General features: G+C 56.6%; 5 protein-coding genes and 1 long non-coding RNA gene across 10 annotated transcripts; 3 read left to right on the top strand and 3 right to left on the bottom strand.

Annotated features, from left to right (window-relative positions):
- The first annotated feature begins 31,319 nt into the window (after nucleotides 1-31,319).
- SERTM1 (serine rich and transmembrane domain containing 1) lies at nucleotides 31,320-32,660 on the top strand. The gene has a single exon (XM_090258426.1). It carries the CDS (start codon nucleotides 31,585-31,587, stop codon nucleotides 31,909-31,911), a length of 327 nt encoding a protein of 108 aa, XP_090114552.1. The 5' UTR covers nucleotides 31,320-31,584; the 3' UTR covers nucleotides 31,912-32,660.
- Nucleotides 32,661-52,170: 19,510 nt separating this feature from the next.
- SMAD9 (SMAD family member 9) lies at nucleotides 52,171-61,564 on the bottom strand. 2 transcript variants are annotated; one of them, XM_090258057.1, is made up of 5 exons: nucleotides 60,985-61,564; nucleotides 60,106-60,345; nucleotides 59,030-59,251; nucleotides 55,152-55,408; nucleotides 52,171-52,653 (listed from the first exon to the last, which is right to left on the bottom strand). In XM_090258057.1, exons 1-5 carry the CDS (start codon nucleotides 61,394-61,396, stop codon nucleotides 52,510-52,512), a joined length of 1,275 nt encoding a protein of 424 aa, XP_090114183.1. In that variant the 5' UTR covers nucleotides 61,397-61,564; the 3' UTR covers nucleotides 52,171-52,509. The 2 variants fall into 2 exon arrangements, with proteins under 2 accessions (XP_090114183.1, XP_090114182.1); XM_090258056.1 differs by lacking the exon at nucleotides 59,030-59,251.
- LOC149995797 (uncharacterized) lies at nucleotides 55,872-64,558 on the top strand. Its single transcript, XR_016507397.1, has 3 exons — nucleotides 55,872-56,089; nucleotides 61,996-62,116; nucleotides 63,737-64,558. It is a non-coding gene; the product is annotated as an uncharacterized LOC149995797 (long non-coding RNA).
- Nucleotides 64,559-73,824: 9,266 nt separating this feature from the next.
- On the bottom strand, nucleotides 73,825-92,559 carry ALG5 (ALG5 dolichyl-phosphate beta-glucosyltransferase). 4 transcript variants are annotated; one of them, XM_090258931.1, is made up of 11 exons: nucleotides 92,436-92,559; nucleotides 90,910-91,081; nucleotides 90,596-90,642; nucleotides 89,545-89,613; nucleotides 88,560-88,652; nucleotides 85,689-85,802; nucleotides 82,014-82,073; nucleotides 79,036-79,187; nucleotides 78,142-78,227; nucleotides 75,784-75,926; nucleotides 73,825-74,947 (listed from the first exon to the last, which is right to left on the bottom strand). In XM_090258931.1, exons 1-10 carry the CDS (start codon nucleotides 92,511-92,513, stop codon nucleotides 75,811-75,813), a joined length of 987 nt encoding a protein of 328 aa, XP_090115057.1. In that variant the 5' UTR covers nucleotides 92,514-92,559; the 3' UTR covers nucleotides 73,825-74,947; nucleotides 75,784-75,810. The 4 variants fall into 4 exon arrangements, with proteins under 4 accessions (XP_090115057.1, XP_090115058.1, XP_090115056.1 ...); XM_090258932.1 differs by having other exon boundaries at nucleotides 73,825-74,944; XM_090258930.1 differs by lacking the exon at nucleotides 73,825-74,947 and having other exon boundaries at nucleotides 75,733-75,926.
- A 920-nt stretch (nucleotides 92,560-93,479) lies between these two features.
- Nucleotides 93,480-99,268, top strand: EXOSC8 (exosome component 8). Its single transcript, XM_090258700.1, has 11 exons — nucleotides 93,480-93,528; nucleotides 94,602-94,638; nucleotides 94,882-94,945; nucleotides 95,515-95,588; nucleotides 96,610-96,655; nucleotides 97,262-97,367; nucleotides 97,452-97,497; nucleotides 98,127-98,223; nucleotides 98,448-98,568; nucleotides 98,657-98,763; nucleotides 99,061-99,268. Exons 1-11 carry the CDS (start codon nucleotides 93,512-93,514, stop codon nucleotides 99,174-99,176), a joined length of 831 nt encoding a protein of 276 aa, XP_090114826.1. The 5' UTR covers nucleotides 93,480-93,511; the 3' UTR covers nucleotides 99,177-99,268.
- A 170-nt stretch (nucleotides 99,269-99,438) lies between these two features.
- Nucleotides 99,439-125,949, bottom strand: SUPT20H (SPT20 homolog, SAGA complex component). Its single transcript, XM_090258699.1, has 26 exons — nucleotides 125,843-125,949; nucleotides 124,406-124,462; nucleotides 123,215-123,250; nucleotides 122,552-122,610; nucleotides 122,227-122,293; nucleotides 119,789-119,915; nucleotides 118,711-118,814; nucleotides 117,577-117,693; nucleotides 117,429-117,482; nucleotides 116,324-116,463; nucleotides 114,675-114,831; nucleotides 114,531-114,587; nucleotides 113,031-113,102; nucleotides 111,742-111,893; nucleotides 110,775-110,801; nucleotides 110,259-110,291; nucleotides 109,591-109,708; nucleotides 108,840-108,942; nucleotides 108,587-108,748; nucleotides 106,640-106,694; nucleotides 106,158-106,294; nucleotides 104,269-104,324; nucleotides 102,357-102,461; nucleotides 101,621-101,726; nucleotides 100,206-100,312; nucleotides 99,439-99,668 (listed from the first exon to the last, which is right to left on the bottom strand). Exons 2-26 carry the CDS (start codon nucleotides 124,406-124,408, stop codon nucleotides 99,531-99,533), a joined length of 2,292 nt encoding a protein of 763 aa, XP_090114825.1. The 5' UTR covers nucleotides 124,409-124,462; nucleotides 125,843-125,949; the 3' UTR covers nucleotides 99,439-99,530.
- Nucleotides 125,950-130,267: the final 4,318 nt, after the last annotated feature.

The following is a 130,267-nucleotide window of genomic DNA, read 5'->3' as shown; positions in this document are numbered from 1 at the left end:
GAGGGATGGGCCGGGGAAGCTGTCTCTTGTTCTCCACCTGTTGACCCCGGACATGATGTGCGAGTCACAGCAACTATAGGTAACTACGGGCTGTGAGCCACTTAAATTCTCCACACAACACGTCCTCTTCCCCTACTTAGTCTCGTCTAGAAGGTTCGCTTCAGGGAGAAGGGACCTTGTAGAAACAGGTGCCTCATTGTGAGCCGTCCTGCCAAGGAGGCTCTTATCTCTCAACCCCGATCCAAAATGTCACTGTGACACTAGGTCCCAAAACCACGCGACAGCCGCCCCTTGGTATCTGCAGGAGGTGGGTTCCAGGCCCCCCCTGTGGATCCCCAAATCTGCGGCGCGCAAGGGCCTCACAGAGGACGGCACAGGGCTTGCGTGGAGCCTGTATCTGCCCTTGGGCTGCCGCGGGGCCTGCCTGGGCATCGCTTCGCATGTGTCACCTCAGCATGGGACTTAAATTAAGTTTTACTGGTTGGGACTTTGCTGGAATTTCGTTTTCAAATATTTCTGATCTGCGCTTGGGCGCATCCGCGGATGCGAAAGCGGGGGACACAGAGGCCAGCTGTACCGGACGCAGAGGTCCGAACGCGCACCTCGCGGGCCTGCGCTGCCAGCGGCCCCCACGTTGCCCTGCCCACCGCTCCACACACGCCTCCGACGGCCACGGAGAGCGGGGCCTCAGCTGTGACCTCCCTTCCCTGTCGCTTGTTTTGTGTCCCCGCAAAACATTGAAGCATCGGAACTGCACGCTCCGCAACTTTGGTGACTCAGCAGCTCATCTCTCACAGGAATGGAAACCGAGAGGCAGAGACGGGGAAAAGCCAGAGCGGCCTCTCTCTTCCTGCGCCCGGGAACTTATCCTTAATCAAGCCCGTGAGGAGACCGGGGTCCTAATTCCGATGTCACTATTAACGGAGCCGGACTCCTAGATTCAAGTCAGCTGATTGCTTCCACCAAAAACCTCTGTAGCTCATCACCATCAAGATTCATGACTCCTGTTGCTCCACGATGCACATTAGGAAGAGGGGGCTTTTGTTCCCCACGCCCGCCCTGCCCTGGGAGCCCCCTGGGTTCTTGTCCTCCGTAGGTGAGGGGAGAGAAGGAACATGGGGAAAGCGCTCCCGTTTCTACTTCGCGGGGCTAGGAAGGGAGGGTTAGCCGCAGCTCGGGGAGGGGAGGGGTTCAGTGCGGATGAACAACCACCTCTGCCTGTGGGCCTCCGGGCGTCCCCAACGTCCGTCCCATCGTGAACGGCCAGTTGTCACTTCTGAGTTGCCCATTTCTACGATGTCTGTCACAGCGAGCGTTCTCCTTGAAATGACTGACTTTTTAAACTCAGCCTCTTCTCAGTAGTGATACTCCCAAGAGAATGGCTATGATGTGCTAGTTACATTTTTTCAATACACATTAAATATCTGTAATTACCTGAGTCACAATTCTGTATCCTACAGGGAGTACGCCTCACCCCGTGGGAAGGGCCACGTTGCGATTCTGTAGAAAATCTGTAGGCGATGACGGAGTGAGGCGAGTGCCTCTGGAACTGGAGGGGGCTCAGGCCGGAGGGGAGGCTGGTCATGAAGTCCCTTCTCTGCTGAGGCGGGTGCTACCTTAGGTGATTAGGGAGCCCGGGAAGGGGTGGCCCGGGTGTAGGCCTCTGAATAACAGGGAAGCACCCCATCGCGGCGTCACTGCTCCCCGGCACCAGGGCGAGGGGCAGGGCAGCGGGGAGACGGGCGCCTCTGTCCCCGGTGGACGACTGGGTGTGGCACCCGGGCTGGAAAGGTGCCCGCCGTGGGGCGGGTACGTCACACTAGACTCCCTCACCGCAATGAGCACAACGGGGCTGCTTTCCCGCCCGGCGCCCCTCTCTGTCGGGACCCCGGCTGGGCCGCGTCCTTCCCCAGGGGCCTCCGCCACCGCTGCAGCCACCTCCCAGCGGCGCGGCTGCCCTCTCCCCGTCTCCAGAGTTTTCGCAAATACAATGGGTGCTCTCACATCCCTGCAGCTAGTTCTTCAGCGTCTCATAAACCCTGGGGGGACGTGGGGCCCATGCAGGCTCCTCCCTGGCCGGACCCCCCCAGCTGACGGCTGCTGGAGCGCACTGCCTGCCCGCCTGCGCACCCTCAGAGCCGATGCTGTTAGTCATCACCTGCGATCACTGCCGGACCTGCCGCAATGCACGCGTGGTCACGTGAGACCGGGGACCCCAAGCAAACTCTCCTGGCTCCAGGGGCAACGGCCTTTTCATTGCGCACCCGTGGGAGTGATTGCAGACGCCGCCCGGGGAGCTCTCCCGGGTCCCAGCCCACTCCTGGCCACATGCGTCTTCCCCTGCGGCCCTCCCTCTGTCGCTCGCTTACCACACCGGGTGTGACTGCACCGGGCGGCCCCCGGGCCGGGGCCACCGCAGCCAGGTGCCAGCGCAGAGTGAGCACAACAGGCCTGCTAACCCAGCTCCAGGCAGGGCTCCCGGCCGCTCCCGGGTCTGGTGAGACTGAGGCCACACACCGTCTCTTTCTTTGCTCTGTGCAGACCCCTCTTGTCCTCGCCCTCTCCTCCCGGAGGTCTGTTTGTTACCCACGCCTACAATTCTCGGGCTCGCAGGCAGGATTTGAGTAACATCACCGTTTGCCTCCAGCTGCGTAGATTTCTACACCCCAATGTGAAGCTCCTGCCTGGCGCGCAGAAGGCACACAGCTGTGGCTTCTGATCAGATTTCAGGGAACGTGGCACGTTGTCACGTTGTGGCAAGTTTCCTCTCTGGCCAGACAGGAGCGGGGGCCGAAAAACGGGGCTGCCGGAACCAGACAAAAGCGTCAGGTGCTTGGAAGGGAGCGCAGAACTCCGACTCTGAACAGCTGGTCGATAGCACAGCGGCTGTCGTTGGCTTTGGGGTTTTGTTTTCTGCTTTATCTGTTTAATTCAGGAAAAGTGAATGATACTTGAGCACAGGACACTGATTGCAGATTATACATATATGAATACCTATCTAAATACACAGAGATAGACACATATATGAATACACATGGACACATGTCCTTGTTTTCTGGAATAAGAAATTTTCATCCTACGCAGAAAGCCTTGATATACAAGCCCAGCTTTCCAGTTAGCTGGTGTTACTAATGAAAAATAAATTATTTAAAATGCTCGTGATAGCATAATAAGGCTCATGACTATCACCCACTGTCCAGCATTAGCCACCGCTATGGCACACAACATGTGTGCAACACAACAGCGAGCCGTTTACTAAGTGGATCTTCATTCTAATAAATGAAACAGTTTTAAGGAACAATTTCATAAGTATTTCAGGGAGACAATTAATTAACTAAATATTGCAATCTATGTTTTTCTTCCATATTAGAAACCTCGTTGCTTTGGGTTATTTTTACAAGCCATCCTTGCAAAGGAAAAGACAGTGATTACTTAGTCTGAAACTTCCAAAAGGCTGGAATATAATATTTAGAGCTACGCTAATACATGAAATACAACCCTGACTGGAGCGGCTCCGTCGGCTGCGTGTCGTTCTGCAAAGCTAAAGGCCGCGCGTTCAGTTCGCAGCCAGGACACAGGCCTGGATCGTGGGTTTGCCCATCTTTGGGGCACATACGAGAAGCAACCTATCAATATTTCTCTCCCTCTTTTTCCCCCTCCCTCCCCCTCTCTCTAAAAACAAATAAATATTTTAAAAATATATATGAAATACAAATAAGGGCTTTCTGGCTGGTACAATGATTTGTAAGTTTATCCTCATGAGAGCAACAACCTGGCATAATTTAAAATGCTGCACCTGCATATTTCCTTGGTTGGAGAAAGCAGGAGCAGGTTGGACTCACATCGCTTTGGCTGCTGAAAGGTGGGACGGGACAGGGCACTGGGGACAGCCCAAGGTAACCGTGACATCACCACATTCATTTCTAAGTCCTTGGATAACAGTCCCACAGTGGAGCAGACTGATAATTGCCTCAGACACCTGATGTTTCCAAAATGTCATGCTATTAATTTTGATTATACTGATCATTTAAACTGTCTCTCCAATTTTAAACTGATTACATAAGAAGCCCTGATTTGGTGGCTAAAACAGATCCACTCAGGAAGCACATTCAAGGGAAATGAGCTGTTTTTCAATAAGGAGCTCACATTCCCTTCACTTCAGAAAGTCACGGGATAAGATATTCTCTCGTGAATGCCGCCCACGCAAAGCCTCGGGGCCCTGGTCTTCACCCTGACACGTCGCCAGCTGATTTCTGATGCCGGCTGAGCTGCCCTGGGAGGAAAACACACGTCGGGCCTTTTCTGTGGGTAACCCCAACCACCTGGGAAGCACCCTGAGTCCCGCGTCAGGCCCGGCCCCCCCTGCCCGCGGGACCACGGGAACCAGCAGGGAGAGCCAGGACTCTGGGAATCCGAGGCTTTGCCCAGAGGCGGAGCTCGTCTGAGGGAGAGCCCCCAGGGCCTCCGTTTACGGATCCTGGGCAGAGGGACGGGGCAGAAGGAAGCAGCCCACCAGGAAGCTCCAGGGGGAGATGCTCCTGCTTTCGGGTCACGCGGGGACTATCAAAAGGGCCCTCCGTGTCAGGCGTCCTGGAAGGCAGAATTCCAGGCCAGCGTGGAGAACGGAGAATGTGGGAAAACAAAGTAAAACCAAGACCCCCAAGTGCAAGCAGACTAAGGCCAAACTCCGGTGGCGGGTCAAGGGCCCGGCTCCGGAATTCTGTTCCAAGTGTGAACGAGAGGCTGTTTTAACCCCAGAAACTTCGCCCGGAGTGACTGATGAGCTCAGAGGCCACCCCACGCCCTCAGAAGGACGAAATGAACCTGCCATCTCAGGAGAGGCTCCCCCCCCCCCCTTGAATAACATTTCAGATCCTGGGACAAGGCAAGGGACGGGTGTGACAGGGACTTAGGTTCCGGCCACACACAGCCTTCAGCCTGGGTTCCAGGGGCCCCTAAATTCCTTTCCTTTCTTCACCTCAGGCAGCACGTGGGGCCTGCAGTAAATGTAAACGCGCCTAAAATGTCATCTCGGCCTGGGGGACGAGGAAGCAGGGCGACGGGCCGTGCCTTCTGTTCCAGGGCTCTGCCGTGCTCAGCGTCCCAGCCGCCTTCCAGGTCCACAGGACCTACGCATGGTGGCGGTTGCTTAATACCCACAATTAACTCCACGCGGACCCCTGTCATCGCACTGCCCGACATAAATACCCTCCGGGGAGGGCTCTCGTATAAGATGATCGGCCTAATATGCAAATGCTGCAACAGCATTGAAACGAGGAAGGCGGCCATTCGGGAGCTTTACTAAAAACAGGATGCCGTGCTGAGAAAGGAAATCAGAAGGGTATGTTCTGTTCCCCAAAGTGTACCGTTTGCCCCGTTCCAAGTGGGCGCGCTCCCCCCCAAACCACGCTGTCTGAGACCCAAGGACGTCACTGAAGGAAGAGCGAGACGGGGAGACCTGCCGGTACTCGGCCTCCAGGCCTTTCCCGCACGTGCACGCCTTTAACTGAATAAACAGGAAGCGAGGGGAAGAAATCAGCATTCATAAACGGGCCTTAGAAACATTGTGTAGGTACTGCATTCTGTAACATTTAATATGGGCTCCTTCAGAGCAATGCACACGCTGCAGTTTGCTTCAGGCACGGACTGTCTCCGGCTGCCTTTTCGGGGGTGCCCCACTGCGTTTAGGTTCCTGGCCCACGTGTGTGGAACTCTGGCAACAGGGAGACATGTTCTCTTGAAAAGAGAGGAGAGCAGGCGTTCTCGGCACTGACTGCCCGGCCGGGGAAGGCAGAAGCCGGTCTCCGTGGATGTCTCGGCAGCTAAGACAGGCCCTTATTAGCTCCGGATGTTTGGGGGCCGCCCGGGGTGAAGGCCGCCAGACAGCCCAATGACGCCGTGGCTGCAGCAGATGACAGACAAGGATTCCGTGACAACCGGGGCAGGCAAGCAGAGCTCTGCCATTTCCGCAAGAGCAGCTTGAGGGTTTAGCAGACACTAGCATTTCCCCAGTTGCCTCTTTATAAGGGTTCATGACGTCTTGGAAAATAACATGCCCACGTGTGCAGAGGGAGCTGACTTCTACTGAAAGCAGCGTCTTTGAGGTTCAGCTTCTCCAGTTCCTGGGAGGCCAGGCCTCCTGCCTGGAGAACGTTCTCCGGGGCCTTCCTGGAGCTGACCTGGGTGCAGTCTGCCGGTCCTCAGCCCCAAGGTCAGCGGCGAGGGTCTCTGAGCCCCGCGCAGAGCAGAGGGCCGCTGACCTCCCCACGCAGCGCTTGGAAGTGCGGATTAAATACAGAAAAACAAGAATATCCATCACGTGACTGTTCAGGACACCTGGTTCCAAGGTTTGGGCGTCCCTGCCTGCCGTCCCCCGCAGGATGAGCTCCTCAGTGGCTAAGGCATTTGAAGCCCTCTAGAGGAAGGGTATTTTTTACACCTCAAGGTCAGCACCACAGCAGAATTAGAATTTCAGTTTTGTGAATATGCCAAGAACTCCCAGGCAGGGTCAGGCACAGCCATGAACTAACTGTAGGCCTCTCTGGACCTTGGTTTCATCATTTTCAAGTTAGAAGTTTCAACCAAATCATTGTTAACGGCCCTCACACCGAGATAAGCCGCCTTCCTTCCTTCCTTCCTTCCTTCCTTCCTTCCTCCCTTCCTCCCTTCCTCCCTTCCTCCCTTCCTTCCTTCCTTCCTTCCTTCCTGGCTCTATAAGTGCCTCCAGGCTCATCTAAATTCCCTGACATCACTGTCTCTTTTGCAGTCACTTTTCTCCGGATTCTGGATCCCTGTCTCCCCTGCCTGAGTTAGAATTGCAAATGCCACAGTAATTAGTGTTTTTGTACCAGGACAGTGATTGACATGAGAGGCTGCTCCGGTAATCTTTAATGTTAATGAGACGTCATTTAGAGAAGATAAAAATGGGATTCATTATGAATTATTTAATTATCCGTCCACTTAGGAGCTGTATGTGTGACTGGAGAAAAGAGATAAGCCACGTCATTTCTGGCTCACTTGACAGAGTGGGACACCCACAAGCAGATACCTGCCCTGCCCCCGTCACCGACAACTTGAACCAGGTGGTGAGTCTAACTCATTTCTGTCCTCAGTTCTGGCTGAATAGGAATTGAGGAAGGCCTAGGTTTCTGCAAAAACTCCATAAAATAAATATCCAAGGGTTGCTGGGAAGTAAAACTTCAAAAAATAAGGTTACTGCAAAACTACGGCGTTGTTTATCTGGTTTATTTAACGATATCTATTCATCAGGCTATGGAATCTTTGCTTTAACTCAATAACGTTGACCGCAGACCGTTTCTTACTATTTCTACCCAACCTTAAACCTTCCTCTTGAACCCATTTTCATAAGAAGGCTTGTGTGATGATTAGCAAAGGAGGTCTCTGTACATGAAATCTGACAGCCAACAGCTGGCTGAAAGGAGGCTGGACTTCTCTTGGTGACTTCATATACATGGCAGAGTAAGAACATGTTACTTGTCAACATGAGAAAAAAAACCAATGAAGGACGTCTTTAAGAATATTTCTATTGTCTAAGAAAATAGACTTCCGTGTAATATCGGGCCCCTACTAGAGAGAAACCCAATAACCTGATGAGATGAAACAGTCTCAAAAGAAGAAAGGTCCCCTCACTAACTGTGGTCTGAAAAGCAAAGGAGTCAGGATCAAGCATTATAAATCAATAGACATTATTGCAAGCAGACGGTCCCGTACGTTTAATTATAGACTTGTTACCTATATCAGTTAATATTCTTATTTTCTTGGAAATACGCTTTACAACGAACTGATTCCATGTGAATCACCAGGGGCTCTTAGGTAGCCCTGTCCTTCACGCAAGTATGTCCCGGCAGAGAGAGTCACAGCGCAGCCTCATCCTGCTCACTCCGATTTCATTCAGCTGCGGTCACCAGCCCCCACCCCTTTCCTGTTCCTCGCAATATCGCAGAGTCCTTCTGTTAGTAGCAAGCGACCCCCGATGTTAGGCTCGGTCCTTGAGGTTTGGCTAAGAAAGAGTTCAGAGCCAAGACTCAAACCCAAGCAGCGTTTCTTTGGAAAGCCGCAGAGACAGGAGAAGTGAGCCCTCTGGGCTGTGCAGACCTAGGAAACAAGCTGCGGGAGCAAAAGAAGGGCCCTTGTTGCTCAAGAGAAAGAAAGACAGAGAAATCCCACCTGGGGGAGGGAGAGGGGGGAGGGTACTGCAGGCTCCAGAGAGAATGGGCCTGAGGACAGAAGGGGGCGGGGACAGGTGCAGGCCAGAGAGAGACAGACAGACAGACAGACAGAGAGAAAGAGGACAGAGAAGGAGAGGGAGGGGGAGAGAGAACAAGCTGAGTCCTTCATCTTCAGGGCTTTTCTCTGGAGGTCTCAAGGGAGAAGCTCACTATCTCAATAGAATGCACATCAGCCTCCTGGGTGTGTCCTTTCAGGGTCGGAGTCTCCTTTGATCAGTGGACTCCAGGGCAGGGGGTGGTTACTCGTGGCATCTGGTCCTGACTTCAGCCACAGGGCCGCTCAGTCAGGTTTTTCTGCTTTTCTGGGCCTGGAGCTGAAATACAGCTGAGGCCTGGCTGTTGTCTCTAGTTTGGCCAAAACTCTGTCTCTGGGGTCAGCAGACCCGAGGCTTCGTTCCTAGGATGATCTGATGCGGGTCAGAATCTCATTGTCTTGGGGGCCCAATGCTTAAGGGAGAGGTCAGGCCAGGGCCTGTATGGGGGTCGCCCATTAAGGTTTCACATCTGCTGAATGGGGTAATGGTCCCTAGCTCACGGCCTGGCGTCAGTTAAGTGCATGTAAAGTCCTTAGCACAGACTTAGCACATGGTAAGCACACCCTAGATTGTAAAGGCCTTTAGAAATCCCCCCAAAATCAGTCTCGACCAACCCTAACTGTCAATTCCTGTGACTTAAAGAATCAGGACCCCCCAGGAGCAGTCCGGCGCAGTGGCTGCGGGCCTGGTCAGAGACAGTCAGCAGGTTCCAGGGCTTGGACCGCCTGCCTTTGACCTCAAAGCTGCAAAGTAGCTGCTGCAGCTCCGCACGTCACGCTTTTGAGTGGCAGCGGAGTTGGCCACCCGATAGGGGCCTTTGGGGACAGTGATCATTTGAGGTTGGTTATATTTAAGGAACAAAGGACTCAGAAAGAACCTCTGAGCCTCCCCTCTTCCTGGCCCGCCTGAAGGAATCCAGCTAGAAAGACCTGCTTAATGGCAGGGAGCGATCTTATCACCTTTGCATGTTATAAACTAAATGTGGCAGAGAGGGAGAAACCCAGTGACGTCTGTTGGTGAGCCTCCCCTCCGAGACCCATTTTTTCTGGCTGGTTCCAGCAGGAATTTGTTGCCCGCCTGCTCGCTCCTTTTCCTCCACCTGTGAACGGCCTGACTCCCCTCTGAGGGCCCAGGCCGCTGCCTCTGTCTCCTCCGTCCGGAATGGGATGCGTGGGCCAAAAAGTCCATTTAGTTTGTTCTGTAAAATAAGACACACTTTTTAATTTCTCCAACAACTTTATTGATTTGGATATTTTGAAAAAGTCGGCTACCTCCCGCCTCTAGAATGTTGATTGTTTTCAATTAATGTCTTGATTGGATCAGTATCAACCTCACCCGGAGCACTCTCCAGCGAGAAATCTCCAGCACGAAACTGCACAAACCACGTCTGACACGTCTGATCAGTCACAGCCCCTTCTCCGTACACGGCACATGTCTTTTTTTGCATCTCAGTTGCGTTCTTACCTTTCTAGAAATAATAAAACATAATTTGCCAAAAATATTGCGTATTTTCTTCCATCTTCAGTATTAAAATGGCTGCATAAAAATTCACCAGTTTTGATATGTTTTCTAAATGCACGCTGATAGGACAGCTGCCACAATGCAATCTAATAAAATTGTTTCAAATGACATTAAAGACAACTAAGCGCTACTAGGGCCATCATAGGAAAAAAACCGAACGAACTTTTCGGCCAACCCACTGTCTATAAGCTTCAACTACCCGCTGTGACCTCAGGCCCCATGGCCTTAGGGAACCCCTTCTGGGCACATACATAACAAGTTTGGCCATCTTCTCCTGTTAATCTCTCTCGGCAATTTGATTATTAGACCAGACAGAAGCACTCAGAAGGGGGAAGGAAATTTATTTTCCCTACGCCACAGCTTCGCGGAAGGAGGAGAGCAGAAGGCACGGAGCAACGCCAGCAGCCCCTGTCTGTTTTCACCGGGGTGCACGGCTTTCCTGGGAGTCAGCGACCGTCCACCTCCGTTCCACGGGCCACAGCTAAAACCCTCTTCTGTCTGCCAAAGAGGCTCTGTACGCACGCATTTGGGCAAACGTGTTTGCTCTTAATAAAACGCAGGTCTGGGCAGCAAGGAGGAAGTGCAGAACTATTTCCTCGGCAGCTGAACTGTCTGCCACGGTTATATATCATTTATAAATGATGTAGTTGGTTGCATTAGAGGCTCTGAAGAAGCCCATTAATGGTCATTAAACATTAGATGAGAAAAAAGCATTAGAGAAATATTTCCTAGGCAACTGAAAGTGTCTGCCACAGTTAATATCATTTATAAATTATATAGTTGGTTGCATTACTCAAAAGAAGCCCATTCATGGTCATTAGACATTAGCTAAGAAAAAGCAGTGTTCATCTACGCTTTTGATTGGAATAAACCAGAGGGGCGGCGAGTCTGTATTCAGAAAGCCATCACCCTGCCAACTGTTCTCGACCCATTCCTGATCACATCCCGGAAAACTGGTCTAAAAGAAGCATCTCACCCCAAGAACGTGACTCTATCCTTTTTAGCATAATTATTCTGTGTTCCTACATCCCAGTCATTCCTGGGGCTTATAGTTAGTGCTGATATATATATTTTTTAAAGATACCACTGTCTTTCTTTTTTTCTAAAAAATATTTATTTATTTGTTTGTTTATTTATTTTTTAGAGAGAGGGGAAAGGAGAAAGAGAGGGAGAGAAGCATCACTGTGTGGTTGCCTCTCACGCACCCCCAACTGGGGACCTGACGTGCAACCTAGTCATGTGCCCTGATAGTGCTGATATTTAATGCGGATGTATTTGCTTCTCAAAATTAGCCCAACTGTGCTGTTCATAAATGTATACTTAGTTCCCAGATAGACCTGATGTCGCATCCACTGTAAGACTTGCCAGCCGACTGCCACGGGAAGAGAGCCGCGCGAGGACTTAGACCCGTGACCCAGCATAGGTGTTGTTATAATCAGAAGTATTGACCAGGATGCCGGTAGAAGGACCATTCTGATCAGTTAGAGGAGACAGCATGCCGCAGACCAAGGGATACCACAGTCCAGTGGCTGCCTACGTGCCAGGAGCCTAGTCATCGAGCAGAGGAGGCGGACCCGAAACCCCGTGTCAGACTTCACTCCAGAACACTTCACCCCACTGTCCATACCCAGCTGTCACTGGTGGGCTTTTCTTTTTTTTTCTTTTTTTTCTTTAACACCGTCTTATTCTGCATTACATGGATGCATTACATCACATCTATTATTCACGGGATCCTGGAGCAAAACTAGTCTTCCTGCCGCATCACCCCGTCTTCCCGTCACACTCCCTTCCTGGCCGTGTCTTCCCCAGAGCATTCCCGATGGAAGCATTTGTTCTGCAATGAGCCGGCAGTGCAAACCGCACCCTATGGGCTGAACTTGGTGCTGGCTGGGCAAGCGGAGGGAAAACTGTATTGTAGAATGCAGAGTTGAAAATCTGAACAATTCCGGTAGGTACCTCTGAAACACAGACAATGATGTCTCCCAGGCAGCCTGATGCAGAACTGTGTTGTGTTTAGTTCATCAGCATCATTGAAATGGAACAGAAGAAGATGCCGCGATCTTCGTGGACCACAGTTAGACCGGAGGCTAAACTCCTGGGATGCTTGATGAAGTTTGAAATGGGGTTGTATGATCTCCTAATCTCCTGAGATGCTGCCTTAAAAGGGAGCTAGTAGGAGCCACTGTTCGCCCTTTTGTCGGGATCCCCTCCTCTGTCCCTCTGCTGAGAGCCGGTTGGAGCTCTTGACACCCCCCACCCCCCGGGTCAGGAGGATGAATCTAGGAATGGTAGCCCGGTGCACTGGCAGGAGCCTGGGTCCCCAAGGACCTGCAGGACCATCTCTGGCGTCCTCCTTGGGGACCTCTCTGTGCAAGAGAAACGAGCCTCTCTCTTGACTAAGCGCCCCCTGCTGTGGGCCTGGATTATTCTCGGTCACACGCGGTGCTGGCAGACGCAGCTCAGGTGAAACCAGGAAGAACAGAGGACCTTTACGGACCTCTTACTTGGTCAGACACCCTGCTGAGCACTTGATCTGCAGTGGAATCTTCGCAACAACCCTCCGAGGGTACTGTTATTTTACAGGAGAGGAAACTGCCCCTGGAGGAAGTCCAGCAACTTCCCGAGCTGATGCAGCAGCAGGCGGTGGGATGGGACGAGCTCCCAGGCACTGGGCCCCGCCATGCACACTGGAAACGGGAGCCGCGATTGGAAGCGTCTCTGGGACTTCGGCTCGTGGTTTCTCTGGGCAGTACGTCTGTCTCATGTCAAGCAGTTTTTCTGTTTCATTTTTGGGACCTTCCCTGCTTCCAAACACCCTACCTGCTAAGCAGTGGAAAGGCAGGTCATCAACTACACGAGAGGTGTCATGAGAATAATACCTAAAATATAAGAGTATAGAACCCTTCAAAGTCAGAGGTAGAAGGAACTGTATGAAGCCAGTCTTTATGTAGATATATTAGTATCAGAGAAAATACATGAAGGCAAAATCGTTATTTAGAAATAGAAAGGCAGCCCTGAGGCCCCCTGGTTCTGGTGTAGAGGAGGGGGTGGAGCTGAAATGGAAGTTCCTGGTGAGGCAGGAAAACAGAGAGAACTTAGCCAGAAGGCGGGAGACAAAGTGTGCTTGTTTAGTGTATTTTATTGATTCTACTGTTACAGTAGTTTCAGTTTTTCCCCTTTGCTCCCCTCTGCCCAGTACCCCCTTCCCTCCAGCAATCCCACCCCCTTAGTTCATGTCCATGGGTCGTGCATGTAAGTTCTTTGGCTTCACCCTTTCCTATATTATTCTTAACTCCCCCCTATTTCTTACCAACCGATTATGCTTCTTAGTCCTGCACCATTTCCCCATTTCTCCCACTCTCCTTCCCAGCTGATAATCCTGCAAATGATCCCCATAGCTGTGATTCTGTTCCTGTTCTGGTTGTTTGCTTAGTTTGTCTTGTTTTTGTTTTTGTAGGTTTTGTTGTTGATAGTTGTGAGTTTGTTGTCATTTTAATGTTCATAGTATTGATCATCATTTTCTTAAATAAGTCCCTTTAACATTTCATGTAATAATGGCTTAGTGAGGATAAACTCCTTTAGCTTCACCTTGTCTGGGAAGCACTTTGTCTACAAAAGAGAGACGAGGCCAGGGAAAAGATGGGAGGGTTTGCGTCATGAGTGGGCGTGGGAGCAGGAAGGACCCAGGGCCAGCAGTATGTTCTGGAAGGGGTGTTTCCTCAGACATCTTCCCGGGGACCCTCCCCTCCCGCTCAGGTCTGTCTTGCTCACAACTGGCACCAGATCCTGGCACGCGGGAGGGGTTCGATAAACGTGTGTAGATCCATTGACTGTGCTTGTGAAGTCTCGGCAGCGAGGCACTGCTCAGGGGACATCTTCTCTGCCTACCCGCCTGCATGTCAACACAAGACGTGAAAATATGATGTAGTCTTTACAGCACACTTCTCAGAATATTTGAATTAGATGTGCTTTGTATAGATAAACCTCCTTGAGCTTTTCTGAAAGACATTGTCACGCAGGGAGAACAGGTCACCCTGCCACGGTGGCCCTCCCGGGGTGCGTCCCATTCCCATTCTGCACACACACGGCTCCGCTCCTGTTTCCTGCACTGAAAGAATCCAGTGCAGCCTGGCTTTCTTCTGTTCTGGACGTCAGAGCACGTTTGCTGGAAACGCACATTTTCCCAGGCTCCTGATGGCTGATTTGTTTGCCCCCGGGGTCTGGGGTGGGGGAGGGGGGCTGCGCACAGCTTCTCCACTTGACAGTCAAGGCCATGGGCACCCCACATGGCCAGGCTCAGCCACCAAATGTGGCAAAGGCGCAGCAGGTGTCCCTGGCTCGGAACCTTTCAGGAACGATCTCCCCTTTCCTTAAGATGACCACATCCGGTAGCGTTAAATTATTCTCCTGCTGGGCTTTTAATTGTGTCTCTACAGGCTCATCCCTAAACTGACCTCCCCCACAGGATTTGAGGGTCACGGTGAAGAGAAACAGCGCGGGGCACTGGAATTCCCAGGGCCAGACATCCTGGGGTACAACGCAGCCTAAACATTTCAAACCCCTTCAGCTCCCTCCACACCTCCCCCTCCCTCACTTCCTGCTAATGGCCCCAAAGTCAGCTTTCCTCCCCTAACGCCCCCCAAGCTGCCCTTTTGCTCCCAGGAGACCGTGAAGCCCGCGAAGGAAAGCCTGTCGTCTCTGAGACGTGACTGAGCCGCACGCCATGAACTGCAAAGCACCCACTGAGGACTTTAAAGTGCTGCGTGTCCTCTACAAACACCCCCTCCAAATGGCACAGGGCCTTCCGCCAGCCACGAGGCGGACGCACTCAGCCCCCCGTCTGTGCTCAGCACGGCCCGTCACTGATCGCTGACCCACGGTGAGTCACCAGGCCACACACTGCCCCCGTGGCGGCCCCTGCGGCCCCAGCACCACCTGTCCTCGGCATTCATATTTCTCTCCTACCTGCACCGGACGTGGCTCGCTGCCATCGCAAGCACCGTGCTGCCCACGAATCCCAGGGGGGGGACATTAACGGGGGCAGCTTAGACTCCTGCTTTCCTGAGCGCGGCTTCCACGCACCTTCCCTGCCTCCCTTCCCGCGCCGCGTCTCATTGACGAAACCACTTTCCTTTCTAGATCACGGACCATTCCTTGCCTGCTTCGGTGAGACAGTCACTGCCTTTGCCGCAAGCCCCGAGAGGGCTCTGGGGCTGCGGGACAGGGGGGCAGGCCACGGATGCGTGCAAATGCCCCCAAGCCTTGCCAGTGCGTGTGCAGATGCGGGGACCGTCTCCGCTGCCACCCTGGCCCAGCCCCGTCTCCGAAAGGGCTCCGGGGGAGTGAGGTCGGGCCGGGTCCTGCGCAGCAGCTGGCAGCAGGGGGCAGGGACATGAGTCCCCTTCTGCACGGCTGCCACCCAGGCCCCCTGCCCCACGGCACCGTCACACCAGCCGTCCACCAGCCCTTCCCCGACGGGGACATTACAGAAGACAGCCCCCTAGATGTCCAGGGACCTCTCACTGCTCTTCTCTGTTCTCTAGTCTCCATGTTCCCCAGCTCCGTGCCCAGGTTTTCTGCCCGACGACTAGCGTCCCCCTAAGTGCCGGACATCTAAGGGTCCCACCTTAATAATGAACTCGTGACGTGCTCAGGAGATACGGACTAGGGCAGAGAACACCTCCGCAGAGTGCGTTTTGAACAGGGGCTTCCCAGGAACGAGCCATTTCCCATTCAAGGGAAGGTTCTCCTGCTGAGAGTGTCGAGTAAGGTGGGAAGGGGAGGGCCCCCTCCGCAGAGGCAGGTCAGGGACACCGAGACGCGCTACCTGACCGCTGCGTCCCGGGTCTCACCCGTACCATCACCGCCACCTTTCGGGGCATTAGGACAGTCTTATCCTGGGTGCCTCCCATAACAGGGGTTCTAAGGATGGACAGACATCGGAATGAGGGCAGGGGCAGTGCCACAGGAGCCAGGGAAGGGCCGGGGTTAATCGCCCCATGGAAAGGGACATGTCGTTTGGAAATTGGAAAACAGTGCGGGGTCCAAGGAGGGTCCTGGGAGTGGGTTCGCTTGGTGTCCCCCGCTGCGCAGGGGCTCACCCGTTCCCTCCCCATCACAGGGACTCGCCCGCCCCCACCCCACCCCAGCTCCTACTCCCGCTGCTGCCAGCCAGCCGCCTCTCCCTCTCCCCCGCGTGCGCGCTGATTTCTGCTAACTCAGAGCTTCTGCTTATTCATAACTGCTGCTCACTCACTTCTGAGCCCACACGGAGCCTCTGCTGCCTCCAAGTCCCCGCGTGTGCGTTTTTAGCTTCTCTCCTGGGCTCTAACTGCCCCGCTCAAATATCTGCAGCGTGAATGGCTTAGAAGGAGAGGCGGCCTGGATCGATGTGTTAGCAGGCTCCTCGTGGAGGTAGGTAGAATCTTCCACCATCCCAGGCCCCGCCAAAGGGCTCTTTGTTGCTGAGAACCCATTTGGCTGGTTTAAGCAAAGCAGGAATTAATCCAAAGGACCCTGGATCAGAAACACGCTCAGAACACACGCAGCAACCACGGGAGCCGGAGCAGCCGGAGTGGCAGCCCCATCCTCCCTCCCACTCAGCCGAGAGAGGACGTTCCCACCACCACTAAGCAGCAGGGCTTCAGCTTGTAAATGACACCGGGACGCCAACACCAGGCCCCGATGCTTGTGCCGCTACCCCTGCGGCCCCCGGAAACTGGACGTTGCTGCGGTCCCTGCCACGAAGAGTGTTTCTTCTCTGAGCTCGTAGCTGCAGGCGAACGGAAGGTGTGTTGGCTTGGCCAGGGCTATAGGCCACACGCGCTCACTGTTCTTCAGTGGGGGAGGGGGATAAACACAGGAGGGGAGGGGAAGAGTGTACAGTACGTATATGGTCTCTGGGGCTTCACCAGCAGCGAGTGGGCTCCGCCTCCCACCACGGCTCACCGAGTGGAGAATTCCTCCATGTGGTACGCGGGCTAGAGTGTGGGCAGCCAAGAAGAGAAGGCCAGCATCCAGGATGTCAGTGCAGGGTGGCTGACTTTGGACTACAAGGTCATCTTGTGCCAAGGAGCTCCGCTCAGCAGAGCAGAACAAGACTCCTCCGTCGGCAGGGGACCGTGGCAGGGAGCCCACAACCATCTCCCAGCCCAGAGCGTAGGGACTGTTTCCTGGGCGCTACCTGCTCGAAGCCCCCTGAGGACCCTTGCATCCAAAGCAGGTGTTGACAGGTGCGTCTGCCCGGCTGGACTATACGTGTTTGGGGCAGAGACTTATCTTCTTTACTTTTCTCTCTCTAGTGCCTGGGGCACTGCTCAGCCGTGGCAGATGCCCCCAAATGTCTCTTGAATTCAGGAAGACTTGGGGTCCGAGCATTTTTCTAGAGCATCAGATAACATAAATGTCTCCGTGCTTTGGGAAGACCGTGACTTCAACAGGGACACAAACAAGCAGGACACAGGGACACACACTGACAGAGCAAAGGGAGAAGAATTTTTATGACCTACCCTCTCCTCAGAGTTACCTCCGTTTCTTCGGGGACACAGGTCTCTGGAACCGCCGCCGATGGGACAAGCAAGGCCTGCAGCATGAGAGAGGGGCAGGGTTTGGGAAGGAACGTCCAAAGGGGGCGCAGCACTGAAGGGACCAAGGACAGGGAGTGGAGAATTAGTCCAGGACCTCCTGGACGAGGAACAGAAGTTCTGTGATCCCCAAGCAGGAAATCAGAGGAGGGGCCCAGCCATTCTGAATGTGGCTTTGATGGCAGCAAGGAAGGAAAGGTCGAGCTAGTGTTTTTAAGCCCCTGTTCCATGCAAGAGACCTTCTAGGAACTGTGTGTGTGTGTGTGAGAGAGAGAGAGAGAGAGAGAGAGAGAGAGAGAGAGAGAGAGAGAGGGAGAGAGGGAGAGAGAGAGGGAGAGAGAGAGAGAGAGAGGGAGAGAGAGGGAGAGAGGGAGAGAGAGAGAGAGAGAGAGAATTTAACCCTGACAATAACCTAATAACCTGGACACCATGATTTCCATTTTATAGATAAGGAAAATGAAGCTCAGAGAGGGCCAGTGACAAAGATGATAAGTCACAGCCACAGAATTTAAGGACTTCATCTGGTTCCAGATTCCACACTTTTTTTTTTTTTTATTAAGCGGTCCAGCTCTCCCAGAAAGGACCTGGGGAAAGGCATGGTGCTCATGCCCACGAGGAGCTAAGCTCTGTCTCCAGACTGGGCCTGCAAACTCCCTGGCCCCTCGGGGGCACCCGACCTACTTCTGAAGACTTCCTGTGGAAGTCAACTGGACAATTAACAGTTTCTAGATCATTTGCGTATGAACTTCTTTTTAAATGAAGACGAAAGAAGGTAAGTCGGTACAGCAACTCTCAGAAACTAAGTCCAGAAAAGGTCGAGAAAAACCTTACAGACCACTTTATTCCTATTTTGTATTGGAATATAATCGATGTATAACAAGCCGAGGATTTCATAGCTATTGCTGCTGAAGATGAGGCTAAGTAGCGATCTAAGGGGAGTTGAGATATCGAGTCCATACTAGGTGGGCCACAGATGGTTGTAACAAACGGTCCGTGAACCAGTGACATTCAGGTGCAAACCCACGTGTTTTGGGAGGGAAGCAGATGTCCAGACCTGCCCTCTTGACACTGCATCTCATTCCACCTGCAGTTTAGGCCAGATAGGAAAGGAGTCACAAGGAAAGGTTAAGCCACGCCCACACCTCCCCTGGAGAGGGAGGCGGTGGGATGGAGCCTCTGATAACCTCCCGAGGGGTCTCCGAGGTAAACCAGACGCAGGCATGTCTCCTCCTGCAGGCCACCGCGCGCGGACGGGCACAGCTGCCAGGCTTTCAGGCGCTGGGCACTGGAGGGGACACTATGCACGTGATGGAGTAACGGTCCCTGAGACTTGGCCAGCACCCTCCCGCTCTCCTGGCCACAGGAGGGCAGTTTCAGGTGGAACCAGCAAGGCAGGGTGAGCACCTGCTGCGGGGAGAAGGGACCAGGCCAACACCTCCCCAGGGCTCAGCCGAGGTGACCAAGGACCCAGCGGGATTGTTGAACCTCAGAGTGGAAGAGACCCCAGAAACCAAATGTCCAGCCTCCTTGTTCCCAGTCGACAAACAGGAATCTGGAGTCGCTGGGCGAAGGTGAGAGTGTAAGCGGAGTCTGTCACATCGGTGAGAGGCTCCCAGGCCAGACGTCCTGGCAGATCTATGACTCCGTCTAAGTCAGTAGGGGCTTTGGTGACTTCCTGTCTCCCGGGCGGTGGTGAAAAGCGAGAGCCCACCGCCCAGAGGGGAACGAGGAGAGCACTTTAGGGGAGACGTCGGCGGCGCAGCCCCCTCTTGGCTCAGAGCTGGGCTCTCCGAGGCCCCTCGGTTTGGGGCGGGCCTGCGCGGGGCGCGTAAAAGATTCGGAGGGAAAGAAACTTCGGAGGAGGATGCCTTCGCCTGCAGACTGAGGCCCCTGAGGCCCCAAAGAAACTGCACCCTCGCCCACCTACCCCCTACACGCCGAAGGTAAGGGCCCCGCTCCTGCCCGCTCCAGATGGGGCTCCCCGCGCAAACGCCTCCTCCTCCTCCTCCGGGATTTTCCTACGCGGGCGCAAGCTCCTCCCCCGCCCGAGCCCGGCTGGGGGGCGGCGGCGGTGGGCCCGGCTCCCCGCCATTGGCTGTGCGGGCGGGAGGGGCGGAGGGAAGGCGAGGTGACCCGCAGATCCCGCGGCGCCCGCTGCTGCCCGCGCCCCGGACGCGCGCTCCACAGTCCCGAGGACGGCTTCGCGGGCGCGGATCGCTGATCGCCGAACAGGGGCGCCCGCGGGGAGCCCAGCGCGGCCCAGGTCCCGCCACTCGCGCCGGGGCGCCGCCGGGGAGGTCGGCGCGTCCGGACCTGCAGGTCAGTGAGGGGCCCCCGACGCCGCCCGTGGGCCGGGACTCGGGAGAGGGGGTCCGGGGACTCGTGCGGCGCTGGGGGCGGGCTCGCCCGCGGTCTGGTGCGCCCCGACTGCTCGGCTGGGACGGCCTCGGGTCCCGAAGGCTCTGCTGCCCCCGGAGCCGCCTCCCCGTCACTCCCCGGCCCCCAGAGGTTTAACGCCTTCCTGGACACCCCGCGTCCGTCCCCTTCGTGGCGGGGCGCGTCCTCAAGGCCCCTGGCAGCCTCCGCAGCCTGGCTCTCCCGAGTCTCGGGATGACTTCGCGGGGCTGCGCAATGTCCTTGGCCGCAGGATGACCCACTTCTGTCCCGGACACAGGGGACGGGGAGGATCTGCCCTGGCGTCCGCCCTGCAAACATCGGCTCCTCCGCGCAAGCCCAGCCTGGTCCCCACTTTGCAGAGGGTGTGTCTGCGTGTGTCCTGCCCTTTCCCTTTGCGGTGTGGCGGTCAACCCTGATTTGTTTACGCCCAGCCGGCTTCCCAGGGTCACCGGCCCCTCCTGGGGACTCGCCACGCGCACACGGCCCCCGCTTTGTCCCTCACCCCGCGCGCGCGGGAGTCTCTCCACCGGTCTTCGGTTCTTCGGTGGCTGCCAATCCGGGGAAGTTGAGCCTGGGGCCGAATGCTCGCGTTTCCCCGGCGGTGGTTTCCCGAGTTCCCGGAAAGCCTCGTGGGAAACGGCTCCAGCTGCCGTTCACGGGGTCAGAGTTGCGATGCAGGAGGGAGGTGCGTGGTGGGCCCTCCCCGGGGCTGGCTGGGACCCATGGGACCCATTCGCTCACAGAAACGCCTTGTGGGGCGCCTGGTGTGAGTCTGCACTGCGCGCTTTCCGCTGCCGGCTCCCTGGGGGCTTGTGCTTGGGGTCAGACCCCAGGGTCTCCTTCTCCACGTCCTTCATCTGCTCTGCCCGTTCAATTTCCTTTGGAAAATTTTCTGCCAGAGTAAGTGCCGAGGAGGTTCATTGTCCCACGGCTCCAGACATCGCAAAGCCATTGCGTTCGGTTAGGGCCGCACGGCAGGCAGGCACAAGGGGGGGGGACCCCAGAGGGACGTGTCCCCAGGATGGGTGTCCTCCGGCTCTTGGCACTTTAGAGACTCCAGATTCATTGTCAGACTACAGCCTATCAACAGGAAAAGGGCCGAGCAGGCTCGCAGCCCAATGCCCCCCCACTTCAAAAAGAGAAAGACCCTATTTCATTAGCTCAACTCATGCCACCGGTCTGAGTGTTCAGCTTCTTTGAGATGTAGCTCCTAGAGATCCTTACATGTATTTTGTGACCAAAACGCTTGCTGTGGCTAAGTACAGAGGCGTCTTGTCCCCCGCCCCACGCCCACGGTCCTGCAAGTCCAGCTTTGTAATGAGCAGGAGTCAATCCTTGATGCCAAAGGCGTTTGGAGTGTGTAACAGGGAGCCTGCCGGTGACTGAGCCTCCCACCAGGCAGGTCCTCGTCACCTGCCAATGCTGCTCATTGCATGGGGGGCTGTCTGCCAACCTCAGCAGCAGCATTCTGCAAATCCTGAGCTACCGAGAATTGGTGGGGCTTATGGTTTATTTGCCATACTTATTGATTACTTTTGGTTCCTCGACATAAGGCGGAGTTCATGGTTCTCATTCGAGAAGACTCGTGTGCAGTGATACCCACTCCGTCCTCCCGGCTGTGGGCCCAGTTCAGTGCCGCGCATTGTATCGGATGTGCGTGATGTGCAGGGTCTCATCCGGGGTTAAGAGATAAATAATAATGGGAGGGCGTGTGGCCGCAAACCCGCAAGAGGGTTTATTTGCAGGTTTCTCGAGTTCCTTTTGTTTTTCTCTTCTAATGAGGGCAAATGAAGGCTGTCAGAGCTGGTTGGTGAGAATGATTGATCATCCTAATCATTAAGCAAACCCGCAGTCATATATTTTCCCTAAGAATGAAAGGGGAGCCCATCACAAGCCAAACGCTCTGCTTTGGCCTCTGTTCCAGATCTGCTCTTGGCCCAGTGATATTATGTCTTCTTCTCTGAGCTTACTCTTCTCCTGGAGCTTCCGTTTCAATACCTTATTTGTTTTAACTTTGTAGAATTTATGTAAGCAGTTTTATTTTATATTTTATTTTTAATAATTTATTTGTTTATTTACTTTTAGAGAGCGGGGAAAGGAGAAGGAGAGGGAGAGGAACATCACGTGTGGTTGCCTCTCACTCGGGCCCCCAACTGGGGACCTGACGTGCAACCTAGTCATGTGCCCTGACTGGGAATCGAACCAGCGACACTTGGCTCGCAGGCCGACGCTCAAGCCACTGAGCCACAGCAGTCAGGGTTATGTAAGCATTTTTAGGTGTGATTAGTTATTAAGGAGAAACAAAAAAGTAAAATAGGACTTTGTCTTTGTGTTTTCCTTATTTGGGCTTTTAAATTAGTCATCAAAGAACCTGGTAAAACACATTTGTGGAAGGTCCTGATGTCAGGCTTGGTGGGTCCCACTTGCCTGGCCGCGGCCACCCTGAGCTAGTCAGTAAGTGTTTGTCACATGAAACTAGAAACTAATTGCAGAAAAATGCCCTCTTCCTCAAATAGATGTGTGTGGAGCCTGTTGAGTTGCTATGTAAATATAAAACATCACAGGCTTCATTCCTATAGACTTTTATGTTAGCAAAAAGATAATGCTGTAGCTGATAGCTAAAGGTAATACCGAAGCCTTCACGTTAGCGGATGGAATAGGAAACCCAGCAAAGCAGCAGCTCAGACGGAGGGGACGAGCTGACAGCGTCCCTCGTAGCTCGCAGGGATGCCGAGAGAAGTCAGGCTGGGGCTCAGGTGCAGACGCCCGTGACCGGCCCCTGAGGACCAGCCTGGGCGCGAGAGCTCAGCCGGTCCCCCTGTGCGCTCACTGGCCATCCAGGTGCAGGGCAGCCGGCTGCTGGGCCGCCTTCCGGGGCCGCTTCTGTTCTGACTCGGCTCTGAGGCCCGTGTGTCCGTGGGGATCCGTGTTCTGAGCATGTCGGGTTCATGGCACACCGTGTCTCCTCCAAGAGTTCCTGGCGCATAGGGTTCAGGCTCGTGCACCCCCCTTGGAGGCAGGAAGCAGTCACTGTGTCGCCTACACTAAGTTTCGGCAAGAACACAAAGAACGGAGCTTCTGCGAAGCCAGGTAGCCACACGCAATGTAACAGCGTCTCTCCGCAGGAAATGGCGCAGTCCCGCCAAGCCAGTGCCCGTATGGCAAAGCTCTGGATTCGTATCAGGCACAGGCTAGGCCGCCATTAATATTCCCCGAGTCCCTAACTCCAAACTTCCATCCAGTAAACTGTATCTTTCGGGGCAGATCTACGAACGGTACCGTGGGCGTGATTGTTGCTGCTGAGGCTGTCGTAGAAACAGGGAGAGTCCGGAAATGCAAGCCTGGGCTCGCTGTTTAGGGGGTGGCTGAGGGGAACAGACCCGAATACAATTTCTGATGGGAAACAGCCCAGTAGGTGGCCGGAAGGACCTCTTTCAAAGTTAGAGAGACAGTGAAACATGAAGGCAGTTCATTCAGGGGACGTTCAACACCCAGATCTGATGCCCAGCAGAAGCCACGACAGCAGCTCTTCTGGTTCATCGGCCACTGCCGTCTGGTTCCCATTAGCAGTGCCTGGCGACCTAGCCGCTGCGGCCAGTGAAACTGCCTCGGTTCTTCTTCACGTTCAGTTTCCCCGCGACCAGAGAGAGCCCAGCTTCTCCTCCCTTAGCCAGAGCGTTCACAACGTCTGGACAGATTCAGCTGTAGCCCAAGTGCGATTACGCCCCGTTCAGCAAATGGACTTTCTGGCCTCAGCCTGACCGTCTTAAACTTTGAGAGAAAAGGTTCATTTCAAAAAGACAAGAACTCTGTTAAATGGTCGCATTAAATAATATCTTTCAGAAAAAGGAGGAGGGAGGAGAGGAGGAAGAGGAAGAGTTCTGAGCTCAGAAACCAGTTAGGTGTGTCTGTACAGCAAAGTCATCGTTTGGCCTCAGGCACCCACTGGGGGTCTTGGAACGCACCTCCCGAGGATAAGGGGGAGCTACTGTCCTCCTTTTCATTTTAGCTGAACCGTTGGGGGTTCGTTGTTGACAGGATTATACTTGGTGGCTATAAACTTCAATACGCATTTCCTGTAGCAAGAACATTCTCCTGTATCACACTGGGGAAATTTAATAGTGGTATAATACAATTACCTGATGTTCTGTATCCACATGTCCCCAGTGGTCCTAATCATGTTACTCACAACAAAGCTGGTTTTTTTCCTTTTCATTGATCCAAGGAGCTTGCACTGCATGAGGGGACAAATCTTGAAATCTGCCTCCTGCTTCTTTTTTCAGCATATTCAGCTGACTACTAAATAATGTCAAATGGCCAAAACTTGAGGTATATTCAGAACGTATCCTAACTGCCAAGTCCTAAGCATTATTCACGGTGGGAAGTATCATCCCGTTTTGACTGCCAGCCACAGAAGACTGGAAGATGGAGGGAACCGATTTAGCAAACTCTGTGTGTGTGTGTGTTATACTAAACGCTGGGCCAACAGCCAGAAGAGATGGGCAACTTCCACACGCTGTAATCAGCTCAGGTTCTATTTGTGGTGTATTACGAGGGACAGTGGTTCATTAATTCAAGTAAAGGCTCTGCCTTGATTAAACATGGCATTGTGGGGAAGGCTCCATAACTTGAGTCCCGGCTGAGAAACGCAAGGCTTAAAACCTTTATACGTACTTGTGCTATTCCAGTTTATTTTTAAGAAACAGAATATCAGGCACCTTCATCTGAAGAAATAATGACTGAGCTGGCCAGGTAGTTCAGTGGGTTAGAGTGTCGTCCCAATACACCAGGTTACAGGTTTGATCCCTGGTCAGGGCACATACCGGAATCAGCCAATGAAGGCATCAAGAAGTAGAACAATAAATTGATGTTTCTCTCTTTCTCTGTCTATCTCTCTCAGATCAATAAACACAATTTAGCCCAGGCTGGTGTGGCTCAGTGGATTGAGCACCAGCCTGCAAACCAAAAGGCCACCAGTTCGATTCCCAGTCGGGGCACAGACCTGGGTTACAGGCCAGGTCCCCAGTTGGGGGTGCATGAGAGGCAACCACACACTGATGTTTCTCTCCTGCTCTTTCTCCCTCCCTTCCCTTCTCTCTAAAAGTAAATAAATAAAATCTTTAAAAAATGTAAAAAAAGAAATTCGTGACTATAGTTGTCAGTAGAGGCAGATATAATGATCTGCTTCGTTAATTTGCTAATACTGAAGTTCTTTTCAATCTGTCACCCTTTTTTTTTTCAAATTGTATATGTAAGTGTGATTTTTGTGGAGAGAGGATGCTTATTAGTCTTTGCAATATTCTTTGTGCAAAATAGGGAATTAGATACATCAGATCATTTCTGTTTCTCCCTGTGCCCCAACTTTCAAGATCTTTTGGGTGGAAATGAAGTTTGGGGTTTAACTTCTGAAGTGAATGAACTGTTTACCACACCCCCATTCTCGTGAGCGGGACGTTAACGAGGCGGATTAGCATGCACAAGAAAATGCACAAAAGCACGCATCGGCGTCTGCAGAAGCACGCATGGACGTTAGCCTGGGTGCGGGCGGGCTGGGAGGAAGTGGAATGAGGAAGGGAAGGAGGAGGGACCCACGGTGGCGATAGGAGGTGCCCTGAGGACTGTATGTATTTAAACGGGGAGGGAGCGGGAGGGAAAGGAATGGAATGGGCGGCGTGGGCGTGGAGCCACGGGGCCCCACAGGTTTCTCTGACTACGCTGCACGGCACCGGTGCCCTGGCGGCCCGCGTTAGGGGAACCTACTTAGGTTTAGAGCGGACTTCGTTAGATGGGTGCAGAGAAACTGAACGTCCAGGCTCCCCCCCTTGCCCTTGAGCGACTTTAAAAGCACCCAAAGGCCGCTGGAGCCTGAGAGGGTAGACTGGGAGCGCCTCGTGGTCTTCCTGTAAAGGTGTGTGACCATCACAAGGATAAAATCTCCCCAGATATCATACCCTACAAGGAGGCTGTTAGGAGCATTCCTTGATTGGGCAAAAGTATATATATGTATTCAATAAAAATCATTTTAACTGTAGAGACAGAATGAGAGACAAGAGAAAGTCTAGTCTGACTGAGAATAAGCCAGCCCCTTAGTGCTAATCCAATGATTTAACCAATTCTAGCTACTCCAAGGCTGTTCTTGGCGCTGAAGGCAGAGTTGGACAGCGGCTGATGTGTGCCCAGTGTCTGGCCCCAGGGGACCTGCCACCCACCCCGTAACCAGGCTTAGAGGTGACACCCTGCCGGCTCTTCGCCCTTTCACTGGGTCCCCGCCAGAGAGCGCGTGTCTGTTCTTCCCAGACTTGCTCATCCTCATCATCCCCTCATGGAAGGAGCGCTTCCAGCGTTTGGAGGGATCACGGAGGGCAAGGCACAGAGCGACATGGGACCTGAGACCCCCAGTCTGCCCCACTGGGCGCCTGTTGGGGTGCGCAGCCCACCCCCGCCCTGAGCAGGGCACCCCCTTTTGAAGCTTTCTTCCCAGCACCGTCCGCTGTTCCAAAAGGCAAAGGGGAAGCGGGCCGACCACGAACCAGGAACTTCCCAAGGACCTTTGTTGCCACGACGGTGCCTCGGCGGTCTCAGCGCCCTTCTCCAAAACCTCGTTCCGACGGCAGCGAAAGCAGGGCGTCCCCACCCCACGTGCCTTCACCTGTCCCCTGAAATGTGAGTCTGCGGGGGCTGCCCCCGGACAGGTCAAGGCTGTGCATGGACGACCAGCTCTCTTTCTTCTTTAAAGAAAGGAAACAGACAGTGTTTGGAAGAAACAGACCAAGGGGCAGCATCTTAAAACACGTTTGATTTCAGGTCCACAGCGTGGCCTTCGGCCCCGTGGGCACGGTCACACGGTCTGACCACGCACAGCCCGGTTCGTCCTGAGTGCTCTCTGCAGACCACCCGGGCATTCCCCGGGAAGACGCATCTCCTTTTAAACTCCAATAAGGAAAGGAGAGTGTGGGTTTCCGGCCGAGACGGAGGCCTGGACAGACACGCTGCGTCTCCCTCCACAGCTAAGAAGGAACACAACTACCTCAGAACTAGAGACGACCAGGAGTTCCAGAAAACCAAGCTGCATGGAAGTCCAACAAACTAAGATACAAAAAAGAAATACTCACCCAGACAGGCAGGAGGGGCGGAGCCGGGGCAGAGAGGACTCAGTGTGGTGGTGGCAGCGGCGGCAGTGGCAGGCTGGCAGTGTGGTTACACATTTTAAAAAGTCAGGAGGGACACCTGGGGAGCGTTCCCAGGTCCTCACCAGACCACACAGCTCACGGTCCCAGCCCCGGAGAAAATCAAGCCTCATTGCTTCTGACTGTGCAGACCAGTGGGGGTTGGGGCGGAGGCAGAAACTGCCGGTCTCTCAGCAGAGTCCGCTTGTTTAAAGGGCCCCCATGGTCCTAGAACGTCCGCAGACTCACCCACTCTGGGAACGACAGCCAGGGCAACAGCTAGAGGGGTGCCAGTCCCATACGGAAGTGGGAGAGGTGCCTGGAAAAGGGGCGAGTGCTGGGCAAGCAGCATTGTTCCTTCTCAGACCCTCCCCCACATACAGCGCCACAACGTGGTGAAACAGGTCACCCTCTACTGATGAATCCCTAAGGCTCCACCCCTTACAATGTAACAGGTGTGACAGCTCTACCTAGGATACAGAGGCAAACACACACAGGAGCCTGTCAAGATGGGGAGACAGAGAAGTATGGCCCAAAGGGGGGAACAGATCAAAGTTCCAGTGGGAGAACTAAGCGACAAGGAGATAGCCAACCTAACAGACCAGGAGACAGCCAACCTAACAGACAAGGAGACAGCCAACCTAACAGACACCGAATTCAAAACATTGGTGATACAGATGCTCACAGGCTTGACAGATATGCTTGAGTACGGCAAACGCATAAGGGAAGGAGTGAAGGCTATGCTACGTGAAACGAAGGAAAATCCACACAAAACCAATGGTGAAGGGAGGGAAACCAGGGTTCAAATCAATGATTTGGAACATAAGGAAGAAAAAAAACAGTCAACCAGTGCAGAATGAGGAAACAAGAATTAAAAAAACTGAGGAGAGGCTCAGGAACCTCTGGGACAACTTTAAACGTGCCAACATCTGAATCATAAGGGTGTCGGAAGGAGAAGAGGAAGAGCAAGAAATCACAAGCTTATGTGAAAAAATAATGAAGGAAAACTTCCCAAATGTGGTGAAGGAAATAGACATACAAGTCCAGGAAGCACAGAGAGTCCCAAACAGGCTAGACCGAAAGAGGACCACACTGAGACACATCATAATTAAAATGCCAAAGGTGAAAGATAAAGAGAGAATCTTAAAAGCAGCAAGAGAAAAGCAAAGAGTTACCGACAAAGGGGTGCCTATAAGACTCTCAGCTGATTTCTCAAAGGAAACTTTGCAGACAGGAAGGGACTGGCAAGAAGTATTCAATGTGATGAAAAGCAGGGACCTACAACCAAGATTACTCTATCCAGCAAAGCTATCATTTAGAATGGAAGGGCAGATGATGTGCTTCCCAGACAAAGTAAAGCTAAAGGAGTTCATCATCATCAAGCCATTATTTTATGAACTGTCAAAGAGATTTACTTAAAATAAAAAAGATCAAAATTATGAACATTAAAATGACAACAAACTCACAGCTATCAACAACTGAATCTAAAAAATATAAATAAAATCCAACTAAGCAAACAACCAGAACAGGAACAGAATCATAGGTGTGGGGATCATTTGGAGGGTTATCAGCTGGGAGGGGAAGGGGGAGAAATGGGGAAATGGTGCAGGGACTAAGAAGCATAATCGGTTGGTACAAAATAGACAGGGGGAAGCTAAGAATAATACAGGAAAGGGTGAAGCCAGAGAACTTACATGCATGACCCATGGACATGAACTAAGGCGGTGGGATTGCTGGAGGGGAGGGGGTGCTGGGTGGAGAGGAGCAAAGGGAAAAAAATTGGGACTACTGTAACAACATAATCAATAAAATACACTTAAAAGAGAACGAGAAGGTCGTCAAATTAAAATCATCTCTAGCACTGCGTGTACGCTACTGTTTCAAAGCAAACGGTAAAATTAAATTTGTGCATGTGCCCTAGTAAGTGAAGAAGTGCTTGGGAAATGATATTAAATCTAAAATCTTGGAGGGGTACTTGACGTCGAAGATAAGTGATTATCGAGTGTCACGTGAGTACACAGGGTTTCACCTGTCCATTTCCACCCTCTCCCAAGGCCACTCGGAAGGCCAGACACTCTCCCCGGATCTTTGAGCCGCGTGTCCCGTCAGCAGCCCCACTGGCCTCAGGCGCACAGGGGGCGTCTCGTCTGAAGGAGGATGATCTCCAGGTGTAAGGGCCCCTGCCCTGCACCCTGTAAAGAGATGCCTTTGTTTTAACCGGCGGGCTAGTCAGCTGCCAGTTGTGGGCTCTGTCACTGAATTGCTGATGCTCCAGTGACCCAGGACACAGATTTGGGGACGGAACGGGGCTTTTAAGAAACCCAGCCACTGCGGCTGAACGTGGGCTGCCCATGTCTGCATTGTTGGACCAGCAGAGGGCTGGGCGCCCCTCCGGTCTTTCTGGGGACGGATTCAGAAAGCTCTGCCAACTGGGACTCCCCTCGGGGTGGCCTCTGACAGTTGTCTAAGCACAGCGGTGAAAACGTTACCACGTCTTCGCTCTGGGCCTCCCAGAGAGGGGGGAAGGACGGGTATCCCTGGGCCCGTGAGAACGCGGAGACACCAAGACTGAGCCGTGAGCGTGTCCGAAGTGGATGGCAGACAGGAGCTCGTTGCCCAGGCCTGTCGTTCTCCTCGTCCTACCACGGCAGAGAGAGCGAAGGACTCGGTTCAGACGCGGGTTCCAGTCACCACTGGGTCACCGTCCGGCCGTCACTCCGAGTAAATCGCAGTCTCCGCAGCCCGGGCTCCTCACCGGCACCACGGGGCCGTGATTCCTGCTCTGCCCGCCTGCCGGAGCGGTTGGTGTGAGAACCGCCGCACCCCAGCCTTCGGGCCCTGCTCGTGCTGGAAGAAGAGGGTGCAGAACCCCTGCTCTGGAACCCAGAGGACAGCTGAGGACAGACGGGCGAGGGCGAGGCGTGCAGAAGCCGGAGTCCTGGCGCCTCTTCTAAGTAGGTGTCATTTCGTCAGACCAACGAGCCTCTTCGTTGCCCTGGAGTTATTTCTTCCCATTCAGCCCACACGCTTTGCACCCTGGTTTTCCTTCCTTGACATCGGGCTGCCTCTGAGACTCTCGTTTTCCTGGAAGAGGAACAGGTCCGGGCTGTGAAAGCCATTGTGATCCGTTTGCCGTGGATCTTGTTTAAGGAGTGGCAGGAACTGGATGGAGCAGCCTGATGGAATTAAAACCACCAGGCAAAGCCGAATGAGTAGGAGTCCGACTATTTCAGGAACTACACACTAAGAGGAACTCAGTGAAATCATCCGCCTGTGCGAGACGTCAGAGGGACACCCTCTCCCACGTCCCCTCCCTTCCGGGGACCACGAGGGCCGCTCAGCTCAGGCCAGAGGCCAGCGTCGGCCCTCACACCACGGGCCGCTTCCTTCAGCTTGGACAGCGGCAGGGCCCGGCAGGCAGACACCTTGAGGGGGCGGAGAGCAAACCTAGTCCTCTCTCTACCATTCAGAGGACATCCAGCCTTTGCTCCAAGTTCATCTCAACTGTCCTGTTCAGGGCAGAACTAAGTACGCAGGGAGATCTAGAGCGAAAAGAGCATGCGGAAATGGCCCCTGAGCTTAAGGAGATGCATTTTTCCAAACAGATCAGCAAATTATCAACGACCAGCAAAAAGCAAGCGTGCAGTGATTCTCCACAACAGGCTAGAGGGGAGCCCCGGTCCGGGCGGCCCTGAGGCAGCGGCAGGAGAGGCTGGCTGCTACCCTTTCGGGTCCTGGTCTCAGAGCACCCCTGTGCAGCATCCGACGAAATCGCAGCAGCTGGCCCACATCAGAAATGTATTTTTCCTTTTCCTTTTACCTCCAGTTCCCTGGAGGAACCTGGCACCTGGGGTGCTGAGATAAAGTAGAAGTTCATGTTTATATCATCATGTGCACTGTCAAGACCCAAACATGGCTTGCTCTGGGGGGGTGGGGGGCTATTCCACCCCCTCCCCGGCCTCGTGGGCGCGGCAATTAAGCCTTCCCGAAGGGAAGACGGACCGTGAGATCCGAATGTGGCACCTTCTGAATAACGCACTCAGATGTTTGGGGTCTTGTTGCTTTGTTTTCCAGGGTCAGCGGACCCCCGGGCCCTGCAGCCTTTGTGTGAACACCAAGAAAACTTTGAGGTGCAGACTCAGCTGCCGGAAAGTATTGCTGAAGCCGTTACGGACACAATGCCGATGCTGGCCTCTGCGGCCCCCGCGTGGAACTTTGGCTCGGAACACATGTGGCTATTCTCCATAACACACGCGTTTCATTCTCCATGACACATGTGCTTATTCTCCATAGCACATGTTTAGTTCTCCACAACACACGCATTCATTCTCTGCAACACACGTTTATTCTCCACAACACACGTTCACTCTCCGCAACACGTTTATTCTATAAACACACGTTTGTTCTCAATAACATGCGTGCTCGTCCCACATAACACATGTGCTTATTCTCCACAACACATTTGATTCTCCACAACACACGTTTATTCTCTGCGACACATGTTTATTCTCCATAACACACATGTTCACTCCCTGCGACACACGGTTATTCTCTGCGACACACACGTTTGCTCTCCATAATACGTGTGCTTATCCCACACAACACACGTGCGTGCTCTCCGGCCCACTGAAGGATGTCTGAGCCCGGCTCTCCGTCGGTGTTCTTGGGGAAGGCAGAGAATGGGACTCTCCTGGCACCACCGCCCACGTCCCTGACCGCTGCGGTGGCCCCGGCGTCCGGCCACCCGCCCAGTGTCTACGTCTACGTCTCCATATTCCTTAGCCTGTTGGTGTTTCTGCTTCTGCTTTTAATCATCGCTCTCCAGAGGCTCAAAAACCTCATCTCCTCCAGTTCCTCGCGCCCAGAGCCCCCCAGCGACGCGGGAAGCTCCTTCACCAACCTGGAGGTCTGCAGCGTCGCCTCCCAGAGGTCTGCCCTCTCCAGCCTGTCGTCATCGTGATGGGGACGGGGCGTCCAGGAAGGCCGCACAGCGGCCACCACCCTTGCCGGGCAGCATCGCCACCCAAGGGAAATGCCCCTTGTCAGCCAGTTAGACCTGCTTCTCGCCCTTCGGCCACCTCTCCTTTCTGCGTTCATGACCCTTTCCCTCTGTGAATGGAGAGGCCAAGGCTGACGGCAATGGTGCCAACCGCACACAGAGCCGGCACGAATCGAGAGTGTGCTTTCTCAAGGTCAAGTTCATTCCACTCTGCTGGCCACCTGACGCAGAAGTCACCCAAGGGGCCTTGCCGTGGGCGCTGGGGATGGAACCTGCATTTCATTCTCTTACAAAACTACAAAACCAGCCGAATCAGCAGAAACAGACAACATGGAGTCAGAGCTCATTAGAAGACATTTTCCATATTTAAAAGGTAAAGCGGAAACACCAAATAAAAAAAATGTGATTTAATGTATCACATTTCTAAAACTGGAGGCAGAACTATGCTAATGATTTCTTTACTGTCACTTTAGCAACTGAGAGTCACATGTGTTGGCGCATTAAGTTACCATGGGAAAAGCCTGGGAAGAGTTTAACTTCTAACGGCAAGACCGTGACGCGTTCCGTGTTATGATGCAGTTTCCAAGGTGCGAGTACTCCTCCCTCTTGAGGCTTTTTCTATTTCTCTGACAGTCATAAGGCCTTCCTGCGGAGAAACCAAGAAGTTGTTATTTTATACCCCAATGCCCCTCGGCAGGAGCTAAGCATTTGGAAGATACGCACTTAGTTGTGTTTTTACTCCGTAACAACTCCGGGCAGCCCCGCACACCCCTTTGTTCGGTTTCCTGGTCTTCAGAGTTTTGGTGCAGAATCAGCTGAAGCCTCGGAGACGCCAGGCGTTGCCTCCCTCTCATTAGGTTGCAAAGCTTAGAAACGGCACTGCTCACATGCGTGTCGCTATACACCCCGTGACCGTTGCGTGTCTCTGGCCATTAGCGGTTGTGTGTTAGTGGGATGCTCTGGGTTTGCGGTAAACACAGCAGATACTCAAGATATGCAGCTTCTGGGGCCTGAGTGGGCCCGGGACCCCCCGCAGGGCGCCCACCGTGCACCTCTGAGCTCCAGGGCTCGCCCTTGCCCGTGGGCCCGCGCACAGACAGGAACGTGGAGGCGACCAGGCGGCCCCTGAAGGCACAGCCAAGTAGGCACACTACAGCTTCCCAAGAGGGAGGGGTCTGATTTAACTTCAAAAGGAAACGGCCCGGAGCATCGGCTTGCAGAGCCTCTGCCACGCACACGGCCTCCCCCCCCCGCCCCCCGGCTACCAGCTCGTTCTTGGTCACGTTTACGGGTCTTAAGTGGCGGAGCGTCAACACGCCTTTGGGTCGACGGTGCAGCAACCCCGCCCTGTCCCTGGAGTGGGATAAGGGACGTGCATCTCACATACAGGGCGGTGTGCGCTCCTCGTTCTCAGAGGCCCCGGGAGCTGTGGCCGGGGGATGCCGACCGGCTTTCCTTCTGAGTCCCTAGCCTCGCTGACTCAGACCCCACGGAACCACGTCTCCACCAAAGGCCCCCGAACACCGGGAGACCTGCTGGCCGTCGCTGCCCGGAAGGGTGGGTGGGGAAACCTGTGCATGCTCTGCCCTCGGAGGCCCGCGGGGGGCGGAGCGCCATCCGATGCCGGGCCAGGAAAGCTCCGCGTTGTGGATCCCTGTCCGCGTCCTCCGTGCGTGCGTGTGCGCGTGTGCACACACGTGTCCTCAGAATGTGTATATGTTCACATATCCCCAGTTAAACGCTGTGTGAAAGCGACGCAGGATGACAGAGGCATCTACACGATCACTTTTGCTCTTTGACGAATCCTGTGCTATTTTGGGTACCGAGGAAGAAAGGACATGCATAAGGTGGTTTTTAAAAATAAAGGGTCAAGCTGGCCACGAACGGACAATCTGAGTATGGTCTGTAACTTTATCCTGTCCTGGGGGCGACGTAAAGGTTTCTGAAAATAGAACTACCCTTAAAACTTCCCGTAGGCATAGTCCCCCGTCCTCTTCCCCGATTTCCCCGATGGTTCCTGGTCTCCAGCTAAGCAGAGAGGTCAGGAGCCACAGTCAAGGACAGGGAGGAGGACTTGTCCTTGCAGATGGCCGGGGCAGTGGATTAGACCCCTGGAGGTGACTGTGTGTTGCCTGAGAGGTTCAGACAGGGCAGAGGACCGGCTGAGAGACAAGGAGCAGAGCGCACTGGAGGCCTGGTCCTTCTCCTGCCGGTTTAGTGAGGGGTCCACACGCTCCTCTCCCCAGAAGGCTTGTCCATCACTTCGGCCTGTCCTCTCAAAGCAGAGTCAACACTGTGTGGCCCAGCGTCAGTCTCCCCTCGTCCTCCAGAAGGGTCGCCGCCCTCTGGGGCTATGAGTCCCCCCTTTCCCTGGCTGGGAGAGTCACCTGTAGGCTTGGGAAGGACTCAGGTTCCCCGGCCACAGCCATGCTCAGGAGCGGAGCCAGAGAGCCAGTGTGTTCTACCAGGACCCAGACGATGCTCACGGTCAGGGGGACATGCTGTGGCCCAGCAGGGGCCGTGCATGCTGCTCAGGTGTGCCTGCGAGGGACAGGAGGTCTTCCTTTGTCCCCGGCATAGGCCACCGCCCTTTCCCCAGGCCGCCCGTCCCTCCACACGCACAGCTCCTGCTCCGCACCCGGAGCCGGCGGACTGCCTGCTGGGCACTGAGCTCCAGTCCCCCCGCCGGCCACCGCCACATGCTCAGTGCACGAGGGACAGGAGCACGGGCACATGGCTCCGCGTCCCTGCAGCACCCCGCGCACAAGGTCAGGGCGAGGTGAGAAGGGCTCCCGGACGGGCTTTATCGAGTGAGAGAGAATGGTCTCCGTCCCACGCGAGCACGACCACTCCCACGATCCAGCGGGAACCGCGGCCCAACCAGGAAACGGGTCTGTGTCCGAGATCCGCCACGCTGCCTGGGTCTGCCTCTGTTGCCAGGCAGACTCCCCCTTCCAGGCACTGCCAGGCCCCACTTTCTTCTCGGAAGTCCTCTGGGGTCCGTCCCCGTGGGAACCACACGCAGGCCCCAAGCCTCCAGGGCCTCGCTTCCCGGAGGGGAGTCGTGGAGGAGGGAAGGCCCGGGGGTGCGTGCGGGGGGCTGGGCTCGGGTGGGTGACGGAGGGCAGGCAGCACGTCCAAGGGCAGCCCCGGGCCCCCGGGCCCCGTTCTCCCCCGAGCGTCCCCTTTGGAGAGGACACGTGCCTTTGCTCTGTCCCGTGACCCGGCGCCCCCATGTGCGCACACACACTCACACGCTCAGGGGCGCACACGCTGTTTTACACAAACCAGAGCAAAAACAAGAGCAGACACAAAGAAAGGGAAGGCCTCCGGTTTCGAAGTCCGCTGGGCTCCACGGAAGCCTGCCTCCCGTGGCCACCACAGCCCGCCGGCTGCCCCGGTGGATGCGCCCCTCGACGTCACGCCCAGACGCCCGCCCAGAGCCAGAGACCAGCCCTGGCAACGCCCCTCCTGACTGCCGCGGGGGCCCCGACCTCGCCGTCCCATCACGGCAAGGACTGGCTGCTTCTCTTCAAGCCAGGTCAGGTGCCCGCTGAGGTAGGATGGGGACCACCCTGACACCCGTGAGGGGACCCTATGGCCACCAGGTATTTGCTAAAGAAACAGTGTAGCCAACAGGTGTGGCTCCTGCCCTCACAAAGCGTACAGTCTGGTGAAGACTCCCATGCAATCAAACGAACAAATAATTTGCACAGTCACGGGTACAATGAGCACTTGGAAGAGACTAAAATGGTGAAACTGCCCCGGCTGGTGTGGCTCAGTGGACTGAGTACCTGCCTCCGAACAAAAGGGTCTCTGGTTCGATTCCCAGTCAGGGCACAGCCCTGGGCTGTGGGCCAGGTCCCCAGTTGGGGGCGTGCAAGAGGCAACCACACGCTGATGTTTCTTTCCCTCTCTTTCTCCCTCCCTTCCCCTCTTTCTAAAAATAAATAAATAAACTTTAAAATGGTGAAATGACAGACAACAAGGGAATCTTGCTCAAGATGTGGTGGTTAAGGTGGGCCTTTCTTACACGAGTATATGTAAGTACTGAGGCATGCTGGGAAGAGCATGTGCAAAGGCCCCGTGGCGGGACGGGGCTCCGCTGTGTGAGCACAGGGGGCAGAGAGCTGGGGACGGAGGTGAAGTCAGACGGGGAGCGGGGGGAGACTGGGCAGGGACTGGGAGGTTGGGGTTGGAGTCTCGCTGATTATTCTGAGTGCAGTGGGAACCTGTTGAAGGATTTTAAACAGAAGTTAAATCATTGAATGTCTTTTTAAGAAAGATTCTTCTAGCAGCTTTGTGGAAAGAAGCCCAGAGATGGGCATAAAGCCCTATTCAGATCCAGCCTGGGTGGTTGGAGTGAGGGGGTGGGAGGAGAGTCGTTTTTCCTGCTACAAATATCTGTTCAGCTCCTAGCCTTGGAAACAGTGTTAGCTCAGAACTGAGTGTTACCACACAGCTCTGGCTCCTGCACGCGCTTCCTCCACACGCCCACGTGCCCCTGTCCCTCCCCCCCCCACACCTCCCCTCCCCTCCTAATCTGTCCCCACGTGGACCCTCCTTTTCAGCCCATGTTCTCTGACTCAGTATTTTCCACACGAGGGGTGACTAATGCACCAGTAAAACTCGATGCAGCAGCAAACTTACGGCACTTAAAACTTTGCCTGTTTAAAGTTCCGTTTCCAAAACCGCCATGATACTGTATACACTCTGTGACTTATTTCTTATGACTCTGCTCTGACGAAGAGAGATACTTCTGCATCTTCCTGCTTTGTTCAATCAAACCTACACGCCACGCAACACAGGGCAGGAGTTCAGACGTAGCGAGAATAGTAACTCCTTACAGGTTGGAAAGATTAAATAGGAAATGGCACGGAAACCACCCAGCGCCACGTTGCCTGACACGTGGTAATGCTGTATGTATGTGCAAATACCAAGCAAACCTCGTTTAGAACTTGGTCTCCTGAAGAGTCAGATTTTCCCGTTTTTTTTTCTCCTTACCATCCACCCGCCCTGCCTCCGTAACCCGAACTCCTCTTCTATGTGTTTACACCCCTAACTTAAGCTCTCATGACCTTGGCCCACGTTGTTACGCTGTAAACTAAACTCCTCGCCAATCCCACTCCCAAGAGCTGCAGGTGTCTGTCTGTGACCAAATCAGGTCCCAGCCCAGGTCCTGGCGGCGGAGAAACAGAGCAAAGACTCCGGCGATTTATGGCCCTTACGGGGACGCTGGAAGGTTCCGGGTCACGGTCAGGCTTGAAGTGACCCTAGGAAGGCTGGGCTGCGATAAGGTGGTGTCTGCGGACGCCCGGCACCTTCGAGGCTTCTGCGCCTTTGCCTAAATCAGCCAGCTCAGCCCATCTGCCAGCATTACTAAGTCGTCCTGGGTGCCAAGAACTGGAAAAAAAACGCGACTTTAAAGTTTGCAAGCACTCTCACATATCTTTCCACAAAAATCCTTCAAGAGGTTTGCACTGCAGTGGTTGAGACCGACAATCACAAGGTAAGCAACTCACACGCAGAGTAGGTAGGATGATGGAAGCGCGTGGGAGAAAACATGAAGGACAGGAAGTGGAGAGAAAGAATCGGGTGTAACCACACACTCAGGAGGGTGCAAAGGGCTCCCAAGACGGAGCAACCGGGCAGGAGCAACTCCCTGCTCCTCCCTCCAAGGAGAAGGGCCCAGTGCAGCCCTTGACCCGTGGGAACTGACCCACCGAGACTTCATGGCACTAGCCTCAGAAGTCGGCAGAAGCGGCGAGAATCAAGGCCGTCCCAGGGTCTGTGCATGTGTCCGTTTCATCACGGAAGCTCTGGTGCATATTCTGCTTTGGAAAGTGAGGGAAAAGAAGTTGGGCCAGAAGATCTGTGGCCATAGCTTGAGCCTCTAAATTTTGGAATGAAAATAAAAAACACCCCATAAACACAGGCAGCAGTACAGTGATCCCCAGAGGGGAAGGGAGGCAGAGGAGGTAGAAGAAGGTGAAAGAGGAATAAATGGTGATGGAACGAGGCTTGACTTGGGGTGGAATCGAGGGGTAGTCTGATCGAGTGGGCGCTCCGTGTGCTGTGGGACTGCCCGCGAGGACACGCGGGACGTGGTGACAAGCCAGAAAGAAGCGGTAATAAACCAGCTGGGTGAACAGGAAAGAGGATCTTAACTGGGTTCAGTAAACCTGGCACTTTTCTTCTTCGTCCCGTCATCTCTTTCTCCCAGCCCCCCCCCCCCCCCCGGCAGTTTATTTCTAGTCTGTTTTCTCTATCCGTTTGCTTCTGTTTTATTTGCTTATTGTGCTCATTAAATTCCACATGTAAGTGAAATCTCATGGTACGTGTCTGTCTCTGGCTTATTTCGCTCCGCATAATGTATCCTTTTGCATCAGTGTTTCAGATTTCGTCACATAGATTCTCAGAAGTGGAATCACTGGGTCATAAGGCAGTTTCAGTTTTAATTTTTCGAGATAACTCCATCCTGCTTCCCACAGCGGCCGCCCCATCTGCATTCCCGCCCCCAAAGGGCACGAGGGCCCCTTTCTCCACGTCCTCGCCAGCACGTGTTTGATGACTTACTGATGATGGCCATCCTGACGGGGGTGAGGTGACATCTCTTCGTGGTTTTACTTTGCATCTCCTTGACGATTAGTGACAGTGAGCATCTGTTCCTGTGTCTGTCGGCCACCCGGGTGTCCTCTTTGGGGGACATATTTGCCCATGTTTCACTTGGATTGTTTCTTTTTGGTGGACTGGTATGAATTCTTTTTAAATTTTGAATATTGACCTTTTATCCGATGCATCATTGGCAAATACGTTCTCCCACCCAGCGGGATGTCTTTTCATTTTGATGGTCTAATTGTGCAAAAAGTTTTAATGTGATGCCCCATTTGTTTACTTTGTCTCCCTTGCTGCTGAGATACTAGGAACTACGGCCAAGGGCTCCCGCTCTGGTGCGTGTCTGTCCGGTGACCCGACGTGCTTTCCTGCCCGACGCGGGTCAGTGTGGCCCCTCCGTCCAACGCGGATGGACCGCAGCCGCCCGGGCGTGGTCCCCGCCGTCCCCTCCGTCCCGCCGGCCCGCGCGTCCGTGTTCGTGCCCGGACCCTGCGGCGGGGACGCCCGTGGGCTCGCAGCGCGGCCGGACGGCGGGCGGCGTGAGCGCCCCGACTCGGCGCTCGTTTTTCAGGACCGCGGTGCCCGTTCGGGGTCTTCAGCGATTCCACGCACATTTCTGGGTTCTTCGTTCTAGTTCTGTGCCCCACGCCACTGCAGCGTGGTGCGGCTCCACGACAGAGTGCTAGGCGCGTTAGACAGCGCAGGGTCCCGGGAAGGAATGAAGGAGAACACACGAGCAAGAAAAGAGGCGCGGGCCCTCGCAGCGCCGCGGACGGGACCGCACGGCCACGCAGGAGCAGCAGCCGCGAGCCTCCCACGGGACCCGCGCCTGCGCAGTCAGCCCGGCCGTCCGTGAGGCCCGCGCCTGCGCAGTCAGCCCCGCCGGCGGACGCCCCGCCCCTCCCGCCCCGCCCCCGGCCGCCGGGCAGCGCCTGCGCACGGACGCTGACGCGCAGGCGCAGTTCGGACGTCCCGGCGGCACCGCCCCTTTTCCTGTCGCCGGGCCGAGTCCGCCTGCGAGAGGCGTGGGACCCCGAGGGCGCAGGGAGGTTGGGCTCGTGGGCCCCCCGCCGGGTCTCAGCATCACGGAGGGGCCGGGCGCCGCCGAGGGCGCGGGGCCGGGCGTGGCGCTGCGCCCCGGGGCCCCCGCCGCCGTCCCGGGCGCGGCCCCGCAGGTCGCCCTGCTGGTGATGCGGCCGTGCGGCGCCCCGGACGGCGGCGGGGCGGGCGGGCCCCTCGAGTGCCTGTGCGACGCGGCGGGGGACGGCGAGGACGAGGCGGCGGAGGACGACGCCGACCTGCTGGACACGTCGGACCCGCCGGGCGGCGGCGAGAGCGCGGCCAGCCCGGAGGAGCTGGAGGACGAGGAGGCGCGCTCCGGGGGCGAGGGCGGCGGCGCGGGGCGGCGGCGGGGCGCGGGCGGCGGCGGCGGCAGCAAGACGTGCACGTACGCGGGCTGCCGCGAGACCACGAGCCAGCTGGCCAAGCAGCGCAAGCCGTGGATGTGCAAGCGCCACCGCAACAAGATGTACAAGGACAAGTACAAGAAGAAGAAGAGCGACCAGGCGCTGTGCTGCGCGGGCGGCGCCCCGGCCGGGGCCCGGCTGGAGGTACGGGGCGGCGGGGGCCCGGGGGGAGGGCCCCGCGCGGGGGCGCACGTGTCGGGGGAGGCGGGCCCCGCCGCGACCCGAGGCCGGGCCGCGGGGACGGGGAGTCCGTGGGTGCGGGGCGCGCCCTGGCGGAGCGGAGCGGGCCGGCAGAGGTAGGAGCCCGGGACGGCAGGTGTTTCCGGGGCCGAGCGGAGCGGGAGGGGTCTGCGGAGGGCCCGCGGGAGACCTGCGGCGGCGGGGCGGGCAGGCGGGCGCGGGGGAGGTGGCTCGGCCGGGGTCGTGGAGCCCGCGGGCACGCGCGCCCGGGCAGCCTGATGCCGGAGCCTCCGTGTCCCCCCGCGCCGCGCCCCTCGGACTCGGGGGGCCGTCCTAGGAAGGGAGAGCGCGCGGGGGACACTGGGGACGACAGCAGGCGCGCGCCCCCCCAGCCAGCGTGGGACCTTGTGAACAATTCACGGAAGAAATTTGGGCAGAGGGTCTGCGCCCGCTTTTGTTCCGTCTGAATGCCGGGCTGTGGGGCTGGGGTTCGGGGTCTGAGTGGGGGTTTCTGTCGGGGAGTCACGGGGCTGCCTCCCCACCGGCGTGGGCTCCAGTGCGGCCGGCGGAGGGGAAGGCGCCTCGGGGTCCTGGCGGGGCCGCCGGTGGCGACGTGGGGGTCGTGCCGCGGTGGGGGCAGCAAGGCCGCGCGGTGATTGCCGAGAACCGGGGTTTCCTGCGTGATCGGGGTCAGGACGGACGAAGTGTGTCCCACTCAGTGCGCGTGTCTGAGAGCCGCGCGAACGGGGCCCAGGGAACCAGCGCGCAGAGCGGCCGGCGGCGGCCCTCGGCATCCACGGGGCCGCAGGTTTACTGCGCACGGTCGCGGGGTGACCGCTCGGGTGGGAACCACGGGGACGCGTTCTTCCGGCCGAACCCGAGTGGGCGGCCCCTGAGCGGTGGCGCCCTTCGCAGCCCCCGGGCCGCCCGCCCTTCAGGACCAAGAGCGTTCGCAGCCCTTGGTGGGAACTCCCGGGGTTGCGGGCGCTGCGCGGGGCGAGTCAAGGTTCTGTCCCCTGCGGGCCTCTGGGACTTGGCGACGCTGACGTTGTGAGTTTCAGCGCCCCGCTTCAGTGCGCGCGAAAACGGGGCGGCCCCACAGAAAGGGGGTCCAGGGATACGTGGCGACGGAGGGGCCCAGGCCTAGGGTGGCGCGCGCACCTCGCGGGGGCAGACGTCGCAGGACGGAGTGATGGTTGTTAACCAAGTGACCGCGGTAACTGTGATGAACAGAAGACAGGCCCCTGAATAAGGTTACTGTGGGGGGGGAAGGGGGAGAGTCCTTTTCCTCTCCGGATGTCAGCCCTCTTCTTACAGACGCTTGCGTTCTGAAGCCTAAACGTTCCGGGATTGGACGTTTAACAACGGGCCGGTAACCTCACGACGAGAGAAGTGGAGGCCGTGGGAGGGGGTCAGAGGAGGACCGGCTCCGACGGGGCGGAGGGCTTCAGCCCGCAGCCCGAAGCTCCCCGTGGCTTTGGGTTTGGGGGCGGCCGGTGGTGCCGCGTCCCTGTCCCGGGCGGCGCGGTCAGCGAGAGCGCGGTGCGCCCGTGGGGACACCGGGGCCGTGAAGGCCCTGTCGCTGCCCGTGGGCTCGTGCGCGGCAGGGAGCGCCCTGCTCGCTGGGAACAAGGCCGCCGGCCCGGTGCCGTTTCAGGGCCGGGCCGGTGCTGACGCTCGTGGGCCCCGGGCTCCCGCCCCGCGGCGGCGGCGGTTCCCCTGCCGGCCTCCAGGGTGTGCGGGCTTTGTCTGCTGTTGCCTTAGGCGGTGTTCCCCTGCCCCCCCTTTCTCGCTTTGTTGTCCATCGGGCAGAGAAGGCGAATGAGGGTGTCCCGTTAACGATGTGTAGGTCCCCGTGGAGTGCCTGCACTGCGGCCAAGGCCGGCGACCTTGCTTTGGCTGGACAGCTTTCTGTGAGGAGAGCGTTCAGCATCTACTTGGCATTTTTAAATATCAAAATAGCGCCTGGCCAGGGAGCTCAGTGGTTAGGGAGCGTCCTGACACACCAGGGTGGTGGGGTCGCGCCCCAGTCAGAGCACGGGCAGGAATCAGTGATGCACCATAAGCGGAACAACAAATCCATGTTCTCCGCGTTTTCTCCCTCAAGTCAATTGAAAAAGAAACCAGCTCACAAGTAACTCTTTGCTCCCCACACCACCGCCACTCCTGCCCCACTGTCGGTTTCAAGGCCCTTCGGGAGACGGGATCCCGGGCTGGAGATCCTTGAGGGAGCGGAGGGAGTGTCAGCGCTTCGCCTGCGATCTGGTGAAGGGCTTTCCCGCAGCCCCGAGGGGACTGGACAGGCAGCAAGAGAACCAAGGCCCGTGCACTTCATCACTGAAGTGCCTGTGACCGTGGGTTACTGTGTTAGATGTTAATGCTGTTTGCATTTTTGTCGTTTATCCCAGGAGAGTGCAGATAACATACTCTCCATCGTCAAGCAGAGGACGGGAGCCTTTGGGGATCGGCCTGCCAGACCGACACTTTTAGAACAAGTGTTAAATCAGAAAAGACTGGTAAGTGTCTGTCTGTAAAGTAGCTACAAGTTATTAATGAAAGTCGTTTGTTACAACAGCTTTTAAGATTTTAAAAATCGTTAGACTGGTCACCAGCCTTGAGTTGTGCCCCGGCTGGTATGCCCTGGAACCCTGCCGTGCTCGGCCACGACCCTGAGCAGGGTAAGTCCCTCCCACTGACCTGCCCACAGCAGCCAAGGCTGCCCCGCATGAGGAGGGTGTGCCCAGCCCACACGAAGGGCGCACCTCGAGTACCCAGCCTGGGTGACAGGGGAGGCTGTGCCCCTGGACCCTACAGGACAGCCACTACATTAGCCACACTACCAAGACACGGAGTCAAAGCATCCCCACCCGATATATAGAAACACACACAGGGAGGTGCCAAAACAAGGAGACAAAGAAACATGGCCCAAATGAAAGAACAGAACAAAACTCCAGAAAAAGCTAAACAAAATGGAGATAAACTTCAGGTGCAGAGTTCAAAACACTGGTTATAAGGTTGCTCAGGGAACTTAGTGAGGAACTCAGCAGCATAAAAAAGATCCGGTCAGAAGCAAAGGACACACTAATTTAAATAACAGTTCACAGAGAAACCACAGGAGAGGGGATGAAGCCGCGAATCAAATCAATGATATGGAATGTAAGGAAGCAAAAACCAATCAGAACAAGAAGAAAAAAAGACACTCCCCCCCCCAAACAAGGACAGTGTAAGCAGCCTCTTGGACAACCTCAGGCCTTCCAACATTTGCATCATAGGGGTGCCAGAAGGAGAAGAGAAAGAGTAAGAAACTGGAAATGTTTTTGAAAAAGTAAAACTTCTCTAATTTGGCAAAGGAAATAGACATACAAGTCCAGGAAGCACAGAGAGGCCCAAACAAGCTAGACCCAAGGAGGACCACACCAAGACACACCGTAATTAAAATGCCAAAGGTGAAAGATAAAGGGAGAATCCTAAAAGCAAGAGAAAAGCAGAGAGTTACCTACAAAGGGGTGCCTATAAGACTATCAGCTGATTTCTCAAAAGAAACTTTGCAGACAAGAAGGGACTGGCAAGAAGTATTCCATGTGATGAAAAGCAGGGCCTACAGCCAAGACTACTCTACCCAGCAAAGCTATCATTTAAAATCAAAGGGCAGATGAAGTGCTTCCCAAACAAGGTAAAGCTAAAGGAGTTCATCATCACCAGGCCATTATTATATAGAATGTTAATGGGACTTAAGAGAAAGTACAAGAAGAACAGAGACAGAATCATGGATACAGAGCGTTTTGATGGTTCCCGGGTGGGAGGGGGTGTGGGGGATGGGTGAAGAGGGGAGGGGACTGAAGAGCGCAAACAGGCGGTCACAGCGCAGCCACAGGGTGCACAGTACAGTGTGGGGAATGGGGCACCAGGGCGTTTACGCGTGACCCGTGGAGGTGAACCCTGGTGGGGAGCTGGGTGGAGGGGGCGAAGGGGGACAGTCAGGACAGCTGTACAGCACAGTCAGGCACCCCCAGCACCCGCTCTCCCCCGCTGGCTTAGGTTGTGGATGGACTGCATCAGGTCTTGTTCCTGCCGGGCAGTGTAGCGGCTGCGGGTCAGGCGCAGACGGGTTTAGCCTCGGCAAGTTCTGTTTCTGAGCAGGCCGCCCTGGTGCGGGGACGCTCCAGAGAGGGGTCCCCGCGGGAACCCGGTCGGGCCGTGAGGGGAGTGCTGTCGGTCACTCGGCGTCTGGTTTCTTCCTTTTCAGTCGCTGCTGCGCAGCCCGGAGGTGGTGCAGTTCCTACAGAGGCAGCAGCAGCTCCTCAGCCAGCAGGTCCTGGAGCAGAGGCAGCAGCAGCTCTCGGGGGCAGCGGCGTGCGGGGACTGACGCTGCAGCGCCGGGGTTTGTCCCGTCCTCGTAGACGGGCGTCCTCTGTGAGCGTCGTGCGCGCCTGGGCTCGGGAGGGGTTGCACGGGGCGCGCCTGGCCCTGTCACACGCGACACCGCGTCCCTCTCCAGTCCCGTCCCTGCTCCCTGTGGAAGTGGCGGAGCGGCCGGCCCGGATCTCGGACGCGAGCCCGAGGTTCTCACCGAGGGGCCGCTGGGAGTGCGTGGGTGTCGGGCTCAGGACTGCTGGGGTTAGTGCACAGCCGGTGGTGCTGAGCGTTCTGCGGGGCCTGGAGGGTCCCACACCACGGAGACACCCCGGCCGCAGGGCCGGTCACCGGCCGCCTCGGGGGTGCGGACAGCCCCGGGCGGTGGGAGCACGCAGTCGGGGCCCCTGGAACCGCGTTCTGCTGATGACCTTCCTTCTGCGGTCAGGACAGGAGCTGCCAGAGGTCAGCGTGCTTCACACCCGCAGGGAGCGCGGAGCTGGACAGGGTGCGCGTCTGCCTTCAGCACGTGCTGCGGGGCCTGGGAGCGTAACTCGGGCCCTGGGGGGGGCGTCTCCGGAGCCGGCTCCCCCTCCACGTCCCTGTAGGTGGATCCGGGAGCCGCGCAGATGGACCACATCCCACCAGCACCAGGGGAGCTCCGTGTAACTCACTCTTTTTCAGAAGCTGTCCTGAGTGTGAGAGCGACTCCAGCACTTTGTCCGTTGTTTTGAGAGTGGAGCCACTTTAGGGCTGTGTCCCTGCCCAGTGAGGCTCGGACGGGTGGCGGTCTGGGAGGCGCTCCTCCCCTGGGTTTTCTCCGAGGAGAGCTTGACAAGGCAGCCCCGTCAGTGAGAGGAGCAAGTCAAAGCGTGCAGTGTGGGGACAGTGAATGCCTGCGTCTCTCGTGCAGCTGTGAACATGTGTTCACTCCGGGTCTTTCAGCTGAAATGTATGTCAAGTTACACGTGGTCATGGCTGCACCAAGACGTACTTGGGGAGAGAACGGGTCTTCGTTCTTTTCTGTCTGCTTTGTATCTACATATCTGTGCAAAACCTCTTTTACCAAAATTATTCATTAAAGTCCAGTTGTTGATCTTTGCGTTTCCTGACTCACTCTGTTCTGTGGTTGCTTCACGCTGGAGGCCGAGAATTCGTCTGTTTTCGTTTTTAACTGTTATTTGTTTTCTAGCCACAGAGTTGGGAGCTTTGTTGAATCCCTAGAGTGGAACTGAACTTTTACTGCAAAAAAACCCCCCCCACCTGTGCTGAGGTGAAGTAGGGAGACGAGGAAAGGAGGGGCCAGGCCAGTGAGGGCCGACTTCTAAGAAAAGGGACTGACTTTCTGTAGATCAAGGCCACCATCAGGTCTTCCTTTGGGGGAGGGTTACTGTACCCCGTCCCGATGCTTATCCCTCCAGGCGCTCCTGACTTCCGCCTTGTCCTGTTGCCGCTCCTGAGAGGTGGGGTTTCTTCAGCCTCTTAGCGCTGGAGGCCGGGCCTTGGGCCTTGTCCTGGCTGCCGGGATGCAGAGGAAGCGGCAGGATGCCCGGCTCCGAGCACCCCCGCGTGTTCCCGTGGAGCCCGCCCGACCCCCAGGGCAGAGCCCCGGCCATCGTCTCTGCGGTCCCAGCCGGTAGCTGGGGACAGTGCTGACGACGAGGGGCGAGGACTGCCCAGGCGGCCGTGCTCGGTAACGGCCAGTGCCTCTGCGTGGCCAGGTCCACAGTCCTGTCACAGAGCCGCCCCAGGCTGTCCCCGCAGAGTGTGCTGCTGCCGGAGCAGTCGGTCCCGGCCCCCGGCGGGCCTCCGGCGCAGCGTCCGCCCTCGGTGCCCCCGGCCAAGAGTCGCCGTGGGCCGTGGTTCGAGGCTTCACCATGGCGCGGCCCGTACAGAGGCTGCTAAGCAGCGACGCCAGCACTTGTCCGTGACGTGCCCACGTGCTCACACACACACGGAAGTCGCTCCCACAGAGCAGACCTGGGCTGTCGGGCCTCGGCGGTGGGGAGACCGTCTTCCATCAGAAGCGTCCGCCGCTCTCCTTGAATTTTTATCACGAGGACGGTTCAGAAATGTTCACTTATTCCCAGGCCGGAATCTCGCTCCAGGCCGAGGAGAGGACACGGCTGAGGCGCTTTCCTTTGCTTTCGGATCCCTTGTGGGAAGGAACAGGTTCTCGCTAATGAATCTTTATTTCCGTAGAGACCGGGCTCGTTTCTACTGGGATTTCCCTCCTGCAGTTTCTTAGCACCCACCCTGGGGCCCAGTGCGTCCCCTTCCCCACTGGGGGCGCGTGCAGACGGCGTGGCAGGAGCAAGGCCAGGTCTGCAGCCCTTGGTCACTGCGAACAGCTCCGCCCGCGGGCCGGGCTCACGGCCGTCCACGGTGTGCGCGCAGCAGCTGCTTTAGGAGCAGAGGCGCCTGGCAGAGGCCGCGAGCTTGCTCCAGGTCGCACGGCCTCTGCGCCCGAGCCCGGGCCTCCCGACCCCTGGGTGCTCACCACGCACGGCTGTGCGCAGCGTGGCCTGCAGGGGCGACCGGGGGGGGGCCCGTGTGGTCTGAACATGCACTTGGCATCCACCGGCCACAGAATAAAGCTCTTCTGCATTAAGCCTTGAGTTTGGGGATTTTTAAAAAAAGATATTTATTTATTTTTAGAGAGGAGTTGGGGAGGGAGAGAGAGGGAGAGAAGCATCCATGTGGGGTTGCCTCTCGTGCGCCCCCAACCGGGGACCTGGCCCACAACCCAGGCCTGTGCCCTGACTGGGAATCGAACCGGGGGCCCTTTGGTTCACAGGCCGACACTCAGTCCCCCGAGCCACACCAGGCAGGGCTTGGAATGTTTGAAAAGACAGATTTTTATTTAAACCAACAGAAACGTTCCTTTAGAAAGCCCTTTCACGATGCGCTCACTTGGGCCTCCAAACATGGCGAGGCGGGGATTCTTGGCCTTGATTTTGGAGGAGGAAAGGGACCCAGAGAAATCAAGCGGCTTATAAACGGGCAGAGCCAGATTTGCACCTAAAGCTTCCGTCTCCGTGAAGGTCGTTTTCTACAGCTGGACGTTGTGGCTCAGGTGGGAGCTGACACCGTCACGCGTGTGGTTTCTGAGCCCAGCAGGCACTTCCGCTAGTTCTTTAACTTCCTGCGCGCGCGCACACCTCACTACGTAGACACACCCGTGTAACCCTCCTGTGTGTACGGGGCGTGGGGGGGGGCGTTTTTTGGGTTCCCGCGCCCTCTCCCGTCTCTGCCTCCGTGTGGCTGGTCAGTGCGCAGGCTTCTGTTTCCCACACTCGCGTGACTTTACACAAGCGCGCACATGCACACGTTCTGCGAAGCCCCTCCCCTCCCCTCATCCTTCTGATTAGTCTTACGTTGCTCTTCCTTTTTTGTAAAGACTTACTTATTTTTGGAGGGAGAGAAACACGAATCGGGTGCCTCCTGCGCGCCCCGACCGGGGCTGAACCCGCCGCCCGGGCCTGCGCCGCGACGGGGGATTGAACCGGCGACGTTCCGGTCTGCAGGCCGGCGGCCCGCCCGAGCCCCACCAGCCAGGGCTCCCTGCTCGTTCTAGCGTGGGCGGATCGTTCTCTCGAGGCCTTTCCCATCCTCGACTCTCAGCTGCTGCTCTTCTTCCCCGAGTCCCTTCCTAACCCCCCCTCCCCGGGCGCCCCACGGCCCCCGCGCCCGCCTGTCCGCCCCTTCTCGTGCCCAGCCTCGGCCCAGCGCGCTCTGCTCACTGACACCCCTGCGCCCACCGCTGCCCTGGTCCGCCCTCGAATCCCATCGGGCTTCGTCGTGGCGCCCACCTCACTCTCCCGTCCGTCACGGTCTCCCCGGACCTGGGTTCCTGGACGCGCGTCCTTTGCCTTCCGGGTCCCCGCGCTCCCTCGGCGGCTCAGGGGCCTGCGCGGTGGGGACCGGGGCGCTCTCCGTGCCGAGACGCTGCTCTGCCCTTAGCGACCCGCGGCCCGCCGGGCAGGCGCCGCCCCCTGTCCCGCAGCAGGTGGGCCCAGAGCAGGGCTCCGCCTCCTCACCCCGCGGTGGAGGTTTCCACGCTGCGCGGGAGCAGGGCAGGCGGGCTGGCCGCTCGGGGCTCCGGGCACCGCACCGGGGACGCGCCCCGCTGGGAGGCTCTGCCCCGCCCCCGCCCCACCGGCCGCCCCGCGGGGTGCAACGCGGAACAAGCTGCACCGTCACCTCCCCCAGAAACTGACAGCCTCCCGGGGACCCTCTTAACGCCCACCTGCGCCGTCTGAGCCGGAGCGTCTGCCCGTCGTTCCTGCCATGTGGGAATTCCACAGAACAGTTCTTGGGAATAAAGGGCTCCGTTTCTTTCTTTTTTAAAATCTTATTTTAAGGAAAACGTTGATCAAGTTCATAAAAAAGCTGTTTTCACAACATAGTTACCTTCCCCCCCACTTTGTTTTAGGGCTGAAAGGGCATTTAAAGGGAGGAAACGGAGTTTACATTCCTCACCAGCCTCCTGCGGCACCTTCCCCGTGGGGCGCGTGGAGCAGCCGCGGGTGTTCGTGGTGATGTGACCTCATCCCTTCTCCCCGCCCCCTGCGGTGCCACTGAACACTCGCTGCTCTTCAGGGCAAGGCTCCTAGGCATCTCTTCTCTAAGATAACACCCAAGGGTCTTCAAGATTCTGCAGTTGATGCCAGCCATCCCAAGATGTTTAATTTTTTAAAACTGTTACCTAGAGCACATTGGACCTTTAAGACATTCCGTTTCCACACGAGGTGGTTTAAGATCCTGCTAAGCACCCAGGTGCCATGAGTCGGGGTTTGCAGGGAAAATGAGTCCAGACGGGGAGGTGCAGTTTTCTTTATTAGGAACACCCAGAGAGCGGTACAGCGTGCATTGGGAGGACAGCTGAACCCTCGATACCAGCGTCCCAAACATGGCTGAAAGGAAGCAGTTTTGGTTGACATTAATTTGAACTTGTCCTTAACAAACGTTGGGGTCACCCCCCTTGTCACACAGTCCAGCTGTCAAACCCTACCAGGGAAAAACAGAATTTGGAATGCACGTTATATTTTGCTTTATTATGACACATCCACGCCAGCTCTGCAGGACACACTGAAGTCAGGCAGGTGCTCAAAGTCTAGCGAGTGACACGAACACTCGAGTGGCTGCTGCGGGGGTTCAGCTCCCTAGAGACAATGTGAAGGGGCCCCTGCATGCCAGGCTGTGTCCCAGCTCCCTCCGATTTATACTAAGTGTAAGAAAGCACCGTCACCGTGGGGAACGGTGACATCGGTGCAGCTCCAAAGCACTGGCCGGCGTTACAGCTCCGTCCGACCAACACGTGCCACATCTCGCTTTTTTCTTAACAAGGAAAACCAACCAACCAGACGTGAACGACAGGATAGGTCTCGGGGTCCTGTGAGCAGGCCAGACGTCTCCTTCCCTGCGGCGCGCCCTGGTCCACGGCAGCCCCGAGCGTGGGTAGCCCCACTGAGGCCTTTGCTGGCTTAGCCTGTCCCCTTGGCTCCTCGGCCTGGGAAAGAACGCCGTGACGTTTTGGGGGCTGTGCTCTTCAAGAAACGGACGTGAATGAGCCTGTTTCTAAGTCTAAAATCAAATACTACACGCCAGCTTTTGACTGCTTTTACCAGTAAAAACAATAAAAGTAGAAGGTGACTGTGTTACAATGACTGAAGGGTTAACTTCCATCAAGTCCAAATCCTCCGAACCTGACACAGATCCTAACCCAGGCTGATGACGCTGCCCGTGTCCCGTTCGCATCGTTTAGTTTTTGAACAGTCACTCAGGCTCGCTGGCCTCTGTGTCCTGGTTTCCCAAGGCTGTGTGGAAAGCGGAGTTTCTAAAACGTCACCTGTGCGCCACCTATGGCGGATTCTGTAAGGGGCGAGAGGACCGGAGGGGAATGCTGATCGAGAAGGCAAGGCTTGCTCTCCGGGTCGGACCCCACAGGCACCTGCGGCCCGTTCACCCGACGGTCCTCGCACGAGAAAGACCCACCATACCCTTCCCAAGGGACAGGGGAGGTGGGGGGTGACTGGGCAACGGAAGCAAAGGGAGCAGAGCAACCACTTTGAGACACAGAAAAGCAGCCTTGACCCGAGGAAGCCTCCATCCATGGCCCGCTGGCTCAGAAGAGGCGGAGAGGACGTTTCGGACCAGTGCTAATTAAGAAACCAATTCCATTTTTGAAGCTAAAGAAAGATGGTGTGCTGCGTTTTCCTTTGCAGACTCTGAAACGTGGAGGTGTCCACACGAACACATTTACTGTCGGACTCTGAGCCCCGGAGGGCCAGGACGGTCCCTTGTGTACATTTGGTTCCACAGCACCTAACGCGGCCCCTGGCGCACACGTGTGCGTCACCCGTCGTGGATGAACCCCTGAACTGCAGGGCTTTTCCCTAAACGCTAACTGGGCGGCCCAGTCTTCCTGTGAAACGTGATGCTGATTCCCTACCGCATACACGAAAGCTTCCGTCGGGTAACACTGGTCACTACAGCACGTGACGGGAGCAGCTCACACGTATATTATTTTTCACACAATCATTTCTACCTGGAATACAAGGTCGTGAGAAGCAACTGCTGTGGGCCCCAGTGCTGGAGCTGAGAACGTGTCCGTGAAGAAACCTCTGGAATTACCCAAGTGCCCGCCGTTACAGGCATAGTCACCTTCTGATATTGTACATTTGCAAGAGGGCGTGAAATCGCTTTCTAAGCAACGCAGTGTTCAGTGGGCGGGACTTACAATACATGTGCCTATCGGAGAGTGCCTAGAAATTTGGGGGAATTTCCTCCTTATGATCCAAGGGCAAATAACACATTTTTAAATGTGCGTTTTTTTATTTGTCCTATTATTCAGTACCACCGTTCCCCAGAAATTAGAGATCACCAAAGTAGTATCACTTGGGAAGCTATTTCCGGTGTGAGACCTCAGCTTTATGAGCGCCTACCAGACCGTAGCAGCAGACAGTTCCTCCCACAGACACTAAGTTAAATAATTCATAAACTTGGTCCCAGCAACGTGCCTTGATTGTCTCCAAAGTCTTCACCATCGTTTTCGTGACCTGAAAACAGTGACTGTTTGCCCACAGGTGAGGAAAACCATGGCAAAGGGAGGGCCCACCCCTGGAGGCCGGTCGTGGGGCTGTGGGAGGCGTAAGCAGATGTGTCCACCCTCCTTTTTCCCCGGCACCGTGCTCGCGTGGGACCTACACCCACGTCCGGGCGCCCTGCGCAGAGGCCTCCTGGGTGCTGCTGGGACCGCATCCGGCCTCACCCTGCAGCAGTGCGGGCTCCGGGCTCCTTCCGGCCCTTCGCATCCTGCTGTTGCCGGATTAGACTCATTATTATTATTATCGGCTTTTTTTCTCACATCCCTCCAGCTTCACAGTCTCCTTCCCTTCCAGTCAGAGCTGGAACTGTTTACAGTGAACCGTTGCCAACAGCACGACTGTCCTGCCCTCAGCGTCACCTCCCGACGCAGCGCTGCCGTGGGGATCTGACAGCTGACGGTGGTCGCGCTTTCTTCTTGCGAACAGCGCTGCCAGCGAGCCCCGTTAAATTACACGTGTGGGGCTGCTTTGCCTGCGACGGCAGCTAGGACCTGCCTCTGCTCTGCCAACAGTCTCTCTGTCTTTCTGGGGGGGTCGCACACGGTGCCTTGTAACGACCGGGCTGCTGACGCCGCGTTTTAGGCTGCGAGCACCGTCCCCGTCCGCTGGGCCGCGCGGCCCCTGCTGCTGCCCTCTTCCCGCAGAAGAGCCGCGGCCTCGCGGCCCAGGCCCGGGGACCGCTTTTCCAGCCGCGTGGTGCCTGCGTGGGGGTAGCCAGTGGACCTGAAGCACAGCGATCGAAGCGTGACCCGTGTACAGCGTGCGTGCGTATTTACACCTGCGCTCCGGCGCCGTCGGTCACAGGTCCCGGCCGGCGGCAGCCCCGCGGGCAGCCGTTAGGACACGGACGAGATGGGGTTGTGCGGGGAGCCCATCTGGGTCAGCACCTTGTCCAGCCACTGCAGCGGCCCGTGCAGGTGGACCTCGATCCAGCACGGGGTGCTCGTGACGTCCTGGCGGTGGTACTCCGCGCCCCAACCCTGGAGGGCGAGAGGGCGTGCGTGCGTCAGACGGGACGGTCCCCCCCAGGGGCCCCGGCCCACGCCCCAGAGCAGCACCCTGGAAGTGCAGGGTGCCTTCTGCATCGGCCAGACACCTGCAGTGAGTCCGAACCACGGACCCGGACGGCCTGGGCTCCGGCCCCGTGGGAAACACGGGCCAAGCACCGCCCCTTCCACAAGGGAAGAGACCAGATGCCATGTACCCCTGAAGGCTGAAGACAGTGCTTCGCACACACGGTAACTAGAGGCCGGCGGTGGGTTGAGAGCAGGCAAGACAGAGCTCCCAGGTGGTCCGGGTTATTCAGGGTCGGTGCGCAAAGCGCGCTTCTGCCCTGTCTGCTCCGCTTTGGCACTTTCCTACCTATTCCCAGTCGCAGGAAGGCAGCAAACACGTAAGGAGTAGACCAATAAGTGTGTGTGTTTTCTCTGTCGGTGGCACATCGGTGAGAAGTCAGTTTTAAGAGGAAGAGAGCTACAGTGAAGCACAGGAGGGCTGCTGCTGGGAAAGCTGATTCTCTGCGAGTTGGTTACGTCGGGTTTCAGACACCAGGCCTCCAAGGACACTACATCTGTGACCAGAAACTTCCGAGGGGCCTTGGATGCCACCTGGACACCGGAGCACGCCCCCCAGCCCCTCCCCGCCCCCCGCCCCCCCCCACGCCCCCGGTGCCCAGCGGCACTCCCCCGCCTGCTTACAGCAGGTTTTCTTCTTTCCTGTTTTGATGAGAAATGAAGCAATCAGGACAGAAACTCCCCAGCATCTGCCCCCACGGACCTGGCCTTTCTACCTCTCGCTATAGATTATCTGTGTTTCCGAACGAGCCAACCCAGTCGCTGGTGCCCAGGACAAACTCACCTCCCTGGGGACAGCACTGCAGAACCTCTCCGCACTCGCAGCTGCCACCTTGTTCTTTCTAGCGGACCATCTCCACCAATGGGCAGACGTCCGAGGTGCCTCCCGCCTGCAGAATACTTCCCTTGCCCCCCACGTGGACTCCTGTCCTGTGTCTTTGATCCCCCTTTTTAGCAAAAACCCTCCAGGAGTCCCCAGCACTGGCCGCCTCCCTTCCTCCCCTCGTCTCAAACCCGTGCTGATCAGCACGCCACCCCGCGGCCAACAAAACAGTTCCTGTCAAATCCAAAAAGACCTTTCTGTTGCTCAGATGGATGATCAGCTCAGTCTCCCTGCCGCGGGCAGTGCTTGCTTAGGTTCCTGATGGAGCCCCGTTCAGGTAACAGCCCTGGCCCGGAAGGACAGATAAGAATGGAGCGGGGTGCCTGGACTCCGCCTCTGGCCCTGGGGGTGGCTGGCTTCCTTCTGTGTTTTGTGGAAGAGATTGGCTTGGAGTCCCCAGCCCCCCCACCCCTAGTTTGGCAACCTTTTAATAAAGACCTTTTTCCTTCCCCTCCACCTTGTGTCATGCCTGTGTTTGGCGGTTGGGGGCCGAACCCCACTTTGCTAACACACACACCCAGGCCAGTTGATAAACAGACTGAGACTTTGAAATCATAGAATTATTTGCAATCACTTTGCAGGAGCCGACAGAGCTGACGCTGAAACCGGGGCCTTCAGCGGTGACGTGCACCCCGGCCGAAACACCTCAGTTCTCCCACCTCCACATCCACGGCCATGGGGCCTCACGTGAGAAGCTCAATAAATGCTCACAGGCGGAGCATCGCGCCTCTCGGGGTCCATCACGCCCTCCACAGTGTCTCCATCCCAGTCCTGCCTTCTGAAAGCTCTTGGGTCACAGTGTCTCGTTCCGTTTGGGAGCTTATTTGTCACTGTCACCTCCTGTGTTTGCCCGCATGGTTTCCGAGAGCTAGAAGAGTCCCTAATTTCCATCAGGCCAAGCCATCGACATTTATGAAGTGACCACCCTGCTTGGCGATTTGAAGGACAGAGAAATCACTGTAGCCCCAAGTCCTATAGAGGCCGATGAAAGTATTACTGTCACCCTGGCTGGGTGGCTCAGTTGGTTGGAGCGTCGTCCCATATACACCGAAAGGTTGTGGGTTCGATGCCCAGTCAGGGCACAGACCTAGGTCGCAGGTTTGACCTCCGGTCTAGACGTGGACGGGAGGCAACTGATAGATGTCTCTCTCACACCAGAGTTTCCTCCCTCTCTCTCCCTCTCTCTTTCTCTCTCTCTCCCTTCCTATGTAAAATCAATATTCACATCCTTTGGGGAGAATTTTTAAAACAGAAGTATTATTGTCACTTTATCTTCTGCGTGAAAAAAATCAGATCACTCCTGTACCCGAAGTTGTTTTCCCTCCAAAAACATCCCGCGTAAGAATGTCCTTCTCGTGCCAAATCAGGGAGATCATGCTCACAGAGGAGCCCCCGAAAAGCAGCTACAGACCCCGTGGCCCCGTGAGCCGGCCGCGTGAGCGCCCCCGCGGCCCCGAGGGCCTTCCCGCTCCCCCGCCCCCCCCCCCCCCGTCTCCCACGGCGGGCACCGGCGCCCGTGTACCTTCACGAAGCTCATGCGGATGGTGCACATCTTCGTCAGCTCGTAGACGACCTCGAACCCGTGCGGGACCGACTGGGCAAGCAGCTGGGCGAAGAGCTGGTTGTTGAAGACCCGGAGGCTGCGGCCGCTGGGGACCTTGCACACGGTGGCCGGGTGGAAGCCGTGGTGGTGGTTGCAGTTGCGGCTCTGGACGAAGACGCTGCTCTCGCTCACGCACTCGGCGTAGACCTCCCCGCCCACGTAGTACAGGTGCACACCTGCGGGCGGACAGGCCTCAGGCGCCCGCCCGGCCACTGCGGACCGGCGGGGCGCCCCCCTGCCCGGAGGTGGGCTTTCGCGTCCTCAGCCCCAGGGGGTCTGTGGGATTCCTGCGCACCCACGGGAAGGTGGACGGCACCCGCGTTTCCGATCGGGGCCAGATCACCCTCCCTTCCCGCGAACCGGTAGCTGGTGACATTGGATGCGAACTGCCTGCCTGATGCCGAAAACATGAGACAGTCCTTCGGGTCCGTACGTAAACACAAAAATTAAAGCTGCCCACAGGTGATATCAGGGAAAATGCTACTTACGTGGACGCACTAAACCTGCTTCCAGGGAAGCAATTAAGTCTCAGCTTTACTTGATCAACACTTAGAAATCCATTTCTCTTCATCAATACCCCAAAGAGCCCCAATTCGTGTTAAAGCTTACCACCTTCTAGCCGGGACCGTAAAGGACGCCTGTGTTTCTGTTTAGGGCAGTGACGTTCCTGCCACACTTCCCAGAGAGACGATCGACTCGCAGCTGACGCCACTTTATCTCACACCCTCGGACTTAAAAGGCAAAGGAGCATCCAGGAAGCTCTGCGGCTCACCCTCGCTTTATTCCGAGTTAAAAGTATTTCCCTTCTCATGTGTGGGCTTGGAATCTGACGGCGGCGCTCAGAGAAAACGCAGAAGGTGAGTGGGTATCAACGACCGGAACGATCTTTCTCCAACCTTTTAACAGAAGGACAGTCCTCGGCCCGGGGCCCACACGGTGGTAAATACCAGGCGGTCGCAGAATGAGAGGGATGCAGGCGCAGGGGTGGCTCTGGGTCGCCTCAGCCTGAAGCACGGGCGTTGGAAATAGTTTATCTCCGGCCCAAGCGCGCGTGGCTTCGCTCCTCCGTCCCCTCGTCAGGTTTTCGGCCTGTGACCCCCTCCCCCCGTGTTTGTGGTCGCCTTTCCCACGTTCTCCCCCTTAACGCAATTTTAGGGAAGAACAGTTTCCAGGATTACGGCTTCCAACCGCGTCACTGAAGAAACTGACCCAGACAAAGAGCAGCCCTTGATATTCGGGCTGGGGTCCCGGCCCTGCCTGCTCTGACCCCCTGGGCTCCCCTCCCGTCTCTCAGCCTCCCTCCCCTTCCTTTCTCACGTCCACGTTCCTCCTCCCTGGATGGCCAGGCTCTGCTGCCCACGGCCCGGGCCCTGGGGGCAGGCAGAAGGAAGGTCCTAAGTGGCTGGGACAGGGCTGGACTGAGCTCCTTGGGCAGCCTGGGAAGTCCTGGGGGACAGGCCTGCCGTGGGGGCTGGCGGTGTTTCAAAAGAGTGGGGACAGGCAGCGAAAGGGAGAGGGGGCTGCTGTGGTCAGAGGTGTTTGAATCAGACGACGAGGTTCAAACATAAATCCCCCCAAAGCTATTACGTAGAAGAGATAAGACTTGCTGTCTGGCGTGGCCTTCATTTAGGGGATGATTTTCAACCCTGCTGGGGTCTTCCCGGAAACCACAGCCCAGTGGCCGCGTGGCCACCTTCAGAGGCCACCTGGCGGGTGGGCGGTAGGTCAGCACCTGAGCAGATGAGGGAGCAGAGCCTGCGGCAAGGGACGAGCCTACGGGAGCCCGGGTGGCTCTGAGTCCTGCCAGGACCCTCAAGCCTGGTGGCTGGCTAGAGACAGCGGCATCCAGACAGGGTCCAGTAGGCACGTGACTTCATTTGCTGTGAAATGATAGGCCGAACGGTGGCTTTCCACCACGCGTAGGAGACTCTCGGTGGCCGCGGGGACCAGGAAGCAATGAGGGCCAAGGCCCCCGTGGCAGCACCTCGAACGGCTGCTGCAGAACGGCCCCCGGCGGGATTCAGAGCCGCTTCGGTATTTCAGCTCCGGCTCGGGAGACGTCGGACACGCAGCGCCCCCGCAGCGCGCTCAGCAAACGGCTGCACACAGGACACGCTCACGCTCTGGCTTCGCTTTCACTCGGAGATTCTTTTAAAGGCATTTGGAAGCACAGCCACACCTGAGAGTTTGTTTCAACATTCACGCAACGTAGAAGCGTTCTTTCCTTTGAGGAACAGCTACGTGTCCTGCTCTGCAATAAAAATGACGTCCCAGGTGGTGGGCCCCACCTCTGACCTCCCTGCCGGTGGTGACATTTGAAGCAGGGCTGACCCTATGGGCCGCCTGCTTGCATGTGTCTTCCTGGTTTTCTGTTCCTCATTGATCATTCCGCTGCAGCGGTCTCCTGAAAGCCACTCTCAAAGCCACTGTGGGAAGACGCAGGCTATAAATAGACTAACTGTTGCCATCCAAGGTCAACATCGCTGAATGACGTCAACCGGTGTCTGACCGACTGCGCGCAGGTTCTCTGCCAGAGGAGGCCCTCAGGAGGTGTGCTGGGAGGAAGGTCAGCACCGTCGCCCAGGGAGGGGACGTCTCCCTGGGCCTCTGAAGGAACAGGCTCATGGGGCCCCCTCCCCGAAGGGCTCCAGGAGGGGAGGCAGAGGTCAAATGCTCGGATGTCCCTGGCGCCTGTGATCCCAGAGCGGTCTGACAGGGGAGTGGACAGCCAGGGGCCACTCATCCTCCCCCAGCTATTCCCGAATAAAGTAAAACCACTGAAAGACCCTCAGCCAAGCCCGGCACTCAGCTGGGATTCGCTACCATGGTCCTGCCCAGGAGCGGGCTTCATCGGCCGGGTCCCAGGGAGGCCTGGGCCCACGGGCTGTCGTCCAGGGCTGGCCAAAAAGTCATATGGTTTCTCCATGAAATGAAAGACACGTTTTTCATGTCCACCAACCGCTCCTTTGATTTGGAGATTGTGAACCCGTGGCTGTCTCCCGCTACGGGCTGTACTGGGCAGAGGCCAGGGGCTGCTAAACACCTTCCAGTGCACAAGGCAGCCCACGGCACAGAACGGTTTGGCCAAACGTCAACAGCACAGGAGACTCTGCAGATTGCCTCTGACACGTTCGACCTGTCGCAGCCCCTTCTCCACGCACAGAGCGGTTTTGCGTTTCAGTTGTATGTTTACCTTTCTTGAAATAATAAAGCCCAATGAGCCGAAAATGTTGCGTACATTTTCCCTCTTCAATATTAAAATGGCTGCACAAAAATTCACCAATTTTGATTAGTTTTTTTTGTTAACGCACGCTGATAGGACAGCTGTCTCAGTCCAATCTATCAAGGCTGTTTCAAATGACGTTAAAGGCAGCTAAGTGCTGCTAGAGCCGTCTTGTGGAAAAAATGGAGCAGACTTTTTGGCCACCCCAATAACGCTGTCTGGGTGCAGGGAAGCCCCAATCACTCCCACACATCAGGGAGTCGGGACGTTTACCTCCCGAGCTTCCAAGTCTCCAGAGGTGACTTTGCCTCCTGTAGGGAACCAGCCAGCCAGAAGTCTTCTTCCGAAGTCCTCTTACTGAGCACCTTTGGGTAACTCAGAAACAGTTCACAGGCCTTCATTCAGTAGCTCCGTCCCGCACTCCTGTCTACGGTCTGTCCGGCCTCCTGAGACGCACCCGAAGCCCAGCCCCGCAGAGGACGGCACTCCGGCCCTGGCCAGCTCTCGGCTTGTCTCTGTCCCCACAGTTCAGCTCGGAAGAGCGGAAAAAGGAATCATCCCGCATCTCCCTTACCTTTTCCGATGTGCCTCCTGGTGTTCTCGACGGTGGAGTTCCGGTTCACGTTGGAGAGCAGGCCCAGGCAGAACCGGCTCCTGTTGGTGGCCGGGTCCGTGAAGCCGTCGATGCGCACGCTCCGCGAGGTGGCCTGGAACGTCTCCCCGACGCGGCTGTTCAGCTCGTAGTAGGCGACGGAGCACCAGTGCTGGGGCTCCTCGTAGCAGATGGGCCGGAAGTCTGGAAGGACCCGGCCCGGGGAGCCCGTCAGCACCCGGTGCCAGCGCGGCAAGGCCCCCACAGCCCCCCGCCGAAGGGTGTTCACAGTGGGGTACATCGTGTGACGGACCAGCGCTCAGTCACAGAAATGAAGGAACCGGTAAGTGAACGCCACCCAGGGCTTCTGTGAGGACGGGGGCCGTTTCTATGAACCCTTTCACTCCCCCCGGCACGCCGAGGCGATGCCTGCCCGTGGGGTGCACCCACGAGGTCCTGTCACATACACAAGCCCATGAAGCAGAGCCCGCGGGGAGCCGGCGTGGGCAACGCGTGCACGGCTGCCCGTGGGCACCTGTCCGCCCGGGCCGTGGCTCCTCTCCCGCGGGAGGCACCTACGATCCTTCTCCGTCACCTGACCCACACGCACGTCACTGCCGTGACGGCACACGCCCTGGACACCGGGGGCCTGGGTCGCCCCCTCCCGTCCACAGGCTTTTTCAACTCACCAGACCTCTGCTGACCACGGAGAGCACGGGAGCCGGGCCGCCCTCCACCCACACCCCTGCCCAGCAGGTCCCCCCTGTGGTGGCCCCAGACCCAGTCTCCCTGCTCAGCCTGGAGGGGTCTTTTACAATCAAAGGGCGACTGTCCTTTAAGAAAAAAACCCTGGAACTCCCGGGGATGCTGTTCAGATCTGTTTGGCTTGAGACCTTGCAGAGGATGAGAACCCAGACCAGAGTCGATCCCACACGGAGACAGTCCTGATCAGCTCAGAGGCTGGCCGGCCGCGGCCCCCGGGGCCCACCGTGGGGACGTGGCCCTGAGCCCCAGGACGGTGATGATGACGGTCACGCTGCGCGCTTGGCTTCACTGACCTGTGAGCGGGTAGGGGCTGTCGGGCTCCGAGGGGCTTCCCGGGGACTGCGGGAAGCTGGCCGCGCCCTGGGACTGCGGGAAGGCCGGCGTGGAGCAGGCCGGCAGCTGGAAGGGGTCCGGGCAGGTGGCGTTGTGCGGCAGGAAGGGCTCGTTGTGCAGGGAGGCGCCACGGAACCGGGCCAGCAGGCTGAGCTGCGGGTTGTACTCGCTCTGTCTGGGCACCAGCACCGGCGGCAGCACTGGCGGGAGAAAGGGACCGGGTCACAGCGGGACGAGGGCACAGGGCAGAGCGCCGCGCGCTGCTCCGTCCGTTTTCCGACGCCAGGGCTCCGGGGTTCCTTGGGGGAGTCCCGCTCCACCCTTGCAGGCCGGCGCGCGTCGTGGAATTGCCCACGGCTGTCTCAGCTCTTCCCAGAAAGTGAGCTTGGGGGTCAAGCTCAACCGCAGGCCTCTCTCCTGAAAGCCTGGCTCTTAAGCAGAAACTGACGATGAACAGAAGGTTCAGCGGAGAACCACCGGGACTTCAGCCCTGGAAGCGGAGACCCTTCTTCATCCCTGTCGCCGAGATCAGCAGGCAGCTGCGAGGGTCCTGCTCCAGGCCGCAGACCCCTGTCCTCCCACCGCGCCCTCACTGCGCCCCCCGCGTGGCCTCTCACGTTAATAAGGGCACTGATCCCCTTCTGTGGAGCCTGTCCCACCACGGCCTGTCCACCTGGATGGGACCGTCTCTTAATGGACTCCGCCCTTCCCTGAGATCACCCACCCACCATCGGGTCCCCTCCCTGCCCCCTCCTGTTTGGTGGCCGGGCAGGTCCTGGCCTTTCCCGCCCACCATGGAGCCACCCATCCGCCGTGCGGCGAGGGGGCAGGAGGCTCACCGGGCGTCTCCACGCGGCGGTAGTGGTAGGGGTTGACGCACACCTCCTTCTGCTTGGAGCCGAAGGGGAACTCGCAGCAGTCCAGCGCCTTCAGCTCGTGGTGGGACTGCAGGTCCGGCCAGCGCCACACGCGGCAGTAGATGACGTGCGGCAGGCCCTTGCGGTGGGACACCTGCAGCCGGCCGTCCAGGGACCGCGGGATGGTCACACACTTGCTGGGCTGCCCCGGGCAGCTGAGCGCCCGCTCCAGCTCGTCCATGGCGCCCTTCCTCTTCCTCAGCTTCTTCACCAGCGAGTCCACCGCCTTCTCTGCCCACTTCTCCTCCTCATCTCCCTGCTTCCAGCCCAGCAGCCTCTTCACGGCCGGGCTGGTGAAGGAGAAGAGGGAGCTGATGGGGGTGCTGGGATGCATCGGGGGTGGGCGGCGGGGGTCCCAGGCACTCGGGGACTGGGCACAGCGCCCCTCATGGCCTGCGGGGCCTCAGGGAAGGAAGCAGCAAGCGCCTCCCCGGGGAAGTCATAGGGACGCACTCTGGGGACGTCCCAGGTACACACTCTCCGGGGGTGTCCCAGTCCCAGCTCTCCGGGGAGCAGCGCTGACCCGCTCGGGTGGGGCAGCGTGTGGCCTTTCTCCTAAGCCCCGGAATGGACCGGCTAACTCTGAAAAACAAGACAAGGCTTCAGTTAGCTGAATCCGAGCCGCGGACCACTGCTTCTCCTGCCCGCCATAGCTGACGGCTTTGCCCGCTCACCCAGAGGAGACCCCCTTCCCTGCACGTGTCCTGAGGGGGCTCTGCACGGCCCCTTGTGTGGCCCAGCGGCCAGGCCAAGCCCTCGCCTCCTTCCGGACGTCAGAAACCGGCTGCCTCGCTCACGTCTGAAGCGGCCGCTGACCGTGGTTTGGAGCCCGCTGACCCATTCCAGTCGTTTGCAGTCCATCTAGGTCTTAATCGCCAAAAACTGCGTGTTTAATACGCATTAAATACAATTTTCCCTTTCACGTCCCTGCAGGCAAGACGGCGCTTTCCTGAGTCTGGGCAGCTCCGCGGGTTAGAGCATCGTCCCGAGACGCCAAGGCTGCGGGTTCGATCCCCGGTCAGGGCACACACAAGAACCAGCCAATGACGCAGGGGTAAGTGGAACGGCCCGTCAATACCCCTCTCTCTCAAATCAATAAATGAAGACTGAAAGCTCCACAGAAAGCAGCTCCCCCGTCGCCCTGCTGTGCCCGTGGACGTCACGGAGCCGCCGCGCGGAGGGAAACCCCGGGGGAGAGGAGAGTGGGCGCGGGGCCCTCCTCCTTCCCACTCGGCAGTTTGACCTCCGCCGCGTTTTATTGGAGAGGCCGGCTCTGCGGCTTCACGGCCCTGAACCGAAAAGGCTGAGGCAGTCCCCGCGCTCCGGCTCTGCCCACGCAGCGGGGCGGGCGGCCCAGGGTCGGGAGAGGGAGCGCGGCCGGACACCTGGCTTCCTCCCGCGCCCTGCCTTCTGCTTAGTTTGACACGGGATGTGTTCTCGCGAATTCTGGCGTAAATCTTTAGCTTAGGCCCCTGGTAGAAGAAACCTTTTTTTTCTATTTTAAATCATCACCCGAGGATCTATTTATAGAGAGAAAGGAAGGAAAAGAGAGAGAGGGGGAGAAACACCGATGTGAGGGAAAAGCCGCGATTGGTTGCCCCCCCCCACCGTGCCCCCCACAATGGGGGGTCCAACCTACAGCCTAGGTCTGTGCTGTGGCTGGGATTTGAACCCTCACCCTTTTGGGGTGCAGGACAACGCTCCCATCAAGCGAGCCACCCGGCCAGGGCTTGAAGAAAGCTTTTTATGAAAGTGTTCAGCAGAATTAAACTAAATACACCTCTTAAAAAATACTTTGGTTCCGTGAAACAAATAGCAGGTCTCTAAACCAGGGTTTATGGTTGGTTTTTAACGGCGCAAATCCATGTGTCGGAGTAAAACAGCTTCTGTAAAACTAACAAAGTCAATGACATTACAGAGCGGTTCACACAGAGAGAGGCGGAATGTCAGAGGGTTTCCATTCCGGAGTCCGTGTCCTGGGGGTGTGTGTGTGGAGGGTCACGGGGCAAAACTGACTTCTTAGTGGGAGCGACCAGGGGAAAGCCTGGCCAGCACCACCCCTGAGCCATGCGACCCCCCGCTGTGTGTCTGAGGCTCCGCGCGATGAGCAACTTGCAGGGCCCCCCGCCCCCCGGCCACGAAGAAGTCCCAGTGACAGCTGACCTTTGAACAATGTGGGGTCACGGGAGGCCAACCCCCAGCCCCTCAAAATCTGCGTATAGCAGTTACTTAATTACCGTCAGTATCCACCAGGGATGGGTTCAGAACACCGCCCCCCAAACAAATACCAAAAGCCACGAGAGAGCAAACCCCCTTTATAGAGACCAGGGCTTACAGTCGGCGCGGCTGTGCGCTCTCCCCGCCCGGAGGAAACAGCGCTGGTGTTTGTGGGAAGGCCCACACGTACGTGGACCCACGTGCTTTTAACCGGGGTTGCGTCACTCAAGGATCGACTGTAGCCAAGGGGAGTTAGGGTTTTCCCCGGCTGGTGTGGCTCGCTTGGGCGGGGCGTCTCTGGTACGCCAAGGGGTCGTGGGTTCGATCCCCAGGTCAGGGTTGTGGGTTGGGTCCTGGGGGGAGGGGGGCGTGAGAGAGGCGGACGGTCGATCGATGTTTCTCTCCTTCTCTCTCTCCCTCCCTTCCTCTCTCTCCAAAATGTGTTCACCACCCAAAGTCCAGTCTCCTTTCCAGTCTGGACGCCTTTCATTTCTGCTTCTTGTCTGACGGCTGTGGCCAGGGCTCCCAGCACTGTGATGAATGAGGAAGGTACAACCTTTTCCACACACGGTGCTGGGAAAACTGGATTCCACGAGCAATTGCGCTGGACCCTCCCCTAACACCATCCCCAAAACTCCCCCCGAATGCATCCAAGACGTAAAGGCAAGACCTAAAGCTATGAAACGCTCAGAAGAAGACGCAGTTCAAAAGCTTCCGGCCACTGAATTCAGCCGTGATTTCTCAGACATGACGCCAAAGACTCAGGCAACAAAAGAAAAAAAACACAAATTGGATTTCATGACATTTTAAAAAATCGGTGCACCAAAGAACCAGAGTACAAAGGCGACCCACGCCATGGGAGAAAGTGTTTGCAGATCCACGTCTGATAAGGGACTGGCACCCCGAACACACAGACCTCCTAAAACTCGGCAGCAAACACCAACACCCTGACTAAAAAACGGGCAAAAGGCTTGCAAAGACGTTTCTCCAAAGAAGACGTGCAGATGGCCAACGGGCACGTGAAAACATGTCCAGAACCACTGGCCATTTGGGGAATGCGAGTCCTAACTTGCCTGAACGGTCCCCTGCGTCCTGGGTCTCTGTCCCCTGGGTCGTCAGGCCTCTGTCCGCTGCGTCTTCTCACGGCCCCTCCACAGGCCCACAGGTAACACATGGGGGACATTTTCTCCTGCTCACTTGTCCCTTGGTAACCGCACTACTAGCCCAGTCAGAGGAAGTTAGTCCCACTCACCCCCAGCACCCTCCCGCCAGGGCCCCTTTTGTGACATCATTCCAAGTCCGGAGCTGACCCTGTCCTGTCCTGGGTGACCCCCTCACACTCTGAGCTGCGGCCAGGCAGGACAAGAACAACGTCCAGGGTTGGGACCAAAAGGGCCTCATTTGCGCTTCAGCATGTTTTTCTCGCCTGGCTGGGTTGCACGGTGGGTTGGAGCGCCGTCCTGTAGACCGAAAGGTCACGGGTTCCATCCCAGGTCAGGGCAGGTGCCTAGGCTGCGGGTTCGATCCCCAGTCAGGGCACATATGGGAGGCAACAATCCATCCTTCTCTCTCTCTCTCTCCCTCCCGCTCTATAAAATCAATACACATATCCTCATTGAGCATTAAAAAAATAAAATGTTTCTCTCCGCATTTCCACAATAAGCAGGTATTTATATATTTTGCACGGAAAAGAAAACCGGCACACCTCCTGGGGAGAGCGCTTTGCGGCCTTTAACAACAATTTCAACCAGGCGCCTCACCGCCTGGCCGCCCCACCTGCGTTCTCAGCCTCACCAGCGCCCTCCCCCGGTGCCCTTCACGCCCGCCCCCCGCCCCCGCCCCATCCCCAAGGACGAGCTGGAAGCCGCCTTCCCTGTGGCCCCCAGGCCGCAGCTCCTGAGGACTTGTGGGGAGCACACCTCACTCCTGGGCTTGTTTGCTTTCCCGGACGGCCAAGCTCCGGGCAGGGGCCTCAGGCACACCCAGGGTGGCCCGCGCACAGATGAGGGTGAACCTCAGTTTCAGCCATGACGTCCGGGCCGCTGCAGGAAGCCCTGGGCGATCAGTCTGAGCGGAAGCCCACTGCTCTGCGGGGGACACGGCGGGTCTGGGCCAGAGGCTGGTCACAAACAAAGCCCCCCTCCCCGTGCCTCCCCGATCTGTCCCGGGGAGGCGACCTGACAGAGGCCGCCAGCGGGTGCCTGAGTACCTGCAGAGTGTTAAGTGGCCAGAAATAGCAATTTAAATGGTTTTTTAAAAATGGTGTGTGGGCAGGTTTTGCAGATGGTGTGTGTGCATGTAGGCACATGTGTGTGTGCGTCTGCATGCGTGTGTGTGGTGTGCGAAGCTCCGTCCAAAGGACGCTGGAGGGATGGGGAAGCGCAGTTTTGCAGGACAAAGACGGCCCAGGGCGGTGGAGACGGGGTCGCCCCAGGCTCTGCAGGGGTGGGGGCGGCCGCTGCGCCCAGTGGATTTGTTTCTTCTGCTACCCCCCCCCCCCCTGCTCACAGCGCGAGGACCGGGCTAGCAGAAACAAATCGCTGGTGTGCTTTCAAGTTTACCGTTTGCTTCTGTTCTGAGTTAGGATAATTCTTCCGCGGGAACCAAGCAAGGGTCAGGCCCGCAGCCTAGCATGGCGACGGGAGAGGAGCGCCCGGCTTCGGGGCTTCCCTCTGGGCTCGGCAGGGTCCGAGTTCCTCTCCCGACGTCGTGAGTTGCACACAGAAAATCTGCACTAAGCTCCACGGAGCTTTATAATTTAATGCGGTGTGTTTCACAAATTAAAAAAAAAAAGCTTCTTTATTCTCCATAACCTTTCCCTTCCCTGAAATCAGAACACATTTTGTGGATCAATATTATTTCAGACACATGAAGGCAGAACATGAGGAAATCGCTGCTGTATCTTTCTGCAGCACGAAGGCCAGATCTAAGTGAGTTTGTTGCTTAAGGGCTCCAGCGACCACGTATTAAACAGGATCTCTCCACTTCGGCAAAGGAATGTGCCCCCTCGTCCATCAGAACTAAAACCATTTGTGAAACAGAAATATGTTAAGATGTGTAAAATCATTTCCTAACAGGTTTTTCCCTCCTCCAAACGCTTGCATGATCAGAAAGCATAAACATGTTCACCAGCTGTTGGTCACGAATCGATCGCCTTGGCCCAGTTTCACTAAAAACCAAAACCCTCCTTTGTCATTCTGCACCGTGGGCCAAGCCGCGACGCAGAAGCTGACACCTGCGAATAAGTGCTGGTCACTCCTCCACTGGGGACAGAAAAGGAAGAGCTTTTAGGAAAAGTCAAATAGCTCAGGCTGACTTCAAAATACTGATGGCAAACAGGAGCCTAAGTTTTGAGTCTGTCTTTGATTTTTAGTAAACAGTGTGCCGACAAAAAATGAGCTTGCTCAGCTCAGGAATACGTTGGTATTCTCTCAAACGTCGCTGGAAATCAAAAGCTGGGCAGAGCACGTTCCCGACAAAGGCAGCCAGTCCGTCAGGCGTAGGAACGGTAGAGGCTGCATCAGGACAGACAGAGGCCAGAGGCATCTGCTGAAGATGGGTGTCTTGCTATCCGTGAAGGGAATCATGGCCACCAGAAGTTATTTTTCTTATTCAAAGCTTCTTCTGTATTATATTTACCATGTTCCTTATTTATACATGAGGACATCATTTCTTTATCTGCCGTATCCTTCTTGGATGACCACGAACTTGAAAGGGGCCCAAGATCTTGCTCCTGGTTTCCTCCAAGCACAGAGAACTCACTTAGCGAGTCGTCTGTTTGGAGCTGGGAGAGTGTGTCTGTCCGTCTGGGTGTTACTGTGACTGCCTTTTTATATATGGATCGTCGGCTTTAAAATGTGAACATCCAGGGGCATTTGCTCACCGACAGGAGCCCTGAGGCAGGAGGGGAGTGGGCAGCCCTCACCTCCCACCCGCCCAGGAGACCCCCAAACGCTTGTTACGGCAAAGGAGGCGGCGTTCTCTGATGCCTCCAGACTTGACAGTTAAACCTCACTTCCCAAAGCTCACCTCAGAGATGGGGCAGGGCCCTGAAATGGCCCTTGAAGGCCGGATTCATGAAAAGCAACCGCAGGCCCCGGCTCGGTGGCTCAGTCGGTTAAAACATCATCCCCATATGCCAAGGTTGCAGGTTCGATCCCCAGTCAGGGCACATACAAGACTCAACCGATGGTGCATCAATCAGTGGAGCCACAAACCATGACTCTCTGTCTCTCTCTCTGAAATCAAGGAATCAATAGCAAGCCACCCGCAGTGTCCCGAGGGTGCGTATCTGACTGAATTACTGGGTAAAGAATCTGCAGGCAAGTTTATTCCACAACTAGATCTACACCATTTGCAGGTTCTTTCTCAGGCAGGGGTGCCAGTTCCAGCCCCGAAACATGTCAACAGGGTGTTTCCATCAGCCCGGGAGGGGCGGGGGTGGCGGGCGCAGTCCCTGCTGCCGATCAGCCCTCGGTGTGACCGCTGTCCCCGCGCCCCTCCTTCCGATCACCAGCCGGCGTCGCCGAGTCTCCTGCGTCTCCCCGGCTCCCCCCGCCCCACCGCGCAGGGCTGGCCGCGAATGGCAGGCGCAGGAAAGACAAACATCCCAGCTGCCGACGAGGCCCCAGCGCAGGCCAGACACTTGAACAACATTCCTAACGCCCAGCCCTTCCCCTCACTGCGCGCCGCGGAGGTGGGGCCGAGCAAAACCTCCCGGGGTTGGGGGGGAGGGTGCGGAGGGTGGGCAGCTGGTCGCGGTCAGCTCTCCCCCGCCCCCCACGTCTGCATTGCGCCCCCCGCACCTCGCCCCGCGCCCCACTCCAGCTGCAGCGCACGATTCCTCAGCCCCGAGGCTGGGTCTCTGCACGGTGCCCGCCCGGGGTGCAGAGCTGAGAGCCCGCACATCCCCACTCGCGCGCCGGGCCCCGCCGCGGGACGCGCCTCCTCGGACAGGTCCCAGTGCCCGCAGCTCGGCGGTGGCCTCGGGGAGGGCGCGCACCACCTCCCGGGGGCTGCGCCCTCCGACTCCTTGCCCCCCACACCCAAACAGGCGCCGCCAAGGAGGAGATGGAGGTGGAGTACAAAGAGCCGAGCCACCCACCAACAGCCTCTAAGACTACCCTCCCGGCGGACAAACTTACCCGCGCGCGCACAGACGCTCGCTCTCCCCGTGCGCACCGCGCAGCGCTTACCTGGCCCCGGCGGCACGCGTCCCCGCACTGGGTCCTGCGGTCCCTGCTCCGCGGAGGGTCCCCGCAGCCCACTCCGCGCGCAGCGCACTCCCGACCTGGCTGCGCGCGCCCCGGGCGGCGGGGACCGGATCAGCGGCCCCAGCCGGCGTCAGTCAGACTGGAGCCGCGGAGCCTCCGCGCCCGCATTAGTGCGCCGACCTGGAAGGCGGCCAGCGGCTCTGCTCCAGGCCCGCCCCGCCCCGCCCGCGGCCCGGCCGCCTGCCCGCCAGGGCCACGTGCGCGGAAACTGGCGGCGGCCCGTACCGCAGCCCCCGGCCCGCTGCCCCCGCGTCTCCGCGCGGGGCTGTCCATCCGCCGCCCCCACCACCCCGCACACTTTGGTACCTGGAGCCTGAGGCCCAAGGAGGGGGTGACCCAGCCCTGCCTCTCGGATGGTCACTTGCCCTGGGGCTTCATTAGCTTTCCGGAGTCAAGGGGCTCCTTTCGCCTCCGCCCCCGGACGGCGCCCGGGCCATATATCTAATCACTCTGGGTGGTGAGCGGTGGTTGAAACCAGTCGCAAAATTACGAGGACTGTTGTTTCCTTACGTGTATTTATTTGCTTAACAGCCATTACGATATAATATTATCTAATCTAATAGAGAGGCAGCCTTACGAGCGCTGAGCAGCGTGAATGCGCAACCTTGCCGCGGGGCCTGGCCACCTCCCTAAGGTCGCCCGCCTTTTCAGGTCTCTGTGGACTCCTGAGAACCCACCCAGAAAACTGAGTGCTGACGGCCTTTGATTCCCAACAGGGGACAGCCGACAGCCGGGAGCCCTCGTAGAAAAGGCATTTACCGCAGCGGTGAAAGTAGACTCAAGCCCCTAGGGCAGAATCCAACCTGCTCCTTGCCTGGAGACATCCCTCCCGCGGAAGGCCGTGGTGCCCGGGGAAGGGGAACGCAAGGCCGTGCGCGGAGCTGCTCGTCCTGGTTCTCGAAGCGCTGCGTGTCCTTCCGCGGTGGATGCGTGCGCGCACCGCTGCAGCTGGGCGGTGACCTTGGTGCGAACAGCACCTGCGGGAGACCCTTAAACTCGAATTTAAACCGTCCTTCCTCGCGTGGCCCGCCCCTGGGCAGCGGGCCGGGTGTGAGACGTCGGCAGCCGGTGGGAGCTACAGGGTGTGCCTGATGCGTGTCCTACTTCAGGCAAAGGAATGAGGTCCTCGGGAGATACCGCTCAGAAGTAGCTCACTTAAAAAAACATTAGGAAAAGAAACGGCCCAGTCACTATCTCTGTGTGTCTGTCTTCCTCACTTTAGACACGCAGAGGACACGAGTGGGGGTGGGCAGGGAGCCCACAGCCCCTGGCGCCCAGTCACAGAGTTCTCCTGGCTTTTGGCAGGACGGGGGTTTGCAGGTTCTTTGAGTGTGTGTCATCTGCTTTTCCTGTGCATTCTCATTTTCTTACCGAGAAACTCTGGCACCTAAAAGTTAGCCTGTCACCTGATTTCCAGCCAAGATGGAGGCCTAGACAGACATGCTGCATCTCCCTCCACAACTAAAAAGGAATACAGCTACCTTAAAACTAGAGACAACCAGAAGTTCCAGAAAATCGAGCTACATGGAAGTTCAACAAACAAAGATATAAAGAAGAAATACTCATCCAGACAGGTGCGACAGCTCTACCTAAGACACAGAGGCCTGTCAGAATGAGGAGACAGAGAAGTATGGCCCAAAAGAAGGAATGGATCAAAGTTCCAGTGCGAGAACTAAGTGACGAGGAGACAGCCAAGCTAACAGGTAAGGAGACAGCCAACCTAACAGATGCGGAGTTCAAAACACTGGTGATAAAGATGCTCACCGGCTTGACAGATATGCTTGAATACGGCACACACATAAGAGAAGAAGTGAAAGCTATGCCAAATGAAGGAAAATCCACACAAAACCAATGGTGAAGGGAAGAAAACTGGAGTTCAAATAAATTATTTGGAACATAAGGAGGAAAACAACAGTCAACCAGTACAGAATGAGGAAACAAGAATTGAAAAAAATGAGGAGAGGCTTAGGAACTTCTGGGACAGCTTTAAACGTGCTAACATCTGAATCATAGGGGTGTCGGAAGGAGAAGAGGAAGAGCAAGAAATTGAAAAGTGTATGTGAGAAAATAACAAAGGAAAACTCCCCAAAATTGGTGAAGGAAATAGACATACAAGTCAAGGAAGCTCAGAGAGTCCCAAACAAGCTAGATCCAAGGAGGAGCACACCAAGACACATCATCATTAAAATGCCAAAGGTGAAAGATAAAGGGAGAATCTTAAAAGCAGCGAGAAAAGCAGAGTTAGCCACAAAGGGGTGCCTATAAGACTGTCAGCTGATTTCTCAAAAGACACTTTGCAGGCAGGAAGGGACTGGCAAGAAGTATTCCATGTGATGAAAAGCAAGGACCTACAACCAAGATTACTCTACCCAGCAAAGCTATTATTTAGAATGGAAGGGCAGATGAAGTGCTTCCCAGACAAGGTAAAGCTAAAGGAGTTCATCATCACCAAGCCATTATCATGTGAAATGTTAAAGGGACTTATTTAAGACAAAGATCAAAACTATGAACACTAAAATAACAAACTCACAACTATCAACAACTGAATCTAAAAAATAAAAACAAAACAAAATCCAACTAAGCAAACCAGAATAGGAACAGAATCATAGGAGTGGGGATCATTTGGAGGGTTATCAGCTGGGAGGGGGGAGGGGGAGAAATGGGGAAATGGTGCAGGGATTAAGAAGCATAATCGGTTGGTACAAAACAGACAGGAGGAGTTAAGAATGATATAGGAAAGGGTGAAGCCAAAGAACTTACATGCACGACCCCTGGACATGAACTAAGGGGGTGGGATTGCTGGAGGGAAGAGGGTACCGGACAGAGGGGAGCAAAGAGAAAAAACTGGGACAGCTGTAACAGCATAACCAATGAAATACACTAAAAAAAAAGTTGGCCTGCCACCTACACGGTTCCTGCCCTTCATTCCCCAGGCCTGCGATGGGAAGTTGGTCTGTTACAGACCCAGGGAGCCCGGCAGCACAGAATCTGGTAAGTTCCAAGAACACACTCTTTCTGAGAAAGGAGGCGCAGGGCTGAGCCTCCTTTTTTGGAAGCTGAGTCTCCTTGCAACAAGATAGCAGACTCTCTGCCTGCCTTTTTCCTCTCGATTTCCTGATTGGCTGCAGTTCTGCTTGTTAGTTTCCACCAAAAGGCTGCAGAACGGGGCTCCTGTGAGGGGTGTCGGTCACAGGCCGCGACCTGGCGGAACCTCCGTGAAGCCACGGGGGAGGATGTAACCAAGCTCCCTCTGTCCCGAGCGGGAGGACCCGGCACGGAGGAGTGCCTGCGGCCCGTGAACCCGCTGCCTGACCCGCGGGCGAGCAGGCCGCCCTCTCCTGCCGCACGGGGCACGCTCCTGGCCACAATCCCCCGACGGGAAGCTGCCCTGTGCACCTGCCACGCCTCCCGCTCGGTGTGGCCGTCCCTGGTGCCACTCACCGCCTCTAGTGTCCTTCCTGCGGTTTTCTGGAACCATCCCAGCCGGGCACTCTCTCGGCACCCGCCCCAACCCCCCAAGGTCCCTTCCAGCGCCCTGGTTCCTCCCGTCACTGCTACCGAACACTTTCCCGAGACTCAGGCCCTTGGAATGACCAGGTGCACACTGGGCCCTGGGTGAACGACATCTCACGGGAGACACATATACCAAGGGTTCCCGTTCAACTTGGGGGGGTCCCCGAGGGGTGTGGGCACAGGGAAGTGTCCAAGGTGACATTTCAGTGACTCCTGGAGTGTAAGGACGCCTACCAGCCGACAGCCAGAGAGCCGTGGCCGGGGTGCAGCCCCCAGCCCCCCGCTGCCCAGACGCCTGCACAGGGAAGACCCCCTTCGGGTTTGGAGCATGCAGTTCTCCCAGGAGAACCGTCTGGAGCATCACAGGGTCGGATGGCGCCGAGGAAGTGCCCTGCGATGGTGGCCGAGGGGCGGTGAGCGTCTTGGTTCTGCCGCATCCGGCACAGCTGTCGGGGCTGAGACACCCGCCGCCCCCGGGCCCCCGGCCCCCAGTGCTTCACTCGCCTGGGCCCATCCCACCCGGCGACGACTCGGTGCGAGTCATCACCCTGCAGGAACCAGAAGCTTAAGAAAGCGTCGCCAGGGGTCTGACTCAATAGCCAGATGCTCAGCCGCCACCTGGTACGTCTTTGCGGGCCTTGAAGCTTAACTGGAGCGCGAGCAGGACGTGACGCGGCTGATGAGCACCTGCAGCTGGGCCGTGGGGCGGGGGAAACCTTGGAAGAGGTAAGACGTAGGGGAGCAACTGGAAGGCGGTGGCCACCATGGAGTCGGGAGGGTCTGGAAGACGGTAGTGTCTCCGGGTTCTAGAAAAGGCTGGAAGGGGTGCATTCGATAAACACTTTGAAGGGAAACTCAATAGAACGTTGCAAAACAAATAAATAAATCAGGACTCAAGGATGGGAGGAAACTGAAAGCTCTGGAAGAGGGGGTACTACAGAGTGGGGGCTGCTCTGGGGAAAACAGGAGACAAAATCGCTATCATCCACAATTGTCCTAACAACCTTTATTCAGTTTCTGCCCCTGTAGCGGAACCGCTACGTGGAATCCTGAATGCCGTGTTTGCCTGTCCCTGCCGGTTCTGGCTGCTGTTGTCTTCGGTCACGTCTTCTTGGCCCTTTTCCAGCAACATCTTGGGATAGTCCGTGTTATTTCACTTAAATTCTGGTTAGCATTAGGGTTAACCAAATGTACTCACTCATTCAAGTTCTCGCTCAGTGACGTGCTGTTCGGGAATCGTTTCAGGGCCTAGACGAGGCTGATTTAAGGAATCGCTGTGCCGGCTGTAAGCACAGAGTCAGCAGGGCCCAGCGCGTCCCGGCGGCCGCCTGACCGAGCTCTGCAACTCTCCCTTTTATAGCACCACCGCCCTGTGCCCGTCAGACGCCGATGACGCCTCGTGTTCCAGCGCCGCCCTTCCGTCTCCTGCCTCTGGGGTCTGACTAGCACGGGCCTTCCTAGGTGGGCGTATTTCCTCTCAGCTGCCAGCCTCGTGTGTGTAGAATCATTTGTAATATTTTATTTTGTGCGTCTGCAGGTCTGTGATATCTTCTCTTTCACTCCTGATATCGGTCACTGTATCTCCTGTCTGTCTGTCAGTCCTGACAGTGGTTTGTCCATCTTATTGCCTCTTTGAAAGACAGCCCTTTCGTTCCCTTTCTCGGCTGGTTTTCTTTTTTCAGTGCCGTTGCTTCTTGCTCTGTTCCTTTCTCGGGCTTGCTTTGGATTTACTTTGTGCTTCTTTTCTAGGTTCTTGGGGTGACTACGATTTGCAACTTTCTCTTCTTTTTTCTACAAATTTCCCGTGCAGTGCTGTTTGGGCTGCTGCCCCACAAATTTTAATAGGTTGCATTTTCATTTTCATTAGTTATTAATGTTTATCTTCACCCATGGACATTTTTTTTCATTGCTTTTAGACAGAGAGAGACAGGGAGAAACACGGACCGGCACCTGACTGGGGATCAGACCCGCAACTGAGGTGTGGAGCGTCCAACCCCAAAACCTTCAGTTACAGGACGGCGCTCCTACCAGCTGAGCAATCCAGCCAGGGCAGTTCAATATATTTTTAAACTTCCCCTTGAGACTAAAGAGATTACATAGAAATGTGTTTCCGAGTGTTTGGATGGAGATCTTCCCGTTACCTTTCTGCCAATTTTAGGTTGATTCTGTTGTGGTTGAAGAACACTCTGTGTGATTTCAATCCTTTTACATACGTTCACGTATGTCTTGTGGCCGAGATGTGACCAACCTCGATAGCTGTCCCGTGGGCATCCGGGAAGAACGCACGTTCTGCTGCTGTTAGGCGGCCTTGTCTATAAATGCCTATTAGATTCTGCTGGTTGATGGAGGTGTTTTCTATATTCTTGCTGATTTTCTTTGTAGTTTGTTTGTTTTGAATCATTTGTTGGCAAAGGGGATCCAACCATGGTCTCCTTTTCAGTTGCATCAGCTTGCTTCACATATTTGCTCTGCGCGCCCCTTGTTTGCGGCAGGCACGTGGAATGTTTCTGTCTTCTTGCAGGATGGAGTCTTTCTAATAATTGTATGACATTGCTCCAGGCCTCTGGTAATTGTCTGTGATCTAAAGTCTGTCTTATGTGGTATAACAGCCATGTCTGCTTTCCTTTGATCAAGGTTTACAATGATGTATCTTTTTCCGTTTCTCATGTCCAGCCTGCCTCTATCCTTACATCTGTAGTTTCTTGTGCACAGCACAGAGTTGCGTTGTTTTTACGTTGTTACGTTCTCTCTGCCAACCTGCCTTTTACTTGTTGAATTTAGACCATTTACACTTAATGCAACATATTATTGCTCTGTTAGGGCTTAACTCTGCTGTTACATTGTTTGTTGTATGGTTGTTCTGTTTTTGTTTCTTTGGTCTTCTTTAAGGGGAAAAAAGATAAAAATGTGAACAATAATAAAAGAAAATAGAAAAACAGAAAAATATGAACAATAAAATGGCAATAAATACATATCTATCAACAACTGAATCTAAAAAACAAAATAAAGCCACAAGCAGAACAGAAGCAGACTCATGGATCCAGAGAGCATTCTGAAGGTCGCCAGATGGGAGGGCGGCTGGGGAACTGGGTGGGAAAAGTGAGGGGACTGAGACGTGCCGATCAGTCGTTACAGAATCGTCACGGGGATGGGAAGTCCAGCAGCGGGTCAGTAATATCGTAGTGACTGTGTGGTGTCAGACGGGTACAATATTTATTGGGATGATCACTTGTTAAGTTATATAATGTCTACTAGGGTGTACACCTGAATCTAATATATTATAGTAATGTACGTCAATGTAACTGAAAGGTCAAAAGTGATTTAAATAAAAAAATAAATCACATATTTCCATGCCTTTAAAAAGTACAAAATAAAACAAACATGTTAACTTTCTTTTTAAATCCCTAACCACTGTTGAATGATTGTGGTTTATATTTAAGTTAAAGAGAATTATGCAAGATACTTTAGAGTAAAAATAGTTCCTTCTGTCTTGTTTAAAAATTACATTTTTCAGAATCATAGTTATAAACAAAATTGCTAAAGCAAAAGACAATCTAACTTTTGTTAGAAACACCTTAAAATTTTTTTTTGTCCAAAAGATGCATATAAATTTTTACTTATGGCAGGTAGTTCACTAAAATTATCAAAAGGCAGATAATGGCACGGCTTCTTCACAGCTTTGCTAACATTTTAATTGAAATGAAAAATGTCATAATACCTAATACAATCAAAGGTAGCAAATAACCTAGTTCATCTTCCTGGTCCGTTCCAGCCTCCAGGCCCCCGTCATGTACCGGAGTCGTATAAAAAGCAGGTCCCTGCCCATCTGCAGCCAGCTCCAAAACGGAACCAACTTTGAACCTGTGGTTAAAAATAATTAAAAATAAATTAAGTAAACTCAGGAGGAAGAACATCAGTTTACTGTACGGTTATATTTTAGAAGCCAGTCCACATGACTTTTGGGAGCTTCTAGTCACCTTATTTTATTTATATTATGTATGTATACATGTAAGTGTGTATGTAAAACACTGAATTCCATCTGAACATTGAAAAATGATTTTTTGGGACAAGTTTTTATGTCTCACACAACTTCAGCCTCGCACGTACTGCAGAGAAGCAACAGGAAATCAAAGACAGAAACCTGACTTTGGCCCTAACCCTACTAGAGGCGCCCAGCTACAGGGAGCACCACCCCGGCGAGGCCCCTCCCACGCCGCGGCCGCCAAGCCCGGCTGGCTCCACGCCGCTCACTCGGCGCAGGCTCAATGCCTCGCGTCCCTGGGTCTCACCCCGTGGAAGGGTCCCACTGGCACGGCCGGAGCTCAGCCTCCCTGTCCCCCCTGGGCAACAGGTCAGGGTGGCGCTGGGTGGCCGAGGGACACAGCCCAGGCCAGATTAAAGGCCAACGTGCTGGCCCCCCCACCCCCCAACTTTACTGAGGTAGAACTGGAAAACAAAACTGAAATACATGTGCAGTGTGACCACCTCGTGTACACAGCTATTGTGAAATAGTCACCACAGTCACGTTGGTGAGCACCTCCACCTTCATTTTATTCACGTCACGGACAAAAGAATTAAACATCTTCCACGCTGAAGCGAGTAGCTTCTCTAGGAAACACCGAAGAAAATCACCCGGAGGCGAACCGGAACCTGGGGGGTCTGCCCTACGGACAAGGGCCCGGGTGCGTGTGGCCGAGGGTTCTGGCAATGACCCCCGGCTCCGCGAGCCGGGCCGTCGGGGACCCAGCACAAGGGCACGGTGGTTCTCTCCACCACCGCGCCTGATCTTAAGGGCGAAAAACAGCCTGTGGCCAGACACGGACAATCTGTCCAGAGCTCTGTCCCAGGCCGCAGCCCGTCGGAGTCAGAGTCTGAGCCACGCGTCAGGGTGGGTGCCCCTAACTGTCACTTGTCCTGCCCCTGCAGGCCAGTGGCCATCTGTCCAGAAGGGGTTTGAAGTGTCGTTACCATTTTAACTACACTTTATGTCCAGAGAAGACCTCGCCTCACTGACTCGGACACGCGCAGCAGCTTTCCCCTCCTGAAAGGCGGCCGGCACAGCCCTCGCCACGTAGCCGTGTCTTAGATGACTGAGCAGGAGCAAATGTCTGGGTACATGTAATGCATGTTAGGACAGAACTATCCCTGTGACTCCAACGGGCCAAAGATATAAACATGACCCACATTTTTACTTCTCCCACCTGAACTTCGCAGGGAGTTCACGCCGAAGAGAGGTCAACGGAAACAGACCGCCGGGACCGGTCATTATCATCCGAGCGACCCTTCCACCTGCTCCCCGCCCCTTGACCCAGGCTGCACGGAGAGTGAGTCTCCGTGGGCTCAGGGGTCACAGGACTCCGGGAGGCCTGAGTCCACTCTGGCCCGGCCGGTTCACAGTCTCCTTGCTGCTCCTGACCTTCTTCGGTCCCGGAACTCCCGAGGCCAAGCAGTTAAGGGCTTTCGGCAGCAGGGACTGTGCGGGGGGGGCCGTGCCCACGCAGGGCAGAGGCCACGGCAGCTGGGAAATGAGCAAAGGCTGTTTAAATGCTACAGAGCCAGAACTAAGCATTTCTGGATAGAAACTAAGAACTAGGGTAGATTGCACATGACAGATCTTGGAGATCTCACACTTTTGGGCAGATGTAAAGACCCTCGTTAAAAACTGGCTCTGAATGGACTGGTCATCAGGAGTAAAAACCCCCACAATCCTGCATGCAGCTTCGCACAGAGGTTGTGGGCCCTCCACTGACACCCGCTGAGCCACGACAGAACAAGTGGTGAAGAAACAACAGGGTTTGTCTCAAAGGACAGTCAACCTCGCTTCTGGCCACAGAGCGCCATGGTCTTGTCCCTGCAGCAAGCTGTGCTGAATGTCTCGGCCAGGAAGGTCGGCCTACGGAGACCCCAAGACCGAGACGCCCCGGGAAGCCGAGCGGCAGCTGCTGGGGGAGGGGTAGCCGGCTCCGCGGGACCTGCCGCGCCTGCGAGGACAGCGGAGGCGGTCCGGGCCCCCCGCGCCGCCCCAGGGCACCCCCCCCCGCGCCCCACCCCGCACGGTGACGCAGACGACACCCACCTTCAATTTCCGTCCAGTTGACAGCAATCTCTGCGACTGGAATTCCGAAGAAGTGTGCGATGTACAGCAGCTCAACATCAAAGGCCCTGGAACAGAAAACACGCTGGGTTTGTTTTCACAAAGGCGGCGTGCAGCCAAGTCTCTGCCGTGGCAGGTTTTAAACACATGCGCAGGGCAGCCGGGGAGCGGGTTTACGCGGCTGATGCCAGCGGCCCAGGGCCTAACGCAGGCTGGGCACCGGGGGCCTCCGGGCAAGTGAACCGACTTGGCGCCACTGGGTGACATTTAAATGAGAGACGGGGTGTCTCTGCCACAATTCAAACTCGGAGGGGCGGCCCCGGCCTGCTGGGCCCCAGGAGGAAATTTCAGTTTGGGAAGTTCAAGGTCGATGGTCTCGCTCCAGCTTTGGCAGGGGGGAGCTGAGAGGGCCCCCTGCTGGTGAGGGGCGGGCGGTGCGGCTCCGGGGCACGATGCGCTCAGCCTCCTCCGAGCCGCGGGTGACCGAGGTGCCCTTCGCGCGGGAGGGCGGCCCCGCCAGCCGGGCCAGGGTGGCGCGGGGATGAGGGGCCGTGCGCGTCGTGGGGGGCACGGGGAGTGCGGCAGGACGCAGGCCGGCCACCACAGGACAGGCCGGGCCGCGGTGGGCTGCAGGGTCGGTGCCGAGGGCGCAGGGCAGAGCGCCAGCCGGGCGGTCAGGGACCAGGAGCGGAGGCAGAGGGCCCGGCCCCGTGGGAGGCGCGCGGGCGGAAGAGTGGGCCCGCTCCTGCTTCGGAATCGCCGAGCTTTTCCCTCCCCCACAGGGAGAAGCCAGCGCAAGGACACAGGGCGCCCAGGCCGGCCACGCACGGGAGGAGGCCCGCCCGCCAGGCCCGGGCCGCGCCGCGGGGGACCTACCAGCGCTCGATGTGCAGCGAGGAGAAGGTCCGCGCGGCCGCCGCGCGCGTCAGCAGCTTGAACCCGCACTGCGTGTCCCGGACCCCGCGGACGCAGAGCAGCCACACCAGGAAGTGGAAGCCGTACATGAGCAGCGTGCGGAAGTAGGAGCGCTGCAACAGACGCGACAGTGACCAGCCTGCGCCGCCCGCAGCGCCGCTGACAGCGGGTGGCCACGCGGTCCCCGCGCGCAGAGCCCGGCCGCGCGAGCGGCCACGAGCACAGGGCGCGTCACTCCCCGGCGGGCTCTGTGCCGCTTTGCTCCAAATATACTTGTGTCAAGGGCGGTGACCGCTACCGGGACAGCGTGGAAAAAATAAAGCAGGGAAACTTGAACCTGAAGGTCAGTCACTAGCTAATGAGAACACTGACACCGGTCCAGCCTCACGTGACCGAGGTCACAGGCTAGAAAGGGGTCTGAAGCAACAGCCCGTCTCGCTCATCAGGGATGACAGGTACCTGCTAGACAGACTCGAACAACTAACTTCTTCCTTGCATTAGGTATTCAACTTAAGTCTTTACTCCCATCTGAGCATTCACTGTTATTATTAGTGATCAGTTTCATTATTAGTAGCAGAGGGGCACGACAGTCCATTACTCACTAAACACGGAAAACTGAATTATCATTGTATTCAAAACTTTCACATCTGGGATTAAAAAACATAGGATCTCTTAAAATTTTCTATAACTAAGGTCCACAGAGCCACGGAAGACCCTTACTTACCACGGGAACGCCTGTTAGAGGCGCTGCAGCCCTCGCCTCTCACACCAGTGAGCACAGGCCCGCCCTCCTCCCAGCTTCTGTCTGTGACTCTCCACTCCCACAGCCTTTTTCTGCGTCAGCGAACAGAACCATGGCGCATTGAGAACGAGACGTAAATAGGAAAAAACCACCGAACCGAGAGATCTACACGCGAATCCCAGCGCCCCTGACGGTCAGGGTGACCGTGAGCAAGTTCCGGCCCCTCCCGGAGGCCCGCCGTCCTCACGGGACTGCGGGGGTACGAACCCCTCTTCACAAAGTTACCGTAAGGACTACATGAGAGAACGTTAAAGCCTCGAGGCAAGTGTCTGACACAGGAAATAACAGCATGTCAGGACATATTTTTTAAAAAGAGAGCTGGGAAGCTCAGTGCTCATTTTGATCTTCTGAGCGCACCTTCTCCTGGGTATTTACACAGGGCGAGCCGGGGAGGAAGGAGACGGTATTCTCCATAAGGTACGCAGAACAAACTTTGGAAAGGGCCCCGCGGTCCTCGGTTACCACCCAGAGTCCCTAGTGACGCTCTGATGTACGTCTCTCCTCCTACGGAGGCTGGGCAGCCCCGACGCCTGCTCAGTGCCGGCCACACTAGTACTCCCAGCCGGCACTGGCTGACTGCTTCAGCCTCCACAGGGGCGCTACGCTCAGGAAGGGAAAAACAGAAATTCAAAGATAGAAAAACAAAAGTTAAAAGGTAGAAAAATAACAGCTATAAACTATTTTCCATGAATGATTTTTTAATGGGATTGAGGTGAGCTTACTAATCATAAAATAAAAATATTCATGACTGCTTTTGCTTGGATCTGAATAGAAGACTTATTTGTTTTAGGGCAAAAGCTACCTTATAAAGTTGAGAAATGTGGAGTTCACATGAATACCTTAAATTTGACTTGTAGCATATTTAAATGCATAAACTACAGGGAACAGGATCTTTCTTTAATTTTTAAAAACTTGGAAAAATAGCTTACATTTAGAAGACATCTGAAAACATAGGCTCGACTTGGCTCACTAAAGCTAACGAAGTCACGGAAGAGCAGTGTTTAAGCCTCTGAGGTCGATATTTAAAAGCGCGAAGGAAAAACAGATTCCCTACTGCGCAGCCACCGTGACCTAGTGTTTATGACACACAACAGGGAATTCAGGGGAAATTTAAAGCTGACCAATTTCATTATCTTAAAACAAGACGTTCAAAAAGGTGTATTTTCCAAATACCAGCAAGTCCACAGGGAGGAAGAATACTGACCTAGACGCTGAAGATGTTAGAATAATTTATTTCTTTTTAAAAAAGGGGAGCCTAGGTTTCCACATTTGAACACAACCGTTAAGAGGCCCCAGGACTCGGCCGTGAGGCTCCCTTGGGGGGGAGGGGCCGCCGGCCGGCTGCCGTGTCTGGCGCTGGTCTAGAAGCACACATTTGAACAAGAAACTCCCCAGGTAGTTTTGACCTCGCACTGAAAAATACGGCTTGATTTCTGACCCGCCTGAGCACGAGCGGAGGAACCCGAGAATATAACGGGTGCTCGCTGGACTGCGCACACTGGGCCGACAGTTTTTAAGTGAAAATTAGAACAACGGCCTAACCACTACATTGCACACCTGAAACTAATGTGTGTCAACAGCACTGAAAAAGGAAAAAAATATTTAAAACCCTCCAAAACGTCGCAGAGAATAACTCCTTAATCATATTTATTTCAAGTGATTCCAGCTTTCCTACCTAATCTATAAATTACAAAAAGAACTTCATGTCATATATTTTTAAAAATATCCAAGAAAGAGCAGTTAAACTTGTCAAATTTTAAGCTATAACATTTTCCTAAGAGAAATAAACTTTAAATAAATGTGAACTTTGAATGAAACTCCCAGGATAGTGGCTGAGGGCGCCAACACGGGAAAACCAAAGACCAGCCGCCGGGCCGAAGTGCGCCCTAGAAAAGTCTGCCCGGTCCCACGACCGAACGGGGACGCCTTCTCTGTGTTTAAGGGGAAAGAACGAGATGCGCTGCCTACATCCTCGGCCACGGAAAAAGTCAATCCCTAGAAGTGTCAGTGCTCCCTAAACTTTCCAAAGGAAACGAGGACCCCCATGTTTATGCAGTTAAGCAGAAGAGCTTATTTCGTGGGAACGTGCAGGTAAAGAAAACCACTGGGTTGTCAACTCAGCCGACGAGACCCTCACCTGGGCGATGGATTCTTTCTGCAAGTGAGCGCGGGATCCACACGCAATAGCCATCTGGTCCTGAGGAAGAGGCACGTAAACAGGGTTTCAGTAACGGCGTTAATAAAAATGTTTATTTTCAAAGCGAACAGCTCATTTTTTAGAAACTAACTTCTTGAATAAGTAACGTTAAAAGCCTTCAGAGGTTTACTGAGGAGTGCAGGGTATGTTCAGCTTCAGGAAGCCTGACTGTACTTACTGAGAGGACGCTACTCAGGGCTACACACGAGGGCCCTGTATTACTTCCCAATTCATATATGAAAAGTTTTTCTGATTAAAAAATACTGTGTTAATATAATCACAAAGGAAAATTAGTAGTATTAGAAAGAAAAGAGTTATCTACAGATAGTACGGTTTTATATACAATCATTACGTTCTGAGAAGTCCAAGAACATCATCTGTAAACCCATGAGGAGCAATGAGCGACTTTAAGATGACGAGTGGGCCCAGAATGAACACACACACACACACACACACACACACACACACACACACACACACACACGAGCCTCCGCAGACATTACATCAAAGCCACAATGGAAGAAAAACAGGCCCGCATTGGTGGCTTAGAGACACTGACAGGGACTGTCCGCTGCACCGAAGGCAGAACAAGAACCTGGAGGTGAAGCATGTGGGCAATGAACGAAGAGCCACACTGTCGTCGGGCATTGAAACGCAGCGGGAGACACGCAGAGGCTGGAACACCCCGGGGGCCGTGGGGACGGGGCACAGGGGCACGTGGCGCCCGGGGCGGGGGACAGAGGCGAGAAAAGAGAGGGCCTTAAATGGGGGACGAGCGCTGACGGCCCGGACGGGAGCCGGAGGGAACGGTGCTGCAGGGCTGGCGGGGGAGCAGTGGGCTGCTGGCGGCGGCTGCAGGCCTAGAACCAGCCCGGGGCCATCACAGGCCGAGCGTGCCCGGTCCTCCGCAGAGGCCGCCAGGCTCCGGGCGGCTGGGAAGCCCCCAACGTCAAGTCACGGGGCGAATCGGATCGGGGTCTGCCCGCTGCAGCCTGGGTGGACCCGGCTGCGCTGTGACACGCGTCTCACTGGATGGCAAGTGCCCATCCACCTCTGCACCACGGCCACCGGGCCGAGCAAGTCCTGCGCACTCTCGGCTGTAAAGCTGAAACACCGACGGCCCCCTGCAGAAAAATGCGTCGTTGAGGAGACTCCTCCCAACGCCTCCGTGTAGGCGGGCCTCAGGGCAGCGACCGGCTTGTTCAGAATCCTGAGACAGAAGGCACTTTCCCCGCGGTGACGCAAAGACTCTAGATGGCGGGACTGAACAACCCATCACCTATCAAGAAAGGCTGTGAGGGACGCTGAGGGACACTCGTAACAGTCGGAGTCGAGTTCGTTCATGCTGGGCTGTAAGGCTCCGGGCCAGGCGCACCCGGGGAAAGGGCTGTGGGTTAACAGTCCACAGGAGCTTAAAACGAGCCAGGGCTTCCTTTCTTTAAAACTCAGCATTCACGGGAACAACGCGGCAAATCCAACCGTAAAGACAAAGACGGCGTGGGAGCTCCCCTCCGGCTCAGAGTGCGGCCCCGGGGCTGCGTTCACAAGGCAACTGTCTCGTTTGGCTCCCCTCTTACCGTCTGACTCAGCCCCTGAATTCTGGCGAAATCATTTTGTTTTCCTTTGCCCTCCTGCAGAATGATAGGCAGACACGCAGACTCCAGCTCCTGCCCCTCTCCCCCCGACGGCCCCCGAGCTCATGGGAGAGCGCAGGGGAGACATTTACGCGTTATCTGGGGGTCCTCTGGGGTGAACTAGAAAGTCAGGCCCAGCCTCTTTACCAGCTGACTCTCCCCTGGGCTGGTCAGACTCACTGAGGCGGAAGAAGAAGTCCCTTCCCGGCAGCGTGCACACGTGACACATGCAGTAACACCGCCCGTCCTCCAGAGCGAGGCGGCCCTGACCGCGGGACCGGCCGTGGGGGGGACACGCTCTGTGTCCGTGCCGGCCAGCGAGGCAGCGCCTGGACACACGTGTCTGCCACGTGGCCAGAGACGGAACGAGAGTTTTGTTTGATTTTAACTGACTTAAATTTAAGTCGCTCCATGGGGCTGGCGGCTACCGTCCTGAAAAGCCCCGGTAAAAGATGAACGTTCAGAACTAAACTCCCACTTATTCGTTAACTCACTCAGCACCTTCAAGTGAAGACCGCCGGGAAGAACGGGAGCGTGGCGATGGCGGAGGCGGAAACGCCGCTTTACCCGCCACGGGATGAAGTCAGCGGGGCTTCGTCTCTAGGAAGCGGGGACGAGGTGAGCTTTGGTACGCGCTACGACACTTCGCTGTTGGGGTTCTGCGTGTGTTTTACTTCCTGAACCGCTGGTCTCTGGCAGCGAATGGGGGTCGGGCCGTCTTACCGACTCGGCCGCAAGAACCCGCGTGGGCGCAGGTCGCTCTCCCTCGCGACCGGCTCTGCCCGCCGCCCGCGCCGTTGGCTTTCACAGCCTTGCGTCTCTTTCTGGACAGTTCTGTCCTGTCCCCTCGCCTCCAAAGCCCACGTCGCTGGGTTATTTTTACTGTGTTACTTCTTTAGCAAAAACACTCTGATGTATCTGCCGTTGTCCTGGATCACATTCCAGGACCCCTCTCTTTGTACGCGGCGTCCCCGAGTTCCTCTCCGTGGACTACGTGGGTGCGGCTGCCGTGATGAACACGGGCGGGCCTCACACAGTGCAGGCGAGTGCTCCTCTGCCCCGGAACCAGCGCTTCGAGGCCTGTGTGCTGCCCCGGGAGCGCTGCGTAGCTTTGTGGGTTCCCGGCCACGTTGAGATCTCATTGTGAGGACCTGAGCACAGGGCCCTGAGCCCCACATCTGCTCGAAGCCCTGGGAGTGGCCAGGCCCAGCGATGTCTCCTGCTCTGCTGAAATCCCGGCATGCTGCATGGTGGTGGTAGGAGGGCTGTTGATCCCGTCCAAGGGAGCTCGTTCACTCTGTCTGATTTTTCCAGATGGGGAGCATTTGGTACAAAGCTCAGAATGCGGTACATTCATCTTCTCTCTAAACGCGTTTAAAAGGTGGGCACGGCACTGGGCTTCGCCCTCCCAGCCTCCACTTCTTTTCTTCTCAGCCTGAATGTTGATGCTAAATTCCCTGGACACTGTCAAAGGCTAGAAACAGCCCAAACGCCCTCGGACAGCTGAACGCACCCAAAGCTGTGGCGCAGCTACCGTGGGACGCTGAGCAATGACAGGAGCAAACTGCCACCGCTCTATACGGTGAGAGGGACGGCCCGCGACGCCGCTCACGCGGGGGCAGGGACGGCCCGCAGACGCACATGACCCTCTCAGAGCGGCTGCTGCTCAGAAACGAGGTGCTGTGACCCAGTTTCCCTGCGCGCCGTCGCCCAGGGTCTCAGTCTGCACTCTGAGTTGACGATGTGGGCCTGATAAATAGAAGGATTGAGACGCCAGAACATTAAACAAGCAGCTGTGAAGTGAACCTCAGGAAAGCAGGGAATGTTCCTAGTGACACGGTCAGCTCTTCCGTGGGCCTGCACAGAGCGTCACAGCCCACGCCCCTGGATGTTTAACTCCCAGGTAAGCTCCACGCTCGCTTCTCTCTGCCTCCCCTCTATTCTGAACTCAGTGCAATTTAAACCATGTTCTTATACTCACAGGCCAAGGCTGCAGGTCATTAAGTCCCTTTTCCAGCTTCTCAACATCTGGAAACTTTGTGGCTCCATCAGCATCTGCCATTAGGATCTTTTCTCCTCGAGAACTGAATACACCCTGCACCAAAAAATTTCAATTTAAAGAAGGTTGCTTAAAACCAACTTTAAATTCAATGATGTATGTCTGTTCTCCTTACTTAGAATAAGAGTGAAATATTAGGTAGGAAATGGCAGGAGGAGGCCAAAGCTGACTTAAAACAAATTATATTGATAAGATCTTCCTAAATGTACCTAATGCCTATCTTACGATTTTAAAAACTTTGTGAGGTCGTACAACGAATACCTTGGAAAATATTAAGCTAAAGAATAGATTTAGACAAATCAAAGATATTCTGCATCACAGGATTAAAAAAGTGGAATGCCTATCACATAGTATGTATGAACTGCGTATTTATCATGGCACGACCTGGCGCAGCATACTAAGAACATATTTATGAACAGATTGAGTATAATACACACAAATTTGCTGTGACATGCATCATAACATAGATAACTGTATTCTTTATTTTGGAATCTAAAGTATTTTAAGTAAATTGTGGAGTAAAAAAAAATACAGAATGCCACTGAAATTTAGGAACTGTGGAGAGAGCCAAATACATTTTGTTATTCGAGGCATCTGACACTTAGCAAAACGATGCCACTCAGTTTTGAAATGATTGGTCTTTTGTGCAAAATATGGCTCCCATGGTATTTACTGACGCAGAAGCAAACGACACACCCACTCTGACTTCCACGGTGCATCTGACTGAAATCGCTCCCCCTTAAGGGCAGACACGTTTAGGGCTGGGTTCAGTAGAACCCAGCCTGCTATCGTGGGAGCGTGTGCCCCCAGCCCAGACGTGTACACGTGCAGACAGAGCTGGGATCATTTACTCCATGGTGCAGCCCCACTAAGAGCATCCCTGATGTTTACCACACGCACTAGAATACGGGTAAAACACAGAAGTACAAACGTTGCATTTAACGCCTGAACAACATCCATGAAGTTTTAGAAAAACCATTAGCTGTGGGTTTAAAGTGGAAAATACGCCAACAACAAAGACCACTTGGGCGACGCATGATGCGGGCCGACTGCGGGCCACGACCCGGCGTTAACGCACGCCTGCCGTGGGCCCTCGCCTGTGCGAGCTGCCTCGGCCGCCTACTAAGGGGGTCCTAACGCCTTCTGCCCGCCCTCTGCCACCCGGGGCCTCCCTCACTGCCATTCCAACCCCACCCCCCCGTGCGTCTTCCTCCTATGGGTCCCATTTTCTGAGGCCCGTTCCTGGCCCATCAAGTGGCTTCACCGCCACCTGACGCCCCGCCCCCCGGTGCCTCCAAGGGAACGTGGCTCCAGCACAACACGTTGTCTCTGAAACCGGCTCCTCCTCCAGGGTCCCCCGAGGCCACTGGCCACGCACGCCTCTCCGTCCCCGGATCCAAGTGGGTCTCCATCTAATGCCTCGAACGCGCGCCTCTCCTCATCTGTCACCATCACCCAGACAATGCTCGCCACCTCCTGCCTCAGCCCCAGCACGGGCTGCTGTCGCTCTGTCCAGGGGAGACCCAAAGGCTCACGAGCTGAGCCCCCTGCCCCCCCGCCTCACTCCTGAAGCCCGGCCACAAGTGCCACCAGCACCTCCTTCACGGTCCCTTCCGTCCTGCCCGCCCTCTGCTTGTCGGGGTAATTCCTAATCCTCCTCAACTGACCCGATCAGATCTTGACCTATTATCTACACGACTGTGAGTAACCTACTCACCTATGGCCCAGTTTCCTCATCTGTATAAACAGCATAACAGGACCTAACTCGTGGGAGAGCGAGAGGGCGACATGTGACATTACATCGAAGTGGCCGACTGACTGCCAGCTGTACACGATCCAGAAGCCGGAGGCCAGCCAGCCTCGCCCTCCCCTGCCTGAGGCTGCTGGCGGCCTATGGCCCCGAGGTCGTCAAATGACTCCGTTAGAGAAAGTGCTTTTCAGCCTTCCTCGCAAACAGAGGCGGCCCTGGGACAGCGCTCCTGCCAGCGCACTGTCAGCCAGCCATTGGGAAAGCTCCCGAGGCGCGGCAAAGGCTGGCCCGCGTCCCTGCCCTGTCCTCCCGCCGCCTGGACTGTGGACATACTGGCCACCTCTGCGTGTAGCGAGTGGGCGAGAGGTGGGAGCTGGGTCCCTGAGGACACGCGGAGCTGCTGAGCGAGTCCTGGCCTGTCCACGTGCAGACTTCTCTTGCAGAAAGGCGGGGTGACCGCTCTCCGTCACCCAGGGCAGTATGACTTGATTTTTCCTCTTCCCTGACTTTGGTGTCCTTGTTCCTGTGTCTGGAGTCCCACCGGACGGGCCCCAGGCGGAAGCAGCCTCTCCTTTCGAGGATCTCTGACTACACGCGCAATTCTCTCCTAAGCACGGCCGCATTTTCCGCTAGACGGGGAACTTCGTCAGGACGGACCCACAGCGGCCAGATCTCAGTTCCCGCCACCACGCCCAGCACAGAGCCTCCGCGCGGCTGACAGTGAACGCACAGACGCATTTTGTAAGTTGAAAAAAAAATCATCAGCTTATTATCCAGTGAGTCTACCAAGGACACGGGGAGGGAAATGGTAACTCCCAACTGCAAGATACACGGTTCTCAGGGCCGCACGGCACGCTACAGACGGGCACTTTCAGGCTGGACCCCAGACACCTGTGCGCATCGAGGTATTACGAACGCCATTCCCCGCTCATCCGAAATGCCGCGTGTGACCGGTGAGCGGCAGGACTCGCACGCACCACCGTCCGCAAGGAGGCGCCGCTGGGCCCCACGTCTCAGAGGGCAGGGCCGGAACCGCGCCTTACCATTTTCACGGCGCCGCCTTTCCCGCGGTTCTGCACCAGCGTGACCACGCGGACCTTGTCGCTCCCGTACTTCCGGCAATATTCAAACGCCACCTGTCCGATTGTGTGAACGGGAGAAAGACGTTAACTTGGGTCACACATGGTAACATGACGTGGGTCTCCCCAGGCGGCTTCAGCGCCACTGCTCCAGCTGCCCTCCCTGGGACTGCTGCGACGGTAGCCACCGCATCGGGGTGGCCAGGGGGGCTGCTGGACCCTGTCACCCGAGGGCAGGCTCCTGCGGCTGGGCCCTCCAGTGCCCAGCACGCCACACACACCTGGTGTCACCGAAACCATCACTGAGGCACAATCCAGTGCACGGACCTTTCCCTGCGCACTACGATCAGGTCCACTATGGTGCCACTTAACAGGGACATCGACCGCACCACAAAGGAGCCTGTCACCACAGAGCCAGGACCGTGGAGAAGGAAACTGGGAGCATCATCAGGAACAATAACATACCAGGACCCCCGGCAAGATCTAGTAAACCTGCTGCCGCAAGAACCTGCGCCCCTGGCCCGGCAGCTACTGGCCTAGGACGGAGGACCAAGGGGACACACACACGAAGACACTGCCACAGCCGAGCGGCCACTCCAGATGGGGTGAGCCGAAGGACACACGTGACGCCCAGCACTGGCCCAGCAGCTTTAGGAACCGAGCACAGGGCCAGGCGCCCGGACGGAGGACCAAGAAACACACAGGCAGAGGCTCCCGCAGTGGCCACTGGGAGCCCCTGGGCGCGCTCCCGGCCTGGTGGCCTTCGAAGCTCCCTGGTCTCACACACGACAGGTGCACCCCGGCGGCCCCCGGGAGCTTGCGCCATGCCCCCCACTGCCCACTCACGACCGTGAGGAGCGCCGCGTCGCTGACAAGCAAGCACGCGCGTCTGCGTCTGCCAGGCCCCCCTCCGTCCCCGTCCCGGCAACCCTGGGGCGGCGCGGCTCACCTGCGATGTCCTGTCTTGGCTGCCGTCGTCAACCACGATCACCTCGTAGGTGAAGGTGGGGTCCCGCCTCTGTAAGAAGCAAGCACAAGGCACCACGCGTGGGGGTGACGGCCACCGAGAAGGGTGACAGGGCTGTGTCGGTGCCGGCGTGTAGGAGTATGAGCATCGAGACCGGCGCGAGCCACCGGGGTGGAAAGGCCAGGAGCAAGAGGACGGAAGGCGCGCCCGGCGGAGGCTGCCCGGGTCGCCCACGCGCCCGCGGCCCCGGTGCCCAGCATCCGAGAGGCGCTCCGGAGCGGGAGGAAACGGCCGTGTCGGGGGAAGGCAGAGCGTGGGCTCCGCCCGGGACGCACCGCTTCTGAGCCTTACGACCGTGGGCAGGGTGACTTTTCTGGCCTGTTTTCTCCTTAAAAAACGAAACAGCCCAGTCTACGTGGCTGGTGTGAAGACCACGTGTCACAGAAGACACAGAAGCCTCACATATAAGAATAACAAGGGCTCAGTTCTCTCCCTCTTCTTTAAATTGAATCTCTGAGTAGATAACACAGGCTCCTGCCTTTTGAGGAATCGTCCGTCTTCCCTTTACACAAAAAGACCCTAAAACCAAAGTGAACCAAGACAAGGAGCGTTGCTTAAAGAGGACAGGCCACAAGCTCACCAGCTCCCTGAAGCGCTCCAGGGGCCGAGGGCAGTTTCCTTCCTTTCCGGGAGCAGGGAAAGCAGCGGAGAGCACACACGGGGGTGGGGGGGGTGGGGAGACTTAAGGGGAATAAAAAACGCGGAACTTCACCCCGATTTTAGCCTTTCCAACAGACGCCTTCCTTAGAGTGTCACCCAGTTGGCAGGCACCTGCCACTTGGTCACACGGGCGTCCCCAGGCGGGATGGGACACAGGGTGTGGGAGGGGAGGCCGCTCGGCCTGGCACGTGGCTTGGGGTCACCGGCCCCTCCCCCACCCCACCCGCTCGCCTGGGCCCCCCTGGGCTCCCCTGGATGGTGAGCTGGTCGAGTTTGAACCGGAGACCCCAGACTGAAAGGGAAAACGTGATACCTGTCTCTCCTCTAGGTAGCCCAGAGCTTCGTCCATCATCACAGGCACTAAAAAGGACAAAAAGGCGCATCAGCACCTGGTGTCGGACGTGACCTCTCCAGGGCTCACACTCAGGTCGCGACGGGAAGGGGTGCAGCACTGAGCGGGGCCTCTGGGCCGCTCCCACGCGGGACAGGGGTCCTCGGCCTACGCCACCCCCTTCCGAACTGCAGCCGCCCAGCCCCGCTGCCGCTGCGGGCGGGAGGGCGACGTCCGGCACTAGGAGCGCCCCTCTCCCCAGCGCAGCCGCCCGTCACCCAAGGGCCCGGGCTTACGCCGCTGCTCCTCGTTGTACGAAGGCACCACCACCGAGAGCTGCCTGGTGGGCGCATCCCTCACGCTGGGCAGGGCCTCCTTCTGCCCGCGGGCATTGCGGAAGAACTTCTCGTCTTCGTGCTGGTGCAGCGGCGACATCTCCGTGGCCGTTACGAAGGCGACAAAGGAGATCTAAAAACGGGCATGTTTAAAAGAAGGGCTTAGGGGGACCTTTCCTGTGCTGGTGGGGTTCAGACGCTGTTTCATTCTCGTGGCATTTTTCCCCCTTTGGGGGGATGTTTACTCTGTTTTTAGTCCAGTAACAACGGCCTGGAGGTCACGCCAAAACCCGGATCAGCCTTAAGGAGGGCGACCATCCTCCTACCTGTGAGAGGCGCTGGGTCTCCTCCCACCTGTCCCTTCTCTGTCCTCCGATCTCACAGGGGCCACATCTCGCACACGCACGCACGCACACACGCGTGTGCACGCACACACTTAGGTGGTTATTTTTTTGTACTTTTTACCTGCCCTGGCATTTTAAAAAACAAAGTTCCCCGAGCTCTGGGACATCCGCGCACTTACGCTCGTCTCTCCAGCCCCCCTTTCCCCACCTGGAGGCCACTGCTAAGGCCGTCAGCGCGGTCTTAGAGGCCAACGGGGAACCCGCTCGGCACTGACCACGCGCCCCAGGAAACGGGAGCTCTTCCCCCGCCCCCGGCGGAGCCGGCCCTCCCAGCACAGACCCGCGCAGCAGATGCCACAGCGGCCCCGCCCCGCGGACGTCTGCCCGCAGCCCCGACGGAAAGAGACAAGTCGCCAAAGGCGCCAGGGCGCAGCGCTGCGTCCCCGTCGACACTGTCCCCGCGCTCAGCGGGGTGCCAAGGCAGCGGGACCCCTGCGCTCACCGGCTCCCCCCAAATCTCACGGGAGGAAGTTCGCTGACTACTCAGCCCCCGGTCACCGTTGCCGGGTCGGCACAGTGACGGCCAGAGGTCCCGAGTGGGAACTCCGCTGCCCGGCCCGTTTCCAGGCAGCGAGTCCAGGGGCTCCGGTTCCGGGGCGCAGCGGCCCCCGCACAGGGGCTGCCGTCAGGCCTCGCGCGTCCCCGGCGCGTCTTTGCGGGGCACGGCCTTGCCGCCGCCTGGAAGGGGTGGCTCCCGTGGGCGCCGTCCCCGCGCGCTGTGCGCCCACCCGCACGAGGAGCGGGGAGTCTGCGGAGGCCTCAGCACCTCCCGGGGGCGGGGGCGCCGCACGAGCCGCAGACCGGGACGGGCAGGGGCCCGGGGACCCGGGCGAGTGGAGACGCGGCGCGCCCGTCCCGGGAACCGACGTCCAAGCTGTAGGCACGCGGGGAACTGCAGTTCCAAAGCGGCCCCAGACGAGGCAGAGAGGGGGCGCGACTCCCCGCAGGGCCATTCCGGGGTCAGGGCTCGGGGGCCGCCCGGGGGACGGGACCCCCACTCCCCGGAGCCGGCGGCGCGGAGCGCGCCCGGGCCGTGTCTCCGGGGCAGCGCCGCGCCCGCCTCGTCCCCGCCGCGCTGCTCACCAGGATCAGGGCCGCGGCCGCCAGCGCCGCGCCGAGCCCCGCGCAGAGCAGCGCCAGCTGCAGCGGCAGCGGAGCCATCGCCCGAGCCCCGCCGCCCGGGGCCGCCGCCGCCGCCCTATCCGGCATGTGCACGCACGCGGAAGCCGCCGCGCAGCCCCGCCCCGCCGCCGCCCACAGCGCCCCCGCGCGGCCGGGAGGGGCGCGCCGGCACCGGGGACCCGAGTTCCGCCCCAGCGCCCGCGGCCGCCGCGCTGACAGAACGGGGTCCCCTTATGTTACTGTCGGACGGTCCCTTCTCTCTCACCAGCCGCGCTAACGTGTACTCCCGCACCGCACAGCCCACGCAGTTCGCAGTCCCGGCGGGTCGCACGGGTTTAAACTGCGATGAAATAACTGGTTTGATGTTTTGACCATTTTAGTGCACGAGACACGCCGTGACGCCACTCGCCGCGCTCTGCCGCCATCGCTTCCGAAGCGTTCCCCGCGCCCCGGCGCCGGCAGCCGACACGTTCCCGGGAGCGCCCTCGGGGGAGAAGGGCTCGCCGTCCATCCGCGCTCGCGAGCGCGGGGCGGGCCTTTACGTTGCCCGGCAACGCTACCTGGTTACCCAGACGCAGGGGGAGCTTCGGGGGCAGCGGCCGCCCGGGCCCGGGAGCCCGCCCCGCGCGCCCAGGCCGGCACGTCACCTCCGGGGCTGGCGCCGGCGCGCGGGGCCCGGGAGAAGGCGCCCGGAGGCCGGCCGCAGGCAGGGGCGGGGCGCGCGGCCGTAACGCCGCACACGCGGTCGGGGCCCTTCGCTACGAGCTCGGGTTTCCCGGCAACGACCGGACTGTTCCCACAGGGGGACGCTCATCGCGTGCAAGCGGGTTCGTCAGGTCGCGTGGAAAGCAAGCGGATCTAGGGCGGCGTCTGGCTGGGGGCGTGGGAGCGAGCGCGCGCCGGGACCCCGCGTCGCCGCGCCCGAGCCTCGTGCGCCCCCTGCTGCGGGCGGACGGCGCTGCCGCCGGGGCGGAAGTGCGGGGGCGGGGCGGAAGTGCGGGGGCGGGGCGCGCAGGCGCAGGCGCGCGGGCAGGAAGATGGCGGCCGGCTTCAAGTGAGTGCGGGCGGCGAGCTTGTCCGCGGCGGGCGGCGGCTGCCCTGAACCCTGGGCTGGGCTTCTCTCCCCGGGAGGCCGCCCCGCCAGGCTCCCACTGCGCCCCGCGGGAGCAGGCAGCGGGCGGGGGTCCCGGAGGTGGTCCCTCCTGCCAGGGGCCGGGGGGCGCGCAGCCCGGGCGGACTCGCACGCGTGTTTTTAAGGAGCGTCCGGCCCGCCCCGCGCGCCGCTGCAGCCGCGCTCCCCGCAGTGTGTGTCCGAGAGCGAGGCGCCTCGTGCGGGAGGCCTTCGGCGCCGCGCCGGGGCAGCCTGAGGCTCCCGCCCTCGGGGTCGGGTGTTTAGGGGGAGCAGCAGGGCCCCAGAGGCGGCCGGTGACACGCGTGTGAGCCCCCGGGTGCGCGCCGGTGCCGCCCGCGCCCTCGCTCTGAAGGGAACTGTGTGTTTACAGGCTTCACTTGTGTTTAGAGGGGACGGGAGGGAGAAGGAAAGGGAACCATCCACGTGCGGCTGCCTCGCGCGCGCCCCCGCCTGGGGACCCGGCCCCCCGCCCAGGCCCGTGCCCTGACCGGGACGCGAACCCGCGACCCTTGGGCGCACGGCCGGCGCGCCCTCCGCGGAGCCGCAGCACCGGGGCTACAGTCGGCTGCCTCCAACAACGCGTCCCCGTGGCGGCGCCCGTAACCCCGAACTTGCGAAGGGCCGGCGAGCACCCGTGCCTCGGGCGCTGGTAAATGTCCTCGGCCCCCGCCCCAGGCCCGCGCGGGTGACGGGTCTTGCCCGCAGTCGGAGCTGGAGAGCGTGCTCCGTTGAGTGACAGGTGGCGAACGGCAGGGTGTAGCTCTGCCTGCGCTTGCCGAGGTGACGCTCCGCCCGGAGGACCGGCCGCTCGCCGCTGGGTCCGTGCACTTGTCACACCTGCTGCGGCCACACCTGCTTTCCGTGACTCGCTCACGCGCCGTCACGCGCCGTGGAAAGGCGCTGCTGCGGCGCTGCGCTTGGGAGACCGTCGCCTGATTCTGGGTTCACGCCGAGAGCCATTAACTGACCTCCGGTGTGTTTCTAACGCGTTTCAGGACCGTGGAGCCGCTGGAGTACTACCGGAGGTTTCTGGTGAGCAAGGGCGGTCCTGTCGGCGGCACGGCCGTGGGCCACGCTGTCGTGTGACACAGACAGTTGTCACGTCGACAAGGACTGGACGTGGCACTGCACACCCGTAGCTAACGCCGCACGTCGGTTGTACCTGAGAACTCCGGGGACTCTGCGGGCGGGCGGGGTTCGGTGCGCTCTCCCGGGCTCTGCGGGCGGTGCGTGCGCCCCGTGGCCGCGGCCGCGACCGCCTCCCTCTTCCCGCAGAAGGAGAACTGCCGGCCGGACGGGAGGGAGCTGGGCGAGTTCAGAGCCACGACCGTCAACGTAGGTGAGCCTGCCCCCCGCTCCGAGGGCCGGTCCTCCGGTGGCCTCGGCTTCGAAAACGGTTTTCTTCTGTTTGAAATACTAGTATGGACTCTTAATTTGTGAAATTCAATGAAGTGCACTATTCTCAGGTGGTTTTCTCTTCATTTAAAATTTTAAAACAACTACAAAGAGTTTTCCCCTTTCCTTCCAAACCCCCGAGACGTGGGTCTGCTGTGCCTTACACTCACTAACGCTGCCGCAGGCGCAGGCTCTCCCAGCTCCGTGACAGTCCCGAGTGTCAGCCCCTGGCCACGTGCACGCTGTTTCGGCCCGATTCACCCCGTGTAAGGGCTGCCAGTGGTTTTGTGCCCAGTTTTGTCTGGGCAGGGGTGTGACTGAGTGAGACAGTGCCTAACTCCTGTTCAGGGCGGGCGAGTGATCCTTACGCGGCCGTCACGCACGGGGCCACGCGGCAGAGACGCGCGCTGCTCACGACCGCCGAGCAGGCGGCCGTGGGGGCCCGGCGAGGCGGTAGGACGCGGAGCACCGCACACGGGCCTTTCCCTTTTGCGTGAAGGCCTCTCCTTTCAGGCTCCATCAGTACCGCGGACGGCTCTGCGCTCGTGAAGCTGGGGAACACGGCGGTCATCTGTGGCGTTAAAGCGGTAGGCTGCGCGCACGTGCTGCTGGGCTCCGGGGGGCGCCGTGCCCGTCACTGCGGGGCTGAGGCGGTCGGGTGGCAGCTTCTAGTCGTCCCCATTTCCCTAGAGCTTCCGTCTCCGCGTATTAGGTAATACGGCCGGAACTCAATGACTCGGTTATAAATTTGTGAACATTTGTCAAACGTACTGAAGTCCAGTGCCTTTCGTAGCTGTCACCACCTTTAGTTTAAGAAATTGGGTGTCATTTGAGAAATTAAGAGCTTGTGGTGACATCCTTTACCCAGTGATGGCATTTAATCTGTGGAGACTGTTCAAAACTGGGCCCTAAGGGACCGACGGCTGCCGTGCCTGGGAGCCCGTTCCGCCCCACGGGCCTTGCCGCGGGTGTTGCACAGCGTCAGTCCCCGGAGCCCTCGGGACAGGCACTGGAGGTCCGGTCTGGCTGCTGTTTTCCCCGGGCTCCGGAAAGGCCGCCGATCTGCCCGCAGCGCCTGTGCTCTGGCTGCGTTTTCCTCTTCCTCACCGGGCTCGGCTTCCTCCGGGTGGAGCGGGGCTGGTGTCAGACAGGCACGGTGAGCCCCGCCCGCCAAGGGTTAAGCCTGGGCCTCGCCGGCTGTGTCACTACTGTGGGCGGTGGCAGAGGAGGACGTTGAGTGGTGACGGGTTAAACCACCTACTTCCCCAGAGGCTCTGGCCAGAAGGGGGGGGGCCCGCACTTGAACGGCTCTGCTCGCTTCCTGCGTCTGTGACCCACAGGTCCCTGAGCCTGGGTGCGCCTCACCTCGGGGCCTCAATGCAGGGTCCTGGCTCCTGAGGGCGTGGAGCGAGGGTGGAGCGGGGACGGGTGACCTTTCTCAGCACCGCAGGTAGCCCGTGAGGAGCGCTCGGTGTCCTTACCTGTGCTGCGCCCCCATCACCCGCAGCGCTCACCGAGGGCCAAGGGCCGGTGGCTGTGGCCGTGGGGCCCTGAGGCTGACGCCCCGCCATGCCAGCAGCCTCAGGGGACCCGTGTTCGCTTCCGCAGGAACTGGCCGTGCCACCCCCAGACGCCCCCGGCAAAGGATACGTTGGTAAGCTAGATGGTCCCCTGATCTCAGCACAAACACTGCCGCACCCTGGATTCCGTAGCTGAGTCCTAGGAAGAAAATTCCCCCCGGTTAACAGACACACAGGAACGAGAGAAGTTCCTGGTGCTTTCTGAGCTGGAAACCAGCAGAAGAGAACTGCACGGTTCTCACTGTCGATCAGCTTCTGTTTCTGCGTTCAGACGCCACCAGCTAAGAAAACAGGCCCCGGGGCAGAGGGCCGCAGTGGCCGCCTCTGCTGCCGTGGACCCTTAATCTGTGCACCCTGCCAGGTTTTCCCTGGCCTGGCCCACGTGTCCTTCACGGGAGGAACCAGCGTCTGTAACGTGCAGCACCGCTGGGTCTGGCAGAGGTGGTCTGCGGCTGCAGAGCGAGGGATTCTAAGAGACCTGGAAAACTGGCGGAGGATTTGAGTCTTCAGTAAAGGCCCTTTTTGGTGGTGTTTGTGTGGGGAAAAAGCTGGCAGTGCAGATTTTATTTTGCCCAAGCATGTGTCTTAGAGACCAAGCCGAGCATCACTGATGGGCCACGTCCTTCCCGCGGGGAAGAGCCCGAGGGCGGCTGTTCTCAGCAGCCTGGTGTGTCTTTCAGTGCCGAACGTGGACCTGCCACCTCTGTGCTCCTCGCGGTTCCGCTCTGGACCCCCCGGGGAAGAGGCCCAGGTGGCCAGCCAGTTCGTGGCAGACGTCATTGAAAAGTAAGGTCCCCAGGCTAAGATGTGCCTGTCATTAATTTCCAGGTAGTTCTGACCTTTCATTCACTGTGTTGTCATTAAATCAAGTTCACAGATCATTCGGAAGGAGGACTTGTGCATTTCTCCGGGAAAGGTAAGAGGGACAAAGCAGTGGTGGGCTTGTTTGGGGGGACGGAGACGGGGCAGCAGACCAACCACAGCACCTCAGACGTCGGACGGCGGAGACATCAGTTTTCCTGTTGACGGGGTCGTCCCCAGAAGACAGCCCGTTCTGGCTAATTTATTGCCTGACTCGGAGCTACCCTAAGCTGAGGTTATTTTTTCCCGTAACTTCTACAGTGAATCACGCTCACTTCTTGTAGCATAGGGTTGGTGTCTGGTCAGCTGACATGTTTTAGGTGAACCCACACTACGTCCCAGATCTGTGTGAAAACTGACAGCTGAGTGCAGCAGGCCCCGCTTGCTCACAGACGTATCTCCTGATTAGCACTGTGCAGGCTGTGCGTGTAGGAAGGCTCCTTTGGGAAAGTCGCTTGTCGTTTGGGACTTTCAAAGGTACTTCCCTCACACATAAACTTTGCAACAGGAATGGAGATGTCCCCGTGCCAGCCTGGTCGTCCAGAGCCGGCTTTTCCCAAACCTGCCCCCTTTTGATTTCCTTTCATCAAGGCCCAGGGTCTGTGAGTAAGCGGGAGCCGGGAAGGTCAGCGAGCCGTCTGACCCTCGGGCGGCTGTAACGCGCCCTCTGTCCGCCCCCTTCAGCTGGCGTGGGTTCTCTACTGCGACCTCATCTGCCTCGACTACGACGGGAACATTTTGGACGCCTGTACATTTGCTTTGTTAGCAGCTTTAAAAAATGGTGAGCAACCCTAATAAAGGGCAGCATTCCTACTTGTGTGTCAGAATGTTCTTTGTTTTGTTAAACTTTCTTTAGCATTTTAGGTTTTATGATTTGGCTCTCATTTTAGCTTCTAAATTAGTAACCTTTAATATATACATTATATTTATCTTGATGTTCTAAAATGACTAAACGGGGAAAAGTGAGTTAAAGGGTGAAAGACTTAAATATTTGCCTTTTTCTAGTGCAGTTGCCTGCAGTTTCTATAAGTGAAGAAACTGCTTTAGCGGAAGTTGATTTGAAGAAGAAAAGTTATTTGAACGTCAGAGCTCATCCGGTTGCTACTTCCTTCGCGGTATTTGATGAGTAAGTCGAACACAAAGTGTGTTTAGCGTTCTTCGAAAATGCAGCATTTCATGGGTGGTGGTAATCTGCACCCTCCGTTTTCCCCCAGCACGCTGCTTCTAGTCGACCCCACTGCAGAGGAGGAGCGCCTGGCGACCGGAGCCCTGACCGTGGTCCTGGACGAGGGGGGCAGGCTCTGCTGTCTCCACAAGCCAGGCACGGCCCGCCGCGTCAGGCCCAGCTAGAGATGCAGGCTCGGCGGGCACTGGTGGAGGGGGGGGGCAGGGACCGTTTACTGTTCCCCTAATGCCACAAGTGCAGGACGTGCTACCTCGAATGCCTCTGGCCGCCACGTGGTCTGCCAGAGGTTCTTAAACGGGGGTGGTGGGGGTGGTGCTTAGAGTCACTTGGAGGTCTCGCTAGAACGGAGCCTGCAGACGCAAGGCGGTGCCCCTGGTTGCACGGTCGCAGCCTGTGGTTTCTAACCTGGTGACGTTGGTCGTTACGTTCCAGGGGGCAGTGGGCTGAGTGGAGCCAAGCTTCAGGACTGCGTGGGCCGCGCAGTGACCAGGCACAAGGAAGCAAGGACGCTGCTGGACAAAGTGATTGAGAGTATGAAGCCCAAATAAGTGACTGCCTCCCCGAACAGATTTGTAAAGACTATTTGTTACACTGTGCACAAGCCTTTTATACCAAATAAATGTCAAACTGCATTCTTCCTGAGACATTTCTAGTATTTCTTAGGCCACTCCCATGTTATGTATAGTGAAGCCATTCTGGAAAAGCACCAATAAGCAAACCAACCCTAATGGTGAAAGCATGTCCTGTTTTTATTTAAAAAACGAGAGGTTGTGCTTCTGTACAAAATGTGTCCACCGCCATGGAAAACCCTGGTACGCTTGAAAAAACGAAAACGGAGAGGAAACTCAGTCCCTTTGACGCGCCGCTCCTCTGCGCTCAGACAGGAGGGGACTGCCCGCGGCTCAGAGCTTGGGTGGGGTGGGCGCGCCTCTCCTCGCTTTACTTTGGGACGGGCTGCCGGTGCGCCGGTGCTGCCGGGGCTGCGCCGTCGGTGCCGCCGCCGTAGCCGGAGCCGCTTGGGGCTGCAGGGAGCGCGGCCGCTGCAACGGGAGAGAACCGTGTGTTAGGCCGGGCGGGGCAGGACCAGGGGGCTTTCCCTGCGAGCAGCGGACACACGGAAAGGGGGGAAGCGCCGAGGTAGCGGGGCTGCCCCGAAGGCAGATGGAGTGCAGCTGGGCAGTGCCGGGGCGCGGGGCTGCAGGGCACCAACGCGGCCACTTCGGTGCCCCTTTCCTGGTGTGACAGTCAGAGCCACGGAAAACCAGCCTGCGTGCGGACGTCTTTCTACAACAGGTCTGACACTTCCTAATGGAGCTTCTCGGGAGGACACGTGAGCCAGCGGCACGCGACTACTTCCAGGTCTGGTGCCACACACGGTAAAGGAGCAGAAGCGGGGCTGATGTACCAGCCGCATTCCGCGCTCCGAGCCGACTGGCTAAAACGTCAGGCTGCTCAGCAAGCCCGGCTGAGCGGGCCCCTAGCACCATCTAGTCAGAAGGCAGGACAGTGAGGCCGAGGGAGGGGAGGGGCCTCGGAGCCAGTGTCATGGGAGTGCGACCGGGGAGCGGCTGCATTACTTGGGTGTGCGGCTGCGGCAGCGGCTGGGAGGCAGAGGAGAGCTGGCGTCTGTGCGGAGGAAGGCTGTGCTCGGGGCTGTCCTCGGCAGAGCCAAGCTGAGCCAGCGCTACGGGGGAGAAGGGAGAGCAGCCCGTCAGCAGGCGTGGCGGCCGCCGGGTTAGGGGAGGGCGACGCCGAGGACGCAATCAGAGAACAGTTAGCAGTGCGGTTACTCTTCCGTACAACCAGACGCGCCACCAGAGCTCAGGCCTGTCAGCGGTGGGCACCGCGGTCACAGGGCTTCGGGCAGGAGAGGGAAGGGCGTGCACAGGGCCGGGGCACCGCGTCCCTTCCTTCTCGCACCTCAAGGACATGTGAGGACAGTGCCGTTCGCTGTGAAAGGTTTTCCCGCAAAGTGTAAAACTCTACGTTGTTTTAAAACATAACCAATGAGTAGGAACAGGGCGGAGAAAACCAAGCTACCGTAGTAGACAAGTGCTTTCAAGGACAGGAGGCTGCAAGGAGCATCAGACTGCAGGAGTGGCAGCGGAGGTGGGGCCCCGAGGCCGCGCCTGTCCCTCCTGCGCCGAGCAGGGCCACCAGTCAGCTCCCCGCCTCTCTGCTCAGGAGAGGAAAGGACAGGCCCGGGTGGCACCAGTGACCTGCCAAAAGCCATCTGTAGCGGGTCTGGAACAGGGGCCATTCTTTGGATATTTCAGCCTGGAGTTCTTTCCACTAAATTACACTTTAGAGAATGCACACCTTTTGTTGTAAAGGTTTATAACAATACGATTCCCGTTTGAAAATTCGCTAGTTCTGAACTTACTGTAAGACCTTGCTCGCGCTCAACTCTGATCCTGGGAGTTGGTTGTACAGGAAGCTAGTCACCCCAGTTAAGACCAGTGATCATTCAAAATGTTCACGTGACCCCTCGTTCCATCCTCAAACTAATTACTGTCGTCGGCTGACAAGGTGGTCTTCATTAAATAAACCTTCCCTTCACCACTTACTGCTGGAACTGGTGAGCAGTTTAGTACACGCTCGTTTACAAAGCGAAGAAGTGGCTTATGGGAATCATGTTACTGACATGAAGTGCTGACTCACATGAGTGTGAGCAACCGGAACGAGACAAGACGAGGCCACCTGCAGCGCAGTCTCAGGGACCGGGGCAAGCTGACACTTAACAACTCTGGTAGCTTCCTAGTCAGCGGGATGACAGTAAACACCCTAACTAACGTGAGGAGAAAACTCTATACATGTAGGTCAGAGCCCTTTAATTCACTGCCAGTCCGTGAACATTTAACAGTGCATGCGTTAGATGCACTTCTACTTTCTCCTAGTTGGTGCTGGCGAGAGGAAGGAAATCAAAAAGGGGAGGCCCCACCTTGATTCAATACTCAGTAAGCTCAACCCAGGAAGCGGCGCGGATACCAACCGGCTGCCTGCGGCCGCACCAGGCCGCCCCCTCCGGCGAGGCTGACGACAGCGGGGTGCGGGGCGGGCGCGGCCTGCTCTTGGCCGGCGGAGCCTTGTTCGGAACCCTGGATAAAAACATCACACGTGACTTGTACAGAAAGACGTGATCTCTGGGTTGGTAAAAGGAATGAGGAGCTAGTTCACTGTTGGATGATGTCTCCTAAGAGCAGAACGAAAGGACTCCGGGGCAGTTCGGAGAAGCAGGGACAACCGTGTGGCATCCTGAGAGGACGGTAGAGCCCAGGTTTTCAGAATTGATCCTGTATTGGTTGACTGTTTGATGCTCTAATAACAACCCCAAAGCTCCTCTACAGAGCTTCGCCAAGCCGTTCTGTGAAGTGTGGGACAGTCTTGGCAGCCTCGTACTGGAGTCCCCCGAGAGCACAGGACGCAGCAGGCCCCGGGCTGTGCATGGGCATGAACACCTGGCGGTGGCCTGGCAGTGGGACCCCAGGTGCTGGGCTGGGAGCTGGGGGAGGCGCCCAGAGGACCCAAAGGGCAACAGTCAGGAGCACTAGGGGCTCCGTCCTCTGCTGTGAAAGTCCCATCGTCCTGACCCCACTTCACTCTGTCTGACATGATGGGAATTTGTCTGGCTTCCCTCCACCCCCGCTTCCTGACAACGGGAACCAGAGCCCCGAGACATGCCCGGCCCAGGCGGGCCCCACGCGTGCGGAGGCTGGGCCGGCACAGACCTGCTCCCCTGGCTGCTGCGCGCTGGGCGTGGCGGGCTGCTGCGGGGGAAACGGAGGCGGCGGCGGCTGCTGCAGAGCGTTGAAGATCAGAGACCCACCGGGAAGCTGTGCAGAATTTAAACAGGAGTTAGTTAATTAGCCAATTTCACGTTATTTAAATTTCTTCATTCACAAGTATTTTTGGAACATTCACTAGGCATTCTTCTAGAGCAGCGGTTCTCCACCTTCCTAAGGCCGTGACCCTTTAATGCAGTTCCTCGTGTTGTGGTGTGACCCCCAACCATAACATTACTTTCGTTGCTACTTCATAACTAATTTTGCTACTGTTATGAATCGTAATGTAAATATCTGATATGCAAGATGTATTTTTATTGTTACAAATTGAACATAATTAAAGCATAGTGATTAATCACAAAACAATATGTAATTATATATGGGTTTTCCGATGGCCTTAGGCGACACCCCGGTGAAGGGGTTGCGACCCCCAAGTTGAGACCCGCTGGTGTACAGATTGAGGAAACACGAAAACAAAAACAAAAAGCAAACAAGTCCCTGCCCTCAGAGAAAGACCCACTGACAAGCACTCTTTAACTGTTCCTGCTGAGGGCGCTCAAACACGCCGACTCTCAAGCACAAACCGCCCTGCTCCCACTTGGCGCCGTACCCAAACGTACGCTTTGCTTTGGCTCTTCCCAGCCCTCAACACCGAGCGGCATTACGCGCACTAGAAAGGACAGACGAGAAGCTGGTGGGAGTCTCCCAGAGCCCGTCCCGGCTTCGCCGAAACCCTGAGCAGCACGGGGGCTCGTGGCGGTGAGAGAGCCCCAGGCCGAGGAGGGCAGGAGGCCTCCGTGTTTCCTTTGGAGACACAGCTCACCCTGTCATTCGGAACCTAAATTAACTCAAATCTAAAAAGGAAAAGTTCTTACGAGGCACTCAGAAAAACCCACGTGAAAAGTGAAAACCACGCGGTCCAAACGATCGGGAAACAAAGGGTGTTTCTGTTTTACACTCTGAAGCCCTTGAAGAGCATGCGAGTCACCGCCACGTCCAGAGCTCTGCTGCTGGCACAGCTTTACAAAAGGCGCCCTTGGGTCCGCACTTGGACCCAGCTCGCAGGCCAAAGGTTCCTTCCTCCATCACTGAGAACAAATGCAGCAAAGTATAATGAACTGATACGGGGGCTTTGTCCTTGTTCCTTATTATCTGTTCTAGGAAGGAATTGCGTTCCGTTCCTTCATCCCTGAGCAGCGTCATGCCCCAGAGCAAACGCCAGCAGCCCTGCAGGGCGGTGCGTCCACCTCACAGGTCCGTACGTACTGACAGGATCTTGGACAGAAAATAACGTTTAAAAACATGTGGCTCTAAACTCACTTCCTGGTTGTTTCCTGAGCGCAAACTCGCCTCATCTGTTGCTGGTCTTTTGCAACAATGCCCAGAGCTGCCAAGTTGGTCTCCAGACCTTCATATTTTGTCTGCCGATAACCCACGTGTTTTCTGACCTAGGTTAATAGTGGAGCCCACCCTTCCAGCGCCTAGAGGGAGACGCCCCGAACACTGGGGGTGCCCACTGAGCTGTGCTAATGGTCCCCTAGTCTCTCTCTGGATGCTGCCTGTTGCCCTGACGACGTGCGCAGGCAGGGCCTCCTCACTGGACAAACTGTATCTCATCAACGTCTCCCCAGCGACCACTCGGTGCCCAGAGAAGCGCACAGCTATGTCCGACACGTGTGTTCAAGCAGAGTCTGCAGTTAAGCCGGCAGCACTGCACACACGTCTGCAGAAAATGCGTGCGGAGACGAGGCACCGTGGCCGCTGCCGCCCCCAGAACTTCAGTGCCCACATGCACAGGTGTGCATCGTGGAAAAAAAAAGTATAAAAACTTGAACCAAGAGCAGTGTTTCACATTTACCTGGAGTAAATTCAAGGGCCTGAGACTTGAAGCATTTTTTAAACCAAATGGAACACCTGTTAAATACAATTCATGGTTAAAACATGGAATTAAAACTTGACTGCACTTGAAAATATTTAATTTAGCATATAAAATGTAGCATTTTAAGCACTTTCTGCAGAGCTGTGCCTCACTTCCTATACTTTTAAAGTATCTCAAAGATGAGACAGGTCTGCCTCTGCACAGTCCCCGAGGGACCACCCGGGCGCCCCACACCTGAGACCCCAGGCTGCCTTCCGAGGCAGAGACCCCGTGCAGCTGCCCCACCCCCACTGTGAGCACAGGTGCTGACGTGGACAGCGCCCAAGGTCAACGTCAAGGTCGGGTGACCGCACCCTCCGCTTCAGTTTTCATGTAAAAACACTGTCCCCACCCTCAGCTCATTCTTGGTGCCGCCTGCAGACCCTGGTCTCGAGCACAGGAGTGGGGCGCGCCAGCGTGAACGCTAACTAAAAAGGCTCCCGGTCCTCCCAGCAGATCGCCGGATGTAAGGAGGCAAGAGGCACGGGCCGCACAGGCGCCAGCAGCGCAGACGGCACCTGAAAAGCATCGGAGGCACCAGGGCAGCGCTGGCGCCCTCTCGGGGTGCCATGGCAGGAGGCGGCCGGGCCGGGACAGGACACCCGCGTGCAGACGCTCCCAGCCGCCGGGCGCGCTCCCCGCGCTGCAGAGGAGCCACCCGCCCAGGGAGGCGCCTGCATAAACGCACCGACCCCATTCAGCGCTGCCTGCCTGCCTGGGGCGCTGACCTCTGCCCTCAGGTCACCAGCCGACAGCACAGCAGCCACCTGGCCTGGGTGCCTCACACGGGTCCCAGAATGAGTCACATCTGATCGGCCACATCAGGTGATAAGACTGGGTCTGACTGGCTAATTCTCGGTACCAGAAACCCTTACATGCAGGCAAAGGCACCTGATTCTTAAGTCACTTTTTTTAAAAATGGAGAAAAAAGGGTTAACTAATTACTACTATTAACTTACTGGTTTTTAGAGTGGAAGCGGGAGAAAAGACAAATATCAATGTGTTCCCTTTACTGATACATCCTCAGTTGGCTCCTATAGGTGCCCTGATTGGGGATCGAACTCGCAACTTTGGTTCATGGGGATGACGCTCAAACCAACCGAGTTACCCAACCAGGGCAATTATTTTTTTGTAAATCAATCAAAATTATAGCTACTCGTTTTGTCAGAGAGGCAAAAAATAATCTTTTCTGGTGTGAATTCTAGTAGTTTGTGGGCCATGAGATGGAAAAGATTAAAAACTGCTGTCCTAAGTCACTACAGTTTTGACTGATTTTCTTACTGTCAAGTCTGTTTTCATGAGACGTTCTCTCAGTGGCAGGAAAGTGAACTGTGCTGAGTCAGCGCGCCGCGTGCTCCTGAGGGGCGTGACCCACGGCCCAGCTGTCCCCAGCACAGGTCCCAGCAGCCCGGACGCGGGCGAGGCCGCGTCAGCTGCACTACGCACCCTCACCCCTGGGCGGCGAGGAGTCCTCACCCCCTCCCTTCCACTAGGAGACAAGTGAGGCACAAGGCGACCCTCCTGCCGCGACACAGCAGGCCGAGGGGCACGAGGGGGCGCAGAACTGCAGTCAGGCTGCAGGGCCTGGGCCCCGCCCGGCGCCGGGAGCAAAGACGGGACCTGCAGAGCCTGACGGGCCCGCAGGCTTCCTCCCCGCAGCGGGCGGCTGGGCGGTTTGGATCAAGTATCAGAGCTTCAAACACTTCCAGGCAGAGCCTCTCCTTTTCCAAAAAGCCCGACACGCTGCTCCCCAGAACCGGGCAGGAGGTGCCTGCGACCAGGGGAGCCCCAGGGCCACGCCCACCCGCGGGGCTCGCGTCGGTGCTGACCTGCGGGCGGCGCGGCCTGCATGGTCCCGGGCAGCGCGCTGGGCAGCAGGCCGCTCAGGCTGACTCCGGCGGGCGCCACGGCGCCGGTGTGGCCGCCCAGCACAGGGCTCGGGCCGCTCCTCAGAGCCGGGACTCCGCTGCGGGGGACAAGACACAGCGTCACGCCTGCGCTGCGGACGGAGCCCCGGACGCCCAGGGCCGCAGGCTGAGCGCGCGCAGCGGGAGACTGAAGCGTGGTGCCCGGCACAGCCGCACCGTTACGCGGGGCGTGGACAGGACCCGGACCGAGGTTCAGGCGGCACCGGGCGCGGAAAGCGCTGACACGGGGGCCGAGACGGCAGCAGCACACGACGGGGGGCCCAAGCCACGGTCCCGGGCTGCCCCAGCACGTGCGGAACTCGAGGGGCACATGGTCACAGACCCCCCACTCCCAGGCGCGCGCAGCCCGCCCTGACCCCACAGCTAAGAGCGCGCCCACTCACCACGCGGAGCCCACCACGTTGACGAGGTGCAGAGCAGCGGGCTGCGCCGTGGTCCCTGGGGCGGCGGGCGTCACCATGGTGGAAAGAGGAACGGTCGTTACAGGCCTTGCCTGGCTCAGAGGCTTCGGCCGCCGAGCAAACTGAGCTAACCGGGGGGCTGCGGGGGGGAGCCTGAACCTCGGGGAGTAGGGGCGGCTGCGGGGGCGCTGGGAGCAGAGCTCCGAGCGTCGGGGGGGAGGGGCCGAGGAAGGGGCTGGTGTAGGAGTAGCTGGCTTAGGAGCTCCAGATCCTGCTCATTGAGAAAAATAAAAATTGCTCGTTCGTTATAAATGGCCAGTCCTTTTCAAAGTCAGGTTAATGGACTCTTACTCAGCACTGACAATCGGTTCGCTTTTTAGAAAGCAGCTAAGGCAGTGTTCACGTCCACACACACAGGTGCCGCTACGCCCGTTACGGTTAAGGATGCAGTATATCCCCCGGGGCTCCCGGGGGCGCTCCAGGGCAGCACGCGCCACGCCCACGGAGTGCGCTCTCCTGCGTGCGGCCTGGGCCTGAGAGGTTTGAAAGGAGCTCGGTTAATTGTTATTTACGATTTCACTAATTTAGGACGTCACGTAAAACTGGCTTATTTTCTCCAAGTGTGAGATAACTGAACGTATTTAACAAACCACATGTGGCTGACGATCGTATTTGGCACATAAATATACTATTTAATTCCTAACACATCAAGTTCATCACGACGAATTTACAAGCACAGTAATAAAGCGAATACTTGAGAGATAATACTGCATCTTTAACAGTAACTGTGTACTTCTGTTTAAATGTAGAATGTATAGAAAATCTGTTGTGAATGAAGTATGCAGTTTATCAACTTAAAAAAATACAAAAAAAAAAAAAAGAAAAAAAGAAAAAAAGAAGCGAAAACCAAGAGTAAAACCAAAGCTCTTGAGGTGCTCTCTTTTTAGCTTTCATGTCCTGCAGAAAGAGAGGAGAGAGAGGTGAGTGTGCAGAAGCTGTCACCCAGCCCGTACTCAAAGCGACAACTGCGTGCAGCAGACCATCCCGACTCGGACCCACAACACAGGCGTGTGAATGCCACTTCAGAGGACTCACAAACTGTTCTTTGTGCAAAACAAGAAGGCAGAAAAATTACACCTTTTGAGCTATCGGGACGGAGAAGCTCGTCGCTAAGGCGAGGCCGCCCTGTCGCTGGGCAGTGCGTGGAGCTTTCCGGCCCATCGGAGTCCCCTACAAAAAACCTAGAACTGGGATGCGTTTTGCAAACTGGCACCGAAATAGCTCAGTTATTTAGTAATTTGAAGGAATTCTCTCAACTAATGCTAGAAGAATTCTTCTATAACTCTTCTTAATGTAAAAAAAAGCACTCGGTGCTGGGAAGTACACCTCAGTACGGCCAGGACAAGGCTCCGCGGTCCTCGCCGCGCTCCGTGACCGGCAGTAACGTACAGGACTGCGGGAGGCTTTCTGGAAAGCTGGCTTTCAGTTTCCTGCAGCGCCACGCTGGCAACAGCTGGCTTTGTACAGAAAGACAGGCCTGCGACAAGAACACCTGTGCCATTTCCGTTTCACATGAGCTACCGGGTTCATACAGGAGGTAAGCTCGCCCTAGGGTGCACTGAAATAGACGACCTTGGAGCCTTACTGCCATATCTAACTAGCAGGTTGTTTTAAAGATGTGTAGGTGGTAAGTCTATAGGAAGGTATACACAAAGTGCCTACATAAATGCAGAAGAACAAACACAATTACGTTAACCACATAATACATACAATCAACAAGAGACCTGCCTAAAGCTTCTCTAAACGTATGCATTTTGGGTCCACAGTACGTTCAGATTCGCTACTTCACTGGTCAGGAAAGCGGCCCGAGAGCCGCTGCTGCGCAGGCTCACGAAGGGCGGGCGGGGAGGACACTGGGTCGGAACTCACTTTGCGAGGACGAGCCGGCGGGCGACAGGGCCGCCGGGGAGAGCAGGCCCACCTGACCAGGGTCCACGGACGACTTCCGGGAAGGACCTGCCGGCTTGGCCGCAGGAGGCGGAGTCGGAGACTTAAGAAAGCTGCTGGCCTGCTGTGGTGTGAAGTAGCTCCCTGGACGAACAGAAGTCAGAACGCCGTCCGAGTCACGATGGGGTCACAGTACGGTTCCCCCGGGCGTGCCGGGCGGCCAGGGACGCGGTACCTGAGGCGCTGCTGCCCGAGCCCGTGGGCAGGCCGGCAGGTGGTGGCCGGTGTCTCCCCGCCTTCCCCAGCGCCGAGGGCTGCACGGACGTGGTCTCGGGATGCTGGGGACAGCGACAGAAGCAGACTCGCTCAGTCGTTAATACCACTGGGACTCCCGGGGTACAACAATGTGGCACTCGGCCTGGTCCTCTAGGTGGTGACAGACTGAGCATCATAGGCGTACAGAACATCACCTCCCCTGAGGAGACCCCTACGACCTCACAGCTTAGAAGAAGTGAGGGCAGAGGTGCCCAAGAGAGACGGGCAGAGGAAGAGGGAGGCAGGGGACCATTCTTAAGCCCCACCAGGAAAGCAACAGCCACTGAAGCCCAATGACTCGTAAATACAGGTGTTCACTACACTTTCCGCTCTACCTCTGTGGATGTTTGAAAACTCCACTATAAAAAGTTAAGAAAATAAAGTTAAAAGCATCCCTCAAAAAAGCCCTTAACATTTCTGAGATTCCTCGAGAAACAATTAGGCACAAAGAACTAACAGTGTAGCCCTGGCAGGGCGGCCCGGTTGGTTCGAGCGTCATCCCTGCCCAAAAGCGTGTGGGTTTGGCTCCCGGTAGGGGCAGGTGTGGGAGGCAAGCCATTGATGTCTCTCACACAGGGATGCTTTTCTGTCTCCACGACGCCCCCGAAACCAACAGACACCCTCAGATGAGGATGAGAACAAAAGCAGCACAAGGCAGCGAACGCACGCACTTCCGTCCCCTTCCCCGGAGAGAGCTGGCTCCGGCCGGCCGCGCCGCTGGAGCTGTGGGACATCCTGACCGGACACTTGGCTTCGTTCTGCACCAACTCCTGGTACTGAATGACGACCCTGAAGCAGCAGGAAAACAGGCAAGGATTGGTTAACACTTCTAAACATAAATTATACAGAAAATGAAAATAACGGTCAATTAAAAAAAGTTCCACAGAAATTAACACAAAAATTAAAATTTGACCATTTACCATTTTGTTACAAGCGCTGTCTTCTCTTTTCAATGACAAGTTAATGTTCAAAATAGTTTGCATTTAAATTAACGATCTTAAGATACACTTTCAGTATCTTATTTGAGTGCAGAAATTACAGGGATTATTTAATCAATAAACACCCAAAATAATCACCACTGACTTTCACTTAACAACCTAAGTGCTGCCTGGAAGTCACCGTCCTGACCTACCAGATACGCTGTTTCTTTACTTAAAATAAAACTGCACTGTAAACACTCTTTCAACTGTTATTTCCCTATGTCTGTTTTTAAAGTCCCTACTGCTGCTTGAGGCACAGCTAAGATCGGACTTCCAGTCCTAATGAAGTCCTCGCTTGCCCACAAATGGGAAGTTTCTCACGTCCATCCAGATCAGAAATAAAGATGCTCGTAAAATACCTCTCGGCATCAGTCTTTGATCCAATAACGAACCTAAAACATTTAAAAAGGAAAGCGTTAGATAAGATTTCTCTTAGGGAGCCCTGAGATTGCTTTTGAAAGTTTCCATTATTTTATTGATAATAATTTTATAAATTAAAATCTACCAATGTATAAAAACATTAGTTATATTTAAGCTTGTGAAGCTATGACCAAGTTTTACATGCAATAAAATGATTTTGTGAATAATTTAGCTGATTTAATCTAATGGAGATTTATTTTGGCATAAAGCTTAAGTACCAAAACAAAATCTGGGCTGCAATTTGTCGCATGCCCGCCCGGCCCACGGAGGGCCTACCCACCCAGGCCCTCCGGCTGCAAGACAGCTGCCCCCAGGGCAGGACCACAGAGCACACTTCAGACAAGGCAGGTGGCTTCGTGCCAATTCAGAGAATGTCTTTACAAAGTCTTTAAAGAGTTTGACATTTATGTGATTTCTCAACAGACTAAAAGTGTGTTTGTTTAGTTTTTAATTACCAATTTGAATGATCATCCGTGGAGGAGCTGAAACAAAATGGAAAAAAAGAAGAAAACCTGGTTAACACAGCTCAAACGTGAACTTCATGTTATTAAGTCAAGAACTCCTGACAATGGAGAGGGACTGGGAATAGACCAGGGGGCATTTTTGTGGAGACCCGCGGTACAAAGGCGAGTGTTCTCGCTCAATCTAACCAGTTGGCTTTTTGAACTGACACTTAAAACAGATCATAATCACCCACTTGTGTTCAAGAAAAGTCAAACTGATTTAAAGGGACCAGTGCTTATCTTTAAGAGGACGAGTTTTAAAACTACAGGTCATCAAAACGTCTGTTCTGCTTGGTCTGCAACAACGGAGCGGCGCGCGGGAAAGGCTGGCGGCGGCGCCCCTGTCTGGTGGTGTCCCTCATCAGCATGCCCTCAGGGGCGTGAGGCCCTCCCTCCTGCCGCAGGCCATCGCCCGAGCGACTGAACAGACCTGGCCCTGCCTCCTCCTGCTGCGCTTTCTCTCCTTCTCAGGACAGCATCAGTGATGCATAGGAAGGACCTGAACACTGGCCCTTTGTACCACGTGCGCGGCGCTCACGTTTAGGGAACGACAGCTGCAGACGTTTCCGGAGCAGCAACCACCCCCCAAGGCAGTGTCCTAAGATGCTCGCTGAGCCCCTACCCGCCCCCCACTCGGACCCCGTGCTGCCCGCGCGCCACGCCAGGAGGTGCAGGCGCAGCGGCAGCGTCTGGACGCGCAGGGAGGGGTACCCGCACCCCGTCCCACGCACGCACGGTCCTCGCCCGCAGGCTGCCGCAGCTCTGGATGGTGTGGCACCTACGGTTTCCGTTCACTCAGGCCCACTGCTGGTCAAACTGAATTAGCTAAGCAGCCGACGAACCCCCAGGGGACAGTGCCTCGCAAGGCGGCGGCTAAGTGAGCCGGCGCGGTCAGTCACGTGCACTTGGCTGAACTCACTGGGACGGAGACGCCTGGCCCTCTGTTTCCTCGTCCTCCTTACAAGGCTGAATCTTCCCGTAGTAAAGGGGGTCTCCGAGCGACTGCATGATGGTCAGCTTTGTCTTCTGAGTGCCAGCTTCACACTCAAACACGTAGTCGTCTTTCATGTCCTGGGAGAGACAGAGCATCCGGTGTGAACGGCCCGGCACACTCAGTGACGGAGAGGAGTAGGAGCCACGTGGGTGCTCGGACCCTGAGCCCCGACCCAGCAGGTGGGGACGGCATTGTGTCCCCATGCCGAAATGACACGTGGACCGTGACCTGCAGCAAACTGCACCCGCCGCCTCTGCCGGCACAGTCCCTCTCTAGACCTCCAATGAGAAGCAGCCCCAGCGCGGCCTTCGCTGCCAGTGCAGAGTGTCACCTGTCCTGTGGCCACCACAGCACAGGTGCGGTTCCGCCCCATTCCCTTCCCTGCTGCACCTCCCCTGCCTCCTGCACTGACCCCCATGGGGTGTCATGGAGCCTGCCTTCCATCTTCTCCTTGGAGTAAGACACATCAAGTAAAAAGGCACCCTCCCAATCCTTTGGGATTTTGCTTCTGAGTCTGGTCCTCGGCTCTGGCTCAAATAAACCTTTAAACCTTTCTTTAGGTTTAAAATGTCTTTGCTCGACTCGGGACAGACACCTTCTCTACTGAGCACCATCACCGGGTACGAAAGAGGCAGCAACATGCCAGCACTAGGAGTCACTGCAGCCCCGGCTCCTCGCGCGGGGCACCCCGTTAACCAAGTCTGAGCGAGACAGGCAGACCCTCACACACTCAGCAGGGGAGCGTGAGTGTTGAACGCTAAAACGGTACAACTTCCAAAGGCAGGTCTGTTTCACTTGCCATCAGTCACACGAAGCATCCCACCACTTCACTGCTAGGTCCACCTGTTTAATAAATTATGCCTGTTTCTCCCTCCAAGAAGTCACTGCAAACAGGGACTCACACAGAACATTTCTCTTCCGAGACACACGTAAAATAACTACTTAGTAACTCGAAGGAAATCAGAACTACCGATATACACCCAAAGAAAAGTAAAAACGTGGTTACTCATTTTTCAACTGGAAGCCACACTTTATGAAAAAAAAAAAAAACTAAACAGTTGCTGCTTCTTTTAATTCAGTTACTCCCAAAAAGTCCTTTAAAAAAAGATTGCCAGCGAAGGCCCCTGTACTTCACGCTTTATCAGTCCCGACGCCGGGCTGGAGGCAAGGTCACAGGAGGCGAAGGCGGGGGGGGGCGGGGGGGGAACACTCACGCAGGCAGGCCAGACGGCGGGCTGGGCGTCGTCGGGCTTGATGGACACCTCCACTTTGGCGTACTTCTCCACCTGAGCGCCCAAACCAGGGCACACGAGAGAGAACGGAGTCAGCCTTACCACCAAAGAGAAGAACCTGGGCACCTTCATACGTCAGTACCCCTGGCTACTACGTGTAAGTAATGTAGAACTCTCCAGGTACAGTGAATCCAACCCCTGGTGTTAAAAACGAAGTTGGAAGCCACAGGCCGTTCCTGGACAGCGTCCCTTCCCGTCTTCCGTGGGTAGCCGCCACGTGTGTCCGCTGGGACATGTGGGACGTCAGGGAGTGAGCAGAACTGGGGTTTTTAATGGAACGGGCACAAAACTGGGAAGAGCCTAGGGGAAACTAAATTAAAGGTGACAAAACCCAGTCTTGAGTCAGACTTGGGCCATATATTTCACTTCCCACTACTCTGTGTGAATCACACGCTTTCACCTTCCCGGTAACCGTGATCCTCAAACTAGCTCAGGCTCCTGGAACCTGGTACCAATTCCATCTCCACATCCCCGCCCCCGACACCGGACTCCGTGAGCAGGGCTCCAGGGGGCTTGGAATCGTACGTTAACTGGTGTCCTAGAACCTCTTCTGGGCAGCAGGCCGAGCAGCTCCGTGCCAGGGCTGTGCTGCCCCGAGTGGGGCTGGCACGGAGCTCCCAGGCCCGAGCGCTGGACCGCACGGGCCCTCAAGCTCGGCAGCCTGCCAGCCAAGGCCACCGCCCGGCCCTGACACAGACGCTAACGCTGCTACTCATGCCGCCCGCGTGGAGGCCACGGGAGCCACTGGAAGACAGGCGGCCAGCTCTCGTGAGCTGTACCTGTGGCCTGCTTCTGGGCATTCTGGCTTGGTGCATTTAAAAAAAAATACCACGGACAATAAGAATAGTCCATGTGCTGGCCTGGCCCGAAAAGGATGCAGAAGAGCAAGCATCTAACTGATTATAAAGAGCTGAGTAAATAACAGAAAGGCGAGCAGGACAAAGAAACAAGAAAATAGAAGAACCAGGGATCGCTCAGCACAAGACGCCTCGCTCGTCTCCGAGCGCGCACGTTAAGATGAGAAAACAGTACAACCCCGGGTTCATCACCTTGGCCTCTGCTCCAAAGTTAGTTATTCTTACATTTCTCCAGTTTGAGGAAAAAAGCGTTATCAGAAAATGACGATAGAACATGGCAAAAAAAAGAGGCACGTTATGCGTGTTTCCATAACATGCACCATCTTTTCCCACATGTCAGCATTCTCTGGTTACTATCCTGCTCTAAACAGACCCAAGTAAAGCAGTTAGTCTAACACAGTAAACGTGGAAAAACACAGCTTTGAAAACCAAGCTGACTAAGAAAACCACCCATTAGTTTGTTTTTTAAGAAAGCAGGCTGCTGCGTCCGGCTGAACCGAAAGCTGCTGGCAGGGAGGCTGTGGCGCCCGGCACGCAAGCAGGCGCGGTCCGCGAGCCGACTCACGTCCACCTCGGAGGGCACGGCCAGGTTGCAGGGGCTGCGCTTCCACATGTCCACACACTGGAAAGGAAACACCGTGTAAGGAGACGGGAACACGCGGTCAGGCGAGGCCCCGGCCGACCCTCCGCCGCGCCGACCCCCACGCACGTTGCCCGCTTTGGAGATCTTGAGGTCGTACTGCTGGCCGGCCCGCCGCTCCTTCCTTCTCTGCAGGAAGCCCAGCAGCCTCAGCGGCGGGGGCGGCGGGCCCGGGGACGGGTCCTGCTGGCGGCTCAGGGCGGACTTGGAGTGCCTCTTGAAGGACCTGAAGATGGAGAGGGGGGACCTCAGCAGAGCTCAGGAGACACGCAGGCTCAGCACAAGCGAGGACGGCATCAGCCACGCTGGGGTCACAAGGGCCTGCACACGGCCACCCCGTGTGCGCACAGCCCGGGGCACAGGGGGAACACCGGGACAAATGGCTGCGGGCAGCGATGAGGGGGTGGGGGCTGACGGGAGGGTGGGCTTGGAGGAGGTGGCGCGACAAGGACCCAGGTGACCGGAAGGGACCAGCTGTGCGGGGCCAGGGCGCGAGCACTGGAGGCAGACGAAGCTCAGTCTGCTCAGCAGACAGAAAAGGCGGTGTGGCTAGAGCACCGGGGCGCACAGAGAGGCGGTGGGTCAGTGCGCGTGGTGGGGTGTGTGGGTTTCGTGTGAAGAGCAATGGGATCAGGCTTTCGGGGGAAGTGAGGCACGTGCCGGCATGGTCCGCGAGGACAGTTTCAGGATCACTCGGGTCTGCTTCCAGGGCGGGAGGGGGAGGGGGAGGGGGAGTGAGTCCATCAGGCAGCCAGACGCGGACCACAGTGGCTGGAGCTGAGAAGCGGCACGGGCACGGGGAGACGTGGACACAGGGGACCCTCTGGGACTGCCCACAGGCTGAGGTGGCCTTGTTTCTCTAGTTCCAAAGCTGCCCCTACCCCGCAGCATGTAGTATCTCAAGAGCGAACTGAGGACTTAGAACACGGATACCGCCTTAAACCCCTTCAAACTGGAGAAAGATCCAAAACGGGCAACTAGAACTATGACACAGAGAGAACCTAACAGTGAGCCAACTACCATACAACGCTGTCCACGCGTGCGCGCCGCCTTTGGTTTTAGCACGCAGATGGCACGGCTAAAACTCTTAAAGACAAACTGCCATGTTATAAAAAGGCCTTTAGTTATAAACTGACTTCTAAAACTGATATTATCCTAAATCTCAAAATAAAATTGTTAAGGTTTCTTTAAAAGTAGTATTAACAAAATTTAAACTGGTTACTGGATCTTAGGAAGAAATTATTCTTTCCATTCATACTTGTCTGTCTTTGGTGAACAGACTCTAAATTTAAAGGAAGTTCTCCTTCAAAAGAATAAGAAAGGCAACAGTTCAATACAAATCAGTACAGTATTAAAACATCCTAAGGCCCTGGCTGCTGCGGCTCAGCGGATTGAGCGTCGGCCTGCGAGCCAAGTGTCGCTGGTTCGATTCCCAGTCAGGGCACATGACTAGGTTGCACGTCAGGTCCCCAGTTGGGGGCGCGAGTGAGAGGCAACCACACAGTGATGTTTCTCTCCCTCTTTCTCCTTTCCCCTCTCTCTAAAAATAAATAAATAATAAAAAAATTCCTGAACTTACACAGAGTAACATGAGACGATCAAAAGTCCTATTACAAAACCCGGGCGCGAATGGGCTGAGGGAAAGCCGTGGGAACAGCGCAACGCGAGCAGCAGAACACGCGCGCCCACGCGGGGCCGGCCCCCTCCCGGGAGGTTACCGTTTGAGCGGGCGCGTGTTCATCTTCTGCCGGTTGTAGAGCAGCCTGTTGGCGGTGCACGCGACAGCGACGGACGGGTCGAGGCACAGCGGCTCAGACGTGGCCAGGATCAGCTGGCTCTCGAGCAGCAGTTTGTCATCCTGAGCGTAAAGACATGTCAGCACCCAATTTAAGGTTTCCCAGCACACGCGTCACTTAACCCAGGAACGCCCTCGCAGCTCTCGGGACTCGGGTCGGAGGCGCGACTTCCAGCTCCAACGTGCTGGGTCGCGTTTAGAAACCCAGCGGCATGACGGACCGCCAGCGGGAACCTGGCCGTCAGTCCGGGGCACAACCCCAGCTTGTAAGGACGGCAGCCCTTCGCCCGGCAGTGCCGGCCGGGCCCCTGCTGTGGGCTAGGCGCTGTCCTCGGGGGTGGGCTGGGTACAGCAGGGCCCGCAGAGTGAGAACGCCCCCCTGCTACCCAGCTCACTGCAGCAAGAGCTGCCTTCTGACCGTTCTTTCACACAGAAGGGTCGGAGCCCCGCCCTCGGCAGTCACTCCAGGCTGGGTCTTCCTTCAGGACCGTGTTCCAGACTGAGTGACGCCGATTACTGGCACCTCCTGTGGTGCAGTGACTGCTCCCCTCTGCGGCAGCGGAGAAGGCGGTGACCCCGGGGAGCGGGCACCTCTGCGCACTGAACCCGCACTGAGGCCCCGCTGTTCTCAGGGGTAAGGCGGGGTCCCGGACAGCCGGGAAGGACAGGCGAGGCCGCCTGGGAACCCAGACGAGGGGAACTCAGGGTCTGTCTGCACCCAGGGCACACGCGCACCCCTTGCTTTTCTCTGAGAGGGTTTCGGAAACCAGGTTTCACTCTGGGCAGGGCAGGAGCACCCGACCCCATTTCCCCGCGTCCTGCAGCAGACGGGACGGAGCCGCTTCGGTTCCTGCAGGGACGACGGCTGCACCTAGAGACCCTGAACTCCAACGGCTCATCTGGGAGCCCCAGACAGCACACGGGTCGTGTCAAACTGTGAGCAGAAGGCAGTTTCTGCTTAACTGCCTGACAACTGTTGTCTTGCCCTGAATCTTGCCTGTCTGGGCTTAAGGAACAAAACAACTAACCTGGGTCCATTTGTGGTTGTCACTTGTTATCGAATGTACATCACAGATCAAAGTCTAGAAGAAACCAAAATTAAGAAGCACATCAGCGTGCGGGCACACACACGCACACACTCACGGCGACACCGGCTGGGCGCCCGCAGAGCCTCACCTGCATCGTGGGCCGCAGCAGGACGTGCCGGACCTGGTGGCCGGGGGCCCTCGCGCTGCCGCACTGCCGGTAGTCGCGGACTTCGGCGATGACGCAGCCGCAGTGGAAGATGTTGACCTGTGTCCAGAGGACACATTTAATAAGCGTCCTCTTCGAGTAGGTTTATACGGAGTGTTTCTGGCCACTCAGATACCCTTAAACGGATCCCCTTGGCGGGTTTACCGCTATCCACGTGAGCATTTCCTGTTCATCACTGACCCAGGACGCAGCTTAGAACATTTTTGTTACAGACTGACCTTGGCGCTCACATTTCACGTGACAGGTCACGGGCACTGCTGCTCTACTGGGCACTGTCTCAGTTGTACACTGAGAAGCAATGAGTCATTGGCACTGAGCTTTGCAAAAAGACCAACAGGAAGGATGTTTTCAGGTGGGAGACAGCACAGCGCATCTGCATGCTGCATCTACAAGGGGGGGAGGACACCGGCGGGGGGGGGTGTGTACACAGGCGGCGGGAGGGGGGGCACAGGCGGTGGGAGGGGGGCACAGGCGGTGGGGGAGGGGGGACACAGGCCGTGGGAGGGGGGCACAGGCGGTGGGGGCGGGGGGACACAGGCGGTGGGGGCGGGGCTACAGCAGCAGTGAGTTGTGGAGGAGGAGGGCCCAGAACAGGAACAGCGGCCCTGGCCCCTGGACCAGGCGGGTGGGCAGCCAGTGTGCACAGAAACGGGGTGGTGTGGGGAGGGCAGTGATGGGGACACGGATGGACGGGACGCGGAACTAGCACCACAAGAACACCACAGCCGCCTCCCACAGCCTCCTCCATCTCCTCAGGGAGGACGCGGTACGTCTGGGTGACGCTGGGGGAGCACGCAGCTTCTCCCACAATTTCTTGATTGCAGCTATAAGGAGACTGCCCTGGATGTGCTAATTTCGCAGCCATTTTAGAAGAGACAACTAAGTCTACATTTCAGTACAGCCTGGAGGATCAATATCCCATGGAAGACCACTTTTCACATAGCTGCGTAATGTTTCATTTTATGTTCTAAGCACTACTGAGTATACGAATAACCTTTATTACTAACAACACAGCTGACAAATCTAAGGACATTTTAAAGAGAAAAAAATGTGTACCTGAGACTTTTCTAGGAGATCCACCAAGATAGGAGGTAATTCTTCTGCATCCAAGTATTCAAGCAGTTCCCCTTCTTCATAGGGCAGTCGAATGGTCTCCGAATCTTAATTTAAGAGAATGGAAAGTTTCTGAAATTATAAGGCTCACTGCAAGGCCTAGGTGCATAATTTAAATGACATTTCAGAAAGTGAAAATAAAGCCCAGGCCCTGTGGCAGTCCTTTGTTATGGAAGTCTATAACTAACCGCTCTATGCACTGCCCAAAGCCTCATCGACAGCACAGTTTCAGCTCAGAGAGGGGAGACGCGCCTGCCGTGCCGTGGGAAGCGTCTGGTGTGACTGACGGCTACCCTGCAGCGCCACCATAGGACGCGCCCCAAAACCAATGCCTGGCAACTGACCAGCCTCAGGCTGCTTGACCTGATATGGAAACAGCGATAGACCAGCTGCCTGAGCTGAAAAACGGTCATTTATGGAACAAAATTCTCTTGGTGTAACGTGTTACCATTTATTATCAACACGAGAAAAACATTAACTAGGTGACTTCCTTGTAGAACTCATAATATTAACTGTCACACTTTTAGATGCCTTTTTAGAAATCTAAGACTATTTATACTTTAAAACCATTTACATGATCACATTAATAGGAGTAAAATGTTAATATATGTAAATTACTCAAAGGGAAGTCTGCTTTATTTTGAACATTTCAGACTCAGCACATATTCAAAATGTCTAAGAAAATTGTGCCATGAAACACCTTACAGTATCTTATAATTTTAAGGCAATAACGAAAATCTGAACCACTGTTTTTAAGCTGCATCTTCTGTAATGTAACTACAACCGGTCTCAATCGAAAATCCTTCTCAAATGCATGTTTCAGGAGGGTTAACAGCCTCAGAGACCATTTCCAATCTTCTAACAAAATATCCCACAGAGGAAAATTTGGGAACAAAGTCGTCTCCCATCAAGTCTCCACCAAACGCGAGGACAGACCACTGAACAGGTAAGAAAACACCCCTAAGACGGCCCACCCTGCTGGGCGGGGGTCTCCATGGCTGCTGCCCCCGGAGGCTCTTACCTGACCCATTCTTTCCCCGGAGCATCAAAGAATAGCCCTCATTTCCTGGGTACAGGTTGACCACCAAGCACGACAGTGTCTCTTGCATAACAAGCTTCTCTAACAAGTTCACGTTTCTTCGTAACTTCTGCGTTAGAAAGAGGCAGAGTCATGAAGGCCCCACACACCCACACACACGGCGCCGCGGCTGCGCAGAGGCGTCCTGAGCTGCTCCCTGGTGCTCACACCACGGCGCCCAGTGTAGGGGAGGAGCCGCTACGACACGGACACCGCGTCAACGGAATTATGATCTACTGCGATATTTTATGCAACTTAGCTTAGATCATGAAGAAAAACTAGTGAGCTACAAAATAATCAGAAAAGTGGGATAGTTCTGTATCAATAAAGAATTTGGAGCATTTTCTTTGGTTATATTGTCACAGGTGCCTACTTCTTAAATACTTTATGGCCTACATTAGATTCAAACAAGTTCAACAGCTCAAATTTACTGAAATGCTAAACTCGAAAATATCCAATTGTTAAGAGGAAGTAGGCAAGTTAAGAAACGCATGACTTAAAATAAAACCTAATTGTATATAACAATTCCTGTCGTGAAATCTTACTTGCAAAAGGTATCAGTCAATATTTTTGCATGATCTCAAAAAACATGTTTGGACTATCTTGCATTAAATATGTGTACAGTCATATGCAGAGAGAAATCATATTCCTGACCTACTGTCACCGAAGAACCACAACACTGCATTTTCACATTTAAAAACGTGGCCAACAACTTTTAACCACATTGATATTAAAATAAAAAAGCAGAAACAAAAACCATATCCAGTAAAGAGACCCCAGTTTTCAAGTTTTCCCAAGTGTGGAGACGCCCCGTGACCTGCCGTGAGACAGACGGGGCAGCCGACAGTGCGTGTCCTCTGCCTGACACGAGCTGACTCGCGAGTCCTGGGGCAGCACACGGACGGCTTCCTGAAGGACAATCAGCCCTCAGGCTCCTGGGCCCCGCGGTCCTGTCGTCAGAGTCAAGCTGGCCCCAGGGAAGGCGTTTACTCCACAACAGGCCAGCGGCGTGGCGGGGCCCTAACCTAGAGAGGCGCGGGGGGCCCGCGCGGCCGCGGACCCCAGTGCACAGCCTTCCCTCGCGGACCCCCTGCCTCAGCGCCGTCGTGGAGGCGAAGAGCAGGCCCGTGAGACTCATCAGTGAGGGCTGCTGGGCTGTGTACGTGTAAAAACTTTAAAAATGTATACTTACTATTTTATTAATGTGAAATTTATTACATACCAATTCTATCTCAATAAAACATACAAAACTTACTGTAATTTTTATTTATATTTTAACAATCATCTTTCTACGAACATAAAGAATTCAGAGATGAGATACTACTAGAATTTCACTGAGAATTGGTTTTCACTTTTAACCTAAAAGGTAAAATGATACATATATATATATATATTAATCCTCGAGGATCTGCTTATTGATTTTTAGAGAGAAGGGGGGGGAGGAAGACAGAGAGAGAGGAAGGAAGACACACTGACTGGCTGCCTCCCGTTACGTGCCCTGAGCAGGACGCGAACCGGCAGCCTCTCAGTGTATGGGATGAGGCTCCACCCGGCTGCGTCACCCGGCCGGGGCTAAAACAGACTCAGTTTTCAAATTAAGGCGAGAACAGACGCTCATGGTCCTTGAAGACCTATACAACCCAAGAGTCCAGTAAATATCAAGAAGTCCATTTCTATTCCATTTCGATTGTCCATACTTTTATGCTAAATAAAAATGAATTAAGCCAGGGCACATGACTGGGCTGCACGCCAGGTCCCCAGTTGGGGGGCGCGTGAGAGGCAACCACAGTGATGCTTCTCTCCCTCTCTCTCTCCTTTCCCCCTCTCTCTAAGAACAGATAAAAATAAAATAATAATTAAAAAATGAATTTATTTAACCTGGCCATGAACTACTTTTTGGGACCAACGCCCTCTTTTATCACCGCCCCTCATTTTCCTACAGGCCCTGTGAGACCTTTAAACTCCCAGGGCAAACCCCCAGGAGGGAAGAGAAACGTTACCATCCAGGGTGAGGCAAACGCAGGTTGACAGTTGCTCGCATGGAAAATAACACAATTGCTAACACCACAGGAGCCGTCTGTGTTCACCGACTCACAACTACCCAGCTGCTTTCCCAGCCTGCAGACAGAGGCCTCGCTGCCTCTGACCGCCTGTCAGGCTGTCCCGTCACCCAGAACACTGAGCGCCCCCCGCCCCGGCATGTGGCCTCTGCCTCGGAGCCAGAGCTCTGGGTCAGCTGCACAGCTGGCTGGCACCTGCCTGGAGAAGGTGTTGGTTCACTCACAGAACATAAATCAATACCTGCTTCAAACAGAACTCGTTAAATTTCCTCCCCCTTCTGCATTTCAAAAGCTGTAACAACATAAAAAACGTGTCCTTACCTTAACCTCGGGCTCTTTTTCACATTCTTCAATGTATAAGTCATAAAGCTTCTGAAATATAGATTTTCTAAAATTTAAAACAAAGACAACATACAAAATAATGTGAATAAAAAAGTCATTGTGAAATAGATGTCATTGAAGTTTTCCCATAAATTTCCCCCAATTTCCCCAAGCCTGGGGGTGAACGGGACGCAGCATCCACTCCGCTGAGAGCGCGCACGTGTGCCGAGTGCCCGAGGGGGACGCGGCCGGCCGACCCCGCGTGGGTGCAGGGCTGGCGGCTCTCAGGGAGCCCCGGACGCCATCATCACAGCGGCGGCCCTACCTTCCGCCGGAGAGGTGCTTCCTCCTGGGAGGCCTCTGCTGGGCGCTCTCGATGATGTACTGGAAGAGAAACGCCGGGGTAGTCCCCGCACACTGAGAACGCCCATCGGCTTAACAAGGCTCTTCCGTCACCCGAGTCCTGATCGCACTAAACTATACCTCGTAGGAAAACTACGTTCTAAACGTGTCAGAAACAAGGGAGATTTCAACTGCGCTGACATTCACCACAGCGTTTCATTGCTGTGACATGAGCAAAATCACAGAGCTTTACACTGTGATTTCACAGCCGTTCTCCATGGTTTGTTATAACAACGTATCCAAACGCAAGGGCTCCGTGTATTTTTCAGCTATTTATCCCTGTATTTAAGCAATTAGAAAACTTGTCAGGACAGGAAAACATGACTTTAGAAATTCTATGTCCTTGTTTAAACAGTATTTACTCTGCAGCATTATTTTTTATTCCATAGCATTATTATCTGAGGATTTCAAGTAACAGATGATTCAAACATCACCAGCTCTTATTTATTTACAACAAAATTACCTGCATCCTCGCCCTATGATAGTGTGAATGCACCCCACTGACAATCAGACAAAAGCCTCCTACGCCCGAGTGTCGTCGGCAGAAGCCAGCACGCGGTGAACATGTAACCCAGCCGCGACTCACCTCCGCACGGTCCAACGCGTGTTCCAAAGCTTGCTGCTGTGAAAAGCAAGTGCGTGCATTTGGTCAGTCGTTATTTACACGGGAAAAAACACGTAGCAAGCACACGCCACTTGTATTAAGCGTTTACGCGTGTCTCATTTCCTGCGGTAGGTCCAGCACACTGGCCTTTCCTCCTGTGCCCCACCCCCGCGCTGCACACCCCGCACACACCGGCAAGGGCAGCCCGGCCGGCCGAGGACCCCGCCATTGAAACCGGGGTGGTAAACGCTAACGCGGCCCTCCGGCCAGTGCTTGAGGCCGATACAGGCCAAGGGCCTGGGGTGGTAACCGCTACCACCTTATAAGCGTGAACCTCTTCAAGCTTCCAAGAGCACCTTTCAGTATAAACGACGGAAAACCAGAATGTGATGCGGGCGCAGCAAAGCCTGACTCCCCTCATCGCTCGGGACCTGGACACTGGGAGCGCGGGGGCCTCGGGGCCCGACACCAACCTTGAAGGCCCTAACACAGCACGCCGACGATGACATCGTGCTGTTAGGTCAGCGCCCAGTAGAAACGAAAGAATGGCGAATGATCACGTCTCAAAGACTTAAAGGTACCCTCAACTATAAGCCAGCGTCAGTCACTTAGGGAACATTAAGAAAAAGGTGCCACCAGTCATAACCGTGAGACGCCACCCACCGCAGCCGCCTCATCAGTCCAGTGACGCGGAACCGTGGGCGCAGCCACATCTCAGAGCGGACGAAGGGCGCTGCTGCCTGGAAACCGCACAAAGCGCGTCCCCGCACCTCTAACTCGGTGACGGCAGGAGCGGCGCACGGCCCTCGGCTGCCCAGTGACTGACTGGGGGACAGCAATGTGCCATCTGAAGGCTGACACCAATGCTCCTAAATGTCTTTGCAGTAAGCATATTTCGCTTAAAAAAATTTTTTTTTAAACCTAACTTAGGAGGTACTTTACGAGGAACCCCCAAACCACTCCTATTAATGACCCCCGCCTTGCCAATGACACCGACGCCGACCAGGAGCACATGCTCTTCCCCTGGGTCAGAGATAAAAGCGGGCCGTCCACACCGCCCGGTTGCAGTAGCCAACAGTGACGGGAGATGAGCCCCTATTCCGGGGAGTCCTCTCCAGGCCCGCAGACGCGGACAGTCCTGGGCGAGAAGGGGCGCGCCCGAGCGCAGCTTACCATGGCGGGGAGCGCGGGGTCCCAGCGGAGCCAGTCCTGGGCGCCGACGCTGCAGCGCTGCAAGCACAAAGCGAGCCCCACGTTAGCGCCGCCGGGAGGACGCGGGGCTCGACCCGAACACCGCTCCAGGCCCACGCTTTCCCAGCGCACGCGGCAACGGTCGGCCTCGGGGCTGGGCGCCCCACGTGCCCGCGGAGGGCAGCGCAGCGGGGGGGGGGGGGGGGGGGGGGGGGCGGGCGCAGGACAGAGGGGTTAGCGCCTGCGCCCGGTCCGCGACCAGGCCCTGCAAGGGGGAGGGGAGCCCCCACGCTGCCCACCCCCTCCCCGCCCCCAAAGGTCTGGCCCCGCCCACGAATCCCGTGACATCGTCCGGGCCGCTGCCCCCACCCCAGCCCCACCCTGGAATCTCTCTCAAGCGCCCGGCGGGCAGGGGCGGGGTCCCGGGGCCCCGCAGGTCCCACCCAGCTCCTCGTAAGCGGCGGCTGCCCGCGGGCGAGCGCAGCGCGTCTTCAAGGCACAGAACACAGTATCTTCCACGTAAAACCGTCTTGCTGAACCCAAAGCTGAGGGTCTGCCCGATGAGGCTTTTTAGCGTTTTTTTAAACGGGGGGTGCGGGGTCGGGGAAGAAAACCCTAACCGGACCCCGTCTTTACAAAGAACGGTTCAGGCAGGAACGCCGCCCTCCAGGGGCTCCCAGGACTGCGGGCTGCGGCGGACCCGGCCAGACCGGCGCCTCCGCCCGAGACCCGGCGGCAGATCCCGCCTCTGGTCCCCGAGGGCAGGGCGGGGCAGGACGACCTCGGGACCCGCCACTATCTCAGCGCTAGCCGTCCGCGCTCCTCCGTCCACTTCGTCACCGGCTCTTCCCGCGGGCCCGTCGCTCCAGCGCCGGGTGCGCACCTTTAAAAGCGAAGCCTCGGAAGCACGGCCCCGCCCGCGCCCCGGGAACACACTCTCCCCGGGCTTTCACTTCCGTTGCGTCACGGGCCGGGCCGAGTCCCAGGGCCCCGCAGGCGCGCGCCCGGCGGCATCCGGACCCCGGTCCCCATGGCGACGCCCAGCGTCGCTTCTTTCTCGGACGGACCGGACTTCCGGCCGAGGGCTCGGGATGCTGAACACCTCGGGCCCGACCAGCCACGCGCCGCCACTCGGCAGCTGGCGAGCGGCCCGGGCTGAGCGCGGACGCCGAGAAACCCGCCGCCGAGGGCGCAGATACCTGCTGCCGGGCCCTAGAAGTCCACACCGGGGCGGAGGGCGCGCCTGGCGGCCCCGTGAGAGGCGGCGGAGCCGCCCGCCGGGGGGGGGGGATGTCAGGCCGAGCCCGGCCCGCCTCTCCGGGGACACCGTCTTCCTCCCCCACCCGGGCCCCCGAAACCAAAAGGGCGAGAAGCCACTCGGGAGGCCGCCCCTGCCCTCGGAGCCAGCCCGCCGCCCACCTGTGCCACCGCCTCGGCCCTGCCCGCGAGGCCGCACCGCAGGCACCAACCGCCGCTCGCTGCGCACGCCCTCGGCCGGCTCGACGCCGCGGACGCTGCAGAGCCACTTCCGGCGCCCGCACTTCCGCCCGGCGCGCTGGGCGGGGCGACGGCGGCGAATGCGGGCGGAAGTGGCGCGGCTGCGAGGGCGCGTGCGCGGGCGAGGCTCGGGCGCCAGGGGGCGGGGGCGGGGGCGGGGGCGGGGGCGGGGGCGGGGGCGGGGGCCCTGCCGAACGGGTGCCCCGCGCGCCCCCGGGAGAGCCGGTGCCGTCACCCCGCGTTACCGGCCGGTGCATCGAGTGCCACTGAATTCCCTGTCGGAAACGAAACGCACCCGCCGACCGGCGTTAAAGCTCAGGCCCCGAATAAGCGGCTCCCGGGGCAGCGCCCCGAATCCCGCGCCCGTGAGCGGCCCCGGCCGTGGGCAGAGGGCGGGCTTAAAGGTGGCAGCGACGGGAACACGCAGAGCGTCAAAGGGAGCGTTCCGAGCCGTGCGGCCGGGGCGCCGCCGTGACTGCCCCTTCCGTCCTGCCCCCGCGCCGCCGGGCAGCAGTGCCTTCCCGTGCGGGGACGCAACGTCCGCGGCCTTTCCCCGTCGTCCCCGCGGCCCGCGCGTCTCCGGGCCGCGCCGGGGAAGGGCGCCTCTGCGACGTTCCTGAGATAGCGGCGGGCCCTGAACGTGCCAAGCCGGGGGGACGGAGCAGGAGGAGGGGCGCGGCTGGGAAAGCGGGCTCTGGGCCAAGTTCACGGGCGAGGACGGAGGGCCTTTGCTGCCTGGGCCCCAAGCCTTCGGGGCTGCCCGTGGTTCCCGGGATCAGGCGCGGGAGCAGGAGGGGACCCTAGCGGGTGACTGGACCCCGTAGACAGCGTGCTTAGTTCAGCTGAGTGCCCACGGGCGGCCTGGGCTCCAGCGCGGGGCCCGCACGCATTACTTCCCAAGCACGGCACTCCCTCTGTCGGGCGCACTCCGACGGCCCGGCGTCCGCTGGCAGCTCCGCGCTGGGGCGCGCGTGTTTCATGAACGACCTTTGTCTCATTTCCACAACACGTGTTTGTCGCTTGTCTTGCGGGCCGGACAGGAACCGAGGGGGCGGGGGAGCCTCTTGACTCGAGTCTCCCCCTCTCCGCCAGGACACGTTGGCGGCCGTTGGGTGGCTGACACCTTGGCGCTGTCGGGAGCAGTGCTGCTGTGACTGTCATTTGGGCAGAAGTAGCTGAGCTGAGCTAGTTCTTTGGAGTAGATGCGATTGCAGAAGGCCAGGGAGCAGTGTTAGAGCAGTCGAGGTAGGCAAGATGGGGTCTCAGTGTGACGTCTCAGTGGGCAGAGGCGGGGACTCGGGGCTTGCACAGTACAGCTCCGTGGTTCTCCCAGCGTCGCATGCCTCGTCAGCATGTAAACTTCCACCCACGGATGTGTTTTTAGTATCTAAGTGAGGGAAGGTGGGCCTTGGCCGGGAAGCTCAGTTGGTCAGAGCATCCTCAGGATACACCAGGGTTGCAGGTTCGATCCCCGGTCAGGGCACATACCAGAAGCAACTACTGAATGCATGAATGAGTGGAACCACAAGATGGTGTCTCTCTCTAGTGATCTCTAAAGCAATAAATAAACAAACAAGGGAAGGTCACAGAAAGTCGTAGGCATGAGACCTGGGTTCCCCTAGTAACTGCTGACACCAGTGACTGCCTGTGCCCTTCAAAGATGTGTTAGCCTGCCGGCAAGGCCTGTCCCCTTCAACGATAGCTTAGTCTGCCGGCAAGAATTTAGTCACTTTTCTGTTTTAGTAGCTTCTCTGTTCTCAGAGCCAACTCCCCCAGAGCCATTTGCGGAAAGTCCCTTCAACTCTGTGAGAAACGCTCACAATAAGTCGCCGGGACACAGGACCTGAGCGGCAAAGCCAGGCAGTTACTCACGAGTCTGCAGAGTGGAGCGCACCGCCAGCCAGGGGCATGCGCGCCAAGCAGACAAAGAAAACCGGTTTTATGGTAACGCGATGAGCTCCCCTCCCCTCTCCTCCTCCCCCGTTGCTCCATTACTGGTTACCCCGGGTCACAGTCTAACGCGATTAACTGCTTAACTCGGGGTGTGATTAAGGGAAATCTAGTGACAGATCTATCTCCAGCTTATTTGCAAAGTTACCCAGCTGCATGTTCCCGTTTCTCCATGTTTGGTGACAACAATCTTCCTCCTTCTGATCCCAGAGATAGTGTGAGGAGCTGCGGAATGTGTTTCCTCGCCCCTTCTCCATGATGCGTCTGTTAATCATCTCCTGCTGGTGTGAGAGTCACTGGCTTCCCTCTTTATCCCTAACACCCCCACCCCACCCTTATCCCCTTGAAAACCCCCTCCCTTGCTTTTGTTCGGGGCTGACACCTTCCGTTTTGGTCTCAGCGCGCTTGTGCAGCTGGTCAAATAAATGTTCTAAACTCCCGGCCTGTTCTCCTGTTGTTCCTCCTCTCGCTCCTGCTGGACCCAACAGGAAGGACAGTCTCTCCTGCGAGCCCACACGTGCGAGTGAGGGGGAGTGGGGCTCGCAGACAGCCATGTCCTGTGGCCTAGCTGCTAATGAATCGGTTGTAAGGAAAAGGGAAAAAGCACTGGGACAAGCAATCGGTTCTTGGCTTCCTGCCAGCTGGGCCCAGGAAGTAGCCCACCTGTGTCATACGGATGCCAACCCTGATCACCGGGGCCTCCCCCTCAGGACCGTATTTAACGTTAGTCAGCTCCGTATAAGCCCTGTCTCCAAACACAATCACGTTGGCCACTGGCACGTCAACGTATGAATTTTAAGGGGACGCAGTTAAGCCCATAGCAAACGCTATTATAAATGGAACGGTTACTCGATTTTTGTTTTAGATTGTTCATTGTTGGTGTATAAACAACTGCTTTTGAGTGTGAACTTTGTATTTTGCAAATTTGCCAAATTGTTCATTAGCTAAATAGTCGTGTGTATCTGTTCTTTAGGTTTCTCTATATAGGATCATGTCATCTGTTACTTAGATAGCTGTACTCCTGCCTTGCACCTTGGGTGCCTTTTCTTTCTTTCCTTTCTTTCTTTCTCTCTCTCTCTCTCTCTCTCTCTCTCTCTCTCTCTCTCTCTCTCTCTCTTTCTCTCTTCCTTCTTTCTTTTCTTGCTTAATTCCTTCCTTCTTTCTTTCTTTTCTTGCTTAATTGCTCTGGTTAGAGTCATTCCTTCATGTTAAGGCATTCCTGCGCAGTTGTGGACACTGGCAAGTCTGAAATTGCCTGGGAAAACTCAGGCAGGATTTGAGGCTGCAGCCTTGAGACAGATTTTCTTGTTCTCTAAGACACCTCCGTTTTTGCCCTGAAGGCCCTCACCTGACTGAAAAGGCCTACTTGTTTACTAAGAGTGACCTCCTTTACTTAAGGTCAATTAATTGCAGATGAAAATCACTTGTACAAAACGGCTTCACAGCAAGGCCTCGATTAGTGTTTAACTGCCTCAGTGGGGATGACAGCCTGGGCACGCTGAAAGGTAGAAACCAGGCAGAGTGGCGGACAGTATTATCAGGTCACGGTTTTAAAGACATCACTTCCCACTCTTGTCACGCCTTCAGTTTGGGTGGATATACACTTCCCCGCTCTGGTCGCTTTTGCAGTTTGCCACGGGACTCGCTTTGGCCAGCGGAGAGTGAGCGGAGGTAGCACAGGTTCACTAGCTAGGAAGCTGGAGGGGGTTTTGGGGAGAAGGGAGGAGCATGTATAGTCTGAATCCTTTGCTTGTGTGTGTGTGTGTGTGTGTGTGTGTTTATAGATGCCTTTGATGTTAAGAACTCTCCCTATGCATGAACACGGTATGTGCTTCCACTTAATTTGTATCTTCTTCAATTTCCGTCTTCAGTGTCTCAAGTACTGGTTTTTTAAATCTTGGTTAAATTCATTCCTAGGTATTTTATTCTTTTTGAAGCCATTGAGAATGGGATTGTTTTCTCACTTTCCTTTTCTGATAGTTCATCGTTGGTGTATAAAAATGTAACTGATTTCTGGGTATTAATTTTGTATCCCGCTAATTTACTGAATTCGTTTATCAGTTCTAGTAGTTTTTTGGTGGAATTTTTCGTGTTCTTTATATACAGTATCACGTCACCTGCAAATAATGACAGTTTTACTTCTTCCTTCCATCTTGAAGAGTTCTCTCACCACTTTTCTTAATGCCCCTTGTTTCTTAAAAAAAGAAAAAAAGACCGGGTCTTTTGTGGAGTAGAATTTCCCATTCTCGTTGGATCTTGTTTAAGATCCTGCTTATTCCCCTGACCTGGTTGTTAGGTTAGACCTGAGGGCTAGATCAGGTTCAGGTTTGATTTCTTTTCTACAAATATTTTACAGGTGGATCTGCATATTGCCTGCTGCGGTATATTAAGGAGGTT

Source organism: Furipterus horrens, unplaced genomic scaffold (genome assembly GCF_987537825.1).
Source record: "Furipterus horrens unplaced genomic scaffold, mFurHor1.1.pri manual_scaffold_12, whole genome shotgun sequence".
Lineage (NCBI taxonomy): Eukaryota > Metazoa > Chordata > Mammalia > Chiroptera > Furipteridae > Furipterus > Furipterus horrens.
This window is presented reverse-complemented; position numbering and strand designations above follow the sequence as displayed.

What these genes read in the sequence shown, in the direction of transcription:
- SMAD9 (XM_090258057.1), bottom strand. Translation starts at nt 61,396, where the DNA reads ATGCATCCCAGCACCCCCATCAGCTCCCTCTTCTCCTTCACCAGCCCG. An exon ending in CCGCCGCGTGGAGACGCCCG is followed by an intron (nt 60,346 to 60,984) that starts GTGAGCCTCCTG and finishes TTCTCCCGCCAG; the next exon opens with TGCTGCCGCCGGTGCTGGTG. An exon ending in CAGGAGGCACATCGGAAAAG is followed by an intron (nt 55,409 to 59,029) that starts GTAAGGGAGATG and finishes GTCCGCCCGCAG; the next exon opens with GTGTGCACCTGTACTACGTG.
- ALG5 (XM_090258931.1), bottom strand. Translation starts at nt 92,513, where the DNA reads ATGGCTCCGCTGCCGCTGCAGCTGGCGCTGCTCTGCGCGGGGCTCGGC. An exon ending in GCCAAGACAGGACATCGCAG is followed by an intron (nt 88,653 to 89,544) that starts GTGAGCCGCGCC and finishes ACAATCGGACAG; the next exon opens with GTGGCGTTTGAATATTGCCG. An exon ending in ATGACCTGCAGCCTTGGCCT is followed by an intron (nt 82,074 to 85,688) that starts GTGAGTATAAGA and finishes CCTCTTCCTCAG; the next exon opens with GACCAGATGGCTATTGCGTG.
- SUPT20H (XM_090258699.1), bottom strand. An exon ending in AAAAAGAGCCCGAGGTTAAG is followed by an intron (nt 119,916 to 122,226) that starts GTAAGGACACGT and finishes TTTCTAACGCAG; the next exon opens with AAGTTACGAAGAAACGTGAA. An exon ending in CTCGGGCAGCAGCGCCTCAG is followed by an intron (nt 108,749 to 108,839) that starts GTACCGCGTCCC and finishes CTGTTCGTCCAG; the next exon opens with GGAGCTACTTCACACCACAG.
- EXOSC8 (XM_090258700.1), top strand. An exon ending in AGTACTACCGGAGGTTTCTG is followed by an intron (nt 94,639 to 94,881) that starts GTGAGCAAGGGC and finishes CTCTTCCCGCAG; the next exon opens with AAGGAGAACTGCCGGCCGGA. An exon ending in TCATCTGTGGCGTTAAAGCG is followed by an intron (nt 95,589 to 96,609) that starts GTAGGCTGCGCG and finishes TCGCTTCCGCAG; the next exon opens with GAACTGGCCGTGCCACCCCC.
- SERTM1 (XM_090258426.1), top strand. Translation starts at nt 31,585, where the DNA reads ATGTCTGAGCCCGGCTCTCCGTCGGTGTTCTTGGGGAAGGCAGAGAAT.